The 144,179-nt window shown below is 37.0% G+C and overlaps 1 protein-coding gene across 2 annotated transcripts; it reads left to right on the forward strand.

Annotated features, from left to right (window-relative positions):
• Positions 1-1,696: 1,696 nt before the first annotated feature.
• Positions 1,697-97,035, forward strand: LOC149578430 (inositol-phosphate phosphatase-like). 2 transcript variants are annotated; one of them, XM_089829074.1, is made up of 11 exons: positions 1,697-1,834; positions 1,915-1,965; positions 2,990-3,070; positions 3,153-3,256; positions 84,662-84,746; positions 93,222-93,276; positions 93,435-93,478; positions 96,004-96,072; positions 96,269-96,369; positions 96,557-96,613; positions 96,702-97,035. In XM_089829074.1, the coding sequence occupies exons 1-11, from the start codon at positions 1,748-1,750 to the stop codon at positions 96,799-96,801; spliced, it is 834 nt and encodes a 277-aa protein (XP_089685200.1). In that variant the 5' UTR covers positions 1,697-1,747; the 3' UTR covers positions 96,802-97,035. The 2 variants fall into 2 exon arrangements, with proteins under 2 accessions (XP_089685200.1, XP_089685202.1); XM_089829076.1 differs by having other exon boundaries at positions 2,990-3,016.
• The last annotated feature ends 47,144 nt before the right edge of the window (positions 97,036-144,179 follow it).

Here is a 144,179-nt window from a genome sequence, read left to right on the forward strand (position 1 = left end):
AAGGAAAAAGAGAGGCTTGATTAGGTTAGTCTAAAGGGTATTTTATTTGGATAGGCTCATTTTCTTAGACACCTCAAGCAATCCCTTATGCTATAATGTTGAGTGAAGTTGGGGTTGCTCCTATTGAAGCACTTGATGTGATGAGATTCATAACGAATAATAAAAGAATCAAGCAAATGGGATAGGGTAGATGCCCCAATTTTGTCTTCAATGACATGCCATGCAAAAGAAAGAGAACTTCAAAACAACAAATGGTTTAGTAAATGATATATTTACTTTAACATATACCCCATAGATAATAAAGAGATAAATGCTTTTGCTATGGATAAATTCCACAAGCGTTTTAAGGCCAAATGATTAAGAAGAAATATCAAGTATTATATTGAAGAGTTCAATCCCATTCATAATCATAATCAAAACCACACACATAAGGGCTAACATATCTTGGAGAGCCAAATTTCTCATCATTGAGTTAAAAACTAGCTCTCATCAATTTTGTTGTGAAACGAAACATTGGAAAATACCCAAAGAAGTGTAAGAAGAAACAGTGCAATTTTTAAACTTACAAAAAAAATGAAAAACACAAAATTATATCATTTTAGAATAAGATGTCTTCAAAGATAACACATTTTTTTAATTATAAATATTTAATATCCAACTTTTGAATTAGTTCAACTAAGAAAAAGTTGACTACTTATCAACTTACATAACTGAAATAGTTGAAATGCATAAATTCATAGGGATGACCCCTAAGCTATTCTTAAGCCTCGTGGAGGTTAAAATAATTCATTTGTTTCTTCTTTATTAGGTTGGGGTCTTATGAAAATGAAGCTTCCTTAAAAATAGAGCTATAGCCATTGATATTTTATTAGGAATATATAAATGTGAGGGATCCCAGGATTTTTTAAAATGTGTCTTAGCTTAAAATATTTAGCTCCTAAAAAATCATCAACCATCACAACCCATTTTATCAATAAAAAAGCTCCTTTTGTTAAAACTTAGTCTTAAATCCTATAAGACAACTTATACAAATCCTAACTAATCTTATAGCTCAAAAACAAATTGGCATATGTAGCAATCCTAGTAGGGTGTGGTCTCATGAGCAGGGTCTATTTTTTTGGAACTGGTGGTCCTCTCTTCTTCTTAAATGTAGCAACCCATACTTTTTAGGGTGCAAATTTGATCCCGTAAAAAGGGTGGAGAGCTAGAAATTGTCCCACAAGCTTAGGCTTTTCTTCTTTATATAACACTTTTCAATTCATATTAATTTATTTTAAACATTTGTATTTATTTAGTAAATGAATATGTAAAATTAACAAAAATCACAACCACCAATTTCCATAAATTATGAAACTTAATTTTTTAAAATAAACTCATCAAGATTCATAGAACTATCCACCTCAAAGAAAATCCTAAAATATCTCAAACAACTTTTAAATATTTTGGAAAGCCCCTCCATAAGACCACACCCTTAAAATATCTCAAGCAACTCTTAAAATTTTTGGGAAGCCCCTCCATAAGACCACACCCTTATGTGCTCCGGCATACTCCGCTTCAATGCAGAATAAAGATGGGTAAACAAAATACCCAATAAAGATGGATATAATAAAATGTAAAGTAACGCTATTTACTCCCAAAACTAAAAAGGGATTATACAAAACTGGTATAAATTCTGCAACAGGCAGCCGTTTGGGTTGCACCGCTATATTGAATTCTCTGTTACCTTTGTAAATATCAAAGATCAGAAATGGGGGACTACTGTAAGTTTGCCGATAAAGATGAGCTGAGTGGATATCTGTCCAGTGCCGTGGAGGCTGCCAGCAGAGCTGGGAAGGTGGGTGCTAGGCTTGACTTGAAACACATTTGAACACACAACGGCGATTGGATCTGAAATATTTCTGCTTTTTACTGCAGATGATTTCCACAAATTTTTACAAAGATAAGACTGTCGAGCACAAAGGAAAGGTTTGTTAACATTTCAACATTTAGTCCGTCTATCAATTCGAAGTCTATTTGGATTCTTGACAATGTTCCCAATGCTATTTTCATTTTCATTCTAGTAGAAATCCCATGGGGTTTATTGGACGCTACAATTGGGTTTGTTTTGCACGCTGTATTGGTCAAAAATTTAAATATCTTCAATCAACATGTTCCATAACACGGGCTTTTATGAAGTAGAATCTGTTAGGAAATCAATGTACCTCAAAGTACGTGGTGTCTTTGTAGTGTGGCAAATTATGTGACGATCTATGTGGATTCAGCTGCCGAGCTTTGTTTTAATGCTTTCTTGCGAGGAGGATTATCCATTCTTCACACTGGAATTGACAATCAAGCTAACATCCTTGGCAACGTATTGCTTCTTCCTATCACGATATTGTGAAATAAGTGGCCAAATCTCGGTTCAGCTTCATTGTGGATGGAGAAACGGTACTTTTTTGTCAACCTTATTTCAGATCTAGTGACAAAGCTACTCTGTGAGTAGCATTTCACCGTGCCTAAAAGCGTCACTTACAAAAAAATAAAAATCCAACCTAGTATTCTGTAAATGCATGGCACAAGTTTTTCTGCTATGCCAACAGTCAAGAATCATGTTTTATGGCGATATGATCTTTTCCTCTCATTCAGAAATTCTACACTATTATCCAATCTCATTTGTTTTGATGCCTTGTGTTCTGCATTACATTAGAAAAGTAGCGTACATGTATTTTACATTTTCATCAAGTTAGTTTATTGCTGATGAACTGCAACATACAGGGTTATTTCCATTATACCTGCATATCTGAATGTATTATGATTCCAAAATTAGTTTAGTTCTGATGAACTGCGGTATGGTAAGTTATAATGTAATTTCCATCCTAATTTTCACACCTACATTTATTTATAAATTCTTTTTACAGGTCAAACCACCACATTAAAGTATTTTACATTTATTGTTTGGGATTTAATGCGTCATTATTTTGGCACTTGACTTCCTGCTTCTCTAAAACAGGTAGATTTGGTTACAGAAACTGACAAGGCATGTGAGGAGCTTGTTTTCAAGTTTCTTAAGGAAAAATACCCAGACCATAAGGTTTAAATTTAGTTCTGTGAGTTTTTTGCTTTCCTTTTGTTTATTTGGTAAAGTGGTTAATAGTTGTGCTCAAGTTGTGCAGTTCATAGGCGAGGAAACTTCTTCAGTTTATGGTACATCTGAATTGACAGGCGAACCAACCTGGATAATTGATCCTGTGGATGGAACAACAAATTTTGTTCACAGGTTAGTTTTCAGATCTGTCCCGACTTACAGCTTTTCATTGTTTTCTTAATACAATCTGTTATCTGCCTCCTTGCTAATCTTTTTCCGAAGTCAGCACTAAAGGGCAAAACTTAGCATGAGTCATGAATAAAGGACAAAACCAGTGCGGGCAAAGTAAAATGTGTCCCGAGGTTTCTTTCACATCAAATAGACTGACAAAATTGAGAAGAATGTAGTGAACAACACAAGCAATTTCTTTCCCAAAGGCATGTGATGGCATAAAGGTTCCAGACCACACAAAAAGGCAATGGCAATACTGCCTTGCCTTCATCACTTGCCAGTTATCTAGGAATTTGAGTCTTGAATGCATGGCAACAATTTAGTTTGTCCATTGTAGGATTCCACAAAGCAGAACAGGATGCAATGTAAAATCTTTCTTTAAATAGAAGGGGAAGCTTTCTTGTAGCTAAAACTAAATTAGACCTTGTAACTTAAGGCCACATTCTTTAGCTTTCAACAAGATATTGAAGTTTAATCTCCAGGTTTATGAGCATGCATTGCAATCGAACTAAAGAAATTGCCTGTTTTCTCATTCTTGGGTTTTAACTTTTGACACAACGCTAATCAGCACTTATATATCGACAAGAAATTTTGTATCTTTTTGACAGATGTGAGTGACCTAATCTGTGCCAAATAACATGCACTACCTCTTTTTGGCTAAAAGTAGAGACCAAAATGAATAAATACAATATAAGAGATGATTTGAATTGAAAATAATAGATAAGACTTGATAAATTGACTAATAGAAACTACTTGCAAAGCTACAACATCAATAATAATGAAAAACAACAATAGAAAACCTGCAACAGTAACTATTCATTATTCAATATACCAAATCAACACATGAGACAAATTAGAAACTTGAACAATAATTCTAAGTAGTTGTTCTAGATATGGGATTGGGTATGGTTTGAAGTTTGGGTACATAATACAATTGATTTTTTCCCCTTGGATATGTTAGAAGCCAGGGTTGTCATTGCACCAAAAGATTGACCTATCAATGCCCAATACAACCACTAGACTTATAGAATACAAAGGAGTTTGTTTAATCATGTCACGAATCTCCACGAGAAACACTGGACCATTGCTAACAATCTGTTAGAAACAATAGTCCACCAAGATAACTGAGCGGGGGGGGGGGGGGGGGGGGGGTGGGTTGAATCACTTATCCAACAATTAATACATTTATCTTCTTTAAACAAGCTTAACCATTCAACCAAAATAAACAACCATAATAAGATGCACATAGACAATTACACTAGATATGTTGACTAGGGAAACCCTTGATCAGAGGGAAAACCTTGGTGGGAATGATGCCCACAAGATGATGTAGTAATATAAATATTCCTTGTTAGAGGATGGACCTTGTTAGGAGTTTATTACAACATTTAGTACATAGAGTCCCTGTTAGGAGATTCCAATCCTGTTAGGAGTTGTAGTACAATGTATGCAAGAAGAGCCCACTGCCCAAACATGCAATTTCAACTACAAGAAGAACTCACTGCTCAAACATGCAATTTACTGTTATGTTCTTCTTTCCTTTGTTCTGTCAATCGAACTAATCACTATTAGACCTTGTAGACCAGGTCAACAACCTCGGATCCAAATATCAAACCTCAGATCACTCAACAAAACCTTGACAATAAAGTTTCCTTCACTTCCGCATTGCTCTGCTCAACATCGCATTCCGCTCTTACTGCTGCTTACAAATATCATCTACATCGATACCGTGATAAAAGAAAATGTCTTTCCTTTATACTGAGTCCATAAAACAATTCCTTGAGTCGGCTGTTAGACCTTCTGAATTAATCATTATAGGATCACATTAAGAACACGTTACACTTAGCGATAACATTAATCTTCTTCCTTGCAATTTGAATAACTTTCTGTACATGCAATATCATGACAAGCAAACTTAGCCACGTCATCACCAATATGTCTTCTTCATGTCCTCAACCTTGATTCTTAGAATAACAACTCTGCTAAGAGATATAACAAGTTTACCAGAACATGCCTCCATAAACTCTATTTTAGAACAAACATCACCAAAGCTTACATAACTTCTTCTAGACTTATCATTTTGTCTTTTGACCTTAACTGCATATATTAGATACTCAAAAGTATCTCCCATAACCTTGGATAGTTAGAATACTGAACTAGCCATTTGTACCAACTTGATCTTTCTGCTGTTCTTCTGTCGGATACCATAGAAAATTGCTATGTTGACATTAATGACAAACTCAGTCATGAATGTAACATATCATCATAGTAACATATTTACAATACTCCCCCATAGGAATATCATCAACATTCATGCTTGCAACAATCTCCCCTTTTGGCATTGATGACAACATAGATGAAAAACCTCTAGTTCCAAGAATACCAACAAAAGACTATTCATCTTTTCAAATCCTCTTCATCAATCATTCTCCCCCATTGATATACCTCGATGTGCTTTCTGTCAAGCTGTAATTCCATGCTGTACTTCTTCCGAACATACTCTACTCATGCCAAACTTCTCATTATGTTTTTCCCATAATGCAGTATTTCTCCCCAACATGTTTTTCATGCTAAACTTCTCCCCCATTGACATCAATGTCAAAGGTTTTAGCAACCAAGTTTACTGCATCAAACTCTGCAACAACTGATTCTTACTTAGCTTAAATGTCCAAAGACATTGTTCAAAACAACATCTGACAAGAGTCCTAGATGACTCTGTCCATCACAGATACTCCCCTATACAGGAAGCATCAACATTCAATCCAGAGAACAATTGTGCTCTGTTACACTGGATTGATGCACTCTTGCATGTTCTACTCTGATGTAGGAAGGGGCATAACCCCAAGCATATCTTGGAAATACTCAAAAGTCTCTTTGGGGAGAGGCTTAGTGAATATATCTGCAATCTGCTTTTTAGTGCTCACATATTCCAATCTAATTTCCTTCTCTGCAACTTTTTCTCTCAACATATGATACTTAATAGAAATGTGCTTAGGCTTCGAATGCAACATTGGATTCCTAGACATATTTACTGTGCTTGTGTTGTCACAATGTGTGACAATAGGTTCACTGATTTTTATCCTTATATCCTTCAACATCTGCTTCATCCAAACAACTTGATTGTAGTTGTTCGTTGCTGCAACATATTCTACTTCTGCTGTACTTTGTGATGTATAATCCTGCTTCATGCTGAACCAAGAAACCAATCTTACTCCAAGAAAGAAGGCTCCACCACTGGTGCTCTCTCTATCATCCGTACTGCCTACCCAATCAGCATCAGTATAAGCACTTAGAGTAAAATCATTAGATTTGTCATCCCACAATTCGAACTCTAATGTTCCCTTCAGATATCTAAATATCCTTTTGATTGCTACATAATTAATGTGCTTCTCTAGGATCAGCTTGGAATCTTGCAACAATTCCAACTACATTTGCTATATCCGGCCTTGTGTGAGTCAGATATTGCAATCCTCCAATCATAGATTTGTACTTCTTCTGCACAACAGTAGGTGTCTCATCCTTCGTAGATAATTATGTCCAGTTGTCATAGGTGTTCCAATGGGTTTGCATGTTTCCAAACCAAACCTTTTTAGTAAATCCTTCAAGTACTTAGTCGGAGAAATAAGATTCCTTCTTTATTCTGTACAATTTGCAATCCTAGAAAATATTTCATTTCTCATATCATACTCATCTCAAATTCTTTCTTCATCTTTTCTGCAAACTTCTTACTTTCCTCATCATTTCCTCCAAATATGATATCATCAACAAATATTACCAAAATCATCAAACCATTATCAATTTCTTTCCAATATAGATTACTGTCTGCCATACTTTTGCTATATCCAAGCTTTGTCAAATGGCTTGTCCAACCTTGCATACCAGGTTCTCGGTGCTTGCTTCAAGCCATACAATGTTTTCTTCAGTTTGCATACTATGTCCTTGTCATCTGTCAAAGGACAACCTTCAGGCTGTTCAATGTGCACTTCGTCTTCAAGTTTTCCATTCAGAAATGCTGACTTGACATCCATCTGATATATTTTGAATTTCTTCTATGCTGTATAGGCTAAGAATAATCTTACTACTTCTATTTTAGCCACTGGAGCATAGGTTTCTTCATAATCTATTCCTTCTTGCTGTGAGTAACCTTTACATACCAATCTTGCTTTGTTCCTTACAACTTCACCTTACTCATTCATCTTGTTCCTGAATAGTGAATACCCATTTAGTTATCTGTTAGTGAATAGATTGTCTTTTCCTACTAAAACAATAATTTAATCTATGCCCAAGGCTCGGAAAATCCAATAAAGTTTATATCAGTTGGGAAATATGGAGTATTGAAGTTTCTAAATGAAAATCCCATGAAAACTATGGACTCATCCATGCTTTTCATTCTTAAGAGCAATATGGGTTGGAAGGAGTCGATTTACAAAGAAGCCATTGAAGAAATGCGATCAGTAGAAACTGAAATCGCCGGAATGCACAAAGAACTCCTAAAGGACATACAAGTTGTTAACCCTTCGGGAATCCTGCAATTCGAAGATGGCAACATGGACTTTGAGGTCTTGATCAAGAACTTCAATGATGCTGTGACAGAAATCAAAGACAATGACACGCCTACCCTCGGAGACTTCACTACCTTGGCAAACATCGAATCGATGTTATATCTAAACAAGAATTTCATGCCGAGACAAAGCGGAAGGATTAAAGAGCTAAAATGGCAAAAGGATGCTTGCAGGTCAAAGTTACTCAGCCTGAAGAATCCTCACTCCCATGCAATGTAGGAATTCACAAACGCCTTTAGGAGCTGGAAACTGGTGAAGCAGACTATGGTGGATGGAGGGAATAGTGGCAATGGTGTTTAGTTGAAAGTACTTATTTTCTGTTTTGTTTTTCAAGTTGTTTCAAAACTGTTTCTTATTCTCATAACTGTTTCTAACCGAAAGGCTGGGCTTTAATGGAAGCCTTTTCGGGTTTGTAATGAACTATAAATGCTGGAGCATTTAGCTAGTTAGGGGTTAGATTTTTAGTAGCCAAAATATACTTTGATAAAGCTAGTATTGTTTTAAGTTAATTATCTGGAAGTAGTGATAGACAAATAGTCATATATTTGGGGATGCTTTCTTAAATGACTTGGTGCTAAAGAAGCCTTTTGAATATATATATATATATATCTATCACATTTTGCCGTGCTATAAAGCTTGGTGTTTAAAGCAGATTGAATCATAGTTACTTTGTGAGCTGCGGTGATTAGTTCTATGTGGCATCTACGGCTATTTCTTTGTTGTTCATTTTCATTTACCTTTTTCCCAAAGTTAGTTTGAATTATTGTAAAGTTCAAATTCTTTAGTTAAATCTTGCTTGTTGGTGGAAAGACTATGAGCTTTTCATTCTTTGAATCTTTGAATATGTAAATCATTACCTTAGTACCCAAGAGTACATGAGCATTCCTTACGTACTTTCTGGCAAAAAGTGTGCATTTAGTTAGTTTTGATCTTTTGAATTTATTGATAAATCTTTTGTAAAGGGAGCTGTACTTGTAAAATTCAGAGGGAAACGAATAACACAACGTTTACCCAACTGTTATGAATTTTATCGAATTTTCCGAGCCCTGGGCATAGATTAAATTGTTGTTTTAGTAGGAAAAGACAATTTGTTCACTAACAAACTTTTGGCGACTCTACTGGGGAGAGTCCTTAGAGAAAGAGGACTAAGCCCTTTGAAGTAGTAATGAATTATCATGGTCCTACCACACGATAATGTTTTTCCTATTTTGTAGCCTAATCTCAGATTTGAAGACACACAGGAAGAACAATCTCTAATTTAACTTCGGCTGCCTAGACATTACGCCAGAATAATCAACAATTTCAACAAGCATTGAATGTACTTGAAAGAGAAGAAGAGCATGTTGAACTTTTGAGAGGTGTGCTAGAAGTTCAAGAAGCGGTGGTAAATAGACTCGCCCAAGCCTCTGCAAGACCCTAAACATAAAGGTAAGAAGTAGATTTGGTTGAAAGGAGGTACACAAGAGGAGAAAGAGAAACAGGCATTTTAGATGAGAATTTTGAGCCTTTAAAGAACTTGAGTTTTCTGCCTGATTTTAACAACCTAAAGAAGAAAACTAAATCTCGTAGTAGACCCAGTTCTCCTCCCAAGCATTCCCCTCCATCACCTTTGGTGCAATCTTTACTTCCATTGAAAGCTCTGGTCCCTTCTCATTTGAACACCCAACCTTTGCAATTTGTATTACCAAGCATGGCTGTCAACCAACCATGGGGGCAGAATATAGGCCCATTGAATCTTGGAGTCAATCCTGCCATGTTGCCCAAGGGTGCAACCAAAATTTTGCCCAAGTTCAGTGGAGGTGTCAAAATTTCTATAGAAGATCACTTGAGTACTTTTCATACAGCCTGTGGAATTATAAGTGTTCCTACCCAAGAAATCGCTGTCAGATTGTTTGTTCGAATACCAACTGATGCTGTCGCTGATTGGTTCAACCATCTACCCCAACATTCTATAGCTAATTGGAATGACATGAAAACAACGTTTGAAACCAATTCAAAACCCCTGACAATGAGTGTTCTTTGTTGCTTCAGCTAAGCCAGTTGAAGAAGGAAATGCACGAACCCATGAGGGAGTTCATAGCGAAATTCAATAGATTGATCCAGAGAATCCCTGCTGCCTCTAGACCTAACAGAGAAAATCAAAAAATATTCTTTGTTAATGCGGTTCCCCCAGCCATGTTGCCCAAGGGTGCAACCAAAATTTTGCCCAAGTTCAGTGGAGGTGTCAAAATTTCTATAGAAGATCACTTGAGTACTTTTCATACAGCCTGTGGAATTATAAGTGTTCCTACCCAAGAAATCGCTGTCAGATTGTTTGTTCGAATACCAACTGATGCTGTCGCTGATTGGTTCAACCATCTACCCCAACATTCTATAGCTAATTGGAATGACATGAAAACAACGTTTGAAACCAATTCAAAACCCCTGACAATGAGTGTTCTTTGTTGCTTCAGCTAAGCCAGTTGAAGAAGGAAATGCACGAACCCATGAGGGAGTTCATAGCGAAATTCAATAGATTGATCCAGAGAATCCCTGCTGCCTCTAGACCTAACAGAGAAAATCAAAAAATATTCTTTGTTAATGCGGTTCCCCCAGCCATGTTGCCCAAGGGTGCAACCAAAATTTTGCCCAAGTTCAGTGGAGGTGTCAAAATTTCTATAGAAGATCACTTGAGTACTTTTCATACAGCCTGTGGAATTATAAGTGTTCCTACCCAAGAAATCGCTGTCAGATTGTTTGTTCGAATACCAACTGATGTTGTCGCTGATTGGTTCAACCATCTACCCCAACATTCTATAGCTAATTGGAATGACATGAAACAACGTTTGAAACCAATTCAAAACCCCTGACAATGAGTGTTCTTTGTTGCTTCAGCTAAGCCAGTTGAAGAAGGAAATGCACGAACCCATGAGGGAGTTCATAGCGAAATTCAATAGATTGATCCAGAGAATCCCTGCTGCCTCTAGACCTAACAGAGAAAATCAAAAAATATTCTTTGTTAATGCGGTTCCCCCAGATGTGAGTTTTCATCTTATTAAAGACGCAATTGTTGACTTAGTTGCTGCTCAAAGACTGGCTATCTAGTTAGAAGATGCATATTACTGCTGGTAAATGGAGAAGGGAGGTTCAATCCTCTGGAGCTGCTTCTACCTCTGCCCTTAGACCCTTTCATGCAAAGGTTAATGAATGACATGGCTATGTTGAAAAGACAACATAATAGACCTAATGGCCCTTATCAATCTCCCTATCAAGATATTGATAGGCACTAGCAACACCAGGGTCACAACAAAGCCTCGTTTCTAACAACCCCTTAGCCAAGGTTGCAAATTGAAGAAATACCTAAAGAGATAATGTGTTCTTTCCATTTGACTACAGATCACGATGGACAAACTTGCACTGATTGGTTAAGATGTGTTCAGTTGGCAAAAGATGCTCTTAGCACTGAACCACTAGTTGAAAATGAAAAGGGAGAAAATGAGAATGCAGGTACCTATTTTCTCGAGTATGAACTTGAGATAGAAAGGGGAGGCGATGCTTTTGTAACGCTCGAGGACCCTGGTTGCACCATTTAGTCTATGAATCAAAGAAATCAGAAGTCCTATACGGAAGCTAACACAATTGCCTTAGGTTCTAAAGGAAAAGAACACATGCATAGTGATCCAACAAAGAATATTGATTTCAAAGCATTATCCGGAACAGAATCGACAACTGGTATGTCTGCTTTTGACATTGTAGAATTTTGTAAATCTTCTTCCATGTCCATCTCCCTCGTGGAATACTTAAGAATGAACCCTAGGGAGTTGGATAAGCTAGTCCAATATGTGAAGGGAGGACCTGTCACTAATGCCCAATTTATTGATAATGTGATTAAAAATCAAACACCTCTGGAGAAACCAGTTTTTGTATCTGAAAGATGTATAGGGCAGATCCCTAATATGAAGCCGGTTGTTAATGCTGTTGAAGGAGGAATAGAAGAAAGAAAACTTAATCCCTTCTATGTGTCTTTGTTGCTAAATGGACAAAAACTCAACAATTGTATTATAGACTCGGGAGCTTTTGACAACATTATGCCAGCTCTAGTTGCTAAAGCTCTTGGTTTGGATCTCACTAAAACTTTTGGGCGTTGCTATTCCATGGATGAGAAGCAAGTCCCCCTCATTGGCCAAGTGAAAGATGGACAACCAGTTCTTTATGCTTGCTCGGATAAGAGGTTGAAATTAACCATCATAGTGGCTGATATCCCAGCTAGTTACGAAATGTTGCTTAGTAGAACATTTTGCAAGGACATGGGAGGAGATATCAAGATGGATTGGTCTAAGGCTTCTATTGTGATAGGGAAGAAGAAGATAAAACTAGAACTAGAGCCAAAGAATAAATACAGGGTGGTGCCTTCGGACAAGCCCAAAGCCCAGATATTATATGAAGAATGTTAGTTTGGAAACTATGTCATTTTGCCTAATGATAAACTTGAGGAAGGTAGGGGAGAAGACTGCGAGGACACCTTGTGGATTTTGGAATTTGATGGCAGTTGCTCCAATTCATGATCAGGGGCAGGAGTAGTTTTGATCTCTCCCTCGGGAGGAGTGTTTCCTTTCTCTTTTAAACTGGACTTTCGCAATACAAATAACACTGCGGAATATGAAGCCCTGCTCTTAGGATTGCAAGAAGTCAAGGCAAGAGGGATAAAACAATTGAAGGTGAAAGGTGATGTTGAACTCATCGTAAAACAGGTAAGGAATCAGTTTTCTGTGAAGAATGATAGATTGAGACACTATAGAACCCTAGTTTGGGATGAGATTGAATCTTTTGATGCTTTTTCCATAGAGTTTATACCTTGCTTGCAGAATTCTAAAGCTGATTCCTTAGTTGTCTCTGCTTCTTTATTATTGCCACATTTAGACTTCAAGAGTGATACTTATAGGATTGAAATGATCTACAGACCTAGGGTCCTAGATAATGTGAACCATTGGTAGGTTTTTGATAATGATTCACAACTAAAAGATTTTCTTGGATGTATTGGAAATTTTGTTAACATTTTCTTTGAAGGGTCGGAAAAAGATGGCAAATCAATTGGTGAAGATGTAGTGGAATTTGGAGAGGTTATTTAGTTAAAAGGAAACAAAATCCCAAAGGGGTTAGTTTCTTTGGAGCATTTGTTCGGAAGAGAGGATTACAGTGCCATCTTGAGGGAGAGCGATCACAATAAGAACCTGAAGGAGCATGACAAGATAAATAGTGGAGATGAGGAAAACCCTAAATGGATCTCTATCGACCGAACATGCTCAAAGAGAGAGAGAGAGAGAGAGAGAGAGAGAGAGAGAGAGAGAGAGAGAGAGAGAGAGAGAGAGATGGCTTGCTAAAACTTCTAGTCAAATATAAAGTGTTGTCACTTGGGGATATGAAGACTTGAATTTCAAGAATGGAGAGTTCAGGCATCACATACCCACATACCCCTAGAACCTGAGGCAACCACTTTCAGGCAAAAACTCAGAAATTATAACCCCAAGGCGTCTAAAGCAATTTTTAAAGAAGTGGAGAAAATGTTAAAAGCCCATATAATAGATCCAATTCACCATTCAACTTGGATAGCGAACATTTTTCTTGTGAGAAAGAAAAACGGTGAAATAAGAATTTGTGTGGACTTTAAGAATTTAAACCAAGCTAGTCTCAAGGACAATTATGCACTCCCCACTATGAATCACGTTTTGCAAAGAGTTGTTGGGTACTCAAGGTATAATTAGATTAGTGTTGTACCTGAAGACCAGCATAGAACAACCTTTATAACTCCCTGGGGTACCTATGCTTATAATCGAATGCTGTTTGGCTTGAACAATGTAGGAGTGACATTTCAAAGGGCAATGAATTATTCTTTTAAAGACTTGAGGGATAAAATAATTGTAATATACTTGGATTATTTGACCGTATAATTAGATTTGCAAAGTCATGTCGATGTTCAATAGGTACTCAAGGTATAATTAGATTAGTGTTGTACCTGAAGACCAGCATAAAACAACCTTTATAACTCCCTGGGGCACCTATGTAGGAGTGACATTTCAAAGGGCAATGAATTATTCTTTTAAAGACTTGAGGGATAAAATAATTGTAATATACTTGGATTATTTGACCGTATATTCCAAAACGAGGAAACATCATCTAAGAGATCTTGAGGCAGTGCAAGGCCAATGCAGACAACACGACATATCTCTCAATCCTAAAAAGTCCGTATTCTTTGTGGAAGAAGGCAAACTGCTCGGACATATTGTTTCAAAAAGAGGTATAAGAATTGACCTAGACAGAATAAAGGCGATACAACAGTTATCTTTACCCACCAATAGAAGTGATCTGAAGTCTTTCTTTGGTTAGATAAACTTCTTAAGAAGTTTTGTTCTCGAGTTCTCTGAAAAAGTAAGACATATGCTGAACATGATGAGTGAGAAACATCCTTTCAGATGGCAACAAGAAGGTAAAAAGGCTTTTGAAGATATTAAAACAGCTATTTCAAATGCTCCCATTCATTTATTGCTATGCTTCGGAACACACTCTGTCTAGTATCTTAACCCAGAAGGATGATCAGGAGAATGAGGCCCCAATTGCTTTCATGAGCGTTCCTTTGAAGAAGCATGAATTGAACTACACCGAAATGGAGAAACATGTGTTTGTTGTGGTGAAGGCAATGAAATAGTTCATGTATTATATTTTGCACTCCCACTCTATTGTATATGTACCTGAAACAACAGTCAAAGAGCATACTAACTCAGTAGGAGATCAGGATAAACAAGAGAGTAGTGTAGGTAGCCAGGATTCAAGAATATGATCTAACCTTTAAACCTACTACTTTGGTAAGGGGTCGGGGTTTGTGTAAGTTGATAGCTGAAAATAAAGGATCATCATCAAAAAACGCTGAGGTTACACTTTCTGTTTTGTTGGTAAGTTCAATTGATCCCTAGTTTTCCCATGTAGTATATTTCCTGACATATGGTGAATGTCCTGCAAACTTGATTTATAGGGAAAAACGTAACCTCAGGTTGAAAGTAGCAAAATATGTAATCTCTCAAGGCGTGCTGTATAAAAGAGGTATAGATGACACCTTTTTGAGATGTGTAGACAGTGAATAGTAGAAAAATTTGTTGAAGCTGTATCATTCAGATGTTTATGAACACTTTTCCTCTACTGTGATTGCTTTCAAAATCCTCAGAAATTGCTTCTACTAGCTAGGTATGTTTAAAGATGCCTATTCTTTTGTAAAAGATTGCGAGAAGTGCAAACTTTGCACGGGCCGTCCTCAACTAGCAGCTTTGCCCTTAAGCCTTGTAGTAATAGAAGAACCTTTCCATCAGTGGGGTTTGGATTTCATAGGTCCTTTGAATCCTCCATCTAGTGTTGGCCATATGTATATATTGACAACCACAAATTATTTCACCAAGTGGGTGGAGTCCATACCAACTAAGAAAGCTGATTCACAAGTGGTATGTAAGTTCCTGATGGAATACATATTTGTCAGGTTTGGGGTTCCTCAAAAGATAGTGGTTGATAATGCAACCTACTTTTCTGCTATGAGCACGACATATGTTTAGCTCATTTCTTAGATTATTTTCCTCAGGGAAATGGGCAAGCGAAATCTAGTAACAAAAAATTGGTTGCTATAATGAAGAAGTTGGTCAATGATAATGTTCGGAATTGGCATAAAAAACTGTATGAAGCATTATGGGCTGATCGGATTACACCTAAAAGAGCTATTGGCATGGCCCCCTTTGAATTGGTGTATGGAGTAGTCGCCCAAGTACCCTTGCCTCTAGAATTATCTGCCACAAAGTTGCAATCCGTAATCAAAGATCCTCTTTTCCGAGACTCTTTAGAGAAAAGGGTGATGTATTTGAATAAACTGGAAGAAGAAAGAGCCCACATTACCGAGCATCAAATGAGGGTAAAGCAAATTTTTGATATGAGGGCCAGGGCTCTCAACTTCCTGAAAGGAGATGAAGTCCTCTTATGGGGTAAAAGGAGAGAGCCCAAATGAATGCATGGCAAGTTCGATTCTCTATGAAAGCGGTTGTTCATTATCACAGAAGCAGTTGGTCTGAATGCTTTTTGACTAAGTTATCCAGATGGCGCTGGTCTGCCCTTCACTTACAATGGGCAGAACCTAAAATTATTGAAAATGTAATACCTCGAAGAGATCCTAATTATTTATATTCCCCCTTTTTGTCTTTCTATTTTGTTTTTGTTTGTCTTTTCATCGTTTTCTATTTTTGGTGTGTCCTTAGGTCAGTTTTGTTCCAGCATTCTGAGTTCTCTATGTACTCTGCGTACATAGTCCCCAGTCAGAGCCCTTGTTAGCCTTAATTTGAGTCACCATATTTTAAACTTTCTTCGGTTTCCTTTGAAGTCCGAAGTCATACATTGAACAAGCCCTTCTTGGTCTCATATCTTACGAATATCACCGATCCTTGCAAATAGAGATTAATTCTATGATGTCCGTCGCAACTCTCGTGTCTTGAACCTCTTTGAACCTCTTTGAACCTCGGTTCAAAGTAGTTCAACCAAAGGTTTTGATACTAATTATTTTTTGCAGGTGGGACCTGCTGAGCATAATGAAGATGTTTGTTTGAACCTCTTTGAACATCTTTGAACCTCAGTTCGAAGCAGTTCAAAGTAGTTCAATTGCTGAAGATTTTTGAGCAAGCATTAATGATTCTCCAAGGACGACCGGTTCTTGAGAAACTAATTGAGATGTTAGAAGTAATGATTGGAGATCGTGTTTGATTTAATTTTGTTTGAGACATGAGATCGATTGTCATCATGATTCAAAAAGGCAAATCTTTTGTATGGGAGTTGGATTATTTGTCAGAAATTTGTAATTATTGCAAGGACACTCGTGAAGGATGATCATTTAATGAAGGTGTCTTATCACAATTTCGAGCGTGCAAATCAAGCCACAATGAAATCGCCATGAATACCCCATAATGAGGCGGTACTTTTGCCAGTATGTCTCCTTTCCTTTTAAAGTATGAGTTTCCTGTTTCATTTGTTTTATCATGCGAAAGGGCGAATTGAAGGAGCAATGATAAGCGAAGAAAAGAGGTCTGGTTCTCTCTCAGCAGGTTATAGGTGAGAATACAAGAAATCCCTTGCTCTTCCCTTTGTGTGTGTTTCGAAGAACAAAGCAGTGTTGGGCTTTTATTTCCTTTGTTCAAAATGAAGTCTGTTCTACATTTCTTCGGGAACATTTCTAGTTTAGAGTATAGGAGGCCTGTCATTTCTGATACTAATTTGGAGGGTGTCAAAGTTGAGAAGTTGCAAGGAAATTTTCTTGAGCAAGATGACAAAGTTAATGGTTGTCTAGAGATTTTAACAAGTGGTTTGATTGAAGTTGTGTCTTTTCTCTCTGCCCTTTTGAGTCCTGAGTTAATCTAGTTATGCATTGACCACTATGATGTGAGGACTAAGAGCATTTTGAACAAAGATGGAGAACCAGTGTTGTCCATCTCTAGGGAGACTATTTCATCAGTCTTGCGTTTGCTTGAGTGTACCTTTGCTGCTTTTAGCCCTATCCAGTCTCTAGTTGAGTATCAGGTTAGTCCAGACAAATACCATAACATGATGGCTAGGAAGTGGATAGAAACAAATTATAAAGGTAGTTCAAGACTTCCCAAAATAATCACCAAGGATCATATGAAACCTTATGTTCACGACCTCATGGTCTTATTGCATCGGGTTAAGGGTTCTTCGAATGTTTTTCTCTTTGAAGATTGGATGTATCATTACGTAGAAATCATTTGGAGGAAGAACAACTCTTGGATTGGGCAGAATTGATAGCCAATTCAATGAGAAATCAGCTAAAACATGCTAAGCTGTCTAGAGAAGATTTCTACATGTCTTCCTATCTGACCTATTGCATTGCTTGTGTCAGCAATATTACTTCTCTTCCTCATGAAACTTGGAGTGAAGATGTAACTGTCTACCAATATTGTCCTTTGCTCCAAAGGGATAGAGTGTTGGAGGATTTTAGGAAAACACATGATGTGTTGATAGAAAGTGTGCACTTGAACCTCAAAAAGGCACCAATGCCGAGGGTATCCACGGAGGCCCAAAAGCTAATTCAAACTTATGGGAGCTATTTTATTCAATTTCCTAAGTTCACATACTTAAGAATGGGGAGATTTGAAGAACCAGTGAAACTGCCTCGGTATGCCCTTGATTGTTTTATCATAGTTGTGATTTGTGGACAATTGTTTTCAGTCATTAAAGACAATCTACCTTAGGAAGCCTGGGAGTCTGTTTTCCCCATTAAGCTTGGTCACTTAACCTGTAGTAACATGATTAATGCCTTAGTCGTTGGAAGCAATTTGCTCAGTTTCAAATTTGGATCCTACCAAGGAAGGAGAAATATCGACAGCAAAGGTTTCACAGCTAATGTACTTGGTTTGAAGGGTCAATCACCTATGGTTTCACATTTAGAGGACCTATGGCAAGATTGTAATGATGAGGAAGAAGTGATAAAAAAGGATCATCCAAGATTAACAATCTCACAACTTAATTCTCTCAAATTGAGGTTTCAATTGGAAGGAGTAGTAGAGGATGGTTCGGATATTGTTGAACCGGGATGGGAAGAAGCAAGTGAGCTAAAACAATTGGAGGTAGATTGGAATCAAGGGGAAGAAGATATAAATTTGAGGACTAGATCTATTCTTACTCACATAGATAACTGGTTGAGGAGAAGAAACATGAAGGTTGTCAATGAAAAACAAACTAGAAAATCTCCAAAGAAGGTTTCTTTCTTTGAAACATTGACCTCTGACATATCAATTTCGTCTCATGTTGCAGGTAGTACTGCGGCTCCCAATAAGCTTAAAAGAACACCGTCTTCGAAACAAACCACCGCCCCTAGGACCAGGTCCAAGACTATATCCAAGGCACTCATGCAGTAGGATATTCAAAAAGAGAAAATGATGGCTCAAGGACAAGGTCTAGGAGAAGAACTCAGCTTCTCGGATACTTAAGATGGTGCTGTGCAGTTAGTAGAAGCGCCTAGGTTGGATCAAGTCAAGGGATGACCTACTCCTACTGTTCCATTATGGCCATCTAATTCAGTTAGCAAGAAACGAACCTTGCAACTTGTGTCCACACTTGTTAAAGATATTGTCACCAAGTATGCAACTCGTGGTTCCAAGAGTAAAAAGATTAAGAGTGATGCGTGCCTGATCAAAGATCTAGTGACCAGAAGGGTAACGACAGAAGTGGCTACATACAAATAGAAAGATGAATCCGGAGAAATTGATGCTGAAGGCTTTAAGGTCACCATTGTAGAATTAGGGGCCATTACTAGGGACACTAGTCATCATTTCTTCAAATTCTGTGGACCATATGCTGACTCAATCAGAAAGGGATAGCAAAGAGAAGAAAGAGTTAAAGGCATTGGTAATCATCATGGCAGCTAATATAGATTCATTAATGAATTTAGGTTCCCTTCTATTGGTCCAGACCCCATAGTCTTTTGATCCTAATTTCTTAGACAACTAGCAGTTGGTTAAATAGATGCAAAGGGGCAAATTGCTCTTAGACGTTGTATAGGATTGGGTGGCATCCATTGTAAAAGAAGGCGGTAAATTCATTTTGAATTTTACCACCACATACGTGGAAGAAGTGCTGTTAGGTGAGATTCAAGCCCTCGTGCTAGTATGGGAAGCTGATCAGAATCGATGCCAGGCCATTGTGTTCCAAGTTCATGAAGTTGAGAAATACAGAGTATTGAAGTTTCTAAATGAAAATCCCATGAAAACTGTGGAATCGTGTATGCTTTTCATTCTTAAGAGCAATATGGGTTGGAAGGAGTCGATTTATAAAGGAACCATTGAAGAAATGCGATCAAACTGAAATCGTGGGAATGCACAAAGAACTCCTAAAGGACATGCAGGTTGTTAACCCTACCAGAATCCTGTAATTCGAAGATGACAACATGGTTTCCGAGATCTTGATCAAGAACTTCAATGATGCTGTGACAAAAATCAAAGACAATGACACACCTACCCCCAGAGACTTCACTACCCTAGCAAACATCGAATCGATGTTATATCTAAACATGAATCTCATGCTGAGAGAAAGTCGAAGGATTAAAGAGCTAAAATGGCAAAAGGATGCTTGCAGGTCAAAGTTACTCAGCCTAAAGAATCCTCACTCCCATGCAATGCAGGAATTCACAAGTGCCTTCAAGAGCCATAAACTGGTGAAACAAACTGTAGTAGATGGTGGGAATACTGGCGGTGGTGTTTAGTTAAAAGCAGTTATTTTCTATTTTGTTTTTCAAGCTGTTTCTTGTTCTCGTAATTGTTTCTAATTGAAAGGCTGGGCTTTAATGTAAGCCTATTCGGGTTTGTAATGAACTATAAATGCTAGAGCATTTAGCTAGTTAGAGGTTAGATTTTTAGTAGCCAAAATATACTTTGATAAAGCTAGTATTGTTTTAAGTTAATTATCTAGAAGCAGCGATAGATAGATAGTCATATATTTGGGGATGCTTTCTTAAATGACTTGGTGGTAAAGAAGCTTTTTAAATATATATATCTATCACATTTTTCCGTGCTATAAAACTTGGTGTTTAAAGCAGATTCAATTATAATTATTTTATGAGTTGTGGTGATTAGTTTTGTGTGACATCTACTGCTATTTCTTTGTTGTTCATTTTCATTTACCTTTTTCCCAAAGTTCGTCTAAATTATAGTAAAGTTCAAATTCTTTAGTTAAATCTTGCTTGTTGGTAGAAAAACTAAGAGCTTTTCATTCTTTGAATCTTTGAGTATGTAAATCATTACCTCAGTACCCAAGAGTACATGAGCGTTCCTTATGCACTTTCTGGCAAAAGTGTGCATTTAGTTAGTTTTGATCTTTTGAATTTATTGATAAATCTTTTGTAAAGGGAGCTGTACCTGTAAAATTCAGAGGGAAACAAATAACACAATGTTTACCCAACTGTTATGAACTTTATTGGATTTTCCGAGCCTTGGGCATAGATTGAATTGTTGTTTTAGTAGGGAAAGACAATCTGTTCACTAACAAGTTCCTATCACATTCTTGTCTGCTGGTCTGGGGACCAATTCCCATGCTCTTTTTTTACTATCTGATCCAATTCTTCTTTCATAGCTTGTTTCCAATAATTATCTTTGCATGCTTCATCTGCATTCTTAGGTTCAACTTGAGATATCAAGAATAGTTCTTCATTGACGCTTCTTCTTGTCATCACACCTTTGTCTTTGCTTCCGATGATTTGCTTGGATGGGTGATTCTTTATCATATTCTTTCCTGAAGTAGGAGTTGCTATCTCAACTCTTGGCTCTACTGAAGGTTCCGAGCTTTGTTCTTGCTTTGGTTCTCTTGCATTCTGCAAATCATTGTTAGTCTCAAGAAATACCTCATCATTCTTTGGCTTAGTAACAACAACATCATCTGAATTGTAATAAACTATTCTCTCTTGTATCCTGAATTTCTCATCAATTCTTACATTTACACTTTCCATAATAGTCTTAGTTCTCTGTTTATAACATCTATAAGCCTTGGGACTTCCAGGGAGGTCACCCATCCTAGTACTACCCCAGCATGAGCGCAGTTAACTATGAAGTTTCCTCCATGGTTAAACCCAAAGCTTGCAACCGCATATGCTTAACCATGGAGGAAACTCCGTAGTTAAGCGCGCTCAGGCTGGGGTAGTATTGGGATGGCCCTTGTGAGCATCACCTAGATCCAATGAGTGCTAAGTGTTCCATTTATTCTCATGAGAGATGGATTCATGTTGAATCACTACTCATGAAATATGGGTCAATGAGTTTGACTCAAAAATCACATAGTTAAATCATGATAGCAATATTACAATTTGACTTGCTATTTAAATTATCTCCTACTTATCAATCTATAAGCCTTGCTTTTCAACGAATAACCAAGAAACATACCTTCATCACTTATAGCATCAAACTTACCAATATCATCATGTCTTTTGAAATAACACTTACCCCCAAAAATTCTGAAATACTTAACTGTAGGTGAGTGACCAAACCACAGTTCATAAGGGGACTTGTTTGTGTCTTTCTTGACTTACACTCTGTTTATAGTGTAGACTTCTGTATTCACAACTTCTCTCCAAAATGTCTTTGAAACATTGTTCTCAACTAACATAGCTCTTGCAGCTTCTGTAACCGATCTATTCCTTCTCTCTGCAATGCCATTCTGATTCCCGTTCTGCAAATCATTGCTAATGATAACTTTCACATTTTTATGGTTAGCCTTTGGATCAACAATAGTTACCAAAGCTATCTCTTCTACTACTTCCTTTTCCTTAACCAGTTCAAGCTCATTATTTTTATCACAATCATTCAAGAATCTTTTCATACTTGCTTTAAATTCTTCATCTTCATCAGAAAGTGAACTTCTTCTAGTTTTCCTTATTCTCTTAGGGCATGTAGATGAAAAATGACCAAACTCATTACATGTCCAACAAGCATAAGTTTTCATACCTTCTGGCTCTCCTTTTGTAAGCAGATCAATACCTTCCTTTATCTTTATGTCTTCTTCGACTTTGGACTTATCTTTTCTTGAGCTTCTATTCTTTTGTATACAATAGAAGGATTTTGGATCTGAAAACTCAATGCTCTGTTCTTTACACAAATCTGATAACTCACCAAGAATTTCCACCATTTGGGTGTCAAAATTTCCTCTGTCAGATGTAAGACTATCTTTCTTAAACATGCTTGCCATGGATCTGCCAAAGTTGTTAAACTTTATCTTCAAGGACCTAATGCTCTGATACCAATTGTTAGAAACAATAGTCCACCAAGATAACTGAGAGGGGGGGGGGTGTGAATCAGTTATCCAACAATTAATACATTTATCTTCTTTAAACAAGCTTAACCATTCAACCAAAATAAACAACAACCATAATAAGATGCACATAGACAATTACACCAGATATGTTGACTAGGGAAACCCTTTGTTAGAGGGAAAACACGGGTGGGAATGATGCCCAGAAGATGATGTATTAATATAAATATTCCTTGTTAGAGGATGGACCTTGATAAGAGTCTATTACAACATTTAGTACATAGTCCCTGTTAGGAGATTCCAACCCTATTAAGAGTTGTAGTACAGTGTATGTAAGAAGAGCCCACTGCCCAAACATGTAATTTCAATTACAAGAGGAGCTCATTGCTCAAACATGCAATTTACTATTATGTTCTTCTTTCCTTTGTTTCGTTAACCGAACCAATCACTATCAGACCTTGTAGACCAACTCATGAACCTCGGATCCAAATATCAAACCTCAGATCACTCAACAAAACCTTGGCAATGAAGTTTCCTTCACTTTTGGACTGCTCTGCTCAACATTGCATTCTGCTCTTACTTTTGCTTACAAATATCATCTACATCCATACCATGATAAAGGAAAATGTCTTTCCTTTATATTGAGTCCATGAAACAATTCCCTGAGTCAGCTGTTAGACCTTCTCAATTAATCATTTTAGGACCACATTAAAAACAAGTTACACTTGGTGATAATACTAATTTTTCGCCTTGCAACTTGAATAACTTTCCATACACGCAATATTATGACGAGCGAACTTAGCCACATCATTACCAACCTGTCTTCTTTATGTCCTCAACCTTGATTCTCAGAATAACAACTCTGCTAAGAGATATAATCAAATTTACCAAAACATGCCTTTGTAGACTCTATCTCAGAATAGACATCACCAAAACTTACATAACTTCTTCTAGACTTATCATTTCATCTTTTGACGTTAACTGCATATACTAGATAATCATAAGTATCTCCCATAATCTTGGATAGTTAGAATACTCAACTAGCCGTCCGTACCAACTTGATCTTTCCATTGTTCTTCTGTCAGATACCACAGAAAACTGCTACGTTGACATCAATGACAAACTCAATCATGAATGTAACATATCATCATAGTAACATATGTACAATACTCCCCCATAGGAATATCATCAACATTCATGCTTGCAACACAATCCCCCTTCCAACATTATGGGCTGTGGCTTGTATAGATTCGATGTATTATCCCTAATTGGATATTATCTCAAAACCGTTGAATGAATCTCAGAAATTTTAAACGAATAATTTAATGCAATGCATTTTAGGGTTCATTAACAAAAAACTTCATTGCAATCAATCTCCAGCTGAAATACATTTTCAGAAATAATGTTTCATTGAAGATCTCCAACAAAAAGACCAAGAAATCCAATTGTAGATACAATAACTATAGTAAGATTGGATTGCATAAAAAATGAACCCGGAATACAATGTGAAACATCTGTGTGTTGTCTCCAACTGACAATGGGCTTCTGTCCACTGCCTAAGCTTGAGGGTTTCCATTTTCTCACCTACTAAAAGCTGAAACTTTCAAAATTAACTCTCTAGAGAGAAAATGAAATCGAAATCACAAATTCAAGTATGTTGTAAATGGGCTCACTCTTCCTCTTTTAAGCACAAGTAAGGGGCTCTTCACACTCCCCACTTATGGAAATAAAGTGCTCATAAATAATAAAGTGACATTAGAATATAAACTTAAGTTATAGTCATTTTAAAATAATTTTTTTAAATCTCCAGGCATTAAAATCTCTGACCAGAAGCACTCAGATACACGTGTAATAGCTAGTCGGAAAGGTCTCAACAAGACGCTCGTAGTCCTATGCCAAGAATGTTGAGTCTACTGACTTACTAAAAAGTATCTCTAACCCTAGATTCACGAATCCAAACAACAATCAATTGGATATTCGACGTCCAAAACATCTAATTTGTATACTCATTTGGGTCAACCTACCATGCACTGCTTTTATAAAAGGAAATGCTCACGACTCAATTGAGTACCTCACTCCAACTATAACTTCACACACTTCTAATATCGTGAGGTGGTGGGAGCTCAACAATATACCAATCTTCAACGAGAATGGAATGCAACAAATTGCTCCCAACTCCTTGATGTGTAACCATCCATGTGAATGCTCCACCTGGATCTAAATTGTAAACCTCTGTAATATCCTTGATATGAAAATCTAGCTCTTGTAAAATCTGCGCCAATGGAGATGATAGACCCTGATCACTAGGTCAGCATGTTGGAAATGGTGGGGCAATCTAACAATACATGTCACATGAGTGAATATCTCAATAGGGAGCGACTTAGAAAGCCAACTTGTTGTACCTACATCAACTATGCAAGTACATATGTCATCCTACTATCCAAATCTCACTCACACAAAGAATCCATATAAATTAAAATAAGCCCAAGGTGGTCATTAGATTCCTATTGCTTATCTAACCTCATCTGTGATAACCCTGATATCAAAATCTAGCTCCTGTAAAATCTGCTCCAATGGAGATGATAGAGCCTGATCACTAGGCCAGCATGTTGGAAATGGTGGGGCAATCTAACAATACATGTCACATGAGTGAATATCTCAATAGGGAGTAACTTAGAAAGCCAACTTGTTGTACCTGCATCAACTATGCAAGTACATATGCCATCCCACTATCCAAATCTCGCTCACACGAGGAATCCATATAAATCAAAATAGGCACAAGGTGATCATTAGATTCCTCTTGCTCATCTAACCTCATCTTCACCATGCCAAAACTGGTCAAGTCCATCAATGGAACCTACCCAAGCTATACTGCTAACTTTGCCAATACTCAGGTCCCAAAACAAATTGCTCTCATATCCATTGGCTATAAGAGGATACAAACCTCTAAAGGAATCTACGATCTCACAACCACATCCAATCACTGCAAGACCCCTATGGATGTGCTGACTCTGCAATTAACCTAGTTGGCAGCAACCAACACCATAACTACCCTGTAGACCTATATTTGCATGTGATCTATGTGACATAGAAGTAATCAACCCATTTGAATACATATCGCTATAGTGAAAAATTGACTGGTGTCCCTGTAAGTAATCTCCCATCACCACCTGATCCGGATACTTGCAACCTTCAATCCCATCTTGTTGAGATGGCAAACCACCATCCCACAACTGATGATACCAACTCTGAGCCAAACCATATTTGTGCCTCATCAAATCCTCCTCACATGGATCAAACGAAAAGTGACGAGCACTCCTCACTGTATAGTCACATTGCATAACCTCAACTTGCATCAATGGCTCATCATAAAGTTCAATCTGTCCACTTGAAGTGAATGAATCCTTCTCAACCTAATCAACCCTTGTGTTATGTCGAATAGCCTCAGATTCTTGGACCCGAGCAATATCCGCAAGAGCAATGTCATCAACAAATTGAAGGTGAGAAAGTGAGGGTAACCCATTATCCCAATGCCAATCATGAATAGAATTTTGAGAAATTTGACACTTGATGAATCTCCCTAAGCCCTCTGCTAGAATAATAAAGAGATAGAGGGAGAAAGGATCACCTTGGCGTAGACCCCTAGAGGTACTAAAAAATTGGGAAAGCTGACCATTAAGAAGAACAAAGAAAGATGTAGTTGTAATGCAACTCATAGTCCAACTTATCCACTTTGACCTAAAGCCAAAGGCAAGAAGAATATTCTTAAGGAAACTCCATTTAACTCTATAAACATAGACTCCCTTGAACTAGCCATAGAGTGAATAGCTTAAATAGCAATAACAACCCCATCTAAAATTTGTCTTCCTGCAACACAACGTCCTTGTTCTTCTATGATAATAGTAGGTAGCCACCTTTTGAGCCTCTTAACAATCAGCTTAGTAATAACTTTGTAGACCACATTACACAAAGCAATAGGCCTAAAATACTCCAGTTGATTAGCCCCATCTTTTTTAGAATAAGAGCCAAGAAGGTAGAATTCAAGGCCTGAAGCATTTGCTTGATAGAAAAGGATTCCCTAACCACCTCCAACAAATCGTGATTAATATTAGCCTGAAATTCTTGAAAGAATTCAACAGGAAAGCCATCAGGACCAAGGGTTTTTCCTCTATGCATACCAATGACCACCTCCTTCAACTCAGCTAAAGAGAGCGGTTGCGAAGAAAATCATTCATTTCTTGGGTAACAAGAGAGGGAATACAAGACAAAATAATAGTCTTTTCATTTATCGAGGGGGAAGAGTCCTCAAAAAAGAGGGTAGAAAAGTACCTGGTGGCTTGCTCGAACAAAGTAGGTAAGGAAGACAACTAAAGATCTTCAAAGTTAACCAAAGAAGAAATATAGCTCTGATTCTGTTGAGATTGCACCATTTTATGAAAAAAGGTAGTGCTCCTATCACCCTTCTAGAGACAATCAACATTGTCCATTTGCTTCCAGTATATCTCCTCATGAAGCTCCCATTCCTCCAGATCTTTAGAGGCATGGGATTCAGCTTTACCCAAAGCCTCAAAGAAATCAAGATTCCTAATCTTCCTGGTAATGACATCAAGATGCTTATGAGCTTTACCTTTCATGGTATGAATATTGCCAAAACATTCTCTATTCCATTTTTTGAGCCACCTCTTGACATATTGAAGCTTTTAGAGAAAGAATACTTAGCGGTACTATAAGCAAGGGCATCATCTCTCCACCAGCCAACCACAAGATCATAAAGAGAGGAGTTACGAAGCCACATCCACTGAAACTTGAACGAAAGATTCTTAGGAATAATCACTCTAGTAGCAAAAAGTTTAATTGGCCAATGATTCGAACCCCGCCAGTCTAGAATTTCGAAGAGATATTAAGAGAGCCACTAACCTAGAAGCGGGAAACCAAGCATCTATCCAAATGTTCAGAGATAGCAAATCTTCTATTATTCTAGATAAGTGGCCCATTAGCTTGCTTGATATTAGAAAGATGCAACTGTTTAATATTTTGACAAAGAAGATTAGAGGAAGGTCCCAACCCAGCTAAACTAACCTTCTTCTCTTCAAGACTTAGAATTGAATTGAAATCTCTTACTAAGACCCAAGGATGGTAAGGATGACAATTTCTTACATACCGAATGTGTGACCAAAGTCCCACCTTTCCCACACAGTCCACAAGCGCATAAACATTAGTAATTAGACCCACCTCACCAGAATCCAAAGAAGAGACCACCAAAGAAAGGGCAGAGTGAGAAAGTATCCAACTAAGAGGAGAGATTTTCCATGGATCCCAAAAGATAGCTAGACCACCAACACTCCCCATAGCACCTATATACTGGCACTGTCCATGAGGCCAAATGCTAGGGGCACATTGGACCAAAGACTCAACTGAAAGCTTAGTCTCCTAGACACAAAAGATATCTTGGGAATGATCAATCACCAAGTTATGAATAGCCTTTGTCCAGGGATGTGCTATTCAACCCCGAAACATTCCATGAGAGAACAATCATCACTGAGTAGAGTGGGGGAAATGAGCATCCAAGGGTTTCACAGCCCCAATGGATATCAACACATCTGCTATTTTGATCTTCTCCTAATCCTTTTTACTCCCACTCATAAAGAAGTAAAAGAAACCTCCTAAAAAGGTCTTTGCATCAAACCCAAAGGTGGAGGAGACCCCCTTACCCTTCCTAGATGCCAACACATCCTTAACCAAGTCTGCCAAAACTATGTCATTATCCTGAGGCACAATAGGAGTCACCAAAGCTCAGATGGCGACTCTGCTGGGGAATTACATTTAATGTTGCCATAAATAGTGAATTATTAGAGATCTGTGTCCCCTTGGGTAGAGTTGCAAATATTTCATGAGAGGATTCCCGTGGGTCTGAAAGTTGTTTACATTTTGCTTGAAACTATTAAGTGGAGTAATTGTGATTATCCACTCAGCAAATTTATTCCCATTCTGATAGGGTGGGTGGCAACTCAAAAAGGTTTTAACCAGTGTCAAGATTCAAGGAATTTATTGTTTCAAAATATGGAAAAGAAAAATACACGGGCAAATGTGAGGAAAAACCCAGGAATCAAGTTACAAATTGATCTCCCTCCTAGAGGATGACAGAACTGGGCTGTAAAGGGAAATCAGATGCAGAAAGGAAGTTATTCACAAGAGCAACTAGTAGGGAAAGATAACATTCACCATTCTACTGTTGAAAAAGTGCCTTTCTCGAAGGGCCCGAGATCTCATCCAATTTTGTTTGATGATGATTTCTATAATACCTCTGAAATGATATGTCAGGAAAAGGTTGTGCAACCACATGTATTTAGTCTTGAGGATAGGACTAGTAACAATCTTTTTCAGCGTAGTACAAACCCTTTCATGTCAGATTATTCCCCTGAAAAGGTCAGACCTAGACACTTAGAACCTGAAAGTTTCAATGATGAGAAAACATCTAGGTCTGAGTTCACTATCCCTGATCCTTATGAGATTGAAATTTTGAAAGCATAGCTTGCTGAGCAAGAAGCTATAAATAGGAGATTTCAAAAGGAAAGGGAAGAGAAGATCACGAAGGCATATATGAAGAAAAGCAAGAATTACTTAGGAGAATCGCTGCTATGAAGAAGAAAAATGAGATAGCAGCTAGTGCCTGGCAGCCTGAGATTGTGGGGCAAGTTGAACAGCTTAAGAGGCAAGAGCAGAATTTGTTGGAAACTCAGAGAATGAATCTAGAGGGACCTGTAATACAGAAAATTAGGAACTATACTGCTCTAGAAGTTGATAACAATAGAGTAAAAAATGTGGAACCTGTTATAAGGGCTAAGGACAAAGGAAAACAAAAGGAGATTGGCATTAAGATCAATGAGCCAGTGAAGACAGTTCAGATCCATGATTCCATGTCACTTTCTGATATTGAATTGGAAAAGAGAAGGAAAGAAAGGGATGCTTTAGCCAAGAGATTGGAGATTGTAGAAAGTGAGGCTGCTATAGCTAAGATGAACAATAAGATCAAGTTCCTGGAAATTACCATGAAGCAGTCTGCAGTTACGCCTAAAGATGATGATGGATCTAATGATGCGAATCAGAATACTACTAAGGTACCTGTTTCTTTCTTGTCTTCATCTTCACTAAAAGTAGATCTTGCTAATCACCCCAAGATTGATTTACAAAGAAGACCTATTCAATTAGAAGGCTATAGGCAAATATGTTTTGATGGAATCCCTGGTTTGCCGAATCCTATCTCTTGCGAAGACCATTTAAGGAGTTTTCTTGATATGATGAGTGATTATGAGGTTGAAGCTGAAGATGTCATTATGAAGTTGTTTGTTCAATCATTAACTGAAGATGCTAGAGAATGGTTCAAGAGACTACCTGAATCGTCTATTGTTGATTGGAAAGATATTGAGTATTGTTTCAAAGAGCAATATGGTGACAAGAAAAATCAGAGCTGTATCTTGAGTGAATTCAATAATATTAAGAGGTTGCCTAATGAATCTGTTACTGAATTTAACACAGAAGTTCTGATTTTTTACTGTAATCACACTGCTAATGGCTTTCCAAAGCTGGCGTCAGCTAGTACAGGTTGTCTATGCTCTAAATTTATCCTCCAAGTGCCTAAAATTGACTTCTGAGACTCCTGTTGTTGCTGTAGATGGAAATACAGACTCACTGGGGTTGTAAGACAGCCATAGAGGTTTCTTCTTTGCTGACAAATGATTACCAAACTACCACACATGCATCAGCAATTCAATCTTCTACTTCTGATTTGCACCTCCAGAATTACCGACGTCAGCTACAAGATAAGATGTACGTCCACCTGGAATTGCTGCTCTATTCTGGATGGTACAACTAGATGGAAAAACTACTGCAGCACCCCAAACTAACAGCCTCCAACCTCAGATCTGCAATAGACCTCAAATTCTGTCCAAGCCCTAACTGAAATACTGAATTCTACGCAATATGAGGCATTAGTTCAGTCTTGGGAAAGTACAACTGCTGTGAATGATTGGTAATTTCACAAACTTGCTGGCACTGATCCGATCTGTTGTTCTGATGTGAAAATTCCTGCCTTTTCCTTCAACAAATAATTACATCATCAAAATTCAGTCCCACACTGCCCTATTTAGCTGACAATTCAATGTGAAGCCCCGTTGTAGCCAAGTTAGGTAGATGTCCAGCTTGCTGGCTTCAAGAGTTTTTATTCTTGAAGCAAAATATGCTACAACTCTGCAAATCAGAGTTCTCCCTCAATTCTGGAGTGAAAACAAATAACCTGGACAATGAAAAATGAGCTCCCACAACATGTTTTATTCACTTTTATTTTTTCCTCTAACCCAAATTTTGAGTTAGGGTTTCTTTCGCCCCTTTTAATAATTAAATAGCTTTATTTTACTATGCCTCCTTATATCAGTTGAATTACAAGGGGTAATTCTCCATTACTTTATTTGTCCCCTCTCATTAAAATAACATTTTTTGCTTTATTAACTATGCAAAGGGGCCCAATGATTGATTATAACTTATTCCCTCGTAAAGTGATTATAATATGACTTTATGAAGTCCAAACTTAGGAAGTATTTAAATATTTCCTTATTATTTAATAAAATCTAATTAGGAGCTCAGAATCGAGATCTGTCTAAAATGTTGTGATCACCTATTCTATCTGAACCTTTGCAAGCCAATTGTAGTTCCTCCTATTGGGTAAATATGTACAAAATGGGATATTTAGCCCACAATTTTTGAGAAATAATCTCTCCTTTCAGTTTAGGGGAGGCGTGTTTCTTATTGCTACTAAGTCAACTAGAACTTATAAAAGTGGATGTTTCACATATTACTTCCTCTTTCTTCAAGAGGACTTTCACTTTCATAAAAACACACTCTACAAACTAATGACCTTTTACAATTTCACCTCTAAGTGCTAGTTGGAGCAATAATACTAATAAACTCAGAATTAACCAAAAGATTAATTGGTAAGTGTACCAGTTCCTATTAAGATAATATCTTATACTTTCTATAATAGTCAACTACTTGTCTGTAGTCCGTCTTTCAGTCTAGATAGGAATGTTTCCTATCCCGTTTCTTTTTTCTTCAGTCCAGATAGGAATGTTTCCTATCCTATCTCTAGTTTTGTTTCTAATTCCGTCTTTAGTCTACGTTGTTTTTTTTAGAAACAATGTCCTTGTAATTCTTTATAAGGAACACATTTGTTCCTCTGTTTATCAATCAATCATCCGGAAATCCGTTAATTTGCCAACTCTTCTTGAATCTTGTAATATGGTATCAGAGCCATGATAAGGAATTTTTCAAAAAATTTATAATTTCTTTTGAAATTATTTGCACACCACGACAATTGTCTCTTTTTTGCAGCCTCCTGGTCTGCAAAATCCGTGCTTGTATCCTTGGGAAAGCTCGCAATTTTTTTCTGCAAATCGCGTCCAAATCACACGTGTTTGAAGCAACTCGCGTCCATATATTTTCCAGCTCATTTGACAGCAAAATCGCGATTGTAGGGTCAAGGATTAGTTCGTTTTGTTTGCATTCTTCATCATTTGCGCTCTCCCTGAAAAAAATCTGCCATTTTTATCAAGAAATCTTAAGTTTTTCCAAGCCTTTTTCAGCCAGGGCCATTTTTTTTCGAAACCCTAATTTCTGGGGTCGTAAAAATATTTTGTTTGCAGATTCTTGATGGGTTTTTCGAGAGCTCAACTGGGTTGTCGTCCATTTTTTCTGGGTGCCTCGATTTTTGAGCCAGCGGATCCAGAAAACGACAGCAGATTCCTTCTGGGTTTTTCGAGCTATCTTCTGGGTCTTTCGTATTTTTGCCTCAAAGAACGTGCCTTCACAGATTTTCATAGTTTTTCATTGAAAAACGTGCCATGGCATCTCTGACAAATATTCTATTGGAACATAATTCCAAATTCAATGGTCGCAATTATGGAACCTGGAAGCAGCGCATCATCGCAATCTTCGAATATCGAAACACCGATCAACTTGTTTTGGGTGTTACGCAGCATCCGACTTCTCCGGGTCCTGATAAAGGCGAAGCTGCATTTTTCGCCTTCTGAATTTGTTTATGAGAATTTGGGTTTGTTGATTTTCTCCTCAAAAATCATTTCAAGTTGTCTGTAATAAGCAAGGTTGTGTGAGATTCTGGGTTTGTTGATTTTCTCCTCAAAAATCATTTCAAGTTGTCTGTAATACGCAAGGTTGTGTGAGATTTTGGGTTTGTTGATTTTCTCCTCAAAAATCATTTCAAGTTGTCTGTAATACGCAAGGTTGCGTGAGGTTCTGGGTTTTACCGTTTTTTCCACAAAAACGAAGTTTTGTAATTGCAACTTATTTTGAGTCATAGCACTCTTCTGGCAATGCTTCTTGGTTTCAGCATTTTGTAGATCCAGGGAGGGTCTCAATTATCCTAGAATGTTCCGACATCCGTACGTTGACCATTAAGGGAGGGTATTAAGATAATATCTTATACTTTCTATAATAGTCAACTACTTGTCTGTAGTCCGTCTTTCAGTCTAGATAGGAATGTTTCCTATCCCGTCTCTTTTTTCTTCAGTCCAGATAGGAATGTTTCCTATCCTGTCTCTAGTTTTGTTTCTAATTCCGTCTTCAGTCTACGTTGTTTCTTTTAGAAACAATGTCTTTGTAATTCTTTATAAGGAACACATTTGTTCCTCTGTTTATCAATCAATCATCCGGAAATCCATTAATCTGCCAACTCTTCTTGAATCTTGTAACAGTTCCCTATATACTAAGGAATATATTATATATATAAGCTCACAGAGTTATTCACTGGTCTGAAATAGTTTTAAACTATGAAGCAGCAATATGATAAGCACAAAGACTTAAACACATGAAGCATCTTTTCTACTTCTAATATCTCTATGAACCACTAATTGAAGCCTATGCATTCACTTTTAACTAACTCAAATTGACAATTATAGCACAAAGTCTGCAAAATCAGATTTAAGACTCTCCTTATAACAACACAAATAATTCCACAAGTCTCTTCAACTCAAAGATTGAAAATACTCAACTTTTTTGTTCACTAAAAAATCAACTTGCACAAATTGAAGAAAACTTTGAACTTGCACGGTGTCCCCAGAATTTTCTTGATATGCATAAAGATTAAAATCTGTAATGAGCCCTCTTGTATTTATAGGAAAGAGGCTATGAGAAAAGCATGGAAAACTAACTATCTAAGGTTGACTTATTCAACATTACAGTCCTACGTAATGTGATTACATGTAGCAAAATATTTAGTGTAATTTTACTTTTCATATATAGTTGCAATTTTATGCTTTACATGTAACGTACTAACTTGTCAAAACTAATTTCAAAATGCATATCTTAAATCCTAGAAAGCAACGGGAAGTTTATTTGAGTGTTTGAAAGCACTTTTCACTCTTCTTCGTTATGTGCCATGAAATTTGAAACCTGTGAATGCTCTTTTGAATTTCATTTGGATTTGGCACTCTAGTGTTCTCTGCAACAATGGTTGTCTTTAGGACTATATCTGAACATTTGGAAATTATTGTATTACTTTCCTCAAGAACAATTTGAAGAAGATTGAGTGAATTTTGATAATCTGAAAGCTTGTGAATTGAAGCCAACATAAAGTGATTTACCTCAACCTCCAGGCGAATCATTAGCAAGAATGTTGAGACTATATCTTGGTCATCACTTACTAATTTGCACGATATTTTCATAAAGTGGGTGTTGACCTCTTTCTCTTTTTCAGCGCATGTTTTTATGGCCACCTCCAAGTTTGTAGCTAGGCCCTTTATGACTTGGCCTCTATTCACCAATAGCTCCTTGGATTCGATGTAGCTTTCACGGGAAGTAATATTCCATTCTTGCACAACATTTCCAATCTCAAGTCTGAAAATTTATTCCAGATCTATGGCATTTCCAATCATCTTCTACCTCAAGATATTCTTGAATCACCACCTGTTCCTTTAGTTTAGACTTTTCTTGTGATTTGAACTTCAACTTCATAGTGGTTCCTGAGGATGCATTATCTTTGTCTTACCTCTTAACTCTAATTTCCGGCCCACAGTTCCAATTGTATCATTATTTGACCTTGATTAAATCTTCTCCTCTCCATACCATAATGCTTAAGCCAAGCGTGGGTATTAGCCATGATGGATTGGAATTTGTTAGTTATGGAAAATTTCTCCTTCAGTGACCATTGCCTTGAAGGGAGGTCCTCAGATGTAACCTTTTATTCCTCATACTCTCGATCTAGTATGTCTGCTGTTTTTCAATCCTTCTGGAATGTCAATAAGATCCAGATCAATTATCTGTTCTAGAGATAATCTCCAATAGTCCATCCTTTTGACATCCTTATCTGTACGAAGATCTATCCAGACATCTTCAATATGGTGGGCATGAGTGAAAGATGCCTAATTTTGTCCTTCATGCCTCGATAGTCAAAGTCACCTATGATTTTAAATGTTTTAAGCCTAATCTCCTGTAGCTCAGTTTCCATTGCCTTAGCCTTTACAAAAGAAGTAAGCGAATACCTACCAATCACCAATGAATGCTAAGTGGAGATTGCAGACACAATCTTCTGAGATGCAAACTTTCTTGCATGCACATACAATAATTGCCTTTCCAATTCCATTAGAATGATCCTATCAGTCGGATATCTTGGCAACGTGCAAGGACAATCATTAAAACTATTGACTCTCAGGTGAGTGAAAGTTAGGAATCGTAGGAACATACACCCATACTCATTTACCTTTCTCCATGCTGCCCCTAAAACCCACCCATTCTCAAGATTTTTGTCAAACAAGTACATGAAGTTTCTGAAGGAGGTTATTCTAAAGCCTATGATAGTGGTGTCTCCCTATGGCCATGTGCAATTGACAAAATTACATCCATACTTGAAATATGCTTTTGTCCCCTTTGTAGGATAACCTTGGCAATGCCAAAAAAGATGTGAAAATGTATACAACATATTAATTCGTGTAAAATCTAGGGATGCTCCTAAAAAGTGGGAGATTGGACCTGTCAATTGTAACTAAATCTCAATGGTTTCCCATTTGCTGTGCACCCTGAAGATATTTGTTAGTGAATTGGGAGTAACTCCTAAAAATAGGAGCACATCCTAAACAATAGGAAATGCTCTCAAAGTCTCCAAAACGCTCAGAGAGGTCTTTGGATGCTGCCTAGACAACTCCAAAAAATAGGGATCCTTCCTAAATTTTTAAAACCTTGTCATCAACTATTTGAATTTGTCTGAACAACTCATGCATGACTCTCTACACCATGTATGGGTCACCTCCACACTTTGCTGGCCTAGGAAACCCAGATAGTAGACCGACCATGGTTATCTGCTTGTCTCCTATAAAGGGGACATTGCATATAGGCTCTTGGGAGTGATTAATCACTATGAAATTTTATTGGATTTAAGTTGGATGATTTGTTTTGCATAGGCTTCCTCAATTTTCAATTGCAAATGTTTTGCAAATTCTTGGGATTATTGAAGGAACGTGATAATCTAGGCATCTATCTCAAAAACATTGTAGAAATGGTCTGTAAATCACAAATACCACATGTTCATTTGTTAATTGATCTGTAATTGATTCAAATTGAGAAACAATCATTGCCATTCTATCTGCTTCCCATTCTTTGTTCCAGGGATCATTTCAAAATTAAAGGCTGACACCCTCTAATTTGGTTTATCACCAATTCAAAATCTTCAAAAACACTCAATAATCTTATTTCCATCTGCTGTACAAGGCATATCTCTCAAGCTAGACCCTCATATTCAGCTTCAATATTCGTTTAGGCAAAATGGAAAGCAAAAACCCTAAGGGTACGGGAGATATAGGTCATAAAAGAGTTGACTCTAGATTCAATTCCGAATCGGGCTAACAGTAGCAAGAGGTGCGTGCTAAGGGGTGAATTATAGTTATAGTTCTTCTCTTTTGCATTGTTTTAGAAGAGTCCAGCGGAGTGAAATCGGAACTGCTGCTAGTGGCTGAACTTTAGGCCTGGAGATTCACCATAATTATGGCCTTGCTCAGAGAATCAATCCATCTTTAGGTGCCCCCCTATATTAGAATGGGCAAGGAACCATGTGCCCGACTTAACCGGAGGTGGAATGCTATCTCCTTCGCCTGATGGATCCATCATGAAAAGGCAGGGACGGGCGATTGGTTCAACTCTAAGACAAGCCCTCCTTGTGAATTCTTAGGGACCTGTGCATGAATTCTGGGAGGCCTTTCTATTTGAAGCGAGTATCCCCAATGGTGAATATCGATAGTGAGTGAGAAATCCTCTTTTGATTTTATATAAAAAATACAACATAACTTCATGTATCGTTAGCTTAGGTCATATGCTGGAAATGTATTGATCAAAACAAATGCATAATGGGGACTTGCAAATGAAATAACTCCAGCCTGATTTGAAACATCTAGAGCTCTCAAAGTGTCTCATATCTCATCGAGTGATTTAAAAACATGATTAGGGAATCAGATGTTTTTGATAAACAATACAACAGTGTTGGGGCGGGTCATAAATTGGGAGTGATGAAACTGGAGTGTATTTGTGTCCAAGTAATACTATCCCACAAGTGTCAAATGAAACCTATATAAACAACTACAAAAATGCAATAACATATATTGATAAAAACTTCTATGTTTGTGAAAGGTTTACAACCATTACTAATGGAAACCTTTGGGTGTTGACGAATTATCAATGTTTCCTTTGTATATGGGCTTGTCGAGATGATGCCATATCCAGTGTTACAAGAGCAAATTTCTAACATGGATAAAGAAGATTATTGAAAGTGGTATGCCAAATGCGAAGGAGAATACATCGTCATGTGGATTGGTGGGAGCCACGAGGCCAAGTACTGTTGTAGATGAGGTTGTTTCTATCCAACACCCAACGTAAGAAGAATTGAATACATTCCATAAATGATATCGAAGGCAGCCAACATCATAAGAAGATGGCATCCAAAATCACAAATGGTAGATATCTGATCAGTACACCTAGACAGGAGTTTGTATCACTTGGTGAAGACATTGGAACCAAATGTAATATGCCTCTTCTTGATGTCTATGTGCATTGCAAATAGAGGAGTCAAGCGATAAGAGAATGAGAAACCGGCTATTGATATTGCAAGGAAGAAATGACAAAAGATAACAAAGGCTTGAAAGATTATTATTTGCCTATTATCAGTTCCATGTTTTTCCCGTAGATGCAAATGAAGTCTGCATAACGTGCTGTAGGTTGAGATCATCATCAATTTCTTGCCCTGAAAATTTCACAGCGTAAAAGGAAGTAAATAATATAATATTCAAGGTTATTAAACTCCAAATATGGAAAATGCGATTATGGTAAATGAAAATTATTTAAATTAAAAGTTGCGATTATGAGAAGAAAATGAACTATAAAGTGTGATTATTTAAAGAAGAGGCATTGTTTAGAGGGAGACTACTTTTTGAAAAGTCATACTATTTCAAATTTGTAAGATATTAAAGGAGGTATATGCGGTTGAATAAAAAATGAAAAATAAATAAGACATTCGAAAGACACATTAGACAAGAAGAAATATTTTATATTCATTTGTATGGAGGGATAAGGAATTTTAAATATGGCCTTGTAATTTAAAATTCCAAATTATATTTTAATAAAATTACTTTTTCCTTTTTTAATTATTTAAAAGGCATGGAGATTTAAATTGTAGTTGATTTGTCCTTTATAATCATTTAAAGTTTTTTTGTAAACAATTTATGTCAGGTAAGTGGACAAGGTTGTCTATGGCATTTTAAACTTGATCATCGTAGATTTTGTGAAATATTTAATTGTTTCTTAATTGTTTTTGAATTTGTGTCCAATTTGTCTCGTCGACCTTAGGAGTTAAAGCGCAATCTGGACTAGTTTAGAATTGCGTATATATATTTGACCTATTGTGTCTTGATTATTAAACTGTTTATAGTTTTACGTGCATAGAAATTATAAAGTTGTACGTCATAATCTTCATTGTAGTTGACTCCGTTGCCCAAATATGCTAAAGCATAGGTCTTTTTATCATTAAAGTATTGGATTATATTTGAAGTCAAAAAGTCTACAACTTTCTTCTTACAAACCTCAAATCCATTGTTAAAAACCTTATACAAAACATTCATTTCAAACTATCACACAACTCCATATTAATTGAGTTCAAGGACCTTACCGGTCGGAGAACTTGAAAGCTTAAATTCATTATAGAAAAGTCTTGAACTAGACAGTCAATGATTGAGGTGAAGGTCTACCTGCCTAGGTGTAGTGGAGCCTAAAGTGCAGGGGAATCAAGGTAATTCTTGTTTGTTGGCTAGAATTGATTGTGGAATCCTCTCAGAGAAGTGGCAAACTCTTGGATTTCCAATTTGCAGTTTTGGGAACCAACAGATTGGTGACTCTGGTGAGGAGAGTTGCTCGAAAAAAGTGAAGTCACCCAAAATTTCAGATTTCATAGACTAGAATCAGAAAAGTTTGTATTAGTTTGTTTGCAAGCATACTTTGCTGGAAGCAAGAACCCGAAATATCAATACATTCCTCGAAAGAGGTGGCGACTCTATGTAATTAAATTTCTGGTGGTAGCTTTGTTGAGGGAAAAAAACTCAAAAGGAAATGATTTGATCATGTAATATGGAGAATATATATTATGAACAGGAAGGGAATCAATGCTACATCGTGGAGGAAGCATAGGGACACCCCTTAGATGGATTTTTCAACAAGGAAAGATATGATATGCCAACCGTTTAACTACCCATTTTCTTGACAAGATCATCCCCCCTAAAAGAAAAGTCGTCTCGTGGCGACTCAAAACTAACAAAATTAGGAGATAACATACAAATATAGAAGCAATCATAGACTAGGGAGGAGGTTGCATCCATGAAGTGTTCAGCAGCTGGTGCAACTCGTAAACCTGATCGATGCGTATAGGTAAGTCCTTCTGTGTTTGTGTGTTGACCTCCAAAGCCTCCTTCAGTAGAAGTGCTGCCTCCATAACCTGAGTTTGAGCTGCTTGCAATCCTTTTTCAACCGTTTCCTTGTCTTGCAAGAGCGCTGTTTTCTCTACTGCCCATGTTGCCTACTGACTAGCCAATTCAGCAGCTAGCTCCTCTCGAGCCTTTGCCTCAAATACCCTGGACCTCGCAGCTACAAAGTTCTCTACTTCTCTATCCGCCTTTGCATGCTGATGAGTATAGTAGATGTCTTTATACGCCCCTACTATCTCATGTGCAAGCTTCTGCATAGCATTGTTGCACGGTCCCAACTTGAGTTCTGTAGTCCAATCAGCCAGCATCTGTGACGTTTCCATGGCTGTCCATCCTCTAGCCTCAAAGCAAGAGCAGAAACGCTTCGGACAACGCCTTTGGATATAGGCTCGGATCAACTACAACTCCCTTTTACGGGTCTAAGCATGCTGTCCAATAATTCGACCTCTCTCCAACACATCCTCTATGGCCCTAATGTATGCCATGGTTCTCTCCTCATCTGACCCATAATTCAACGTGTCCTCAGTTTCGACATCCTGCTTCGTATCCATCTTTGTATCCCTCTTTGCCCCTTTTGTGGTAGCCACGTCCACCTCCGATGTGACCCCCTCATCTCCAGGTGCATCCTCCGACTGTGGTACTCTTGACTCTTTTCAATACCTCTCCCCACCTTGGGGACTCGGTCCATCACTTCAACACCCTTGTTCTTTGGCTGTGTTGGCTGGGCCTTTCCAACACTCTCGACCTTTGGCTGTGTTGGTTGGGCCACACTCATAGGTTCGACCAATAGGGATGAAGCTATAGTGACAACAACCTTTGTGCCAATCACGTCCAGTCGAACTTAAGGCTTGGGCTCTGGTGCCTAGTGCATCTCCATGAGCCCTGCCATTGGAACTATGGTTGCTAGATCTGGGGCAATTGAATCTACTGGTACGTCGACAACTAGAGTTCCCTCAAGGGTGGCTAGCTGGGATGGCTCCTTGACAACCTCAATTTGAGCCAATACATTTGTGCTCTTTGCTATGGCCATGGGCAGAGTCATAACAATGGGCGCATGCCTCTGGCCAAATGGAGGAATAAGTGACATGGGGGTGGTGGCTATCAAGTGCGCGGAAGTCGGCAATTGAGGAGTGAAAAGTGTCTTAGGTGGGGATCCTGCATCTGCCTCATTGTTCCAAACCTTTGCCGAAGTACTATCTCCCTCTGAATCGGTCCCACCACTCTTCGTGGTATCCTGCCGTCTGCTATTAGTGTCATCGTAGGCATCGAAGCCTTGCATTACCCTCTTCTGGCTGGCCATCGTGCCACCCATGTCCAAAATGCCTCTAGTAGAATATTGGGGGTTCTCCTGGTGCCAGTCTTCCTCCCAGTGGGACTTCAAACTCATCCGCTGGAATTTGGAGTGCTGCTTCAAGAAACAACCCAATAGCATGGTGCGGCATATAGAATGTGCGATGTTGCAGTTTCATGAATTCCTCCATTTTATCAGTGAGGACAGTCGCCCAATCATATACCATACCATTCATAATGCCATTCATGGAGGTAATCTGTAGCAAGGCGATATTTGAAGCCCTACTCGCCTCGGTTAACCTTCTCTTTATCATGTCCATGATACACTGCCAATGGCCTTCTGGAGTGAAGTCTCGTTGCAGTCCTCGACTCTTAGTACCCCCCCCTTATGACGGAGTCAAATTCCTCTAGTGCGAGGTTGCGTCCCACCAACTTCACCCAGTACTCCTGTCGTTCTTGCGGAAGTTTGTGGTTCGTAGTTACCACTTTGCAGCTTCCTTGGCCAGGAATGCCAAGAACCGTAGTGAAGTCACGAGCTTTGAACGAGACCATGAGATGATGCTTTTTGTATGCAAATGTACTTGTTCTATTGTGTCTATTGTATGTTTCAACCATAGGTCTTACTATCGGCTCAAACAACCATACGAAAAATACCGAAAGCTGAATCGCTCAATGTACTTGCTCATGGATTAGTATTTGTTTGATGAGGTTTGTGTCAGTCATTTCCTACCACAATTTGCAGCATTCATTGTAGATGGCTGCACTTTAGGACACACCTTCTTGCTACTCGATGCTCTTAGCCCTGCAACTTGGACTCTTGAGGTTGATACTCTTGCATTCTTGTCCATCTTAGCACTATTCTACTTCAACTGATCCTTCCACTATCTCCTTTTCCCTGCAGACTGCATACTCCAATTGATTAACAATCTCATGTTTTGTCTTTATTGCAACAAAACGGTAAGGTTTTCTCTTTGCGGTTGCTTTTACTTCTCCACAATACATCTTGCTTCAGCCCCTTTGGTACCCATGTCTTCCACCTCATAACACCTTGTTTTTCCGACTCCTGCGGTACCTTGCCTTTTCAGCGACCATGTTACCTCTTTTTCTTTCTAGCACCCGTGGCCTTAGCCTATTCTTTTCTGCACTCTCGGTGTCTACAAAATGCTTTACTCCTTTTTCTCTTTTTTCCCCTTCCCACAGTATATTCTTCTCCAGACGGCAATGGCTCCCCTTTTTTCTCTTTCTTACCAATCGTCTCTCCCTTTTATCTCTGTGGGGACACTTGTGTTCGCAGCCATGTGTTCGTGGTTGCTTTTGGGTTTTTCTAAAAATATTTTTTGATATTTTATTTTTTAATTTTTAATTTTTAAATTTTTCGATTTTGTACTATACGACCTTGTCGGTTTTCCTGAGTCCCTTCATGCTGTTGGTGGTAGATTTTTAACTTCGATCTGTTTACCGAGTTGGTTATCACTTGTCCAATGAGGGTCCACAACTTGATAGCCCCGTTGTCACCCACGTCTTGTACTTTGTAGGGTCCTAGCCATTTTAACTTAAACTTCCCAGGCTTAATCTCGTTGCATCCATTGTATATTAGTACCAACTATCCTGATTGAAACCTTGTCTGCTTCAGGTGCTACTTATCATGCTCGGCCTTGCAACGGGTCTGAGCCACCTCTGTGGCCCATTGCGCCATTAGTTTTCATTCATCCAATTTGTTTAGTCTATACAACCGCTCCTGAAGACTTTCCATGTTGCCCAACCTATTATCATTTGCAATATGAAGGCTTGGAACCATGAATTCTATGGGTACAACTGCTTCTCGTCTGAACATTAATTGGAATGGTGTTTGTCCGGTTATCACTTTGTACGTTGTACGGTACGCCCAAAGTGCTGATGGCAGTTTCTCTTCCCAATTAGCTTGTTTGACCCCACACAACTTATAGATGATCGACACAAGGATCTTATTTGTTGCCTCCCCTTGACCATTGGCCCTCGGGTAGTTAGGACTCGTCAGGGAGTTAAAATTTTTAAACTCTGTTGTAAGCAAACGAATCACATGGTTGACAAAGTGGCCTCCTCTATCACTCGTCAACTGAATAGGAATGTTGTAGTGTGTGATGATTTGCTCATAAATGAATTTTGCTGTGCCGATGATCGAATTGTTTGGCAATGCCTGTGCCTCGATCCATTTTGTCAAATATTCCGTTGCTACCACAATGTAGGGACACCTCTAAGTCTTGCTTGGCTTAAGGGGCCCCACAAAATCTAAACCCCACCGTTCAAACAATTCCTAGGCATTGGATGGGTTTAGTGGCATAAAATCTCGTTTCAGGGGTTTAACCGCATGTTGGCTGGTTTCACAGCTTACCATCCACTCCCTGGCGTCATTGTACAATTTAGGCCACCATAGTCCTGTGAAGAGTACCTTCCTTGCCGTCGTGTTTGGTCGCATATGCCCTGTTGTCGAGCCTTCGTGGGCTTCTTGAAGAACACTCGGTACCTCCTCCTATTCATAAGGATGGTGGATATTTTTTGAGAGGTACCTTCAGACATCATGCCCCACACAAGGAATTGATAAAAGTATTTTGCGAGTTGGGAATCTCACTAGATGACCCTGATTTGAAGCTTCTCTTTCAAATATTAGAGGAAGATGATGAAAATCCAAGTTATATATCTTCTTCAGATGCATTTTTGAACTTAGAAAAGCAAGAAGAGGAACCTACAATACAAATCTTCATGAGAATGTTTGATGCATATCAAGAAATAGGTTTGGAATGCAGACCTCCATTCTCTGATCTTCTCAACAGAATGCGAGAACTAGGTCTCTTGTATGATCATTAGTTTCTTATCTTTCTCAAAATTATGGATAATGAACTGGTTGCAAAGGAGAATGAATGTAGGAGTGAAGCAACATATGAGTCAAATGATGTTTCAATTTGAATGGAGAAGAAATTTTTGGACAATTTGAGGTGGAATTTGATTATGATGATATTTTTATGACAACAGATGACAATGAATGTGAAAATGAGGAAGATGATTCTCTCAGCTTGGAAGAAAATTCAGCCTTGTTAGATTTGGAATATTAGAAACATGTAGAGAGAAATGGTCCAAATTTTTTCTCAATTCATTGTGGTGAGCAAGTTGATGGATCAACACATATTCAGGGGCTACTAGATGGAGATAATGTCAATGAATATTGAAGCAGGGAGCTCCCCTTAATACCATAAACTTATAATAGAAACATAGAAATAATAGAAAATGTGAGAACAAAATGTGGACTTCTTATTTGCACCGCAAATGCAGAATTACAGAATTCATAAGTACAATATGCTAACCCACATGGGCGCCTTCATTACAACAATCTACAAGACAAGCTACCAACTAGCACCCAGAGCTGTCCTAGACAATGTTTGAGCCTTTTTTAAATAGGTAGTTGTATGCCGCTCGGGAAGGTTCTAGATGCTCAAACTTAATATCTAGGGCCGACAGACCCTAACAATACACAGAGTCAGCCAAATACATCTTTGATAAATTATTTTAGAAATTTTGGTTGCCCAACTTCCGAAGGCCATAACTCATGAACCGTTGCTCTAATTGGCTATTATAACCACTTTTCGGAAATGCCAGTGTGTGATCCACAGGCTCGAAACGACGCTAGTGCCCCTCCGTCAAGTTTTTGGACCTCATCCGAGAACTCTAAGGCCTCCAATGGTGAGCTTGAAGATTTTTCAACAAATTTTTCTACTGAAAATCTACACAACTTTAAAATGAACCACCTTGTAGAAAATGAGAACATTTTGAGCTCATATGAAAAACTTACTAAAAATAGCAAGTTCCCGTAAATATTAACCACCCTGTCTACTAGTCCTTATTAAAATAGAAAAGACTGAAATACAAATATTTTTGGGTGATGCAAGATTGCTCTTACACCGAGGATGCTCCTGCATTAGACACCCAGGGTAATTTGAGAAGTGACCCCGTTGTGTCTCAGGTGTTTAGAGGAAAACCAAGACGGTTAACCTTTTCCTTTGCTAGCCATGATGAATCCTCAACTAGTCTCCCTTTCCATTTGACTAGATATTCCTCATAAGTTCTGTTTCTGGTACTTTTTCCAACATGACTGTCTAGTATCTCCTCAATCTCCTTTGTAGTTGAACTAGTTGCTCGAATGCTCCATTGTGCTTCTACAATTGCATCTCCATCACCTCCTTCATAATACTCTATCAAATTTGAAATATTTAATTCAGCAAGCAACTCCACTTCATACACATTTCTAGAATCATGCCTCTTCACTATCTTGCACGGTCCAAACTTCTTCATCTTCAACTTATTATATGTACCCACTTGAAAACGCTCATTTCTCAAATGAACCACGACTTCATCTCCAATCTGAAATTCCTTACATCTCCTTTTCACATCTGCCTTAGCCTTATATTGTGTATTCATCTTTATGATGTGCCTCCTCACCTCCTCATGGATGTTCTTCAAATGTTCAGAAAAATCTCCTACTTCAACACTACTTATCTCTGCTTTATCCAACTCCCTCAGTTCAAAAGCATCTCTGAGACTACTCCCATATACATTTTGGAATGGTGATTTACCAGTACTCCTATTGACAGAATTATTATATGCAAATTCTGCCTGTGGTAAAATCATATCCCATCCTTTTGTTTTATCTCCAACCAAGCATCTTAGCAAGTTTCCCAAACTGCGATTCATAGCTTTTGTCTGTCCATCAGTCTGTGGATGATGGGATGAACAAAATTTCAAATTTGTCTTCAACTTTTTCCATAATGTATGCTAGAAATACCCAACAAATTTGGTATCTCGATTTAAAACTATACTCTTTGACAGACCATGTAATCTCACCACTTCTCTCAAAAACTGCTTTGCTACATCCACAACATCAACAACATCACTAGTCTTCTTGCAAGGAATAAAATGTGCCATCTTTGAAAACCTATCAACCACCACAAAAATAGAATCATGCCCACGCTGTGTCCTCGATAATCCAAGAACAAAATCCATGCTGATATCCTCCCACGACTTCTCTGGTACAGGTAATGGCTGATACAACCTTGTATTTTGCTTCACTCCTTTCACCATCTGACATACTCTGCAAATTTGTACAAATTTCATCACATCTTGTTGCAACTGTGGCCAGTAATAATTTTCAGCAACCAATGCAATAGTTTTATCTCTACCAAAATCTCTAGCCAATCCTCCACTATGCTTCTCCTTGATGAGATTCTCTCTCATTGAACTTATGGGAATGCACAACTAGCTTCCTTTGAACAACATATTATCCTGGATCATGAAATCCAACCACTTTGTCTTGTCAAGTGTAATAGGTTCTGTACAAGCCTTTCACGCTTCAATAAAATCAGGATCATCTGGATACAATGTGCCAAGTTCCTTGAACCCAACCACCTCTATCTGCATTTTTGTCAGCAAAAGTTGTCTTCTGCTAAGAGCATTTGCAACTTTGTTAAAATTTCCATTCCTGTGTTTCAAAACAAATGTATAACTCTGCAAAAACTCAACCCACTTTAAATGCCTTTGTTTCAATTTTCCTTGTCTATTCAAATATTGCAAAGCTTATACAAAACAAACTCTTTAGGAAGAAGATAGTGTCTCCACTTCTTCAATGCTTGAACTATAGCATAAAATTCTTGATCATAAACAGAATATTTTCTTTTTGCATCATTCAACTTCTCACTGAAATAAGCAACAAGTCTACCTTCCTGGCTCAAACAGCTCCTATTGCAGTACCACTAGCATCATAGTCTACTTGAAACACCTTTTTAAAATCAAGAAATGCTAAAACAAGTTGCTCAGTAACTCTCCGCTTCAACAAATTAAAACTCTTATCTACTCCTACAGTCCACTTAAAACTCTTTCCTATCCCCTCCCATTGTTTCAGCCAGGGGTCCACAAATACTGCTAAAACCTCTTATGAACTTTTTGTAAAATGTAGCTAGTCTATTAAAAAATTATCTCTGTCACATTCCTTGGAGTAGGCCATTCAAGGATAGCCTTCACTTTCTCTGGGTCCATTTTCAGATGTTCTCCGGAGACTACAAATCCCAGGTACACCAACTCTTTCTTTACAAAACTGCACTTCTTCAGGTTTATCATCAACTTTTCTTCTCTCAACTTATCAAATGCCTTGTGAATATGAATTAAATGCTCCTCTAATGTCTTACTAAAGATCAATATATTATCTAGGTAAACAATGATGAACTTGCCTAGAAATTCCTTCAGTACCTAATTCATGAGCCTCATAAAAGTGCTTGGTGCATTGGTTAGCCCAAAAAGCATAACTAACCACTCATATAGTCCTTCCCTTGTCTTGAAAGCAGTCTTCCACTCATCACCTTCTCTGATACGAATTTGATGGTACCCACTCTTCAGATCTATCTTTGTGAAATACTTAGCTCCACTCAAACAGTCCATAATATCATCCATCCTTGGCAATGGAAATCTATATTTTATTGTGATCTTTTTGATAGCGCAAGAATTTGTGCACATCCTCCATTCTCCATTCTTCTTTGGTGCTAATATTGCTGGTACAACACATGGACTCAGACTCTTTCGAATCAACCCCATGGCAACAACTCATGAACTTGCCTGTTCAACTCTTCACTTTCTACTGGTGTCATTCTGTACGCTGCCTTGTTTGGAAAACTGGCTCCTAGAACCAAATCTATCTGGTGACTGAGCTTCCTCACTGGGGGCAATCCTTCAGGTCCATTATTTGATATTATATTAGAAAACTCTCTCAACATATCTGCAACTTCTACAGGTACCTCCTCTACTTCTTCCTTACTATCTTTAGGAATTATAGCAAAACACATATGCTCATGCTTCATAACTTTAAGAAACTCTTTTCCATCAACAAAACATATCTTGACAGCACTACATGCCTTTCTTCTTTATCCTTAAATGGCTTCAACTCATGTTGCACTCATCCTTAGAGTGTAAGTATTTGCTCGCCCATCATGTACAACATGCTTGTCAAACTGCCATGGCCTACCCAACAACATATTACATATGTCCATAGGTATGATATCATCTAGTACCTCATCTTGGTAGCTTCCAATCTTGAACTTCACTAAGCACTGCTCATTGACCATGACCTTATGGTCACCTTGTACCCAAGCAATACGCTATGGACATGGGTGTTCCTTCCTTTTCAGCTTCAACTTGGTGATCATTGTTTCTGACACTAGATTGTCAGTACTTCCACCATCAACGATCACATCACAACACTTAGCTTCACATCTGCACCTTGTGCGAAACAAGCTCCTTCGTTGTTTAGGTTCATTCTCACCACCTAGCAATACTCTTCGGTTAACTAGGACTTCTCCTCTTTCAGCATCTTTAGAACGTGAGGATCTGGCATCTTCATAAACATGTGCAACTCTCGCCTGACCTTCTGTTCTTCGATCTATCCTTCTTGGCGTTGGGTACATTCAAATGCTTTATGCCCTTCTTCTCCACAGTGAAAACATTTTCCACGGAAGCCTCCTCTTCCAGATCCTTGTCCTCTGCCTCTTCCTCTCTGATCTCTATTGTTCTGATCATGGAAATGATTGAAATTGTTTCCCCTCTAGTTCTGACTGCTACTTCCATCCTCATCCTTGTTCTTTTGATCATCATTACAACCACCATAAGATTGTCCACTAGATTTTCCATGACGACCTCTTCTACTGTTCTTATTGTCAAACTTCTTGCTCAGTTTCTCCTCAACTCTTAGGGAAAACTAGTATGCCTCCTCAATACTACTCATTCAAACCAGACTTAGCTGATCCTGAATGTTTGGCCTTAACCCATTAAGATAACGAGCGACTTTCTCCTTATTAGCTTCTGCATGGTTGGTTCTAATGAGAACTCGATAGAACTCTTCGGGTAACTCTTGAATAGATTTTCCCGCTTGCTTCAACCCTTGCATTTTCTTCAACAGATGAAGCTCATAATCCACGGGAATGAATTGTCGCTTCAGTTTATCTTTCATCCGATCCCATCTGGTGATTTTGTCCTTTCCCTTTCTATTTTGCTCCAACTGAACCTCCTGCCACCAGATCTTCGCATGTCTCTTTAGTTTTGCCTTCGCAAACTTGACCCTATCAGGATCATCAATATCTTCATACTCAAAGTACTCTTCTAGTTCATTGATCTAATTGATCAGCTCCTCTAGGTTAAGATTTCCTAAAAATATAGGAACTTGAAACTTAGGTCTTTTTCCAATCTTGGAGATGGCCCTAAAAAGCCTCTCTTCCTTTGGATTTAGAACTGCCTCTGCTTCGGCATTTTCTTCTACTTCATCCTCATCCTCGCTTTCATCTCTTATGGCAAGATTCATTCTTCTATGCATTTTTCTTCCAATGCTTGCATTTGTCTTTGGAGGGCTTGAAAACCCTCAGGTGTAACACCTACAGCTCGTTCGCCATGCTCTCTTTGTGGAGGCATTTTCACACTTCCACTGAAACTCTAGTGCAAACTGCCTCACAATCAGCGATCTATCTACACGCTTAGCCCAAACCACGGTCCTGGTGCGAACTGCCTCACAGTCAGCAATCTGTCTACACACTAAAGAACTCTAGTTCTGATAACACTTGAAGCAGGGAGCTCCTCTTAATACCATAAACTTATAACAGAAACATAGAATTAACAAAAAATGCAAGAACAAAATGTGGACTTCTTATTTGCACTGCAAATGCGGAATTACAGAATTCATAAGTACAATATGTTGACCCACATGGGCGCCTTCATTACAACAATCTGCAAGACAAGCTACCAAACATCACCAAGAGCTGTTCTAGACAATGTTCGGGCCTTTCTTAAATAGGCAGTTGTATGCTGCTCGCGAAGCTTCTAGATGCTCAAACTTAATATTTAGTGCCGACAGACCCTAACAATACACATAGAGTCGGCCAAATACATTTTTGACAAATTATTTTAGAAATTTCGGTAGCTCAACTTCCGAAGGCCATAACTCACGAACCGTTGCTCCGATTGGCTATTATAACCACTTTTCGGAAATGCCAGCTCTTGATCTATAGGCTGGGAACCACGCTAATGCCCTTCTATCGAGTTTTCAAATCTCATCCGGGCACTCTTAAGGCCTCCAATGGTGAGCCTGAAGATTTTTTAACAAATTTTTCCAACAAAAATCTGCAATAACTTCTTCGATACTTATGTTTGAGCAATGAGATTTTTATGGTAGGTTTATAACTTTAAAATGAACCTTCTTGTAGAAAATGAGAACATTCCGAGCTCATATGACAAACTTATTAAAAATAACAAGTTCCCATATATAGTAACCACCCTGTCTACTAGTCCTTATTAAAATAGTAAAGATTGAAATACAAATATTTTTGGGTGATGCAAGATTGCTATTACACCCAGGATGCTTTGCATCAAATATATTAGTCTTGTTGATGGAACACTTGGTGATCCAAATGAAAGCTCTTATGGAAGTACGCCTGAACTCTCTATTTTCCTGAACCCATTGTTTGAAGAGGAAGCAAGTGAAGAAATGCTCGAGTTCTCTATGTTCTCAAATCCATTATTTGAAGAGGATTTTCTATGCAATCAATTCTATCAGCATCATGATGAAGATATCAAGCCTAATGATGATTTAGAAGTTGATAAAACCCATAATACACAATTAGAAGGTGAGGTGTCTTTAAGTTCGTCCTATGAGCACGAGTTATGTAATGAGATGGAATAAGCCAAGCACAATGAGGTAGATAGAGGCCTTATGAATCCATTTCTAAACAGACTTGTACGAAGAAATGTCTTCTTAGACGAGTGTTTTCTTGGCTTGTATGAGGAAATATTGAGTCAGATGAGTAATGATGATAGTTTGCAAATTGGACAACTTTTTGGATAACTTTTTGGCAGTTTCCAACAAAGTCTTTGGGCCTAGTACGAGTAAAAATTGGACCTAGTACAAGGAAAGAAAGATATCTACTTTCTAGATTCTATCTCGTACGAGCTTTCTTATAGCGCCATTTGAGTGTTAAGACCAGTTTTTTCAGTTTGCACAATTTTCAAGTTAACTTTTGACATTTTAGTTTGTATGTTTGATTTTCAAGACATTGTTTGGATGAAAGACAGGTTGTGATACAGATAGCAGTCGCAGACAATCCTTCCAAGGACAAAGGAACTTGGAATGATAGGAGGAGTTTTGAGAACTTGGACTAGTTTGGACAAGATTGACCCAAAAAACACGCTTTATCCCTAGAAAGAAAATTGTAGAGAAGGCAAAACCTTTGTCATGCAACTTATACGTATATGTTCACCTCACACAACCATGTCATTCCCTATAGGGCGCATGCATTTTTGGTGTTCCTAAGGACTCAATGATATATGTTCAAAGGTTATCCTTGAAGCAAGGGCCATTGTCATATACCATTTTCAACCATCGAGGTGTATACATATGGTGAGGATCTACATGATACAAAATCCACTATTCCAAAAACATTTGTCATCAGGAAACAGTGTATCGGGATATTCCCGACAGTGTATCAAGAGCTTCCCGACGGTGTATCAGGATGTTCCTGACGGTGTATCGGGAGGTTTCTGACGGTGTATCGGGAGGTTTTTGTCAGTGTATCGAGATGTGTGCCGTCAGGCCGACGTGTATCGAGATGTATCCAGAAGGTTTTATTATTGTAGTTGGCATGTTGTATGTGGCCGATGGATACCTTCGAGAAGGTTCCTCAGACAGTATTTATATTTCCCTTCGGGATCATTGTAATCATCATCATATCAGAACCTAATGTAATATCTTGGCATATGCGAATAATAAGAAGAGTTATGCTGTTCGAGTTCGTGTTCATTATCTGTGTGCAATTCTTAATTAACCTATGCGGTAAACATTTGGCACCGTTGCCCGATGGACCTGGAAAGGCAGGAGAATGAAGAGTAATGCCGAATCAGCTAAACAAGAATAAGAACAAACTAAAGGACAAGGATGAAATATGCACAACACATGGCGATCTGATTTTGGCGCAACAAGCCGAACGAAGAAAGATATTCCAGAAGATTGTTGCCGACGGACGCAGAAGTGCGGAAGCATTGTTGGAGGAGACGCGACAGCGGTTGGAATTGGTGGAAGAGGCAAGAGAGGAGTTTTTGAATTAGTGTTTGCCAAAGGAAGACCGTCCAGACGGAAGAGAATCGACTCGCACGGCTCAGAGTGCCGAAGGAGCAAGAGCGTGGAGTGAACTCTTCGTCTAGGATCCACTTCCAGAAGGAACAGATTCACTTAACGGAGACCCTTCTTCACCAAACACAACTGTCGAGATACCAAGTGTGAGCGTTGGGATACCAAGTGTGAGCATCGGAATACCAAGCGTGAGTGTCGAGATGGCGGGACCAAAGGAGAAGTTACCTAAATTTGATGGTGATGGAGCAGTTGATCCCATCCGACATTGTAAAACCTGTGAAACGATTTGGAGAGCTAATGGCATAACGGATACAAATGAATGGATGAGGCAATTTCCGGCAACCCTACGGGGTGTTGCGATTGATTGGTTTACTGATACTGATCCACAAAAGTTAAACAGTTGGGATAACATTAAGGAGGAGTTCATCGCCGAATTTCAACTCCTGCGCGATGATAATGAAATTGTAGCGGAGATATTCAATATTAAGCAGGGGAAGAATGAAATAGTCTGAGTCTTTGCAAGGAAATTGAAGGATTTGATCAATAAGATGGAGAATAAGCCAGCTGACGGGTTACAGAAACGATGGTTCATTGAAGGCCTTCACCCAAAGTTGCGGAAGAAGATGAAGATTGTGCCACCATCGACATACATTGAAACATATAACTGGGCAATGAACTTGGAAAGTGAGCAGAAGACCAAGAAGAAGAAGAATAGTTCATCCGATTCAGATGACGACGCCTCTTCAGGAGAAGATAGCAATGATGATGAGGGTAGCAGCAAGAAGGTTTGTGCCCTTCAGAAAGACATGATTCGAATGATGAAGGAATTCAAGAACATGAACAAGGAAACTAAGGGCAATGAACTGTGGTGCACGGAGTGCAAGAAGGAAGGCCATACGAAGGGATCCTGCCTGAAAGAGCAATTTTGCGAGATTTGCCAGATTATGGGACACTCAGTAGAGGAATGCCCTTTCAATTTGAAAACAAGAACACCGCAGCAAGTGTTCCTAACACAGGAAGCATCCGCGTCCGGAGGGAGCGGAAACAATAGTACGGAGGGTGCCACATCGGGAGGATACAGAAATAATCGGTGTGGTCAAAACAACAACAATAGTGGCAACAACAATAATGGCAGAAGAAGTCGAATCCAGTATGATGTGAATGGCCGACCGATAGTTCAATGCCGCACATGCAATCTGTGGGGTCACTTCGCCCGAGAGTGTACAACGGCGAACACACCAAAGTTGCTATGCCGATGGTGTGGACTTGGCGATCATGACAATGCTAAGTGCCCAAAGTTCAGAGTAAACTTGATTACCGTCGGGATAGACGAGGAAGAAGTACTGGCTATCACTCGGAAGCAAGCGAAGCTCTACCCTGATCCGACGGAGGAAAAAAAGAGACTGGAGGAAGCCTGTGCAAAAATCCAGAAAGCAACGCAGGGAGAAACGACACACCTGAAGGACACACATGGTACCTCTGTACGGAACTGTGCAGAACAAAACATTGTAAGGCAAATATTGCAGGCCGAGGTACCCGTCAGGATCAATGATCTGTTGCTCACTATGCCTCAACTCCGTACGGCACTCACGAATATAGTCCCGGTTGCTACGCACCCAGTAGAGCGAGAAAAGGAGAAATAGGGAGCTGCAAGTGTAGAAAACTCGATGCTGTTAGCTCTTTCATCTGGACGCTATCCGGCGGTTGTCGAAATGGGCATTCTCGGAACTGTGTTAACAGACACGATCGTGGACAGAGGGTCTGGTGTCGATGTGCTGCCAGAGGATACCTGGAGGAAGTTGGGACAGCCAACATTGTGGCCACCTACCTTCCAGTTGTTAACAACCGATCAACATGGAATCAAGCCATTGGGAATACTCATAGCACAACCAGTGACAATTGGAACACAACCATTCCTGTTGGACTTCGTTGTGATTCCTCTAAGACGGAAAGGGTATGATGCTATTCTGGGTCGGGGGTGGCTGATACAAGCCAAGGCAAAGCACGATTGGAAGAAAAATACTTTATCAGTCGAAAGCAAAGGCCGGAAGTATGTTATCGATCTACACACTCAGATGGTCGGGGAAGAAGCCCTATCGTTAGACTCCGAAGGCGAAAAAGATGAAAAGGGGCCAAGTATGGAACCAGATCAAGAGAGAGTTCTACGACTGGAAGGAGATGATGATTTGGATTCAGTAAATGGTCTCTACCATTGGCAGATAGAGGATTATGAATTGTTTCAGAGCTGCAACGTACTGACAATAGAAGGATATAGTAATGATGAATTTCCAAAGGAGTTTACTGAAATGAAGGAAGGCGATGTGTCACTCGATGTGACCCCGGCACATAAGTTCGTTGAAGGGGAACCCATCAAATACAATGAAGTCGCATTGCAGACCATGAATTTGGGAGACGAAGCCGAACCACGGAACATACTAGTAGGAGACAATTGGGACCCAGTACTAAAGGCAGCAGCATTCAAAATATTTCTAGAGTAAAAGGATGTGTTTGCATGGACATACAAGGACCTGAAAGGAGTACCGTTGGAGCTGTGTGTGCACCGTATTCAGTTGATTGAAGGAGCAATACTTGTACGGAAGCAGCCCTACAGAATGAACAAAAAATATGCGGCACGGGTTACGGAGGAAATCAATCGGATGTTAGAGGCCGACATTATTTTCATGGTGCAGACCAGTGAATGGGTATCCTCGATAGTGATCTCACTGAAGAAGGATTCCACTCAGATCCGAATTTGTGTCGATTTCAGATGCCTGAATGCAATCACCATCAAGGATCCGTTTCCGATTCCATTCACAGACAACATCCTGGAGGAGGTAGTAGTACACGAGATCTACTCATTTATGGATGGTTTTTTCGGCTACAATCAAATTTCAATTGCAGAGGAGGATAAGCTAAAGACAACATTTGTCGTAGAAGCTAGGGTATATGCCTATAATCGGATGCCGTTCGGTCTGTGCAATGCGCCTGCGACATTTCAGCGAATCATACTACACATTTTTGATAAGATGTTTGTTGGAAACTTTAAGGCATTTTTGGATGATTGGTCGGTGTTCAGTGTGGAGGACAAACATCTAGCAGCATTGGCCGAGTGTATGGAAAGGTGTCGACGTGCGCGCCTGGCCCTGAACCCGAAGAAGTGTAGATTTATGGTTCCGTAAGGAAGGTTGCTCAGACACATAGTCTGTAAGGAGGGACTGAAGACAAATCCGAACAAAGTGCGAGTTATATTGGACATGCAGCCGTCCACCAATGTAACGGAGGTAAAATCTTTCCTTGGACATATAGGCTATTATAGACGCTTCATCAAAAATTTTGCCAGGGTAGAATATCCATTGGACAGGTTGACGTGCAAGGGAGAATCATTCCGATGGGAAAAGGATCAGGATGAAGCATTTGAAGGGGTCAAAATGAGGTTGGCTACTGCACCCATCCTGGCCTACCCGGATTGGAAAAAGGAGTTTCATGTGCATGTTGATGCATCCAACTATGCGATTGGAGCAACTCTCGCACAAACAGGAAGCCACGGGTTAGATCACCCGATCTACTTCGCTAGTCGGTTGCTATCAAAAGCAGAACAAAATTATAGTACGACCGAACGAGAAGCATTGGGGATGGTCTATGCTGTGCAGAAGTTCCGACATTACTTGCTGGCTACTCCGTTCGTGTTCTATGTTGATCATTAGGCCCTGTTGTATATGATCAACAAACTAGTCATTCAAGGAAGGATCAGTTAATGGTTACTCCTGTTGTAGGAGTTTACCTTCAAGATCATCGTACGGCCAGGAAAGAAACATGTAACCGCTGATCATTTGTCACGTATCAGAACAGGAGAACCGGCAGACGGTGTGAATGATGACTTTCCTGATGTACAGTTGTTTCAGATTGCTGCACTACCGGAGTGGTATACAAGCATTGGCGAATACTTGTCGACGGGACAGTTTCCAAATACCATGCCACCGAATGAAAGACAAAAGTTGGTGATACCGAGCGGAACATTTCAGCTGATCAATGGACTATTGTATAAAATGGGACCCGATCAGATCCTGAGGCGGCGTGTCCTAGAGGAAGAAATTCCACGGGTATTGAAGGAAGCGCATGAAGGATCGGCAGAGGAACACATGGGGCCGGACACAACTGCACGAAAGATACTTCTAGTAGGATTACGGTGGCCAACGGTATACAATGACGCCAGGGAATGGGTTGTTGCATCCGACCCTGAAGAGAGACTTCATGCCTCTGAATCCCTCTCATGCTCAGGAGCTCTTTGAATGGTGGGGTTTGGACTTCATAGGACCTCTGAAGACGAGCAGAACCAGAGGGTGTTGTTACATTGTTGTCGCGACGAAGTACTTAACTAAATGGGTGGAGGCGCGTGCACTACCAGACAACTCAACGGTAAGTACAACACAGTATATTTATGAGCAAATTATTACCAGGTACGACATTCCATTACAATTAACAAGTGATAGAGGAGGACATTTTGTAAACCATGTGATCCGACTGCTTACCACGAAATTCAAAATTTATCATTCACTATCAAGTCCGTACTACCCAAGAGCAAACAGACAGGCCGAAGCTACCAACAAAATCTTGGTATCAATTATATACAAATCCTGCGTAGTCGAAGGGGAGGATTGGGAGGAGAAATTACCTTCTGCTCTGTGGGCTTACCGTACGCCGTATAAAGTTACAACAAGACACACGCCGTTTCAACTGATGTTCGGATAGGAGGCTGTAGTACCAGCAGAATTCATGATACCAAGCCTACGGATAGCACTAGAAAACAAGTGGGGCGACATGGAAAGCTTAAGGGAGCCGCTGTATAAACCGAACAGGTTGGAGGAGAAGCGATTGTTAGCACAGTGGGCCACTGAAGTAACCTAGAACAGGCGGAAGACATGGCACGATAAGCACTTGAAATTGAATAAGTTTCAGCCCGGACAATGGGTATTGAAATACGACGGCCGGAATGAGATCAATTCGGGCAAGTTCAAAGTTAAGTGGGTTGGACCGTATCAGATTCGAGAAGTAGGAGACAATGGAGCAATAAAATTATGGACTTTGGATGGACAGGAAGTGCCCCAGGCAATGGATGGCTCGAAGCTAAAGGTATACCACGGTCGGAAGACTTTTGTGTCAGAAAATGACCTTCGGGTGACCCCTTTGTCGTTGTAGACCAATGATGCCGACGGTCGAAGGGAAAATTGACTGTGCTGTTTTAACCGGAAAAAAAAAAAAATTAAAAAAAAAAAAAAAAAAAAAAAAAAAAAAGAAAAAAAATTTCAAAATAAAATTTAAAAAAAGAAAAAAGAAAAGAGCGAGAGAGATCACCGTACGGTCCGTACGGTGGTCACCATACGGCAGGCCAACCCATGTCACTGTCACCGTATGGTGTTATCCATGTCATTGTACGGTCCTATTTTATTGTTTGTGTAAGAGCATAAATTGTAAAGAGAGGCCATTCGACCCTGACTCAGAGATGACTGAAGATTGATCGCTGAACACAAGGGCCATTGTCACTTCAGCTGTTCTCAGTACAGAGCGCTTGCGGATTAGGAGAGATAGGGAGAAGGGCGAGAAAGCAAAAAAGGGGTTGAAGGCGAGAACCTTTAGGATTTATCCTTTTGGTGATAGGAATACCACCAAGGCCCTTGACGTGGTGACTGAGTAAAAACGAAGTGGAGAGTTTTCAGACTATCATCAGCCCTACTCCGTTTGGATACTTCAAATGCCACATTTGGAATGTCTTTTAGCAATGTGCCCTTGCCCTTTCCAATAGCAGTATCATTGGAGGTTTCCTTCAAATGTTTCTGTGCTTGTTGAGGGTCGTCATGGTTATTTGGAAGCCGTCTAGACCATAGGTTGGAAGTATTGCTTTCAAGGTTTTCATCGGAGGGCACTCGCAGCAGGAGTTATAGTGCTCTTAGGGCAAAATTGATGATATGGTTGCACAGACCCTTTGTTTTGTATCAGGCGGCATAATATTTCACACAGATTTTCTTTCAAAGCCGGGTAAACATGAAGTGATGGCATGAGGGATACTGGTTTGTGCGTCGAAACTAACATGACTGCCGATGGGAGCAAGCAAGGAGGTTTAGAGAGACAGTTTTGATTGCCCAGCGCAGAACTAAGTTTCCCCTATCAACGGTGACACAAGCATAACACGTCATCCCATCGTCTATGCTGTGGTGCTCTGCGTTTATGCTGAGCTATTGTAACTGTTATACGTTGTGATCGGCAGGGTTTGTTGGCATTAGCTTGTGAACAAATCAGTTCAAGAATGGACATTTTCAGAAAGAAACCCACGGCTAAAGAGGCCCTCCGTACAAACAAGCAGAAGATGGCAGTCGCAACAAGAAGTATTGGGCGTGAGATCACAACACTGTAAGTAGAGGGAAACAAAACTTGTTGGTGAGACTAAAAAGACTGCAAAAACTGGAAATAAGGCTGCCATAAAATTTCTAGCTCGCCAGCTTATTCAATTGAAAAGCTATACAAGTCAGCTGGCACAACAACTCATTGAAAAACCACAGACCATGCAACAGTACGAGTCAGGATAAGCAATTTTCAAGCAGCAGGAGATACATGGAAAATTAGGGAATCTGTACGGCTGTACGGCAGGCACAGGAAAGATAATAAGCATCTGTACTCACGTTAAGAAGGAAAATTTTTCAAGCTGTACGGACACGTAACTGAAATAACAACTTTCTTTTCAGCAAAAGGCATAGTATGCAATCAGCCGGTAAGAGAGCTTGGAGAAAACACCTCGAACAGGATTTAGTCATGAATCAAGAGGTGCAGGCAGGACCCTCGCAAGCACGGCCACGGGGGAAGGACACAGGCAAGTACAGGGCAAAAGTACAGACTCAGCCGGATGTCCAGACAACGCCACAAACTGTAGCTTTTGAAGGGCTGAATGGAGGGGATTGTTGGAAATGGTGGGAGGAACATCCAGATACTCACCTGGTTAAAGCAAGCATCAGAAAGGCGTAGGTGGAGTGGGCTATCCGGATGCCACTTTTTTGTATTAGGGACTTTGAGGGCATTTTGCGGCCGATGATTGAGGCTTATGACAGGCATTCTCGAAAATGCTCAATTCCATATCTGGGGTATGACATAGTGGTATCCTTCTGGCCAACTGATTTTACGAGAGTCTTTGGTATACCAGGGGCGGCACAAGGTGGAGCCAAGATTGATGGTAAACCCAAAAAGATGAGCAAGGAGACGAAGTTGCAGCTGATACGGATGGTGTGTAACGACGAAGTACAGAAGCACATCGATACCCTCATGGATGCTTCGAAGAAAAGAGGGCTGCGGAAGTCTGAGATTCGTGAAGGACATTGGAAGTGCTTGATGGATGTGGTGAAAAGCAGGCTTACAGGATCCAGCAGGGCATCTGACATTTCCTTCCCCTTGGTTAGTATGATGAATGGAATCATGAACAACAAGGTCTATGACTGGGCTTCATTGTTAGCCACGCGCATGGAGTTCATGACCCTACAACACAAAACGTTCTATATGCCGCACTACGCCATCGGACTCTTTTTGGGCGCCATGGCCAGGACGATACCCCATGAGCAGCTAGAAGTTAAGCTGACTCCGGCAGTACTTGACGAGCCTCCGGTAATGCAATGGAAGCATTTGGATACACCTATAGGTCAGAAGAGCGGGGGCCAGAAGAGGACACGGCAAGAGATGGAGGAATCGAGTAACACCGATAGTGGTCATCAGGACACATCTTGCGATGAGGATGACGACTCTGAGGGTATGGAGGTAGAACAGGAGGAGGAAGAAGATGAGGAAGGTAGCATAGTCTCAGCAGTCCCACTTCGCTTTCCGCGACCAGCTACACCTGACTACTACTTCAGCTCCGGAATTTTGGCACCCCACATACACACCATGGCAGATGTTCACATCCCAGGGTTTGGTCAGTTTCGGCGTCCAGTGGTGATGACCTCGGTTACTCTACATCCCACATCACGAACAGCAGTAGCACTTGTGCAACCAGTAGTGCGCCAGTGGACAGCAGCACCTGTAGCCATGAGTATGTAGCCAACGGTTCACGAACCAGCTCCCATACCTGTACTAAAGAGTTTGCCTCAGCCACTTCTTGTGGTGACGCCTGTGACAGAGAAAGGAGTCAGTGAGAAAGGTACGCAGGAGCAGGTTCGGCTGGAAGTGATTGGGTCAGATGCGGTAGTCACTGTAGCACACTCTGCTAAGTGAGGATCAGAGTGCTCACTCCAGTATTCCTGAAGCGGCACCCCAGGCCCCAGCAACAAGCGTAGCAAGTTGGGCGAGTGAGTACCTGAGGTGTTGACTACTTGCCCCTGTCACCAGAAGTCATTCCATTTAGTCTCCCATGAGAGAGCACATGCCCTTGGAGGCCAATTGGTCCAATAGCGAGATAGTCGAGGTACCGGCATCACCAGAGGTAGAGGATCAGAGTGCAGCGGTAGCCGAGAAAGTGGCTACGGGAGCGCAGGCGTCGGATCCTCTACCAGTAGAGACGGAGGACATGGATATTCATTCTCGCCTGGCTGTCATTGCTGAACAGAGCAAGTCCATAGCGGAAATGGTGCTGAGAGAGCGAAGAAGGGCAGAGGCTAGGCAGAAGGCTCGGGAGACGGCAGAAAAGGCTCGGGAGGAGATGGCTGACCAACTTACCACTCAGCACCTTGCATGGGAAGCGGAACAGACAGCCTTGTTAGCACAGCTCGAGGAGAGTACGCGAGGGAAACAGTAGGCAGAACAGCAGTTAACCACAATGGAGCAGCAACTAGCCGCAACCGAGCAGCAGTTGGCAATAGCACTTCAGGAGAAGGACTCAGCGCAACAGGCTCACGATCAGAAGGAAGCTGAGTGTCAGGAGGTTGCTTTGATGCTGAAGGAAATGGTGGAGGAGAACTCACAGATTAGAGCTGATTTACAGATACGGACAGATCAGGTGTATCAGCTTCGACGTAGCCGGTCGTCACAGTCCGAGACTCAGCCTTCAGGTTCATGATGTATAAGTCCATGTTGTTTTTGTTTTATGAATAATGTAGATAGTGTGGGTTTTTTTGTTGTTTCGTCGTCAGGAGACGACTTTTCTTTTTGGGGGAGATGATGTCGTCAGGAAACAGTGTATCGGGATGTTCCCGACGGTGTATCGGGATGTTCCCGACGGTGTATCAGGAGCTTCCCAACGGTGTATTAGGATGTTCCTGACGGTGTATCGGGATGTTCCCGATGGTGTATCGAGAGGTTTCTGTCAGTGTATCGGGATGTGTGCCGTTAGGCTGACGTGTATCGAGATGTATCCAGAAGGTTCTATTATTGTAGTTGGCATGTTGTATGTGGCCGACGGATACCTTCGAGAAGGTTCCTCGGACAATATTTACATTTCCCTTCGGGATCATTATAATCATCATCATATCAGAACCTAATGTAATATCTTGGCATATGCGAATAATAAGAAGAGTTCTGCTGTTCGAGTTCGTGTTCATTATTTGTGTGCAATTCTTAATTAACCTATGCGGTAAACAACATCCCAGTGACTACATCATTGATAGGTCATCTTTCGAAACTAATACTAGAAATAGGACACCATTACCTACTACCTCAAACATAGAACCTTTACACATCGAACATCTACATATTGAAAACTTACACAAAGAAAAATTGCTGATCAAAACCAAGAAATAGGGGAAAACAATAGAAAAGAAAATAGTGAAGACAAAGATAAACATCAATACCAATACATTCTAGAAGGAGATGATGATGAAGACATACCTCTTGAAGACATTGAAAGGTGTTGAAAGGACACACTTTCTAAAAATGATGGAAATCTTAATGAATGAAGAAAAATAGAAATACCTCCTTGAACTAGCTAAGGATGGGGCCAAGCTACCTCCAAACTATGATGTAGAAAATATTGCCATGAAAGAGGAAGAAAATAAAACATCTAAACTCCATAAACAAATCCAAGCTATGAAGGGACAATTGCAGAAAATGATGAAATGCAAAGACAAACTTGCTAAACAATACACTTAGGACGCCATTTGTCGAATTCCATTTGACAAAGACATGTACATGCCTCCTTTTCCTAAAGGAGTTTAGCTACCTAAATTGATTGTTGAATCCTGTCGGAGAAGTGTTAGGCTCTTGGGTTTCCAATCTACGGTTTTGGGAACCATCAGATTGACGACTCTATTGGGAACCAATCTACGGTTTTGTTCAAAACAAGTGTTGTGAAGTTACCCAAAATTTCAAATATTGTAGACTATAATCAAAAAGTACTTGTGTTAGTTTGCTTGCAAGCATACTTTGCTGGAACCAAGAACCCGAAACATGAAAAATCAACCCGAAACATGAAAAATCAATACATTTCTTGAAAGAGATGGCGACTCTATGCAATTAAATTTTTGGTGGTAGCTCTACTGAGGGAAAAGACTTAAAAGAAATGATTTGATCATGTTCTACGGAGAATATATATTATGAACAGGTAGGGGATCGATGCTACATCATGGAGGAAGCATAGATACACCCCATAGATGCATTTTTCAACTTGGAAAGATATGAAGGTGAATCTACATCACATCTATTCATACGATGGTGGATATTTTTGGGGAGGTACCTTCACACATCATGCCCCCACGCCAGGGATAACTTTAAGGAACCCCCCCCTTCCAAAATTTATAAAATTGTGGCGAATCACATGTCATTTGGGTGAAAAAAAATTAAGTGTTGGCGAATTATGCATCAATCGATGGATATTTGGTGGCGAATTTTTTAATAGTTTAGACAATTTTTATAAAATAATGGTGATTATAATTTTTGTTTTTAATAAAATTATTAATATTGATGGCGAATTATGTTTTGAAATGTAATTATGTTAAATGTATTATTTGAGAACTCAGACCGTCTGATGATCCACGATCAATGGCTGAGGTTTAATTTTGGCCAACATTTCTTGAAGGAAGAAGAATTGTCGAGGTAGTCATCGGAATGTTGACACATATCAAGGTAAGTTGTTTGTGGAGTACAGTGTCACTCATAAAAAAAAAAATTCACATAGGAAAATGGGAATTTGGCGAATGATGATCGTCGAAAGTGACACTCAATTAATTCCGTGGCGAATAAGAGTAAACATTAAAGAGAAATATGGGCGAAGAACCTGACTACCAAACTGAAATTACGTGATAGTGGCGAGCGTTCCGACTACTATATGAGTATTTTATAAAATTTGGGCGAATCGGTCAACTAGTATACGGTGTTTTTTTTAGCCAATTTCTATAGCCCAATCGAGACATATTAGCCAATTGGCGAATAATAGCCACTAAAAAAATCCTTGCCCCACGCAAGGAATTGATAAGAGAATTTCAAATATTGAAGGAATATATGAAAATCCAATTTAGATATCTTCTTTAGATGCATATTTGAACTTAGAAAAGCAAGAAGAGGAATCTGCAGTACAACTCTTCATGAGAATGTTTGATGCCTATCAAGAAAAACCTTTGGAATGCAAACTTCCATTCTCTGATCTTCTCAACAAAATGCGAGAGTTAGGTCTCTTGTATGATCACCAGTTTCGTATTTTCTCAAACTTATGGATAATGAACTGGTTGAAAAGGAGAATGAATGCATGAGTGAAGCAACATATGAGTTAAATGATGTTTCAGATCTGAATGGAGAAGAAATTTGTGGACAGTTTGAGGAAGAATTTGATTATGATGATATTTGTATGACAACAGATGACAATATGTGAAAATTAGGAAGAGGATTCTCTCAGCATGGAAGAAATTTCAGCCTTGTTAGATTTGGAATATCAAAAAATGTTGAGAGAAGTGCTTCAAATTTTTTCTCAATTCACTATGGTGAGCAAATTGATGGATCAACACATATTCAGGGGCTACTAGATGAAGGAGATAATGTCAATGAAGATATTAGTCTTGTTGATGGAACACTTGGTGATCCACATGAAAGCTCTTATGGAAGTATGCTTGAACTCTCTATGTTCCTGAACCCATTGTTTTAAGAGGAAGCAGGCGAAGATATGCCCGAGTTCTCTATGTTCTCAAATCCATTATTTGAAGAGGATTTTCTTTGCAATCAAGTCTATCAGGATCATGATGAAGATATTAGGCCTAATGATGATTTTGAATTTGATAAAACTCATAATATGCATTTAGAAGGTGAGGTGTCTTTTAGTTCGTCCTATGAGCAGAAGTTGTGTAATGCGATGGAATCAGCCAAGCATGATGAGGAAGATAGATCAAAGGATGGTTCTGGTGATTGCTCATCGTATCATACCCTTGATATATGTGAAGTGACATCTTTTAAATGTGGATCATCTTCAAAGTCTTATTGCAGAGAGAATATGCATTCAGAGTATGGGGCTGAAAAGGATTGTGTGCAAAGGGACAATCAAGCATAGAAAGTTGATCTGGATTTTGGTATGACAAATCAAATGCATAGAGATCCTCTATTCAGCAAAGACCATAGTGCATCTGATGACATCTCAAAGTTTGAACAAAAGTCAAGCCATGTTGGTACAGCAATAAGTGTTGATGCATTTAATACAACAAGATTGAAAGTGTTATGTGATCAGAATCGGGTGTTTGATAGAGGAAAGAATCATTGTTCATTTTTGGGTCGCCTGGGGCGGGCCAATTTCACCGCCCATCATGTTAAGCATGGATGCTCGGTTTGCTTCTCTAGAGATAGCTAGAATGTCATCATGCCCACAAGGAGCATATGTCCCCAATAAGATCCACTAATGGAGCCTAATTTTTTGTAAATTAAATGTCTCCATTTATGAAATGAATCTCTGGAAAAGTTTGAAGGAGGAAACCTCCATTTGTGTGCCCTCCTTCACCCATATCACTATCATCTTTATATTTATTGATCATTAACATGTTGCCATTAGGATAAATTTCTATCTGACTAATTATGATATGCTTTCCTCTTATATCCCCAATTCACATTTTCAAATTTTATACGCCATTGTCCTATGTAAAACCAATTCTAAAGAGGCCGTCCTTTAACATAAATTTTTATACAATTCTAGCTCAGCCATGTAGTTGAGCACCACATCTTCTATTTGGTTTGCCTTGTTGGCTTCTAAAACTCAATCTGGAGACGATGCTTTTCCATAGATTCCAAAATGTTATCTCAAAAGTCAAGGATAGAAATGTACAGGAGATAGGTCATAAAAGAGTTGGCTCTAGGTTCAATTCAGAATCAAGTAGCCCCACGGAAGCAAGAGTATATGATTTTATATCAAAAAGACAACATGACTTCATGTATCATCAGCCTAGATCATATGCTGGAAATGTATTGATCAGAATAAATGCATAATGGGGACTTGCAAATGAAATAATTGCAGCCTGATTTGAAACATCGAGAGCTCTCAAAGTGTCTCAGATCTCGTCGATGATTTAAAAACATGTTTGGGGGATTTGATGTTTCTGATAAACAATACATCAGTGTTGCGGCGGGTCATAAATTGGGAGTGATGAAACTAGAGTGGATATACGTCAAGTAATACTATCCCTCAAGTGTCAAATGAAACCTATATATACAACTATGATAATGCAAGAACATAAATTGATATAAACTTCTATATTTGTGAAAGGCTTACTACCATTACTAATGGAAACATATGGACGGTGATGAATTAGCAACATTTCATTTGTATATTGTCTTGTCGAGATGATGCCATATCCAATCTTACAAGAGAACATTCCTAACATGGATAAAGTTATGATCAAGAAGATTATCGAAAGTGTTATGCAGCATGCGAAGGAGAATACATCATCATGCTGATTGGTGGGAGCCACGAGGCCAAGTACTATTGTGGATGAGGTTTCTATACAACACCCAATGTAAGAAGAATTGAATACATTCCATAAATGATATCAAAGGCAAACAACGTTATAAGAAGATGGCGTCTAAAACCACAAATAATAGATATCTGATCAATACACCCAGACAAAAGTTTGTATTGCTCGGTGAAGACATTGGAACCAAATGTAATATGCCTCTTCTTGATGTCTATGTGCATTGTAGGTAGAGGAGTCAAGTGATAAGAGAATGAGAAACTGGCTATTGATATTGCGAGGAAGAAATGACAAAAGATAAGAAAGGTTTGAAAAGATTATTATTTGCCTATCAGTTCCATGTTTTTCTTGTAGATGCAAATGTTGCATAATGCCTCTGTTGTGGATCGAGATCATCATCAATTTCCAGCCCTGAAAATTTCACGGCGTAAAAGGACAAAGGAAGTAAATAATATAATATCCAAGGTTATTAAACTCCAAATATAGAAAATTTGATTATGGTAAATGAAAATTAATTAAATTAAAAGTTGTGATTATGAGAAGAAAATAAAGTGTGATTATTTAGAGAGGAGCCTTTGTTTAGAGGGAGACTACTTTTTGAAAAGTCCTATTATTTCAAGTTTGTACGATATTAAAGGAGGTAAATGTGGTGGAATAAAAATAAATAAAAATAAGAAGACATATTCAAAAGACACATTAGACAAGAAGAAATATTTTATATTCATCTCTGTATGGAGGGATAAAGAATTTTAAATATGGGTTTGTAATATAAAATTTCAAATTATTTAAAAGACATGTAGATTTAAATTGTAGTTGACTCGTCCTTTAAAAAAAATTCTTTAAACAATTTATGTCAAATAAGTGGATGGGGTGATCTATGGCATTTTAAACTTGATCATCGCAGATATTGTGAAATATTTAATTGTTTGTGAATTTGTGTCTCGTATGACACCTCACCCTTAGGAGTTAAAACACAATCTGGACGAGTTTAGAATTGCGTATATATATTTGATCCGTCACATCTTGATTATTAAACTGTTTATAGTTTTATGTGCATAGAACATTATAAAGTTGTATGTTATAATCTTCATTATAGTCGACTCTGTTGCCCGCATAAGCTAAAGCAGTGGTCTTTTTATCATTAAAGTATTGGATTTATATTTGAAGTCAAAAATCTATATCTTCCTTCTTACAAACCTCAAATCCACTATTAAAAACCTTATACATAACATTAATTTCAAACTATCACATAACTCCATATCAATCGAGTTCAAGGACCTTGCCAGCCAGAGAAATCCAAAGCTTAAAGTGAGTATAGAAAAGCCTTGAACCAGGCAGTCAATGATTAAGGTGAAGGTCTACTCACCTAGGTGTAGCAAAGTGAAATATCTTGAACTGAGTATTTATTAAATTTCCCTTTCAACAATATATTAAGGATTGAATATTGTAGATATAATACAGACACAATTGAAACCGATAGGAATCCCAACAGATATTTACCGAGCTACTTCTTGAATATAGTATTCAAAACTTGAACATAGGTAGATGTAATACGATACAACCAGAAGATTCTCCGCAAGATAATAATCCGTCCTTGTCTAAATAATATTCAAGAATTCAAACATATAAAATGCATTACAAACCAACTATAGAAAACGAGTAAACTCACATACAACTCCTTAAAACTATGTTATTGCATTATACAACAGAAATATGATAACCGGCTAGAATAATCCAATCCTAAATACAGCTTTATAGTCAGATTGAAAAACTTAAGAGAAGAGCCTGTAAGCGCATATGAAACACCTGAATTGATGTCTCCCGGGACAATGGATTTGCATCCATTGTCTGCCGGCACAAGGGGCTACGTCCTCATACTAGCTAAAAGCTGAAACTTTCCAAATACTCTTGTAAGAGAGAACTGAAATCTAAAATAATAAATCAAGCATCCCCAACAATAAGCCTCTTTCCCTTTTTAATACACAAACTAAGACTCTTCAACTCCCCTCTGGCTTTTGTCCTATTCCCTTGTGACTCTTCAACTTCCCTCTGACATTTCATCTTATTCCTCGTTGACCTTTTGCCCTCTTTATAACATTAAATTGACCCTTTTAATAATTTGAGTCTTCGCTCTCATAGTCAATTTTAACATTATATATGATAAGACTTCAATATCTCTAATGTCCCAAAAATATTGCTTGTCCTCAAGCAATTAGTACTAGGATCCCACACAAGTCTATAGGTAGCTTTGCAGCCCAAACAGATTACAAATCTGGTCATACTACGAAACAAGTTGCCCCTCAGCTATCCCTCCGTCAACCGGATCCTTGGATCCCATATAACTCTATGAAAGAACGCTGCACTTGTAAATTGTACAACTCTGATCATCACTTCATCCAATCTCAAACTAAGTAGAGCTGTAACCAAATCCTCAATAAGCCATAGATATATGCTATCAACACCTGGATCCCAAATCCTATTGTCATAATCATCCACTATGATAAGGTAGAAGTGTATCCATGAACTATGCATGACCCAATAGATGGTGACAACCCAACCTAAATAGATGATGTAATAAACAGGCCGCTCAAATTTTGAAGGTGACACCCTGGGCGCAACAAATATCTGTCATCTTCAATTTGGAGAACCTCCAAGTACATAGGTACTATGAATAAGAATGAAGCTGAAAGAGCATTCCCTATGATCAACACATAACTCTCTTCAAAACTACACCAAAGACTATCCAAAGGTTGATGTATATAATCCAACCAACTCCTGTCTGGTGTGAAATCAGGAACCCTATGCACAACCGTAGTCAAATCACCACTTCCAACTTGTGACCCATATTCATTGCTAGGAATCATACCAGGATTCCATATCTTGAAATCAGAATCATCTTCTTCATGATAATCAAAAGGAGAGTCCTCGTTTACCTCAAACAACAGATTATCAGAAATCCAATTAGGATCAACTTCAAACACGGGGTTGTCGATAAGCTGAATGAGATTTGAAACTTTGGTACTTAGTCTTTTAGGACAACTGTCCAAGTCATAAGTTTGCTAAATGCTATCAAGCTCAACAATGACTTCTTTGAAAAACCGTTGCCTCACCTTACCCTCATGTTCCCGAGAGTGATTTGTGTCCCTAATCTAGTTTTCTGCTCCCTGAAGAGAAAATCGAGTTTCATCCAATGTCTCCTGAGTAGACTTAAGCTCCTTATTGACGTCCATAATTCCATTCCTTTCCTTTCTAGGCTGATCAACATGTATTTTAGCAACCTTATGAAGGTTATCTCTGCTGGAAAGCAAATATAAATAATCTGATTTCATAGTTTAAAGAACTGTTTTGATCACTTGCAAATCAGAAACAAGCCATTCTTCTTCCACTCTCTTTTGAACCTTCCTGTAGAGATCCTCAAACATCTTGTGAGTGCTGTCATAACGTACCAAAGATGCCACAACCATTTCTTTGTTAACTTTTAGCTGGTTTCTAAATGCATGTATTTCATTATCATGTTGATACAACTCATCATCTTGTAGTGTCATCTTGGATTGTTCCTTTGAATTCCTATCATGGGTGTAGAAAATATATGGTTCATCACACAAAATTTTCAATTTGCTATTACCTCGTGTGCAACCATCCTCATCAGCCCGTTTGTCAACACTAACCTTCAATTCACCAACATAAAAACTTGCACCCTGTGTAATATCTTATACATGGTCGTCGGAAGGTTGTAAAACAATGTTAGTTGACTATTCTTTTTCAAGAACCTCTATTCGCTGATCATGATTTTCTAAAAATTCGTTGTATACATTTTTGCACTAGATTCTTGCAAGAAGATCGTGAACCAATTCCGAATACTTCCTCTTTGCCATCTCTGTCTTATTTTGCTGCTCTAGATGAAAATCCAAGTAATCATTGAATGATAAATCATTCTGAATTCTGGTAGGAAGTTCTTTATACTCTCCATAAGTGCTGAATATTTTAGCTCTTATATCGGATTCTGAATTCTGGGCTAACTGCTCATATGGCTTCATAGTACCCTTCTTGATCTTATCCAATCTGTTCCCATTGCTGAATGTTGTTATCCTATTTCTAGACTAACCCTGAATAACAGTCACATTGTAACACATTATTTGCTGGTGAAGGCTGTTGATCCTTGGTAGTAAGCTAGACCACCCACCGATTTTTGCGTTCTTCCACCATTCCTGAAACTATGATTAAATGACCACCCGATTACCACTACTGCATCCACAATATGCTGTAGCTGCCCTTGGTCTGGAATGTGCCTGGGTCGGTGTCTTCCCTCTTAACTCCTCATGGCAATCAATCTGGGCACCTTCCAACAGTGGGTACTTACTGCTTGTACTACTCCCAATCCACTCGTTCCTTCTATTATCTCTACATTTGTTTCCACTCTAATGTGCTTTCTGAAAGGCTTTAGAGTGATAGACGTTATTGTAGGTAGACGTCTCACCTTCCTTAGATACTGTATTCAAACTCCCACAGACCTCCAATTACCTCTGTCAATGTGTAGCTGAATTGCTGCAAACAAACACACACTTCTCGCAACTACTAAACCCTTAGCCCCATGATATCATTTGCCAATATAATAGTGGAGTCCATACATACTTGTAACCTCCCAGGCAACAATAGAATTTGTTTCGATACACTGTTCTAAAAATATACCTTTGCTAAAACTCTGGTATGCAAATACTATATTGAGCCAATTTGACCCTTCAGGATGGCAGGATACACGTCTTTGTTATAAATTTACAGGCTGGCAGGAAGACTAGCTCTGATACCATTGAAATATCCTGAATTGGGTATTTACTAAATTTCCCTTTTAACAATATATTCAGGACTAAATATTGTAGATATAATACGGTCACAATCGAAACTGATAGGAATCCCAACAGATATTTACCCAGCTACTTCTTGAATATAGTATTCAAAACTTGAACATAGGCATATGTAATATGATACAACTAGAAGATTCTCCGCAAGATAATAATCCGTTCTTGTCCAAATAATATTCAGGAATTCAAGCATATAAAATGCATTGCAAACCAACAACATAAAACTAGTAAACTCACATACAACTCCTTAAAACTACGTTATTGCATTATACAGGAGCAATACAATAACTGGCTACAATAATCCAATCCTAAATATAGCTTTATAGTCAGGTTGGAAAACTCAAGAGAAAAACCTATAAGCACATATGAAACAGTTGAATTGATGTCTTCCCGGACAATGGGTTTGCATCCACTGTTTGCTAGCACGAGGGGCTACGTCCTTATACTAGTTGAAACCTGAAGCTGTCCAAATACTCTCGCAAGGGAGAACTGGAATCTGAAATAATAAATCAAGCATCCTCAACAATAAGTCTCTTTCCCTTTTTAATACACAAGCTAAGACTCTTCAACTCCCCTTTGGCTCTCGTCCTATTCCCTCGCGACTCTTCAACTTCCCTCTGGCATTTCGTCTTATTCCTCCTTGACCTTTTGCCCTCTTTATAACATTAAATTGACCCTTTTAATAATTTGAGTCTTCGCTCTCATAGTCAATTTTAACATTATATATAATAAGACTTCAATATTTCTAATGTCCCAAAAAGGGGACATTACACAAAGCCTAAAGTGTAGGGGAATGAAGGTGATTCTTATTCTTTGGCCAGAATTGATTGTGGAATCCTGTCAGGGAAGTGGCAGGCTCTTGGATTTCCAATTTGGGGTTTCGGGAACCCACACAATCAAGAAACAATTACACCTCTATTTTGGTACTAAAATATCAAGATAAAGATAGTTCGAAAATGCAAGGAAGATCTATTACCATTACAACTTGAGGCATTGTGATACAAGGGCATGAATACAAAGTTAATTGAAGGTTTTTGGTCACCCCTATGGCTTGGACCCTTTTTCCATCCAATTTTATGAATTCTCAATCTAAAGGATTAACTCTATCTTAAATGATTTTGCAATTTGTTTTGGCATAATAGTGGTGTTGGCACTAGTGTTGATCATGAAATTATGAAACAACTTATCCCCAACAATCGAAATCAAGAAGGGATTAGGCTTTGTCTCATGTATCTCTTCTTTTGTTAGCTCCTCTTTGTTGTTTGTGATTGCTACAACCTCATGGACTTTCTCTCCTTCAGTTGTCTCTTTATAGAGTCGTCCCTCTATAGGATTAATTGAAGGGTTTTAATCACCTCTATGGCTTGGACCATTTTTCATCTAATTGTAGGACTCCTCAATTTAAACGCTCATATTCTAACTTAAATAATCAGGCAATTTATTTTGGCATAATAGTAGTGTTAGCATTAAACTCGATCATGGATTTATGTAACAACTTATCCCCTAAAATTGAAGTCGAAAAGATTGTGAGTTTTACTCACTCTCCTCTTTGGTGTGTGTGAATGCTACAATGCTCATGTACATTCCCTCCTACATAATTCTCTTTATCCTTTATTTGGTCTCGCCTAGGAATAATCTTGGTTGATTCTAATTTCTTGTGACTCTCTAGAGCTTATTAAAGAGAGATTTGTTTTGGGACATGATGTCGCATACAGATACTTGAGCTAGACCCTTCTTCAGTTGCTCCACTACATTAAGTGACCTAGAGAACTTGATTCTCGACTCCTTCAACATGTTTGAAAGGATACCCATTTATTTTGAGAATATTTGCGACACCTACAAACTTGTACTCTTTTTTGGGAATGGGCTTTGCTTACAATAATAGGGATATTAGTTCTTTGGTCACAACTTTATCTTTGTTTATGAGTAATAACCTAATTGCTCTCGAGGAGCTTTTGATGTTAAAATTTTGTAAACAAACATTGTGTCTTCCTCTTCCATCTAGGAAAAAAAGGGCACAATCCATAGCTATTTCGCTTTCCTTTTCGAGGACATTCCCTACATTTGTGCAATCAGCATGGCACTCTCCGTTCTGGGAGATTGATAGGAATAAGTATTTACATTAGGTGCAATTAATTACCTTTGTTTCTTAGCTATCATTTGTTGAAGATTGCCATTGGGACAAATTGCGAGGCATATGTGCATCATTACATGGAAAGCACCACATATTTGTGTTATCCGCTAGGTTGCTATATCTTGGGGACTTTCTAGTTTGGTTTGTTGGAATAGTCCAAGGTGTGGTGGTTGGTAGAATCTAGTTGGAAGGCTGGGAATGGTTGTTTGTTCTCACATTATCTTGGTGCTAATTGTGCTGGAATAGAGGCTTCTTCTCCTATAAACTCTGGTTGGGAAGCTTTAGGGGCATGTTTTGTTGCCTTTTGAGGTTAATTATTTCATTAGAAAAAACTTTGCAATAGGCTTTAATTGTTGTTCATCTCTATAGCTAATGAGTAGGAAGTGGATGTTGGCTGAGCATTAAGATAAGCATACATGGAAAGTACCGTGGAAGAACTATTAGGGGTGACATTTTGTGGTGAGTTTGGGATTATAGGATACATAGTCATAGGTGGTCGCAAAGGGAGCTATCTTATGTCTAGTAGACTATTCTCAACACTCACGGCCAAGTCATTTGCATCAGAGTGTTTGGCCACCAAGTGACTAGATTATGTCTAAATTGAGACCCTTTAGGTAGAAAACTATCACCATACTTGTTGAGGTCAAACTAATGCGTGGATCCTTAGCTAGGTTTTATGAAATCTAATGTTGAAAATTATTATGGCTTCCCTAGGAGCTCTTTGATGATTATTAGTTGCAGATTTAAGAATGATTGGTCTCCTTTCTTGGTGCAATGGTCCAAGAATCTGTCTCCAAGTTGATCCTAGGTACTGCTTAAGTTAAGGGGCAGTCATCTATACCACTTAATGGGCTTTTCTTTTGAAGGAGGTTACTAGTAACTTGAGTGACATGTTTTACTTTGTAACATGGTACACTAGCATACATTAGCCACATCTTGTAGTTGTTTGGATAGTGTTTTGAAATCTTCTCGTGTGAAGTTAGGGAGCATTGGTGGGAATGGGATAACATATTGGTTGGTAGGGTAGGGGCTAGGAGTGTGATACTCCATTCCATGCTACATAATTCCTTGGGGGCCTTGGAAGGACCATTTGAATTTCCTCTTGAACTTGAGGTTGAGTTGTACTTTTTCTTAGAGCTCTTACTTTGGGTTTTACTAGCTGGGGCATAAATAAGCTTGGATTTTGTGTTGTCTATGACCTTGTAACCAATCTCCGAATCATAAACAATGTTTTTAATTAGGAGTTCAAAGGGTCCCATTGGGCATTGCTAGAAAAGAGTTGCTGATCTCAAAGGTGTACACTAGTGAGACATAACCTTGGGGTGTTTTGTGAATGTGGGACATTTTTTGCTGTTTGTTAATCAACCTTTGGTCTATTGGAAGTCGACTCTTTGTTTAGGGAAGAGTATAGGGGAAAAATAAATGAAATACAAAACTACAATATGGTGATGTGCCAAAATTTTCATAGATACTTTCCTATTATAATTATAATTTTCATGGCTTCAATATTTAAAGATTTTATGGAAAATTGTAAGAGTATGACAGATCCTATAGACCATAGTTAACAAATACAACCCACTGTAAGGAAGGAAATAATCAACAATTGATCACTATAAAATTTGGAAATAAGCCATAGATTTTTTTTAATTAATTGGAGATGCATACTTTATAGAGGTCAACTTTCCACAAATTCATGTATTTATCTTCTTTTTAAGAGCATAAAATGCTAAGGTTTGGTTTTACAACTGTTTGGCTTCCAATCTTAATAACGTCTTCCAAAAGTCATGAAACTTCAATTCTAAGCCCCATTCTGGCTTAAAAAATCAAGCCCTTATCCTCTAGACAAATTTTTCTCGAATTAAAAAGATTCCCCATCTTTATAATCTCCGGCCTAGTCATTATTATGGTGGTTGGAATGACATCCTCAAACAAGCTTGACCACTCATCCCTTTACATAAATGATGCCACCTATTCTTCCCTCTAGTTTGGTAAACCATAAGTTGAATGTCTAGACGAGACAAGAAATCACGGGACTTTGGAGACAAAACTCTTTAGAGCATAGACTCAATGTAGGCTTGCCATATGTCATCTTTTCATTTCACACCACATAACTTGTCGCAACTCTTTGATATCTTGCAAGTTGCGTCGGCCATCCATGTGGAGAGATTCAAGCACATTTGTGCAACATGGTTGCTGCTTCCTTTATGGCGTGAGGAGCTGCCACATGGCGGCCCAAGCCAATGTGTTAAGAGCCTTTATGTAATGTCCCCTTTTTGGGACATTAGAAATACTGAAGGCATATATAACCTTAGAATTGATTTGGAGAATTTGAACTCAAAATATAAAGGGGTCAATTTAATATTACAAAGTGGACAAAAGGACAGAGAGATAAGACAAAATGCTAGGAGGGAAGTCGAAGAGTCACAATTGTGGGGTTGAAAGGAGAAGAGACTCTTTCATTTGGGCATGGTTAATTTATGATTTAGTTCCATATTCTCTCTTGTGAGAGTTTTTTAGAAAGCTTCAGCTTTTAGCTAGTATGAGGACGTAGCCCCTCGTGCTGGTAGACAATGGATGCAAACCCATTGTCCTTGGAGATGTCACATTAGGTGTCTCGCTCGTGCTTACAGGTTATTTTCTTAAGTTTTCCAATCTAATTGTTAAGCTGTATTTGGGATTGGATGTTGGTTATTATATTGCTGTTGTATAATGCAATAACGTGTTTGAAGGAATGTAATGTGAGTTTACTGGTTTAATTCTATTCATTTGTAATGTACTTTAATATGCTGACATTTGAAATGTTATTTTAAGAAAGAACGACTTAGTATCTATTGGAGATTTTGCTGGTTTTATTGTATTTTGTAATACATCTGTAATGTTTTAGTTTTGATTATATTGAAAAAAGAGAAATCTTAGTAAATATCCAATTCGAAATATTTCATTGGTATCAGAGCTAAAGGTCTTGCCAGCTTGTGAGTTTTAATAATAGTGGAATTTATAACAACTTGGTTAGATTTTTGGAAAGGATCACATTGAATTTATTTTCGTAAGAGATAAAACTTTATCTTCAAAGTATATTATCCTCATTTGATGTGGAAACTATGACAACTTTTTCCCTGGTTACATCAGGATTAATACAGGCAAAAGAGAATATAAAAGAAGCTATAGATCTTTATAGACATATTATAGTTTGGGTGCTTCTTCTAGTTTCAACTTCAATAAAATATCAATCTCCTTTTTTAAATGTTTGGGCTACCATTACATCTGCTTGTGTAACTGAGCTACAACATGGCTAAATAGTGTGGGATCAAGCATCCGATGCAAATGTTCGCATACATATACTATCACATCCTCAAGGGAAGTGCTACTTTGCTTCATTGACAAAGATTCTCAAAGTCTTAGAGATTTTTACGCCCTCAACTAAACTTTTTCCTTGGATATGGGTTGGAAAAAAACCATTGAGCAGGCTTTTCATAGAGATGATAACACATATCTAATTAGCTCAATCACCTGGAAAGCTGTAGAGGAAATAGGCAACTGAAGGGAGTCATCTCTAGCAACAGTCAGGTTAATGCATTTCACATAGTGGTAGATGGTAGATTGACTAAGCGTAGGGAGTTGTAGATCGAATGAGTTCTCATAGCATACTCAGGTTTCCCTACCGACTCTCATTATTATCCATGGGTTAAACACGGTATTGAGGAAGACGGTTACACCACTCAACAGGCCATGGACGGCTAGTATGGTTGTAGTTGTATGAAAGCAAAAGTATATCGAAGGAGAAATACAAGGTATTTAAGGTAACTCTACAGGATCCTTGTGCACTTATAGATTGTAGTATAGCCAAAGGTGGAGGTTACGGGAGGAAGACATTCAGATAGCTACAACAGTCACCCTCCAAGAAGCACAGGTTGTGCGGGAAGTGTGGGTTATTTCATAAGTCAGATTGGAAGAGTTGGTAGTCAAGGGTGGGCAGCCAAGGAAATCAGCAAACAGATAGTGGATGTCAGATGGTGTAGAGAGAATCTGTGACGGCAAGTGGGGAAGTTAGAAGGCCAGAGAACTCGACTGCAGATGTGTTCTCACCGCATCAACAAACAAATTATTGGAAATACATGGGGATAACAATTCTCATAAAAACTCTCACGAGACGTGGAGTTCATCAAACCTAGCCACACAAACTGCTCATTCCACCCATCATGGAAATTCCACCCATCTCGAAAATTACCAAGAATGAAAAGTCAGATGTAATCTTGGCATTAAGTGGAAATCTCCATCTATTCAGACCCTTTCTAAAGAAAGCATTGAAACGACATTGCTAGGGTCAGTGACAAGTATTGTACTCCATCCTACTGCGGTTGGAGTTAAATCGTTGTGAAGCAACCTTGGTGGCAAGACTCCGCATATGTGTTTGATGAACATCTGGAGTTATCTTCAAAAAAGGAAGTGCCAGAATAGTGAGAAGAATTTTATTCGTGTCATTTCCGTTTGACGTTACTAGCAAGTTGTGGAAGCAAGGATGTGGACAGCTGAAACGGTTGGAAAGTTGTTGGCATTATATCAGGCTTCTCTTCAATGTTAAAATTCTGTAATCTTTCAAAATTGAAGTCAAGTCTGTGGATCTGACGCATCAAAGATAACTATAGGAACCAATTATGGCCACCATTGGGAGTGGAAAATTGGAATAGGAGTTTTCGTGAGTTGCACTGCACGAGCTCTAAAGGATATCAAAAAACATGAATGAATCTTTGCTGGTTATTATCCTTGCAAGCATTCGAGTTGGAACAAACATTCTTTGTTAGAATATTGGAAGGAAAATAATGCACTATAGTCCTGTTGGTAAATTTGGGAGCAGAATTGACACTACAGGAGTCGGTTTGGAAGATAGGTGACAAAGTGGCAAACTCAGAAGTTGGATAGTTAGGGAAGATAAATGTCTAGGCATATGAATTAACTATCCTGGCGTAGTTGCAACCACCAAGTTGGGTGTCAGGCAGCAAAACGAGTCCTTATATTCTTTCCTTTACAGAGGGAGTGTTGACTGTGGAATGGTACATCAACATTTCTAGAACAAAGTGCAAGGGAACTTACAATAAACAAGGCACACAGTAGTAAGTGGAAAAAAATAGTACAGTTGTTATAGGTTCCAGTATATTATTAGTGTTAGCACAGTACTTGTTGTTGCCAGATCTCTGATTGAATCATCGACAAACGTTACTTTGAATTTTTCAGGCTGAAGCAAATATATCCTTAAACGTCCAACACAAACCTAGTGATTGGTTGCTTCTCCATTATATTCCACGATGAGTGTTATCATGTGTTGTAAGTTTGAACTATGGTGCTCAAAAAAGGATTTCATGGTGAATGGTTATGTACTTAGCTTTACAACCTTTCCTATGCAATAAGATTTATGTATGTCTTTAATGGCAAGTGAAGCCTGAATCAATTCTCGAATCTATGCAAAGTGTTTGACAGAAATACCATGGGAAAAGAGTGGCATGCATTGAGTGGTATATTCACTCAAGTGTCTAATTAAATGCTTGTCAGGAGATTTGTCTTGCAACAGTTTGATAATCAGCTTGCAAATTGTATGAGCTGACAGGACTATTCAACTGATTATAAAAAAGAAAACTAACAGCAAAAGGAGTGAAACTTTTTCAGAAACCAGATATACTGAAAATGCGAAACTATGAAGCAAAACTACAAAAGAGAGCAGTTTCCTTAAAATTGGAGAATATTTGGGAAAAGAATGAAGATGCTTCATCAGTCATGTCAAGTGTTCAGCAAATCGAAAATCAAAAATGGTATCTCAAAACATAGGTACTTGTTATGTATGATGAATACAAAAAACTCCCTCCGAAGATTCAAAAAGAATTAGCCTTCAGTGATTTCATGGATTTCCATCCAAAACTCCAAAATAAGACTTGTTTTGCAAAAAAAAGTATTTTGAATTAGCTCAGGATCTCCTTGCAAAAGACCAATGCAAAACCATGAAGAATTTACAGCAAATCAAAATCATCTAACAGAGGACCTTGAAAAAGAAGAGCAATCAACCCCCATTGATTTACAGCTTTCTGGTGATCACGTAGAAGAGGTGACGCAGAGTGCAAGTTTCTACATTGGTGATTTGGATATTAGCTTTGTCAAGCAGGTGGATGAGGTCGGTTGCACACGAGGTAATAGCAATGGGGGGTTTTTGTGTGTTGAACCACATATTTCCTACGCCCATGACAGGATTTCAGAGGAACAATCCAAGATGACACTACAAGACGATGAGCTATATCAACATGATAATGAAATGCATGCATTTAGAAACTAGTTGAAGGTTAACAAAGAAATGGTTGTGGCATTTTAGGTATGTTATGACAACACTTACAAGATGGTTGAGGATCATGCTTTGTTTCTTAAAGAACAATTTGCCAATTATAAGTTAACTAGAATTGTAGGACTTAACCCCTCTGTCTATACTCCACATGAATTTTATGATGCATTTCAATTTGTTCCTATGGCCTTGAAAAATTTACTGTATGAATTGTATCTTCACAATTTGGCCATGCTTAATGATACTGAATGGAACCTAGTCCTGTATGTAGGGGATGTGCAGTTAAGGGCAGCAATGTCATGGATGCAAAATGAAATAAGTAGAGAACATCAAGCCACACCCTGCAGAGAAAGTGAGATGAAAACACCCTTGTTCATGAGGCCAGAAGTCCAATATTCTAGACAAACATATCTGGATTGGATTTCTATTTTGGGCAATCCTGCAGGACTTGGTAAGGTGAGTGCAGTCAGAGAAAAGGCCTTTACAGATTGGGAACAACATTTATCTCAAAATGTTAAAACAACAATCATTGCCTCAAGACAGCGATGGTTGAGAATGCCACATGATTTAAAAATCAAAGAACCCCACTCTCCACAAAATCCAACTCTTGGTACAATAAGGATTCCTTGGTACATTGACTTGGGAAGAAATCAGTGCAAACATTGGTTACCATTAAGGTACCAACCCTCCAATTCTTCTGTAGCCACTTCTGTTGTTTCTGCAACCATTGATAACAGAATCATTGAACTGTTCTTGCAGCATAGGTGTTTAAATAGATTTACTGTTTACAACATTACTCTAAACTTAAAGGCAAATGTTGTTTTAGTTGCTAGCTTAGTTTCCTTCAACATTTCTTTCCTATTGTAAGTTGTAATGACTTAAAGAAGAATCAAAGCATATACTTTGCAGCCACCCTCTCAAGCTTGCGCTCTCGGGTTGACAAATAAAACGAAGTCAGCATGTTATTCTTAGGAAAATACATGATTCTGTCTAGTCATAGAGTCAATGTAGAAGGATGTCCAATCCTTTATTACTAAGGTATTTAGTGGACTGGCCAACAAGTGATAAAAACAACTCTTGAAACTATGAAATCAAAATATTTGTATTTGCTTTTCGACAAGGATAACATTCTTAAGGTTGCTGAAACACATGTTGATTAGCTGAATAAAGAAAGGAATGAGATTAAGGAGCTCAATAGAGAGCTTAAGGAAACCCAGAAGGCACTAAATGATGCTCGGATTGCCCTTCAGGAAGCAGAAAATTAGATTAGAATCACGAATCACTCTTAGGAACAGGAGGATAAAGAGAGGAAGGAATTTTTCTTAGAGGTCATTGATGAATTTGATAGTATTCAATAGACGTATGACTTGGATAGCTGCCCCAAACGATCAAGTATCAAAACTTCAGATCAAATCTAGTTTGTAGACAACCCTTTGTTTGAGGTAGATGCTGTTTTGGTTTTCCAATAGCCCACTTTTTAAGGTAGAGGAGAGAGTTCCTTTTGGATTGTAGGAAGAGGATGCTCTCTTAACTTAAGAGATTTGGATCAAGCTATAGTTCTTCACAGCGAAACTAGGTCACAGGATGGGAGTGGTGATTTGACTATGGTTGTGCATCATTGGATCAGTCCACATAGGGTTCTTGATTTGACACCATACAATAGTTGGTTGGATTTTATACATCAGCCTTTGGATAGTTTTTGGTATAGTATTGAAAAGAGTTATGTGTTGATCATAGGGAATGCTCTTTCAACTTTATTCTTATTCATAGTACCTATGTACCCAGAGGTTCTCCAGATTGATGATGACAATATGGTATTTGATGTGCCTAGGGTGTTACTTTTAGTTTTTGAGCGGTTTATGTATTTCATCATCTATTTTGGTCGGGTTGTCACCATCTACTAGGTTATGCATAGTTCATTGATACATTTCTACCTTATCTTATCGGCTGGTTATGACAATATGGTTTGGGATCCGAATGTTGACAATATTCAGCTATGGCTTATTGAGGAGGTGGTTATATTTCTGCTTAGTTTGAGATTGGTTACGAGGATAAGCAAAGTTGTACAGTCTACAGGTGCAGTGATATTTCATAGTTTTATATGGGACTCAGGGATCGGGTTGATGGATGGGTCGCAGAGTGACACCTTGCTTTGCAGTACGTTTGGATTTTCTTTCAGTTTGGGCTACAAGTCTACTTGCAAACATGTATGGGATCCTGGTATTGATTGCTTGAGGACAAGCAATTTTAAGGAGGGGAAATTTGTAATGTCCTCTTTTTGGGATATTAGAAATATTGAAGGTATATTATATATAACCTTAGAATTGACTTGGAGAGTTTGAACTCAAAATATAAAGAAGTCAATTTCATACTACAAAGTGGACAAAAGGACAAGGAGAGATAAGACGAAATGCTAAGAGGGAAGTCGAAGAGTCACAGCTGTGGGGTTAAAAGGAAAAGACACTCTTTCATTTGGGCATGCTTGATTTATGATTTAGTTCAGTTTTCTCTCTTGTGAGAGTCTTTCAGAAAGCTTCAGCTTTCAGCTAGTATGAAGACGAAACCCCTTGTGCTGGCAGACAATGGATGCAAATGCATTGTCTTTGGAAATGTCGCATCAGGTGTCTTGCTTGTGCTTACAGGTTATTTTCTTAAGTTTCCCAATCTGACTGTTAAGCTGTATTTAGGATTGGATGTTGGTTATTGTATTGCTGTTGTATAATACAATAACGTGTTTGAAGGAATGTAATGTGAGTTTACTAGGTTTAATTCTATTCGTATGTAATGTATTTTCATACGCTGGCATTTCCAATGTTATTTTGAGAAAGAACGACTTAGTATCTATTGGAGATTTTGTTGGTTTTATTGTATTTTGTAATACATCTGTAATGGTTTAGTTCTGAATATATTGAAAAAAGAGAAATCTAGTAAATATCTGATTCGGGATGTTTCACTTTCCCTTTAGACTAGAGATAACATGCATGGTGTTACTTGTGCAACCTTCCACACAAGGCTACGTTAAAACAAAAGGCGCCTGCAAACCTTAGGGGAAAATAAAGGATGTGAAAGGGAAAAGGGTTTAACCTTTTTCTGACTGCAGTAGACAAAATCTATAGTCGCATTTTCCCATCAACCATTTTCACATGTAAGGGATCCATTTCTTCCATAAATTAAATTTCATAAACATTATTCATAATTCCACATTATGAAAACACATCAAATCTGTCAAAATCCTCTTTTAATCATATTATATGATTGGCATATAACTAGGCCAATAGCCCTCCTATCATTGATGGACCATAAAAAAACCTTTAAAAATAAAAATGCAAGAATACAAAATACAAAAATACCCTTAGATATACTCATGGTCCATAAACAATGCAAGATACCCATAAATATATCTCACAAATTGTTTCCTGTTGACGAGACTGCATCATATTGCCCTTCTGAATCTCATAAGCTGGTAGTATAATAATTCCCATATGTAATTTTGTTTTTGATAAAACTCTGATAAAAATTTCTTATAACTAATTTCCAGCACCGAAAATGATAAACCCTTTTTCTAAATATGCCCTGTTGGTAGGTTTGATGCTATGATACCAATTGAAATGTCCCCTGCTGGGACTTAGTTAAATATTTCTCTGTTAAGCTTCTTGCAAACTCATTTTATATCAATCACATGGTATCTTACTGGTGTATAATGTTACTTTACATACTTTGTTATAAGAATAAGGTGTCTTTTCGTTAATTATTATTTATCAATATTAAAATCATGAATATGTTATTAATAATACTAAAATTAATATTATTATATATGTAATTATATACTTCAATTTTGATTGAAAATAATATTTAATTATTTTATATTATAATATTTAATAATTATTTAATTTATTTTCATTCATTAATGTTATTATTATAATAATATAATATATTGTGTGATATTATAATATGACGTTATAATATTATAACTATATCACTATTTATATTAATCATCCATTTATATTTTAGTTACATAAAACTTATTTTAGCGGGGATATCACATGAAGGAATTTTGTACCTGCTGTGCAAGATAGAGATTCCTGAGATTAATCAAACGTGGGCACGAATGCATCACAGATGCAACTGCTGCCTTTCCCCTGTTCCTTTTGATTTTCTTCTCATAACTAGAAAGTTGGATATTTATTTTCCTTTTCACTTTTCCCTCCACTGGGCTATACAATTGGACATCTTGGACAGCGATTCAAGCAAGGCGGTATTTCAATTGTATGATATCTCTCATTTTAAACACAATAATTGAAGTAAGGTGGTATTTCAATTGTATGATATCTCTCATTTTATACACAATAATTTTAGGTCACATACTTTTGATCACACCAAGCTTCCCATTCTTCTTTGTCAGTGTCATGCATTTCACACTGTAATTCCAGAGATTGAAAAAATAAAACAATTTCAGCAGACAACAGGATTTTCATTCTTCTGAATCTGAAATTTGGAAAAAGAAAGGAAAAAAAGAACTTGTCCAAATACGCTGCAATTTATAACCAAACCCTTAAAATTACATGCACTCTCTATCAGTCAATAATCAATTGATGCTCCTGAGATTGCGATCATGAAGACAAAAATTCATGAAAAACAGAACACAAGTCAGAATTTCATGAATTTATGCCATACTTCTTTTTGGTTGGATGAGTTTGAAGAGGAAACATGCCAAGTCTTACTGAGTTAAAAGTGAAGAATCGGCAAGCAAATGTTGTTTTGCAGGACTTAAACATACAAATTGTTACCCAATCTGCAAATATACTTGCAAGTTTGGTGATCACCGAGTTTTAGAAGTATGCTCTGATATTGGTGATCAATGCACTAAGAGTCAGTATTTCCACCCTCTACGACTGCCATAAAGATATGATGTTGTATTCCATGTGTATTTATCAAGCACTGGTTTTCAGTAGTACTTTATATATGTAACATTTTTTTGTGACATTATATAGCAACTAAATTTATAATTGCCACTGCTTTTTTGACATTCATTCTTCACAAGATTATATATCTAACCTTTACTGTAATCCTCTCTTGGAACATTCATAATCTCTGCCTTTCATTCCTTGTTGCTTTGCCCCCTCTCATCTTCTTGAGGGTTTTTGTAACTTGATTTGATTAATACAATTTACATTTTATCAGAAAGAAAATACCTGTTTTAAAATCATTGTAACAAAATAGAAGTCGTAAAGATCAGGAGGTATAAAAATAGCAGGTATGGAAAATATTGTGTCCTTTTGTTAAATAATTGTCAGCTCAATTTTTGATATATTCAAATGCGTAAACAATGACATACATTTGATGGCAGGTTTCCATTTGTCTGCATTTCGATTGGGCTCACAATTGGAAAAGTTCCAACAGTAGGGGTTGTCTACAATCCAATAATTGATGAGGTGAGAGGTAGTTTGTTTTGATATTATCATTGTTTCAGTTATAACAGCAATCAAGGAAAACATTTTTATCCTGAATAAAGTTTTGTGTGCCACTAATAATGATAAGATGACTAGTTATTGAATGCTTGTTAATGGTGATTAAGTTTGGTGAATCCGTGTGGGCAGAGACATTTCAAATGGCTTGAAAAATCTAGGATAGCTTTGTGGCTCTGAATAGTTAATGCATGTACAAGGCTTAGGTTAAATCCATAGCTATGGAAGATTTGTTTTGACATTATTGAAAACTTTGAATGGTTTTGTGGGATGGAGAAAAAGCTGATGAAATTTAATTAAAAATGAGAATTCGTTATCTAATTCGAGGAAAAATTATTTTTGAGCAGATAAATGTTTGTTCTTTTTGTTAGAAAGAATGAAACTATACTAACCTCAATGGATTATCAAAAAGTGGCAGTGACACACTAAACACACGTACAAAACATTATGGAAATGAACAAGGTATTTTAAAGCTTTAAAAATAAAAATTGTAAGACAAACTATAGACCATAAAATCCAATAAAATGTCTAGCATGGCTGAAAGGTAGATGTTGCTAACTAATTACCGAGGTTGAGTTGCAACCAATTGTGTAGAGGAACGAGGCAAAACCACACTAGACTTCTACTCCCATAGCTTTTATTAGTAAAGCTATTGGGAAGGGTAAGAGGAAGATATAGTCTATTTCAATGTTGTACTTGTATTTGGTTATGGTTTCAAAGGATGGGATATACAATTTGGAGAGGCGGGCTACAGAGTAGGGTGGATTTGTAGGGGGATTGGATGACACTGAGGAGGATGAGTAGGAGTCATTACTAGAGCAACACCGTATTAATCTAGGATGGAGGTTGAGTTACAACATATTGTGTAGAGGGAGGAGGTACAACTGCACCTGACTTCTACGACTAGACACCCTACCCCTCCTATAGTTTTTACTAGAGCTACAGAGAAGGGGAAGAGAAAGATGTAGACTATTTTGATGTTGTAGTTGTATTTAGTTATGGTTTTACAAAGACAATTTGCTATTTTAATTTTTCTTCGGACTTTAAGGCTACTAGTCATCAACGTTCCACATGGGGGATGCCATTGTGTACCCTATTTGCATTTAAATATATGTAGATTCAGCTTGTTTCTATTGTTTACACTCATTTACTAACTCGATAGATGCACTCCTTATTGAATTTTGCAAAAAAAAAAAAAAAACATTTCGAATTAAATTCAAGCAATTTTAAGTTGTCGTTTTTTCACTAATAAGTTTTCGAGAAATCACCAATATTTTTTTGGTGGCCCTTGGCATTAGATTGTCAGTAATGATATTTTCAATTATGGTATTGGACACTTAAAATCTATGTGTTGTTTTGTTGATATCGAATTCTTTATTAATAAAGGTTTAAACATAGTTAAATCTTGATAGCAATATTACAAGTTGACTTGCCGTGGAAATATCTCCTACTTATTACTTGATGAGCTTAAGAGGCTTTCTAATGAATGGTTCATAAGGCACAACACTTGGTGAAGGTTTTGCAAACGAGTTGCAAGTAGAGTGGGTTTAACTGTGGAAACTCCGTAGTTAAGCATGCTCAAGCTGAAGTAGTACTGTGATGGGTGACCTCCTGGGAAGTCCCAGTGCTTCACCTTTATGAGCATCACCCAGATCCAATGAGTGTTAAGTGTTCCATTTATTCTCATGAGAGATGGATTCATTGTTAGAGTAAAACGTTAATTTAATTTAATTTATTAAATTCGCTCTATTCCCTTATTAAGATTTCTCTTTATGCACCTTTTGCGTTCTCATTTAATAATTAATTGGTAATTATTAAATAACATTTACCTTTTTAGGTTAACCTTTGTACCTTTTAGGTTACCCTTTTCGAGTTTCAATCTCCTTCTATAAGGATTGATCTTTTGTAATTATCTTGCATCTTTTTCATTTCTGAGAATACAATTTGCATATTTTCAGAGCAAACCCTTGCCTCTTCTTGTCTTTTTCTTCTCTGTGATTGGTTTTTACATTCAAGTATTCTTTGGGCTTTGTGGATTTGTATTGTGTATTACTCAAATCCTTCATGGTATCAAAGCCAGGTCGTTGTAGCTTCTTCAGTATTTGGAGAAAAAGGAGAAAGGGGGTTTGACAAAATAGATCTGACATTTTTAAGGCATTTTTAATTTATTTTTGGAGGTGCGACGATGACAATTTAGAAAAAATAATTACAGAGATGATTTTCAAACAATGATATCTCACTCATATAGACTCCTTTTTTTGAGCAATTTTTTTTTGTTTTGGGGTAGAATTTCATGATCTACACATTGGTGTAGGTTGTTTGTGATCTTTGTTTTTGAATTTTTTTGAAAATCTCAAATCCTGATTTTTTCAACTTCAAAGGCTTCGTTCAGGCTCATATGGACAAGTATTTAGGTGCTATTTTTTAAAAAAGTGTATGATTTATTGTCTACTTTCCATATCTGGTATCAGTTTGGAATAATATTAAGTGGACATAGTACTGTCAACATTTGGTCATTTTTTGGCCTACAAAAAACAAGTATTTGTGATTCATATCTGAAGCTTTTTTGCTCTTCTCTCATTTATGCATTCCTTCTAGCAGTTGGGGTTCGGTGTTTTGAATTGTGGGAGTTGTTTTGTCATATTGTTTCTGTTATTTACTTGTGTAAACTAAAACTACATTAAAAAAAATTTCAACACCTAAAACTATGGCCGAGACCTCTTCTTGTTTAGAACTTCTGACTCCTCATAATTATTACACATGGAAGACCTGATGACACGTCTTCTCTGGTCAGAAGGGTTGTGGTCTTGTTTAGATGAAATGCAGCCAATTTTATAGAGGCCTTTTCAAGTCATGCAACATAGGAACAAGATGGATGAGTCAATATGATTGATTGCTTTACAAGTCTCCGACAGTCTATAGTTTCCTCTTGATGGGTGCAATACACTTCTAGCTATGTGGACCAAGTTTGAAGGCTTGTTTGGTATAGTGAATGAGTTCAAGGCACTTCAGATTGAGGCAGAGCTTACCTCACTTATACTAGATTCTTTTCCCTCCATTGAGGACTTCTTGATGAAATTCAAGCAACTGAGATCTTTATTGCAGGCTTGTGGGAAAATGAAGTCTGACTCTGAGTGCATCTATTTGATTCTCTCTAAGCTTCGAGGGAATTTTCAGATATTTGCGTCCACCTTCTATTCCACCAAAGATGCTTTGGGGAATAGATTTGCTATGCCTACTTTTGAGGTCTTTTGTGATCGCTTGACTAGAGAGCAATCAGAGATTACATAGTTGGATACTACGACTGGTTCTAAGACGAAGGCATTGGTAGCTCAGACATCTGCAAGTAGTGGCCTTTTGAGTCGTGCCATTTCAGATGACCCTTAAGAGTTTTTCACAGGCTATAGGACACTTAGAGTGGGATAGGGCTATGGATGAGGAGTACTCTTCTTTGATGAAGAACCACACATGGGAGCTTTGTCCTCTTCCAAAAGGAAGAAAGTTGGTTCGGTGCCAATGGGTGTGTACCGTACCAATTATGCTGCAGATGGTTCTATTGATAGGTACAAGGCACATCTTGTTGCAAAGAGTTTTTCACAGGTTGAGAGTATTGATTACTCTGAGACCTTTGCTCCTATTGCCAAGATGAATTCTATTCATCTTGTACTCTCTCTTGTAGCTTCACACAGATGGATAGTTTTTTAGATGGACGTGAAGAGTGCCTTTTTGCATGTTCATGAGGAGATCTACATGGAGCAACCTTATGGTTTTGTGCAAGACTCTTCATTAGTATGCTGGCTTTAGAGGTCTTTATATGGTCTCAAACAAGCCCCTAGGGCTTGGTATGAGAAGATGGATTCCTTCTTGCTTGCTTCACAATTCACTCGATGTCATTTCGATCCTACAGTTTACATTGAGCGTGATGGGGCCGACTTATTGATACTTGTGCTTTATGTTGATGACCTCATCATCATAGGAAGCTCAGTCTCCATGATACAAGGTGTTCAACAAGCATTGAGAGAGCAGTTTGAGATGACAGATCTTGGACTTCTGAACTATTTTTTGGGCCTAGAGGTTGTTTGGTCTTCAAATGGGATAGCCATCACCAATAGAAGTACGCTCTTGATATGCTTCAGAGATTCAACATGCTTGATTGCAAGCCTTCCCCCACAAATTTTCATTCGGGTGTTGTTTTATCTACCACTTGCTCTACTCGTACAATGGATTCCACTCTATACAAATAACTTGTGGGTAGTTTGTTGTACTTGATAGGTCCTGATATTTCCTCTACGGTTGGACTTGTCTCTCGATTCTCCCATGATCATCATGAGAGTTATTGGCAAGTTTCCAAACGTATCTTGAGGTATATTAGAGGTACAACATGTTATAACATTCACTACACATTAGGGGAGCCTCACATTGTTCGTTTCACAAATTTAGATTGGCCTGGTGATATTGATGATCGCAAGTCTACTTCTAGTTTTGTATTCTGTCTTGGTTCTGATCCTATCACATGGTCTTGCAAGAAGCAACATGCTCACGCATTATCATCTACAGAGGCAAAATACAGGGCAGCTGTATTGGCTAGTCAGGAAGTTTTGTGGCTTCGACAGTTGATGACAGAGTTTAGATTTTCTCCTGATAGTCCCACCTTTCTATGGTCTGACAATTAGAGTGCTATACACATTTCATGCAACCAATTGAGCATTAGCGGACCAAGCACATTGAGCTTCACATGCATTTCATTCAGGATGGCGCCTTGACCTTGGAGTACATTCCTATTGCTGAGTAGGTTGCAAACATCTTCACTAAATCTCTTGCATCCCCGCAATATCTTCAGCTGCGTTCTATGCTTGGGGTCAAGGAAGTTGTCCTTGGGGGGTCTCAATGATGAGTCCTTCCTTCTTTTTTTGCTATCTCTTTTTCAAGTAGAGTTTTTCCCACTGGGTTTTCTCTATTTCTCCGTTTTATAGAGATTTAGTTGTGATTGGATACCTCATCAGGCCTTGTTGCCGGTATCCAAGTTTTCTTTCAGCATTGCATTGTAATTTCCTTACTCTTTCTGCATTGTTTGTAGCTTCATTGTTGCTCATCTTAAGGGGGGGTCTTAGAGTAAAGCATTAATTTAATTTAATTTATTAAATTCGCTTTATTCTCTTCTTAAGATTTCTTTTTATGCACCTTTTGCATTCTCATTTAATAATTAATTAGTAATTATTAAATAACATTTACCTTTTAGGATACCCTTTTCGGGTTTCGATCTCCTTCTATAAGGATTGATATTTTGTAATTATCTTGCATCTTTTTCATTTCTGAGAATACAATTTGCATATTTTCAGAGCAAACCCTTGCCTCTTGTCTTTTTCTTCTTTGTGATAGGTTTTTACATGCAGGTATTCTTCGGGCTTTGTGGATTTGTATTTCGTCTTGCTCAAATCTTTCATTCATGTGTGAATCACTACTTTTGAAACATGAGTCAATCAATTGACTCAAAAAATACACAGTTAAATCTTGATAGCAATATCAGAATTGCTGTGGAAATATCTCCTACTTATCACCATAAATATGATTGTGCATTTACAATTTTTTTTGTAAATAATTACTTGGTCCATGGTACTATAGGTGGATCAATGTTGGATACAATTAGTTTCATTCTCCATTTTGGGTGTGGAATAGGGTTAAGCTATAGTTTGCTAGGAAAATAAATGATAACCTGTAATGTCCACCTTTTCTCAGTGATCACACGAGAAGATTGATTAGCCTATTTTGCACATCACAATAGGCTAATTAAGAGACCAAAGGGATAATTTTCTGGCCACATCAAATTTTTTGGTGGAGAATAAAGAAACTGGAATTGTTATATGGGGATTAATATTATTAAAGTTACTTTATGTTATAATTTAACATAATTAAAGTGGATTTATAAGGAGAGAAACAAAGTAAAGTGAGTTTTTATCCCACATTCAGCATGGAGGTTCATCAATGAGCTAAGAAGTTTTTATAAGGAGCCCAACCCTTTTCCATTGGCATTTTATGTGTTTACTTGTTAGTCGATATTTCTCTATAGTTGCTGGTGTGACTGTGAGAGCTATTTCTAAGGACAAAACCCCTGAGGAAAACCCTTGGGAAAACAAAGGTTGGGCAGAAACCCAATCTTCTTTGTGAGGGAAATCTATTTAGAGTTCGTTTGTGCTTATATCAGAAGTTTGTTTTCAATAAATGGTATTGTTAAATGGAATGGAAGCCATGTAAGATTCCCAATCAAGGAGTTTGTAATGTCCTTTTTTTTTGGGTACATTAGAAAATTACAAGTCCAACTTATAAAATAATTAAAAGTGACTTTGGAGCTAAAATTTAAACTATTTAAAAGTCTTTTAACTAAAAAGGGGAAAAGGTGACAAAAAGGGGAAATAAGATTAAAGACTAAAGAAGGGAGTTGAAGAGTCACTTTTGAGCATTAAAAGAGGAAGTCTCGTTCATTTTCAGATATGCTTGGATTCTGCTTAGAGTTGGAGTGTTTTTCAGTTTTCTTCAGGAAGTGGAAGCTTGGTTTTCAGGCTCATGATCCTAAGGACAAACACCTTCAAGCTCTACTTGTTAATCGGATGCAAACCTGGTTCAACCTTGTGGTGGATTCTAGACGGAGTTCCCATTGTGCATATAGGTTCTTTATTAGTGTTTTCCAATTCTAGACGGAGTTCCCATTGTGCATATAGGTTCTTTCTTAGCGTTTTCCAATCTCACTATAATACCAATTTTTAAGATTGGATATTTGGTTTGTTATTTCATTGCTGATGTATAATGCAATAGCATATTTCTGAGGGATTTACATGAGCTTTTCTGGTCATGATATTGAATTTCTGAAATTTATAATACAACAGGCGTTTCTGAGAGTTTTCTTTATGGATTTGTTGTTTATTTACCTGTCAAATCTGAAAGTTTATTGCATAAGCAATCTGGTTGTATTCTGAAACTAGTTTTTGAGATAAGATTGCAAAAATATCCATCCTGGGATATTACTGAGTTACCTTTCAAGATTACAAGTTGGGATTTACAGTTCATTCCAAGATTATTTCAGACCTTGGGAATGAGATTTGTAGTGAAAAACTTAGAGTAGAGGGGCTGTGGTAGAAGTAGACTCTTCTGAAAACATCATCGGGTTGACTAAGACACTCACACTTGCTGTACTACATATACTGCTGAGTATTGATGTTTATTGTGTGAGCATGCAATATTTTAAGGAGCCGTTTTGAGAGGACAGTGACCATGATATGATCTGGAATGGTGTTCGAATACAATCCAAATGGAGTCTCTTGAGTATTGACAATTGACATAGCCTGCTATGTATGGATGGCAAAGTTTGCAGCATTGATTTCATTGACCTGGGGTTCTCATGGCAAGGCAAAGATTCATGGCATTGTCTGGGCATCACTAGGAGATCTCTGAATAGTCATTCCTCCTTGAGCACCAAATTACTATTGGATAATTAAGGCAAGAAAATTGAACTACTAGGTGAAAGCATATCTACTGTATTCTCTGCTATGATATACCATCTTAACTTCTCCATATGTATTGACTGTAATGGAAGATCTCGCATTTGGCCGCTTATATCAAAATAAGATTTTGGTAAACTGTTCCATCATTTATCACAGTATTTGGTTGTGCATTGCCAAAAAGTTACGTGTCGTATATACAAAATCTGAATCATTAAATTAGCAATTTGAGATTCCTTGGATAGTATGCAAAGTGTTTGACATAATTACCATGGGACATGAGTAACAGGGTTTGAATGATATATTCACTCAAGTGTTTGATAAATTTTTTACTCGAGTAATTGATTGTTAATTTGAATTTCTGATCATAAGTATCTGGGACAAGGTTTGGATGTAATGCCTCTGAGGAATCAAGGAATATATCTGAGATTCTGAATGCTATGACTGGTTACATATTTGATCAAATGCCTGTCCTATAAGCTTGTCTTTGTAACAGAAATCTGGAATCAGAATGAGTGACGGATATTGTGTTTGAAATGAAATTAGGCTTCAGAATCAGTGAGAACTCTCACATTACCACGTCCCTATCTCTGTACTTGCAAATTTTGACTACTGCATTTAAATGTAATAAATGTACCCTTATTCATTGGCTTGTGTTTTCTAATTTTCATGATGATGTTGTCCTTGTATTAGAAGTGTACCCATCCACCATTATCTCCACATTTTCATTAGCTAATCACAATAATTTATTAGGAACTTGCATTGTTTGGGATTTTAAGGGAGGAAATGGGTCAACTTAGTTAATGAGGATTGCACTAGTTCTTGACCAGATTAGTGAAAGGCACAGAAAAAAAATTAGTATGCATGAATACCTCAGATCAACACATCTCTCAATTGTTTTCATAACTGGTTTAGGATACTATTTAACTTTGTATTAGTATGCTTGTAGATGTTTACAGCTGTACGTGGGAGGGGCGCCTATCTCAATGGACAACCAATAAATTGTGAGTAAAAATTCCTGATCCAAGGACCATTGAGATAAATTGTTACAAGCATGTCTACAATATATACTTCTTTGACAAATATATTTTGGTTGTATTAGTAAGTGCTAGCAGTTTATTTTTATTTTTATTCTGAAATCATTTTTTGAAAAAATTCTCAGCATCTTCCCAGTCTGAGATAGGAAATGCACTTCTTGCAGCTGAGGTAAGCTGGATTTTTTGGCCAATGTAATACCTAATTATTGTCCTCAATATTTGTTAATGTAGATAGAGGTTATCTAGTAGGTCTAGAGTTTCTTGCTTTCCGTGGCTTTTATTCATATTGCTATTTCTACACATATTCTATTACTTTTCATGATGTTTGCCTTTTCCTAATGAACCAAATTTGTAAATCCACAATACATAGGTCTTGTATCTCTTTCTGGTAAAAAGTGAATCATGCATTCAAGGATTGTTATGCAGATGAAAGTGATACACTCTATTTATCATTCTTTAGATATCTCTAAAGCTGTTCAAAAGAATAGCTGTTCACAAGAATGGCTTGGAACTTGCACAAATGGTGCCAGCACAGCTAGGAGGCCAAGCAGAATATGGTAGGAAAGCCATCACTCCTTGAGGCTTCTAATTCTTCTACTTCTCTGTCCAATGATGGCTGATGGGCACATGCATAAAAATGATGGGGTTTTGGCAGTGTTGTTTTTGTTGATGCTGCTGGTGCTCTATATTCATAGACTACGCTCTCACTTTTTTCTTTTTTTTCTGTTTTTAAAGCTTTGGGGGATTTATACAGTTGTTGATAGGGTTTATGGCTTGTCTTTTTACAGCAATCCTTGGAGTATTACTTGCTGTATTTATTAAAAACAATAATTACTGGTTTCACTTTGATAAGTAGGAGATATTTTCCGCAAGAAGTCAAATTGTGATATTGCTATCAGGTTTCAACTATGTATTTTTTGAGTCAGACTCATCGACCTGTGTTTCATGAGTGGTAGTTCACAATGTTGATAGGGTATATGGCTTGTCTTTTTACAGCAATCCTTGGAGTATTACATGCTGTATTTATTAAAAACAATAATTACTGGTTTCACTTTGATAAGTAGGAGATATTTTCCACAAGAAGTCAAATTGTGATATTGCTATCAGGTTTCAACTATGTTATTTTTTAAGTCAGACTCATCGACCTGTGTTTCACGAGTGGTAGTTCACAAGAATCAATCACTCATGAGAAAGAATGGAATACACATCACTAATTGTATATAGGTGATGCTCAGAGTGGTCTAGCACCAGGACTTCCTAGGAGGTCATCCATCCCTGTACCCACTCCAGCTCAAGCGTTCTTAACTATGGAGTTTCCTCCATGTTAAGCCAACTACAAAAAGCTTGTTTTCCCAAATGGTTTTACATTATTAGAAAAACGTTCTTTACTTATTAGCATCTTTAATTGTCCATTGTATTTGCATTGTGGATTTTATTTTTCTACTTTCGTAGCTTGCTAGATTTGATCTTAGATGCTCTGCTTCTTAAGGACCAGGAAATCACCAGGAAATCATAGCATGAATAGATCTTGGCAAACAGAAATATAAACATAAAAAATGAATTCTCAAGGCAGGCAGAGGATTTTTTTATACTTTGACAAAATTGTGTGTTTGCACAGATGATGAAATATTCTGTCAAATTCATAATATAATGTGGCAAACATGTCCAAACCATGACAAACTCTCTTGGAACATAATGTGTACACATTTCCCTCTTTGTTGGAAGATCTAAATTCATCTCGGTTGGAGCAAGCTGTGGGCATGAAACAAATTGGCAACATTTTGACTTTTCAAATTTAATAATTGTCTCCTTGGGCTTGGGAAATCACCTTAGCATCACCAAACTGTTACCAATACGAGTTGAGGGTATGTGTTGAGCACAAGAGTATTGATTGAATATTGTCATGTTGGACTATGAGAAGCAAGTTTTGCGGTTTTTGAGTTTTAGGAGATAGACGGAGAGTATGTCTTGAGCACAAGAGTATTGATTGAGTATCAAGCCACGTTGGACTATGAGAAGCAAGTTTTGTGGTTTTTTAATTTTAGGAGATAGATGGAGAGAGCAGAGGTGGCATTCTTGCACCCAATTGTTCTATTCCTTCCATATTTAAGCAGTAGGGAATTTTCTACTATCAAAAGCCTGTTATCCCTTATGGATATTCTAACTTAAATTTAGAATTCTTCATGTTGTGTGAGTGATGAGAATAATTCTTATTATTGAGTTTTCAAGCATGCCATCCTCAGAATTCACGAGATGAAGCACTGAAGTCGAGATATTTATTGAAGAAAACATTTATTCAAATGCATTGCTTTGAAAATAGTATTTCTCAACTAGGAGTATGCATAAACATTCTATCTCAAAATCTTTTTCCCAAGTCCATTTGATTCTGATAGAAAAGGGACTGTTGTTTTTTATTAAGCTCAGAAGTGGCTTATTTTCAGGACAATTTTTTAAAATTGAACTGCGTTTTCTTCTCCCTTAACAATGATTGAAAACTGACAGGAGCCTCTTGATGTACCTGCATAATGCATGTAAAATATGAATTTTGCTGCAAACATTGAATTCACTCTTAAAGAAAGAATCATTATAACAATCAGAAGTATGGTAGATTGTTTGAAGCTTCAAATGTTACATAGCTGCCTTTTAAATCGACACTTTGTTGTTCAATAAAAGATAGTATTCTATGATGTGCAGGTGGGTGTAGCCCGAGATAAGGAAACTGTTGATGCAACTACCAAGCGAATTAATAGGCTATTATTCAAGGTTACTACTTGCTCAAGATTGCATGGCTTGTTTAATTCAGGATTCACATTACTACTGTTCAAAGAAAGGAATTGAAATTCCCTCATCTTTATAGGATTCTTTTAGTTTGGATTGACTCTTGAAAGCCCAGGATTTTCAATATCAATCTGAGTGCTCACATTACAACAAGTTTCACGATTCATGTTCTGTTTTGCAGATACGATCCTTGCGGATGACTGGGTCCTGTGCTCTCAACCTTTGTGGAATTGCATGTGGAAGGCTTGATATATACTACGAGTTAGGTTTTGGAGGTCCCTGGTATGTTAAAAATAAGTGCACAACATTTGCAAGTACTAGAATCTTTACTAAAATAAAATTGATGTTGTTTTCAGTTTTGATTGTGTATATGAATATTTTGGATCACTTGAACCATCATCAGAATAGTAAAATGTTTATGAAGATAGTAAATTTAATAGAAACATTTTTTTTATATATTCTTTGTTAGGGATGTTGCTGCAGGAGTTGTGATCATTCGGGAGGCTGGTGGCTGTGTGTTTGACCCGTAAGTACATTTTTATCGCCGTGACAGTCAGGAATAAGATTAGGATTTTGATTGTGCTTGACTTGTAATTTTTTCCTTGGCATTGCAGATCAGGAGGTGAGGTTAACATCATGGCACAGAAAATTGCTGCCTCAAATGGATTTTTGAAGCATGCATTTGTAAACGAGTTGAACGAAATAGGTTTTTGAAAAAGATATCATCAAAATCGAAATTGATATCATGTTGACTGACAAGATATGATCTAGAATAGGAATAGTACTATTTGTTGTCCCATTTGATTACTTAAAAGATAAAATAAACATATGTAGACCCCCCAAGGGGATAAAGGGATATGTCCACATCCATTAAAGCCTACTGACAATTCATAATATTCAACGACAACTACATTAAATTGAAAAAAGGTGCAATTAATATTCAGACCATTTATTGTGGTTTATATTTAATAGGTATAAAACTAATATTTATGTAAATGAAAAATGTTTTTTTTGGGATAGGTAATGGGCCAAAGCCTAGATTAGTTATTATTATTTGTTGAAATTAATTACTATTATGTGTTAAGCTTGAGTAGACTTGAACGCAAGACCTCACAAATGAGAGGCTGACAAGTTACCATTGTGTTGTAGGCTCTTGCCTCAATTTTAATATTCATTTAATACTTATATTGTAATTAACAAATGTAAGAAACAAGTTACCATTGTGTTGCAGGCTTTGATGGAGCCCTAAATTTTACAAATTAGGGCTTCCATTTGATCGTCCTTTTGATGTTTTATTATATGCCAAACACTATATTCTATCTTACATATTTGTTTTGGATATTAGTAGCAGCCAAAAAATAAGGGGGTTGGCCCTTAGTACATTACTGTGGTAAAGAACATTAACAACAAAGTAATAATGAAACATTACCAGCAACCTATTCTACCAAAAATATTAAAAACATATTATTCTAGACAATGATCCCAATGTAGGTAGAAGCATGCATATTCACATAGCGACTAGTGGCATGAGTAAACCAATCAGTGAAAAGCATTAACCAGCTATAATTGACAAACATCGAGCTATATACATATTTTCCACATAAAAAAACTAATTACACATCTACTATATTAATTAAACCTTAAAAGTAAATAGTCTCTAAGGCCTCCTGACTTGAAAATAAAATTATAAGTTGGACATAACAAGCAGTAGAGCATCATGAGTAGAAAAAATTAAAACACAAGGCCTAAACATTGGCCTTCTCTTTCCCTTTCTTAGCTAGTAGGACCTTGGCCTAGTCATTCACCAAGAAGCCATAGAGCTTGGCCGAGTCCTCTATCCCAATGTTGTTTTCCTCATTCTCTTGTTGCAATAGTTGAAGAGTGATGTCGGGTGCATAGGTGACCATGAGCAAGAATATAGAGAGTGGTAAAGCTCTCATCCAAGGTCTCTAATTGTTCCTTAAGGGCCCCAATCTTCTGCTTAATGTAAACAACTCCTAGAAATTGGCACAATTACCCTTTTTAGCCTTCAAAGTCTTAACATGCAAACACATAGGGTAGAAATCATTTTTTTGACATTCTTGTCCACTCGCACAAGGGAAGTCATCATCATTGTTGAGTCATCTTTCTTCTTTCTTGGGGAAGGGACCACACCAGTAGTAAAATCCACCGTGTTAACCATTTTTTTGATGTTCTTGTCCACTCACACAAGGGAAGTCGCCATCATTGTTGAGTCATCTTTCTATTTTCTTGGGGAAGGGACCACACCAGAAGTAAAATCCACCGTGTTCATAGTGAATGTAGTTGACACATGGGTTGTGTCTTGGTTAGCTTTCTTATTCTTTTTTTATGGTCCTAATGTCCTCTGATGTTGAGTTGGTCTCTTCAGTCCTCACTTCATCTAGCTCATCATCATTCCCCCCCTCTCCTCTTCAATTTTTTCCCTTCTTTATCATTGGTTGTAGACTTTGTTACATGTGTGTTTGGACATGGATTTAATCATCTTTGTTATCTCCTTTATATGTTTGGTAGATGCTCAAAAAGTATTTTAGCAAAGTTTCATCATTTTGATTGATTGGAAAGCCTAATTAAAGAGTGGCACGAGGAGAGAAAATGTTAGACTAAGGAACAATTCATGCATTGTAATGACAAGCTTGTTACAAGTAAAAAGATATAAGGGAGGTATCATTCATTATAGTAAAGGAATAGATTTGAAAATCAAAGAGAAGTAAGGAATCTTGTATGGAAGTTCGAAATAACATGACCACCTTACATTAAAGAAGATATTTTGGCAGTATCTTTATCAAGAAGACTCAATAAATAAAACACACGATGCAAAATTTGAATGGGGACACATTGAATAGTTGTATGCATACGTCTTTATTGCATATAGGGTTTTAGTATGGTTGCTACTCCATAAATGGCCATGGCATTACTTGAATTGCAAGGATATTTGCAACTAATGTTCATGGGAAGATAGATGCAATTATCCTTGTGGAAACTCTAGTTTTTGGTGGAGATTACAAATTATGCTACATTTGAATATGCTTAGGAGTTTACTGCACTACCTATCACTGCTATGATGATGTTGATCCCAGACAAAATGGTAGTTGCTACCAATCCTAGAAATCCAACACTTGCTAGACCTTTGAAGTGCCTTTAAAGACGTGCATTTAGTGGAAGCTAGGAGGTAAGGGTTATAATAGCCCAAGCTCTCATTACGATAGTGATAAGGTCGTGTCAGCCATTCAGATTGTTAGTAAACAAGTTTTCTTTTGATTTTAAACCTCAAAGAGGAAAATTCTTCATAAACTAATAGATTAAATTCCCACAAAGGCATAAGGGATTCTCTACTTAGTATTGCTTTGAAATACTATTAGGTGCAACTACCATTTTGAAAAGATATTTGTTAATTCCTCTTTTGAGGGAAAACCTTCCCAATGAGTATTTTTCCAGAAAATACTAAAAAGCTTTAAACAATCAATTCATAAAAATGAAGAGAATGTACAAGCTGAAAAACCATTCAAATCTAACAACAAAAATCATCCACATGATTAATCACTTGATTCCCACACTCAACAATCAATTTTGGGCATCCTATGGTGGTCGGGAATGTTGCGGCTTCTACAAACCACTACTGACGAGTTTTTGGTATATGGGTCCACCTTGTGCATTCTTAACTCTTTCTACCAATTTGGTTAAGTCCACATTGACTAGGAAAGTATCCCGAAGCTTAGATAAGGGGCTCAACAAGTAGGGTTTCTCAGGCTTAGGGAGCTTAGGCCGAAAGAGAGTCATGGTTGTTTTAACAGAGGATTGCAAACTCAAATGCTGAAAAGAAAGCTAACAAAAACCATGAGCAAGAAAACAAAATATACAAAGAAGGCCGAATTATGCACTCACCAGTTTTTGCAAAGCCAAGCACTCCAATTCTGTTCTTACCAGCTTGATGTTTGGGCTCCGACAAGGTAAGATAAGCAATTAAACCCAAAAAGGGGAGAATTTAAGGAGTGAGATTTTGGGAAATCATTGACAGATATGAAGTGTGTGAAATCGTTAATATCAACGCATGTATTTATTTGACAAGACTTCTCAACCATTTTTAGTTAATTATCCTTGTCAAATCAACATGTGATCTTACTTCTAATGATGCTAGCCGATCATTACTTTTACTTTCCTGAAAACTTGTACTTTGACACATGCTACTTATCTATCGCATTTATTGCCTTTTACATCTTTGGCTCTTGACAAGAATGTGGGACCACCGTTTTAGAAAAATGTGCTTGTTTTACCTAATAAATCCTTGCAAGAAGAAAACAAGAGAAAACCATTAGAAAAAAAGAAAACAAAGTTGAAGTTGAAGTTGAAGTGACACTTTCTTTCAACTTCAACTTCCTCCTTGCACAGGACATGTTGGGCTGACGGGTAAACTGAAAGGACTTTGCGCTTTCACAAATAATATCAACTGAGATTGCAAAGGGATCAGGTATGAACTTAGAATCACTAGTTTCACAGATTAGACATATGAACTGACTTCAATGGGAAAAGGGACCCAAAAATAGGAACAACAAAATAGGAAAAACAAAAGAGAAATTAACAGAGGAAAATGGGTATTTACAATGTGGACCACATTGAAACTAAAGATGGAACAATTTAGGATCCTGCCCATTATAGGACACGGGTAAATCATCACCATTGAAATATTTCAACATGAAGGCATTAGATCCCAACTCTCGAGAAATCACAAATTGTCCCTTCCACAGGCTTTCAAATTTCCCATGTGCTCCTTTGGGTTCCCTCCTTTTATCCCACAACAATACTTTGTCTCCTTCCATGAACTTTCTAGGTCTTGCTCATCGGTAAAAAAATTTCTTCACTCTGACTTGGTGTTTTGTAATTTGATCTACTAGATCTCCTCTTTTTTTTTCTATCTTCTGAAGATATAATATCTGCTTTCCAAGAGAGATAGTGAACACCTCATCCTCTATCACCTTCTGTAGATTTAAGGTGACCAATTCCAAAGGGAGTGATAATTGCAATTCTACTCCATGAACTAACTCAAAAGGGGTCATACCATGGCTCTTTTGGGAGAAGTTCTATCTGCCCATAGGGCTTACTAAAGCCTTTTGCGTCGGTCTCTTCCTTTTTCATCCACTAGCTTCTTCACGATATTGATCAAATTTTTGTTTGTAGAATCTGCTTGCCCATTGCCTTGTGGAAAATAGTCAAATGCCTGTGACAAGTAGACCTGTGATCATAACAGAAAAGTTGAATCTCTTGGGATAAGAAATTTTGTGCATAATCAGTCACTATCTTGACTGGTACACCAAAACGAGTCAAAATACTCTCAGTTAAGAACTTGTATACCACTTGTGATGTTGCTTTTACTAGCACTACTTCAACCCATTTAGTAAAGTAATCTATGCTGGTGAATATGTGTGACCAACACTAGAATTTGGGTTGATGGATTGATAAAATCTAACCCCACTGTTGGAAAGGTTCTTCAATGACCACTGGTCTTAAAGGGAGACTAGCTAGATGTGGCTTACTACTGAATAATTTGCATTTCTCACAATCATTTACCCATTTATAAGTAGATCTAAACATACCTGGCCAATAGTATCCACTCAAAATTTTAAAAGTTGTTACTGTGGAAGAAAAATGACGACCACATGCTTTGCTATGGAAGGTCTAGAGCAACTTCTCTTGTTGGTCAGAGTCCACACATCTAAGGAACATTAGGTCTAGGCATTTCTTACATAGAATATCATCAACAATCACAAACTTTGCCGCTTAAAGTTGTAGACTCCTTCGATCTTTTCCTTTCAAGTGTTTTGGGGCAATGTCCATATGTCAGAAAGTATGTTATATCTGAAAACCATTCATCTTTCAACCTTAGTAACAGGCAATTGGGATAGGTCTCTTCTTCTTTATTTTTTGTCATTAGCTTGCAAAGCTCTTGACCTCGGACCAATTTGGTAGGTTTGATATCAAGGTCGAACTCTTGCACTTTGGACACCCATGTGGTTCAGTTGTTCATAGCTACATCTTGTTGCGTGATAATGCTCTTAGCTACTGGGGATGGGCCATAGACCATTGAATGTGAGTGGAGGATATAATACTAAAACTGTTTTATAGCTTTCACAACTGCAAAGGCTTATTTTTTAACAAATGAATAGTGCAACTTGTGCTTCTTCAAAGGGACACTCATAAAAGAGATAGTGACTTCTTTGTGCTACTCATTTTTTTGAAGAAGGATCCTAGACATGGTGTGCTCAGATGCATAGCAATACATCGCAAAATCTCGTTTAAAGTCAGGATGAATGAGAATCGGTGCTTTGGCAACAACTTCTTTAACTTCTTCAAATGACTTAATTGCCAGATCATCCCCTTTGAAACTTTGTTTCTCACTTAACAACTTCACCATTGGTTTGGTTGTTTTGACAAAATTAGGCACAAATTTCACGAGGAAATTTATTTGACCGAAATAAGATCTGATGCCATTGCAGTTCACTAGGAGGCACAATTGCAGTATAGCTTTTACTCTTTCCAGATCAATTTTGATTCCCTTTTTTGAAACTATATGTCCCAACAGCTTCCCTTTGGTCACACAGAAGATAGACTTTTTTGGGTTTAATGAAATTTCATGTTCTCTGCATCTTTGTAGCACCTCTTTCAAATGTTTTAGATGCTTCTTTCACCTTCTTGAAAAGACAGTCATATCAACAAGATAGACTATAATGCTTTTGTCAAAGAGACATCCAAAGGTTGAATTCATCGCCCATTGGAAAGTTGCACCAGCATTTATTAGCCCAAAAGGCATTATCTAGTAAGAAAAGCTACCCCAAGGGGTTGTGAATGCTGCCTTGTGTTGGTCTTCTTCAACAACTCCTATTTGATTATAACTAGAGAATTTGTCAAGGAAAGACATCATTTCCTAACCAACAACAATTTGAAGAATTTAATCCATCATGGGTAAGACAAACTTGTCTTTTAGACTTGCTTGGTTCAGGTTCTTGAAATCTACATAGATTCTTATCTCTCCACGTTTCTTCCTGACAGGTACTATGTTGGCCACCCAGGTTGAGTGTTGTATTGGGAAGATAATGCGTGGTTTAAGCATTTTATCAATTTCTTTAAAAATTGCATTTGAAACTTTTGGATTATAGGTTCTTAATTTTTGCTTGAATGGTGGAGTACTTGGTTTCAAAGTGATGTGGTGTTTAAATTGCCCTCCTTTGAAAGTTTTCAAGTCTTCATAAGACTATGCGAATACATCTTTGTATTCTCTCAGTAAGTTGGTGAATCATGTTTTCTCACTCCTTCACAACAGACCCCTAGATTCACCATCTTTGGTTTGTCTCCATCGCCTAGATTGATTTTCTCACAGACACCATTTTCAACATCCTTGGAAGTTGAGTTTTGAGTAGAACAAACATCTCGTCTAGCAAAAAGCCTTTCTAGTTCAACTTGTCCTTTAGCTGAATGACACCCATCACTTCTCCAGTAGTGGCATCGAGGCATAACTCATGATATTCTAATTCTGAGCCTTCAAAGTAATTAGTGGCAAACTTTCCTATACTTTACAGGAAATAATTGATACGAGCATCATCTCTAAATACCTACCATGAATTGTTATTGTTAGGTACACCAAGTTTATGAATAATCTCTATAGTGTATTTATCAGTCACAAATTCAAGATGAGGAATCATTAAAGAAGTCAAGACTGCTAGGGAGTCTGCTTTTGTGTTGAGCTCTCTAGGTGTTGATTCAATGGAGAAAGCATCAAACCAATTGAGTTCGTCCCATACCCAATTTCTACAGTGCCTTAATCTTTCATTCTTCACTGAGAACAACTTCACTTTCTTTACTATTAGCTCAGTATCTCCTTTTTCTTTGAGTAGTTTTATATTCCTCCTTTTTGCTTCTTCTATTCCTAGCAAGAGAGCCTCATATTTAGTCATATTTTTTGTGTTTCCAAAACCCAATTTGAAAGAAGAAGGAAAAATCTATCCTGAAGGAGCGATTAATATTGTGCCAACTCCTGAACTGCTTGGACAACAACTTCTATCGAACTCCAAGACCCAAGGTGTATTAGTATCTTTTGGCTTGATCCCTATTTCTTCAATTTTAGGCATAATCAAATAGTTAACAAAATCAGTTTCTTGATAGAGAATCTGGGGCTTAGGGTCATCTGATGGGAAAACTGTATATTTGGACTTGGCTTCAAGAAAAAGGATTACTTTTTCCTTTCCTACCAGTATAATTTCTTGTGACCAATCCATTTTAACATCTGCCCACGAATCCTAGTTTGAAAGAAGGAAAAATTTGTCCCGAAGGAGAGATTAATATTGTGCTAGCTCTTGACCTGCTTGAACAACAACTTTTGTCAAACTCCAAGACCCAAGGTGTACACTTAGTATCTTCTGGCTTGATCCCCATTTCTTCAATTTCAAGCATAATCAAATAGTTAGCAAAATCAGTTTCTTGATAGAGAATCTGGGGCTTAGGGTCATCTGACGGGAAAACTATATATTTGGACTTGGCTTTAGGAAAAAGGGTTACTTTTTCCTTTCCTACCAGTAATAATTTCTTGTGACCAATCTATTTTAAGCTCTCCCAACAAATCCCAATAGAAATTTCTACTAAGGAGCATACCATAACTAGTGGGATGTCTGCTACCAAGATGGTAAGCTTTATCCTCTTCTGAGGGAAGGCTGCTAAAGAGACTTGAGCATCCTTAGTTTGACCTACTAGGGGTACCTATTTGGAATCCATTTCATAACACTTGCCAAATGTTTTGGTTAGGGGTAGGTCGAGAGCCCCTTAGCCACTGCAGCTGGCATTATATTGTCTAATGCCCCTGAATCTATGATACATTGCTTAGTTTGAAGCCATGTAGGAAAAGGGATACATAGAAAGGATCAAGATTTTCTTTATAAGATATCTCCAAACTCACTTTCTTGGGTTGAATTTGTTCTATATGAGGATCTGGCTATTTGATTCTATTTTCTTCGCTAGAAGAAACTCTATTTTCTTGTTTGGTAGAAAAATCTGATGAAGGCTAATGGACATAGTCAATTAATTTGTCAAGTTCATTAGGGCTCATCCTCAAATATTTAGCAGGAGAAATTTGAATTCTAGATGTTTTACAAAACTCAACAATATCAAAAAGTGAGTTGGGATTAGACTTTTTTAGAATATAAGTTGAAGCAGACTGAGTCTATGATGTTTTGTTTTCGCCTTTTTCTCTAGCTTTGAAGTCTTGTGCATGAGTAGGTGTTGCTGTGCTCTTGTATTGAGGATAAACTTTTGCTCCCCACTATGCTCTAGTCAACACTGAACATGAAGGTTCTCCTAAAGTTAAAAGAATGTCACTATCTCTGCCTGAGTTAGAATCATACTCGAGATAGTAATTTACAGAGTTGCCATGTCCTTCAGAAGAATCTTCCTTAATTATTATGTTTTATGCGGCTTCCTTTTTTGCTTCTATTTGATCATGCCTCACATTCTCAGGAGATGTGGACCCTTCATGATCACTTGTAAGATGAAAAAGACACATGTTTCCATTGCTTGAGGCAGGTTCAATTTGAAGTCTCTATTGACTAGGGGGAAGGTTATATTGTTTCCCTTGATTAGAATATTTTCGTGGGATGTCTTGGTAAGGGAAATAAGCTTTTGGGAGTTGCATCTTTACAACTATTAGGTCATTTGCTAGCTTTTGGATTAGTGAATCATTTGGGGAAGAAGACATTGAGGCTTGAGTGTTTGGGACTTGCACACCTTTCTTCCATTTACTAGATACGATAAGATCATCGTCTAAATCTATAGAGAGCATTTGGGATGCTCCAAGTGTTGCTGACCTTTTCAATGGAAAAGAAACATTTGGAGGCATGACATTCAAGAAGATACCCTTATGGTTCTCATCATTATGTTTGCTAGCATTAGGTATTTTACAGAAAGCTTTATTAAATCTGGCTACAAATTCATGCATAGGCATGTGTATCTCTTTTTTCACCAGGCTCAGTTGCAAAAGAAAGGAATTAGCATTATCGATCAACTTAAACCTAGCTTCAAAGGCATTCTTCATGGTAACCCAAGATGTGATGGATGCATTAGGTAAATGGTGAAACCAATCAGCTACTGAGTCTGTCAAGGTTTGGATGAACAATCTTACAACAACATCCTCTATTACTACTGCCAACACGCCATAGGTGGTATTGAAAGCATTTAGGTGCTCTTCAAGTGACTTCTTTCCATCCTTGTTGAATCAGGGGAAAACTTCTTAGGCTTCTTTAGGCAATCTTCTAATATTACCTGCTAGATGTAGAGGGCCTACAACAACACCCCAAGGCTGATTTTGAGCCATTCTTGGTAATCTGATATTAAGAGTGAGGATATTAATAGTAGAAGGGATCAAGGTTCTAGGGATGATCAAGGACTAAACAGAAGGTGATTGGCTATGACCTTTAGGAGGAGAAGATGGTTTGCTAGAGGTTTTTGTTTTCTTTCTTCTCAAAGTGAGGTCAAGCTTGAAGTCAATTTTTGCTAGATCTTCAAAATTTTCATCCACTAGACCTGAGAATCTGCCCATCTAAGTATATCTCTTTTCTACCAAGGTGGTAGGAAAACACTACAACTTGATCAAGTCAATTATTTACACGAGCAACCCTTGCTACAACTGCTTCTTCTTGAGCTTTGGGGATTCCTCTAATCCTCTCGGCTATTTCTTCTTCTCTTTCTAGTACTAGTTGTATGTGGAGATATTGTTGATTGTTGACTCGATTAGCCCAGGCACAAGCATTAAGATTAGAAACAATATCTTCTTGTGTATCTAAAAAGCCTAGATTTGGTTGTAGAATAGGAAACTAATTGTGGTTAGGGAGAACCATTTTCCCAAAACCATAGAATTCATTAAGTACTTAATGGAATGAGATTTTTCCTTTTCACTCCCCAGCAGATTCGCCAAAAAACTGTTAGTAAACAATTTTTCCCCTTGATTTTAAACCTCAAAGAGGGAAATTCTTGATAAACTAATAGAGATTGAATTCCCACAAAGGGTCAAGGAATTCTCTACTTAGTATTGCTTTGAAATACTATTAGGCGCATCTACCATTTTGAAAAGATATTTGTTAATTCCTCTTTTGAGGGAAAATCTTCCCAATGAGTATTTTTCTAGAAAATACTAAAAAGCTTTAAACAATCAATTCATAAAAATGAAGAGAATGTGCAGGTTGAAAAACCATTCAAATCTAACAAAAAAAATCATCCACATGATTAATCACTAAAGATGACAACAACCTAAGATTTATATTTCATTTTCTCTTCCCTCGAATTCTTTCAAGCTCAAAACAAGATTTTAAACTGTAACAAGATAATGCAAAGCTTTTCACAAATGACTAATCTCCATAAGGACATAAATCATTACAGAATAGACAGTAGTACCTATTCCAGAAAAACTTCAAAATATAAAACTACAAAATTTTATATTATTTATCATAGACAAAATCATCATTAAAGTTCAAAGTGCAAACAATTAATAAAAACTAGTTTTGGTTTTGTATCTACTGAGAGTCGATACTTTTGAGAAGTCAGTTATTACATATATATGCTCCTCGGGGCTAGATAAATGAATCCAAAATTACCCTGCCAGGAGTAGATAGTTTTTTGGTTATCTAACCATGCTAACTGATTGAAATAAATTAAAATAGAGAAATTAAAAGCTAGTTAACATCCAACTAGAAGATTCCAGGTGTCATGGGGCTTTGTCCATGTTGACAGCAAGCTTTTCAACTTTCCAGCTTTCGTATGCAATGATAAAGGATGAGATAACTGATTCGTGAGGTAGGCTGAGGTAAGAAATCCTCTGTTTCCAAACTTCCTTCTCCTTCTTTAGCTCTGTGCTCGTTGCCTCGTGCATCTCCAAATGCTTCTAGTTGATTATCAACATGGCTTCAACATGTGCAATGTTGCAAAAATCTTGTCTCGCAGGCATTTTCTTTTCCTATACTTCCAGGAATTTCTTTTGTATCTGTCTGACGATATCTTTTGTAGGTGCAACATAGTCTCTTTCTTCTTTTGTAGATTGTTTATGAAACCACTTCAGGTCTCCAAGGATTATGTCATTTATGACCTCAAGCCTAGAAAATATTTCTTTGATTTTGGCTATTCCCTATGCAATCGCTTTATTTCTCCATTCAATACATTCTCGGATTACATAGAAAGTTTTATCATCTAGAGCAACTAAGGGCACTAAGAGAGAAACTTCTGCAAACCATACTCTTGTACTTCATCAATCCACAATACTTCCTTCACCCAATTAGCTTCGTGATCTTTGCCTCATGCATCTCTAGATGCTTCTGGTTGATTTTCAACATGGCTTCAACATGTGCAATGTTGGAAAAATCTTGTCTCATAGGCATTTTCATTTCCTATACTTCTAGGAATTTCTTCTATATCTATTTGATGATATCTTCCATGGGCGCGACATAGTCTCTTTCTTCTTTTGTACATTGTTTATGAAACCACTTCAGGTCTCCAAGGATTATGTCATCTATGAACTCAAGTCTAGAAAATATTTCTTTGATTTCAGCTATCCCCTATGCAATCGCTTCATTTCTCCATTCAATACATTCTCGGATTACATAGAAAGTTTTATCATCCAAACCAACTAAAGGGCACTAAGAGAGAAACTTCTACAAACCATACTCATGTACTTCATCAATTCATCATACTTCCTTCACCCAATTACTTTTTTCTTTCTCATATCCTTCAATGTTTGATTCAACTTTCTTGACAATAGTAGAGGTCTCTTTTCGGGTACCACTCAAAAGGTTCATTTGCTTTATTATTTCATTTTGCATAGTTTGGACCCATTCTTCAAATGTCTTTGTAGTAGCCTTGCACTTTTGTAATATATCTAGAAATTTTTGATTGACTGGAGATTTAGTGTCAACAATGGCATACATCTCATTGATTGGCTTTGGTTTTGGATGCAGAATGACGTTGATATATTGGGCCACGTTTCTCATAGCTTCTTTTATGTCCTATTTGTCTTTGGCATCTGTCCACACTAGGTTAACAATATTTTTGTTAGATGCCTCAAATATTTTCATATCCACTATTTTGCTACCTTTTCGTAGGTCTACTTTTGATACCTGATAATCTTGAGGTGTCATCTCCTCTTGAAGCTTATCCTAAGGAGGTTTGTCGATTTCTACCGACTATTGCCCTATATTCTTGTCAAAGTCGATTAATGAATTTGTTTATGCTTTCTTAAATTTAGAAGATTTTTCAAGGCATTTACTTACTAATTCATCCATTGGCATGGAGAGTGGTACCATACTTTGCTTCCTTTCTACAAAAGTTTCTAACCATTTAGGTGCCACAGGTTCCTTTCTAGGTGTGAGAGTGGTACCAATTAGGACCAGAGTATCCATTGGTGCACTTCCTCCTTTGACCATTTTCTATTGGTCTCCTACCATGTCAGACATATCAATATGAATGATTTGTTTTGTTGTTGCCTCAGCTTCTAGGGAATCCAAGTCTATTGTGATTCCGCTCTCTACTCTACTTTGTGTGGCCTTCTTGTTCCTAGTATTTGAATGAGTAGTTCTCTTAGTGTTTACTGCCCAAAGTTAAACCTGAAGTTGAGCTTGAGGAACAAATGCTTCAATTTCAACTTCCTTTTGACCTGCAATAGAATCACCAACAATATAGTTAGAGGCAACAATTACCTCTTTGGAAGACTTCTTTTGTCTAACTTTTGTGTTCTTTTTGGGTTTATGTGAGTAGACACTTGATTCATCTTTACTTTCGACCAATTTTTTGTCCTCTTCAAAACACCTATCATCCGAGATTATAAATCATCTTCCTCTCTCTTGTTCCAATATAGTTTAGGGATAGGGAGATGCTCGATTTGTTCAATATATAGGGGATCAACCACCTCCTCATTATCACCATTCTCTACCCCATTGGTGTCAAGATTAATTTTGAATGCTTGTATTTGGCCTATGGTCATTCTTGACCATAATATTTTTCCTTACTTCAACCTCATTGGAGCAATTGGCCGAGTAATCTTCTAAGTGAGGAGCATGCCTGAGGGAGGATGCATGTTTGAGGTTTTCTTTGGCAAAATCCATATAATCAAAGTTTTCTCTGGCAAAGTAGGGCTTGAGGCATAGATTGGACATCACCAACTTTGTCGATATAGCCTATTTGATATTGGGACATCTATAGTGGCCAATTTCTACAGGAAATAAAAAAGCACAAGTCTTCTTAATATTCTTGAACAAATCCATAATATTGATCAGCTACCTACATATTTCTAAAAGGATGACATTATCTAAGCAATAGCGAGGCAACTTAAAAGGTTCACCAGTGAAGCCCCTGAATTCAAGATAAGTGAATCTAGGAAATTGGATATAATAAAAACCATAAATCTTAATAGCCTGCATAGATTCTTCAGAGAGCCTACAATTTTCTTGACCTCAGAGCTCGAAAACTAGTTTCCCTAGAAACACATAATAAATTCTCTATAATTCTTTAGAGGGTTCCTTAGCCTGTAGGTTTTTATAGTACTAGTAAATAGACATGTCATCTGCCCAAGGCTCATGTGGGAGACCTTCCCATTCTTTAGAAACAACTAGGACATAAACCAAAAAAAAGGACATGAAGAACGAGTTGAAGTTATTCAAACCCACAAGGCTTGTTTGCAACCCTTAAGCTATCAAGTCTGCCTAGTCAATGAACTTCTCTCCTTCAACAATTTGCTGGAAAAATACTCATTGGGAAGGTTTTCCCTCAAAAGAGGAATTAATGAATATCTTTCAAAATGGTAGTTGCACCCAATAGTATTTTAAAACAATACTAAGCAGAGAATTCCTTGCACCTTTGTGGGAATTCAATCTGTTAGTTTATCAAGAATTTCCCTCTTTGAGGTTTAAAATCAAGGGAAAAATTTTGATTACTAGCATAGATTACAAATATATGAATTCCCTCATGTAAGGTGGAATGCAAACAAAATTTACGGAGACATAAGTTAGTAATAGTGAAGACTGAGTGTTGAAAAATAGGCGAACTAGTAAACTATGGTAGAACAAATGATAATAGAGACAAAGAAAAGGAAATATTAGAATATTAGAAACAACAATTTCATTTATAATAGAATAGACTTTTCTGAGAGTTTTCTATATGCATTTGTGTTGTTTATTTACTGGTTAGTTTGAAAGTTTATTGCATAAGCAATCTGGGTATATTTGTAACTTGTTTTTCAAATTAGATTGCAGAAATATCCATCCCAAGATACTACAAAGTTACCTATCAAGCATACAAGAAGGGATTTGCAGTTCATACCAAGAGTATTTCAAACCTTGGGAATGAGATTTTTGGTGAAAACATTACAATACTCTTCAAAAAAAATCATCGAGTTCACTAGACATTCACACTTGTTGTAGTACGTATATTGTTGAGTATTGATTTGTATTGTGTGAGCATGCAACATTTTAAGGAGTCATTTTGAGAGAACAATGACCATGATACAATCTAGAATGCTGTTTGACTACAACCCAAATGGAGTCTCGCAGATTGACAATTGACATATCTTGGTATGTATGGATGACAAATTTTATAGCATTCATTGATATGAATCTTATTGACATACTAGAAGGATTGGAAGAGAGAGGAGACATACTAGATCTAGAGTATGAGGAATAAGAGGTTACATCTTGGGACCTCCCTTCAATTCAATGGTCATTAAATAATTTTTTCTCCAATGTCAACACAATCTTCAATGTAGAAATAGACGGTTGATGAATCACCAATATTCTAAATTAGCTAGTCGAACAAGTGGATACAAGGAAACAAACTCATCCTATCTCATGATGTTGCTGTCATAACTTAGGCCAACATCAAGAATGCCAACAATGTCACCACTATGCCGCTGAACTAGGAAGGAAAACATATCATATGGAATATATTGCAACATGTGTAGTCCCTACTATGCATGTAACTCACTAACCCCTACAAGCCAAGCCAAATCTGAAAATGTACTAATAGAGCCAACAAGACAACCACTTCAATTCAATGGTCATTAAAGGATATTTTTTCCAATCTCAACACAATCTTGGGTGTAGAAATAGATGGTTGATGAATCACCAATGTCCTAAATCAGCCAGTCGAATAAGTGGATGCCAAACACACTATCCATATGCAAGGAAACCAACTCATCCTATCTCATGATGTCATTTTCATAACTGGGGCCAGCATAAAAAATGCCAGTGATGTCACCACTATGCCGTTGAACTAGGAAGCTAAACCTCTCATATGGAATATACCGCAACAGGTGTAAAACCTACTCTGCATGCAACTCACTAACCCCTTCATGCCAAGACAAATATGAAAATGTACTAATAGAGCCAATAGGACAACCACTGATGAGTGTAAGAGGTATAAAAATAAAATCACCAACTAGTAAATAAATAGCCACCATCTCCTGAAGACTCCATGATAAATGCTTAGACATATACATTAAAGACACCATCAATATACATTAAAGACAACATTGAATTTTCATCTTCATCATGAAAATCTTCACTTAAATTAATGCCTTCCTCAATGAAATGATCATCATTACACATAGTTTTTGAAGTAAAATCACTTGGTTCATCTTTCTTCTATGATATGATTAGATTGTGTAACTTTTGTCATAAAAATCAGAACTCGTGTTTAACTACTTGCTGGTCATTATGGTCTTCCTCAACATAATGATCATTATGGAGATAAGGTGAAGTTGTCAAATCATCACAAGATGTATCTTGAATATGCTCAACAACTTGAGAAGATGCAAGAGATGCTACAAGATTCAAAATTGTTGAGAATGAGTAAACATCAACATCAATCATGAGACCAAATACATCTTCAAGAATGAGCTTCACAAAGTTTCAGCAAGGGTAGATCATACAATTGACATCTCTACATGTACTTATACTTCCCATAGATGGACTAATCATCAAGTGTTGATATTTTGTTGAGTTTTCTAGTTGGGGGAGTTTTTTAGAGAAAAATATAGTAAAAAATAATAGGGTTTTTTGGTAAAACTCTCTTGTGCCTATCCTCCTAAGTCAAAATGCAAAAAATGGCATTTTTGATCATTTTTTTTTGTTTGCAGCGATTTGGTTTGTGAGTGGAGGAGAAAAAGAGGTTTCCAAGCCCTTGCTAGGTGATTGCAGAGGATGCGGATTTGAATGGAGGCATAATCACACCAACTCAATGTTCTACTTCTAAGACCAGACCTTGCAATTCCTCTCCCTTATTTGTTAGTAGAGATGGGAAGAGGTAGATGTAATTGTAGTGATGTATTTTCTTTAAGTTTTATAGAAATTATTTACTGTTTTGCTTCCAACCATCAACATTCCAAATGTGAATGTGATTTTGTATCCACTTTGCATTTATATGTATATCTATTCATCTTTTTTTAACTCATTGGATACATCTACTAATTTAATTTTGCAAAATAAATGTATTTTTAATTAAATTTAAGTGGTTTTTAAAATTCTAGAGTTTTCCTCCAAGTTTTTTAATTACTAGCCAAGTTTTTCCATTTTTTTTTGGGCTTGGCAAGTTTTTGTTGAGTGAGAGTTTTCCATCTATGATACTTCCTCTTTTGATGGATCATCTTCTAACTCAAGATTTTCTTGAATCACCACTTGTTCCTTTTGCTTTCTCGAACCTTCCTTAGTCTTCTCCTTTGATTTAAACTTCAACTTGATAGTGGTTCCAAAGGATGCATTGTCTTTGTCTTACCTCTTAACTCCTATTTCTGGCACACGGTTCCAACTATATCATTATTTGACCCTAATTTAAATCTTCTAATTTTCATACCATAATGCTTAAGGCAACTATGGGTATTAGCCATAATGGATTGGAATTGTTTATGGAAAAATTCTCCTTTAATTACCATTAAGGGAGGTCCTGAGATGTAACCTCTTATTCCTCATACTCTCATTCTGGTATATCTCCACTCTCTTTCAATCCTTTTGGAATGTTAGTAAGATTCATATCCATCATCTGTTCTAGGGATAATATGCAATAGTGCATCCTTTTGAAGTCTTTACCTGTATGTAGATCTATCTAGACATCTTCAATATGGTGGGCATGAGTGAAAAACACTCGATTTTGTGCTTCATTCTTCAATAGTCAAAATCATCTATGATTTTAAAAATTTTAAGCTATATCTCCTGTAGCTTAGTCTGCATTGCCTTAGATGCAGGGAAATCTTAAGTCTTTGAGTGATTTTGCATCAGCCCAAAAATATTTCTTTTTTTCTATACTAGTGCACTATTTGTAGTCATTACTGCTTTTGGTTTCATGATGCACATAGTTGATATTATGTCAAGGACCTATACTTGATCATTGTCCCAAGTGTGTATATTATGATGTTTTTTATTCTTCAAGTTTTGTGTCATTCTTTGTGGTCTATGTTCCTACAATTTTCATCTAGTGAGACATGTTGTTTCTGTTGGCACAATTTCCTATAGTGTTGTGGCATCTTGCATAGCTGGGAGCTGGCTCCTAACTTCCATGTGGACCTATCCTTAAGTGCACGTGATCTTATGTTGTCTTTTCTTAGGTTTTGATTTACTCTTCCCAAATTGGACATACATAGATACATAGATACATAGATACATTGATACATACATACATACATACAGATATATAATCACCTGACTAGTTGACTTGTGGCTTAATAGGCTATATTCTTAGGAAACTTGGTGAAAAGAAGATGGGAGATCTTAGAAGAGATTATAGAGAGAAAGATAGAGGATATGAGCTTGGACTTTAATTTTGTAGTTTTCTTTGTATATGGACACAACCTGAAAGGCCTTATAGCTAGGCATGTTGCTTTCTTTAGATGTGAAATGAAATAATTACACCTATGTATCTACTGCATGTGGCCTTGTGTTCCTTGTTGTTTATTTGAGTAAATCTTCTATGAGTAACCCTTACTAAGGGGATGTTGGTAGGTTCAAGTTGAGTTTATTCCATCATTTACCTTCCTTTCAATCCTATGGAGGAGTATCTTGGGTCTTTGAGCAACCTTGCATCGAACAAAAACATTCTTTTTTTTTAGTACTAGTCTATTGTTCATGAAGTAGTAGCCATTGTTTCTTTTGGTTTCATGATGTGACCAGTTGATATCATGTTGAGGTCCTATCCTTGACCCTTATTCTACATGCACATATGTTGATATTTCATATTCTTCGAGTTCCATGCCATTCTTTGTAGTCTTTGTTTTTACAATTTTCATCCAATGAAGCGTGCTATTTATGTTGGCACAATTTTCTATGGTGACTTGGCATCATATGGAGTTGGTACCCGACTCCTAACTCCTGTGTGGACCTATCCTTAAGTGTGCATGATAGAATGTTGTCTTTACTTGGATTTTTATTCACTCTTTCAAGATTGGACATATAATGTAATTAATTGTCTAACCAGCTAACTTGTGGCTTAGCTAGTTATATAAGAAGCTTGGTTAGATGTAGGAAAATAAGAGTTGAGATCCTAGAAAAGATTAAAGAGAGGAAGATAGATTATGCAAGCTTGGACTATGACTCTATAATTTCCTATGTATATGGCTGCAACCTAGAAGGCCTCACAATTGGCATGTTGCTTTCTTTATTGTGAAGTGAAATAATTACACATGTGTAACCTACTTAATATATGCTTGTGTTCCTTGTTGTGGATTTTATAAAGTTTCTGTGTGTAACTTTTATCAAGGGGATGTTGGTAGGTTCAAGTTGAGTTTATTCCATCTTTTACCTTCCTTTTAGTTCTCCTTCTGTCAGGTGGTATGAGAGCTTGAGTTCTTTTTATGGATTGGATCATGGAAAATCTTATTGGATTGGTTGTAGGGTGACATTTGAAATCTGATCTATATATTGCAGAAGGTTATGATCTTGTAGGTACTATTGTCAAGATGGTTTGTGGCAGAGGGAATGCAAATAATGTCATAATGGATATATTGAGGCATATTGTAGCAAGAATTAAAGTTGTGGAGACAACCTAAAGAAGAGATGTACATCTTGTTAGTGATGATGAAGAAGCAACACCTAATCTTAATCTCGAACCTAAGGTTCAACAAGATGAGTAGAGGCTTCTAAAAGTTTTCTCTAGAGTTAGTGCTTGGCCTGATGTTGAAGTTTCTTGTTATGATGGAAGAATTATGACTAATGCAGTATTGGATTGGATCTCTAAGATGGATAAATACTTTGAGTATGAGATACTACTACATTTGGGCCCAAATTGTGATGGAAAGCTATTGCAATCACGATAGCCACCCATCGACCAAGTGATAGTACCACAAATTGGCTCCCATTGAACAAGTGTCATACTTTTTCTGTCGCAAATTGTGAAGACATGGGTGTCTGTCACAAGTGTGAAAGATCAAAATGTCATAACTTGGAAGAGAGAAAGGGAAAGAGTTCATCTTCACACCGTCCCAATTGTGACAATAGACCATCATAATTAAGATGACTTAAACTTTTAGTGACAAATTTGTGATAGCCATGGTGTGGGAGCAATGACTATCCATCAGAAAAGGCTATTGCAAGTGCGATGGGTATGCAACAACTGTGTTGTGGGAGAGACAACTATCCATTGGAAAAAGTTGTCACAATTGTGATGGGTAGCTGAAGTCATGAAAAAAAATTATTGCTTGTCCAATGAGGACACTACAACATTTGGAGTCAAATTGCGATGACAATTTGTGATGATAGTGTAATTTGTGGTCATTTTAATATTTTTTTTTTTGAAATTGTCCTCGACACCATCACAATATTGAAGATGAAGTCATAATTGCGATGCCCTCACAAGCATTAAAAAAAAAAAAACACAACATTCATTTTCCATTTGTTTTGATTTTGGAGAGTTGCACATGAAATACGTGGAGAGCTCTGAATGAGGGTGAAGAGATGTGAATGTTGTCATGGCCCTTGTGATTTGTGCATTTGGTTTTTATGCCCTCATGATCTCTGCATTTCATTTTTGTGCCCTTGCTCTATGATTTCATTATCATGTCATGCCCTTGCTTTGTGATTTCATTGTCATGCCATGCCCTTGCTTTGTGATTTCATTGTCGTGTTGTGTCCTTGTGATCTACGTGCCCTAGCTCTACAATTTTCTTCAAGGGCGAGAAGTGGTACATATGTAAATTTTTTTTTCTTTTCCTTGTAAACATGTATATCTATTTCCTTCTAAACATGTATCTCTTTATATATTCAAAGAGATATTTTTCAAGGTGCTTATTACATAAATGATACAAATGCATACATATTCTAGAATCCAAACAATAAAACAATAAAACTCACTCAACCTGTGCTAAGTGAGTTACCTCAAGATCGTGCACAAAAATAATGCAAACGACAAAAAAATGAGCTGAGTTTGCAAGAAATTTTACAAAAACATATCATAGCAGATATTTTTAGAAAGAAACAAGCCATAACCAGTTAAATGGGTCTAGTTACTGATTAGTTGGGATGATATATATATGTATATTTAACTTCTTTATGGCTTCTGTAAGGGAATGAGCCTTGTGATTATGCATATGTGCTTGGTGCATTTTGTTTCTATGATATATCTATGCATTTCATTGCCATGCCCTTGCTTTGTGATTTGGTTGCCATGCCTTTGTGATCTTTGTGTTTCGTTGCCATGCCCTTGCTCTATGATTTCAGTGTTGTGCCCTTGCTCCATGATTTTGTTGCCATGCCTTGCCCTTGCTTTGCAATTTTGTTGTCATTCTCTAGCTTTGTGATTTTCTTCAAGGGTATGTAAATGTTGGTTTTTTTCCCTTCTAAACAAGTATCTCTTTATATCCCCTTTTTGACATTTATATTTAGAGATCTTTCTTAAGGTGCTTATTACATCTTAGCTACACAACAAAAAAATTGATCCAATTGCATACATATTCTAGAATCCAAATTAAAAAAAAAAAACTCACTCAACACATGCTAAGTGATGAGGCTAATTATTGCCTCTATTTCATAATAGTTTTAAACACTTCGTTAATACTCTATTTTATTTTCATCAAGACATTTGTGAACTTATGTTTACCTAAACCAATGATTAACCTATGGGTAGATAGTATGTCATCTTTTGCTAATATCATGTATATGATGTAGTATTTCATATAATTATCAAAATGTGTGTTCTTATTTTGAATTTAATTTGAAAATGCTTATTTGCAATTATCTTTGCATTATAACTAACCTGTTAGCAATGAAGTTGAAGATGATTGGAAGAATTCAAAGATGAACGTTGAAGACAACCAATAGCATCCAAGGAGAAAAGAACGTTGAGGTTTAGCCATGGTGGAGAGAAATCATAATGGTTCCAAAGGACACAACTGTGAGTATGGAGCAACTATGAAGACTTACTGCATTCTTTGCATTTATGGAAAGCGGTTGTTTAGACTTTATTATTCCCGCATTGAGCTATTATTTCTTCTTCCCGCCTTGAGTTGTTATTTTCCTTCTTTCTCTCTTGCAAATTTATAGCTAGGTTGTTTACTATTTTGTTTTGGAATAAGTGTCGATCTTCTATATATATGGATCAAACCAAATGTGTTAGTTTAGTTAGAAGGAAAAAGTTTATGAAAGCAAACTATTAACTTTTGCAGTGAGTTGTTTTTACAGTTTTATGTATTGTTTCTATGTAATAAATTTGTGAAATATAATGAAATAGTTTTTGGCTTCTATCTTGTGTTAGTAGTTTATTTGAAGCCAACCAAGGGGGCCCACTTGGGAGGTGGATTAGATTAGGATAGTGTAGATTTATTTCCAAGTAGTTTTAGTCTTACAAGTAGAAGTTTTAAGTTCCTTCCTATAGTATCATACTTTGTGAATGTTCCTGCAACATCTGTGAGAACAGTTATAGTAGATGAATTGAGTTGGAATATCTATTAGCCTTTCATTGTATTTCCAATATTTGTTTTATAAAGAGTCAATTGTGTTAGTTTCCTACATCAATAGTGTAAGTTCTTTTCCTTGCATTTTACTTTCCTATAGCATAAGCATAGTGACTCATTAAGAGACCTAGTGCACATACTGTGCCAACCATTTCAAGTATATGTCCCTGGGTTGACAAGATTAAATGCACCTCATAGTGGAAAAAATAGTCCTTATATTGAATACATTATTCCTAAGCATATGATTATGATACACCTATTGTGAGGCAGACCATTTTTGGCACCGTTGCCAAGGATGCTGTCAAGTTAGGAGCATTCTTGAATTATACTTCTTAGATAAATTTATTTTTAAAGCTTTCTTCACCAATGTGAAGAATTCAATTGCATACATCGAAGAGGAAGATGACAAGATGAATATGGTAGATTTCTTTAATGGGAGGCTGTTAATTTGAATGAAAAATTGAAGAAGAAGAAGTTGAGTTGCTTTTTGAAGACACAACCCTATTTTTCCTATAGCATCATCTTCAAGAACATTACCAATAAATACAAGTGGTCTTCAACCTTTTATTGGAATTTTGGCTAGTTTCGTTGATAATACTACTTTAAATTCACCAGCTGTTAATCATCCTATACCCAATGTTCCTTTTCAGTAGCAATCTCATAATCTAATACCTCTAGTAATGGCAAAACCTACTTTTCCATTTCCTCTCCCAAGCCTCATAAATACTGATAATCTCAAGAATATACCCATAACTGCTCTTCCAAAGTTCTATGACCTTGCAACCGAAGACCCTGATACTTCCTTTTTTGAATTTGACATACTTTGTCATAGTTTTGACTACAACACTGATGCCCATAAGCTCAAATTGTTTCCAAGAACATTGAAAGAATCAGCTCTACGAGGTTCATGGGCTTAGGAGCCAATGCAACAAGAACTTGGGATGAAATGAAAACTTTGTTTCTAAATAAGTATAAAGAGTATTGCAAAGCATCTAGTTCAAGAGGAGATGATATCTTCAGGATATCACAGAAGGAGGAAGAAACATTGCAATTCATGTTTCTTATATACACTACAGAAGATTCACAAAAGCTAGTCTTTCTAAGAGGTGTGAATGATAACTATCTAGAAGCTCTAGACCTGATGGCTAGTGGTGATGTATATCAAGCTTCTGGGATGACCTCAAGAAGATTTGTTAGAACTATTCAAGGTCAACCATGAAGAAAGCTTGAGGACCTTTTTCCACAGTCACTAAAGGAATCAGCCAAGGTATTTCAAAGCTTGAGATATCTAATCTATTGTCAGATTTCAAATATGACATCATCAATGATGTCACTAACATCTTGACACAATGACTGCAAAGAAGAAGTATGTAGAAGCTAAGTTACAACTACCTGAATACTGCCCTTATTGTTGGAAGCAAAAGAAGGATTGCCAATACAAACTAGTTGCAAGCATGGAGAACTAGTTCTAGACACTCTAGCTAGAAAGAAGTATTTCTCTTTTCTAGATGGGTATAGTGGTTACAATCAAATCAATATTTCTCCTGAAGATCAAGACAAAACCACATTTACATGCCCATGAGGTACTTTTGCATACTTTATTTTTCCATATAGTCTATGTAATGCTCCTGCAATGTTCCAACAAGTTGTTATTAGCATCTTTGCTGATATATCACATGATTGTATGGAAATATATATGGATGATTTCACAAAATTTTGAGTCACTTTTGAGGAAGCAATGATGAATCTTGAAAAGGTTTTGGTAAGGTGTCAAGAACATAAATTGACACTTAATAGTGAAAAATGTTTCATGCTCATGCAGGAGGGTGTTGTATTTGGTCATTCCATATTAGCTGTAGGAATACAAGTGGATCCAACTAAGATAGAGGTAATTCAAACATTGCCCATACCTACAAAATTGAAAGATGTAAGATCTCTTTTAGGTCATGCTATATATTACAAATGTTTTATAAGAGATTTCAACAAAATAGCTAGTCCTTTGTATAAATTACTCACAAAAGAAGTTGAATTTAGTTAGAAATCCGAATATGATGAAGCCTTCCTACAGCTTAAGAAACTTCTCACTATAGCCCTAGTTTTACAAGGCCTTGATTGAGATTTACCTTTTCATATATATATATGCTTCTAACTATGCCATAGGTGCAGTTCTAGCACAACAATCTCAAAATCTTGAAAATGCAATATATTATATTAGCAAGAGCCTTCAAGGGCTAGAATTAAACTACACAGTGACTAAAAAAGAATTGCTAGTAGTAGTTTATGCTTTGAACAAATTTCAGCATTATATAATTGGCTATCCCATATTTGTTCATACTGATCATGTAGCAATTAAATATCTCATGAACAAACTTGCTATAACAGGCAGGTTAACAAGATGGTTACTATTGTTGCAAGAATTTGATATAACTATTGTTGATAAGCTTGGAAGAGCCAATTTTGTAGCTAATTATATATCAAGAATCCATCATGATGATACTGATAGTACTTTTGTATATGATGCATTTCTAGATGAGCATTTATTTCATATTGTTGTTCAAACTCCATGGTATGCAAACATTGCTAATTACATTGCAACTAATAAAATACTAAAATATTTTTCTTACAAGGAAAATAAATTGCTTGTAGAGAAAAGCTTCCATTTCTCTTAGATAGATAATCTCTTTTTTTACACTGAACCTAATCAAGTTATGAGAAGATGTGTGAGAGAGAGGATGAGACATATGACATTCTACATTCATGTCATAATGAACCATGTGGAGGACACTTTGTAGCAAAGAAAATAGCCTTAAAATCTTGACAACTGGTTATTATTGGCCTACACTTTACAACGATGCAACCAACTATACACGAAAGTGTGATAAGTGTGAAAGTATGGGCTGACCAACAAGAATAGATGAAATGCCTCTTAACCTGCAGATGACGTTAACACCATTTGACAAATGAGGCATGGAATTCATTAGTCCAATTGATCCTCCATCTAATGAGAAATCCTATATCCTTGTGTGCACTGATTACCTAACAAAATGGGTTGAAGTCAAAGCCATGAAGCATGCTCATGATGGAAAAGTTGTAGAATTTCTATATGAAGAAATTTTTACTCACTCTGGTGTACCCAAAGAGCTTGTCATTGATCAAGGTGTGCAATTTACCTCTAATCTGATCTCAAAACTAATGAAACAATATAACATCAAGCACCAAAAATCAAGTCCTTATCAGCCTCAAGCTAATGGACAAGCAGAGGTCACAAATCGTGAGCTAGAGTATATCCTCACAAAAACAATTCATCTACACCACAGGGATTGGACCAATAGATTACAAGAAGCTATTTGGGCCTACAGAACAACCTCGAAGACTACTATAGGATTCACATCTTTTGAACTCCTATATGGGAAAGTAGCAATGCTCTCCATTGAATTTGAACATAAAATTTTAAGAACTAGATTGGAATTAGACATTGAACTTCTTGTAGCACAAAGAAAATGTCTCCTGCATCTTAACTCTTTGGATGAAATGCGCAAAGCTACTTTGGAACGTACTAAAATTATATAGAAACAAAGAAAACAATGACATGACTCTCATATTATTAGTAAAAAATTTCAACTTGGTGACTGGGCACTATTATAAGATTCCAAATTTAAAGATACGCCAGGCAAACTGTAGATAAGATGGCTGGGTCCATATAAAATTAATCATGTCTTTGATAATGAAGCTGTTCAATCAACTACCATTGATCTAGTTCCTTTTAAATTATTAGTCAATGGTCACAAACTCAAGCTCTATAAATGGTCCCAAACAAAAGAGGACTTCCTGCAGTAGTTCCAACAACCAAATTTAAATACAAACTAGGTAACTCTTCCTGCAGCCGAAGGTGTTAACCTTTTGCCTGTTGCTCTTCAACACTAATTTCTTTGTACATGCTCATAATAAAAACTTTATCCTCACACAAAGTTCCAAATTTATCCATTCACTTTCTCATTTCATCTCATTTCTTTACCTTCCACCCATCCACTGTACACTTGATTTGTGTCACACTCTAAACCCTTCTATCCAAACGATTCCATGAGTTTGGAATGCTTGGATGCTGGCTTAGAGCTCCCTATCCACGGAGTGCAAGAGAGTATATTTCAAGAATAAGAAGGCTCTCAGATGAGCCTTAGAGATACTCTTCTTGCTAGTAAACCATGCAATGGGAGGTTCCAAAGACAAGATGCAAGAATGCAAATGTCCCAAGGAGTTCCTCAAGAATGCAATGTAACTAAAGATTAAACTAGAATGCATATGAAAAGTGTAGCTATTCTAAGCATGGATGAGAGTGTTACTATCCAACTATTAGACTATATGATCTAAGCTACATGTAAAAATGAAAGCTAAGCTAAGCTAGAATGCCATGATGCCATGGATGAGAGAATGTAGATAAGAAATAGAAGTTCTCCACAAAGCTCCAAAGAAACCTGTTAGAAAACCTGCAACATAACAATATTCAAAATGAGGATTCTTTGAGGAGGAAAGCTCTCTCCCTTTTAAAGTTGTATGGACGGTGGAGATCAAGATTAAGATGGTGGATGATCAACGGTGGAATTTGAAAAGAGGAGTGATCCATGTGCACACACAAGTCAACCAATAGAATATAAGTTGACTTTTCACATAAGACAAAAGTCTCACAAGTCTTTTCTTTTAATTGTAAAATAGAAAAAGGACTTTATGTGTGCACTTTAAGTGGGTTAGAAGAATGGGGTGTTTTATTTAATTAAAAGGGGACATGTTCTTTTAATCAAATAATGAACTTAGGATAGCATAGTCAAACTTTAGGTTATAATCAAATAAATTGATTATTAGCAATTTGGTCTTGATAAATGATTAAATTAATTTAGCCAAAATGCTGAGAAGGGGGTTAATAGTCTAGATGGTCATTTTTAGGTGATTACATTTTCCCCTCTTTGACTAATGCGTGATCGATCTGAGAACACATTATGTCAAAGAAAATCAAAGCCAAGTAGGCGATGATAGATATAGATTTCTGATTCCAAAGAATGAAATGCAAAAATAGATAGCAAGTCCTAAATACACAGCCTAATAGTGGTAGTACTGAACATTAGGAAGATGATGTTAGGATCCAAAAAGAATTTTAACACCTAGCAAAGTGAATAGATCAAGAGCAAGTGATAAGGTCAAACAAATGCTCCTAAGAAATAGATAGCTGTAACAATCAGTAATAGAGTATTTTTGCCCCCTCAGGATCGAAATCGAAATGAGGTAAGAGGAAGCAAAAACTAGCTAGATATGAGAAAATTAGAATATAGCAATGTCCAAGATGACAGAAAGATGATTAGAACCCAAGAATGACTATAAAAAAAAACTAATAAAATGCCCCAGTTTGACTAGAGTTGACCTTGAACGATATAGCATAAAAATTAGGTCAAAATGAGTAGAAAGGTGATTTTAGACATGAAACAGTGAATTGAAGTAGATATGAAGTATGGAAATGATGAAGACATGAAGAAATGAAGATGCCCTAGTGATGATTCAGAGATTAGACCTCAAAAGGTCAGCTAACTTCTCAGAAGAAAGTAGAATTTTAAAATACAATTTTGAGCATCAAGATGAACTCGAATTTTGATTTCGATCTCGAAAATGAATCTAGGACGTTGAAATTATTTAAGAGGTCAAAAATTTATATAATGTGATGATAAGATAGAAAAGAGATGAAGCGATAGATTAAGAAGGTGAAAAGACATGAACAAGAAGAAAGTAAAGAAATATATGAAAGGAGTTAGCTGATATGTTTATGAAAAGATGAAGAGAGAGCTCTCCCCATATGCAAGAATGCAAGACTAAGCTAGAAAATGAACCTAAAATGCAAGCTAATATGAAAAGTGGTTTACCAGCAAGAAGTGCATAACATTTAGACTCTTAATTTCATCATTGAGCATTTATAAGGGACATCATGAGATCATACAACCATCACTAGTATAACTATGAGGATATGAATATGATCGATATCAGATAGGTATGTGGAAATCCAATCTAAGCATCAGAGACATGTAAGTCAAGATGACTACGCAATTAGATTCCCTAAGTTTAATTTAGCAAGATTACACCTGTATCAAGGCATAAGTGCCAGGATAAACCCTGAGTGCGGTCTTGCAAAAATAGTCAAGGATGATACATTTTTAAGTCAAAATGTTGAATAAGACAAGCATAAATGCTTACAACACTATAAACAAACAAAGTATACCCACAAGTAGAAATCAAGAAAATATGTCCCATGCCCCCAGTCTTCTAGTCAATGACATCCTTGAAAGACTATTAGGGATGGAACATATAGTAAATAAATCATCATAGACAGCACACAACATAGATAAAGGTCAGCATAGCTCAGTTGTTTAAGTATTAAAGTGCGTGTGTGTAAGTCACTTGACCATTTCTTCAAGACTTGATTTTGATAGTGAGAAATATTGCTACATCGGAGATCGTAGGTAAACTATTTGAAAAGTGTTGAAAAATACTTGATGTCAAGGTGGGGGAAGTGTTGAGAAACACTATTTTGTGAGTTGTCAAAGAAACCCAAATGCACAAGAATACCTCAAAAAGGCTAAGTAGTTATGCCCCCAAGATGAGGACAAGAAATAATTCCAAGCTAGGAAATGTGTAGCAAAGTGGATGATCGAGACTGATAGACATAGGTGGAAGGATTTCAAGTAGCGCCTATTTCCAGGTTTTCACCACTTGACAGATTTTTTCAGGACTTTTTTCAATTTTTTTGTATTTTTGTATTTTTTGATTTTTAAGATTTTTTCAGCATCATATATGATTTTTTTTGGAATTTTTTAGAAGGTTTTAGATATCACTAGTTCTCAAGCAAGATCACATCATTTTCTCCCAATATCTAGCAAGGTATAGGATATGATGGAGCAACAAGCCAGTGGATAAGCAAAGATTGATGAAAAAAGAGTATGAAGCAAGTGAAAGTGATCCTCAAGGACTGACTCGTCAAGAGTACCCAAGCTAGGGAAAGAGGTGAAATAGTCATATGAAGCATATTTTGGATAAGCAATGGAAGTAATCAGAAAGATAGCATGTAGCATAAGCAGTGAAGCCAACAAGTGTGATAGCATATAAGATAAGCGATGGAAGCCAATGAGTAAGATAGCATGTAGGGTAAGCAGTGGAAGCCAATGAGAGAGATAGCATGAAAGCGTACAATCCAAGAGAGCAGACATGTCAAGAAGCCTATGAGAACCATGTTTGATTTATTATGATCAAGACCAAGGGGTCAACTAGATAGGATAGCAATGGGATAGAGCAATAAAAATAAAGCTCAAGATGGAGGCCATGAGTGAATTGGAGAGCACAATAGAAAATCTCATGGATAAGATAGCCAATATGCAAAGATAGCTCAACATTGTCAAGATCAAAGAGAGAAGAGGGGATAGGTGGATGATAGAAGAATTACGCATGATGCCTATTTACTAGGTTTTCATCATGGTACTTATTCAAGTGCCACAAGAAGTAATTTTCACCATAGGATGCATTTATTTCTCTTTACTTTTGCTACCAAGGTGCCACAAGAAGTAGTTTTCACCAAGGTACATTTTTTTTTTTTTTTCTTTTTTTCCTTTTTTTTTGAATTTTTAGAAAGAGCTCAAGCTTTTTGAATGTAGATAGTGCTCCTATAGGAAAGATAAGTCATGATAAGACAAGACCATAGAAAGGTATGCTCAAATATGTTGATAGGGTGATGAAAGAGAAATGGTAGTAGGAAGAGTATATGGAGGATAATAGTTCATGTATAGAAAGTAAGTGTAAGCTTTAGAGGATTTCATGAGGGTAGTTGAAATATTAGACAAGATCAACATTGACACACATCTTGAAGGGTATTGGAATGATGGAGGAATCATGGATGAAGTAGCTTGAGGTTTAGATGTATGAGGTGGTAGAAGAGATTTGGAAAAAAGTGGAGTGAAAGGCTTTGGAATAATTTTAGGAAGATTTTTGGAAGAAAATAGAATGGAAGCCTTTGGAAGCTTTAATGTCAACTTTGAAGTATTTTCAATATTCAAGTCTTTTAAAAGAGACTTGGGAATCCACATAGCTTTAGATTTTCCTCGTTCTTTGGGTGCTTGAGAGTGCATTTCTTCAATGATGGATTTAGAAACCCATATTTTCTTTGGTTTAGCTCTTTGAGTAGTGGACCTTTGCGGTCTCTTTTGTGCATTCTCCTTCTTAGCATTCACATGTCGATTAGATGGGACATAGTGATCTTTATTTTTCAATGGATTCTTATGTTTATTCTCACTTCCAAAGGACTTGGGATTTGTGGATGAATAAGGATGATATGACTGGTTTAGATGTATAGATGGGTGAAAAGTCACCAAGGATGAGTGTCTTTGTTGATCTTGAGGTATTATAGGAGAGCTAGGGAATGAGCTAGGAGTGAATGTAGGAGATGGAGGAACATAAGGCCCCAATATGGATGGACGGTTTGAATGCTTTAGCTTAGATGGATAAGGACCAAGGATAGATTTAGAAGATGCAAAGGGATAGTGGGAAGGGATATCAACATCTTTAGAATGAGCAACATGGTCAAAGCCATCAATAGACTCATGAGTACCTTTGATAGGAACAATATTTTTAATAGTAGCACTTGAAGCTTGAGCACAATTTTGAAGTGGATATGGAGAAGTATAACATGAGGGGATGCTTTGATCTTGACAAGTAGCCTTGGATAGCATATGAATGGAACTTTTCTCATAATTTTCAGTAAGCTCAAGGGAGATAATGGAAGTAGTATCTTCATCATACTTAGGAGGTGGACACGTTATAGGATATGGAGGGGAAAAATCTTGAAAGAGATGAAAGTGTGCTTGATCTTGATCTTTCTTGACATTTATAGCCTGTTCTTTTTGAGAGTCCTCTTGACATGGAGCCACTTCTAAGGACAAGGGAGAATGAAGAGTGAATGGAGTAGTGCTTGGATTAGGCATAGTAGTGCATGAAGGTTGAGGATGTTTAGGATTAGTAGCATGGAAAAGGTTTGCAACCAAGTGAGGGTTAGCTTGAGTTTCTTTTAGAGGTAGCCCTTGAGGATACACGTAATCAATGTGGAAAGTATTAGGTTCTTTATTTGATGGAGGCATGTTGGAAAGCTTTGAAATGGTGGGAGATTAACGAGTGTTGGAAGAAGTGGAGGATGTAATAGAGCCGCTACTAGACATAGGTTCATTAATGTAATCTTGCTCAAGAAAATTATCCTCATGCTCATAATAAAAACTTTATCCTCACATAAAGTTCCAAATTTATCCATTCACTTTCTCATTTCATCTCATTTCTTTACCTTCCACCCATCCACCTCATCTCATTTCTCTACCTTCCACCCACCTACTTTCCACACCATCATTTTGTAATGCTTTCAATAAACACTGCAAGTTTGTTGATGGATGTTATCATTGCTGATGTAACTTCTACCACCTTTTGGTATATGCAATGATCAATTAACAAGTATAAGATTTTCAAATTATAATTCATTTATAGTCTACAGATTTCATTGATTATATTTAATACTGAATTCTTTATATTATGGCAACGTTATGCCAATTCCATACCCCGTACTAAGTTTGACAAGTGTGGACACTTTGTCCATATTTCATAGGGGGCAGGGAAGGTTACTAAAACCCAATTATATTCTTATTTATTTGTAAAGATTTATGTTTGAGAGAGGATGAGACATATGACATTCTACATGCATGTCATAATGAACCATGTGGAGGAAACTTTGTAGCAAAATAAATAGCCTTAAAATCTTGACAACTAGTTATTATTGGCCTACACTTTACAACGATGCAACCAACTATACACGAAAGTGTGATAAGTGTCAAAGTATGAGCTGACCAACAAAAATAGATGAAATGGCTCTTGACCCATAGATGATGTTAACACCATTTGACAAATGGGGTATGGACATCATTGGTCCAATTGATCCTCCATCTAATTAGAAATCCTATATCCTTGTGTGCACTGATTACCTAACAAAATGGTTTGAAGTCAAAGCCATGAAGCATGCTCATGATGAAAAAGTTGTAGAATTTCTATATGAAGAAATTTTTACTCGCTATGGTGTAGCCAAAGAGCTTCTTACTGACCAAGGTGTGCAATTTACCTCTAATCTAATCTCAAAACTGATGAAACAATATAACATCAGGCACCAAAAATGAAGTCCTTATCACCCTCAAGCTAATGGACAAGCATAGGTCACAAATCATGAGCTAGAGAATATCCTCACATAAACAATTCATCTACACCACAGGGATTGGACCAACAGATTACAAGAAGCTGTTTGGGCCTACAGAACAACCTGGAAGACTACTATAGGATTCACACCTTTTGAACTCCTATATGGGAAAGTAGCAATGCTCTTCATTGAATTTGAACATAAAATTTTAAGAATTGCATTGGAGTTAGACATTGAACTTCTTGTAGCACAAAGAAAACGTCTCCTGCATCTTAACTCTTTGGATGAAATGTGCAAAGCTACTTTGGAATGTACTAAAATTATATAGAAACAAAGAAAACAATGACATGACTCCCATATTATCAATAAAAAATTTCAACTTGGTGACTGGGCACTACTATATGATTCCAAATTTAAAGATATGTCAGGAAAACTATAGATAAGATGGCTAGGTCCATATAAAATTAATCATGACTTTGATAATGGAGCTGTTCAATCAACTACCATTGATCTAGTGCCTTTTAAATTATTAGTCAATGGTCAAAAACTCAAGCTGTATAAATGGTCCCAAACAAAAGAGGACTTCCTACAATAGTTCCAGCAGCCAAATTCAAATACAAACTAGGTAACTCTTCTTGCACCCGAAGGTGTTAACCTTCCGCCTGTTGCTCTTCAACACTAATTTCTTTGTACATGCTCATAATAAAAACTTTATGCTCACATAAAGTTCCAAATTTATCCATTCACTTTCTCATTTCATCTCATTTCTTTACCTTCCACCCATCCACCTCATCTCATTTCTCTACCTTCCACCCACCCACTTTCCATATCATCATTTTCTAATGCTTTCAATAAACACTGTAAGTTTGCTGGATGGATGTTGTCATTGCTAATATAACTTCTACCACCTTTTGGTATGTGCGATGATCAATTAACAAGTATAAGATTTTCAAATTATAATTCATTTATAGTCTACAGATTTCATTGATTATATTTAATATTGCATTCTTTATATTATGGCGACGTTATGCCAATTCCATACCCCGTACTAAGTTTGACAAGTGTGGACACTTTGTCCATATTTCATAGGGGGAAAAGGAGGTTACTAAAACCCAATGATATTCTTATTTATTTGTAAAGATTTATGTGTGAGAGAGGATGAGACATATGACATTCTACATGCATGTCATAATGAACCATGTGGAGGACACTTTGTAGAAAAATAAATAGCCTTAAAATCTTGACAACTGGTTATTATTGGCCTACACTTTACAACAATGCAGCCAACTATACATGAAAGTGTGATAAGTGTCAAAGTATGGGCCGACCAACAAGAATAGATGAAATGCCTCTTAACCCATAGATGATGTTAACACCATTTGACAAATGGGGCATGGACTTCATTGGTCCAATTGATCCTCCATCTAATGAGAAATCCTATATCCTTGTGTGCATTGATTACCTAACAAAATGGGTTGAAGTCAAAGCCATGAAGCATGCTCATGATGAAAAAGTTGTAGAATTTCTATATGAAGAAATTTTTACTCGCTATGGTGTACCCAAAGAGCTTGTCACTGACCAAGGTGTGCAATTTACCTCTAATATAATCTCAAAACTGATGAAACAATATAACATCAGGCACCAAAAATGAAGTCCTTATCACCCTCAAGCTAATGGACAAGCAAAGGTCACAAATCGTGAGCTAGAGAATATCCTCACAAAAAAAATTCATCTACACCACAGGGATTGGACCAGCAGATTACAAGAAGTTGTTTGGGCCTACAGAACAACCTGGAAGAATACTATAGGATTCACACCTTTTGAACTCCTATATGGGAAAGTAGCAATGCTCTCCATTGAATTTGAACATAAAATTATAAGAACTGCATTGGAGTTAGACATTGAAATTCTTGTAGCACAAAGAAAATGTCTCCTGCATCTTAACTATTTGGATGAAATGTGCAAAGCTACTTTGGAACATACTAAAACTATATAGCAAAAAAGAAAACAATGACATGACTCCCATATTATCAGTACAAAATTTCAGCTTGGTGACTGGGCACTACTATATGATTCCAAATTTAAAGATATGCCAAGCAAACTATAGATAAGATGGCTGGGTCCATATAAAATTAATCATGACTTTGATAATGGAGTTGTTCAATAAACTACCATTGATCTAGTGCCTTTTAAATTATTAGTCAATGGTCACAAACTCAAGCTATATAAATGGTCCTAAAAAAAAGAGGACTTCTTGCAGTAGTTCCAGTAGCCAAATTCAAATACGAACTAGGTAATGCTTCCTATAGCCAAAGGTGTTAACCTTCCGCCTATTACTCTTCAACACTAATTTCTTTGTACATGCTCATAATAAAAACTTTATGCTCACATAAAGTTCCAAATTTATCCATTCACTTTCTCATTTCATCTCATTTCTTTACCTTACACCCATCCACCTCATCTCATTTCTCTACCTTCCACCCACCCACTTTCCACATCATCATCTTCTAATGCTTTCACTAAACACCACAAGTTTGCTGATGGATGTTGTCATTGCTGATGTAACTTCTACCACCTTTTGGTATGTGCAATGATCAATTAACAAGTATACGATTTTCAAATTATAATTCATTTATGGTTTGCAGATTTCGTTGATTATATTTAATGCTACATTCTTTATATTATGGCGGTGTTATGTCAATTCCATACCCCGTACTAAGTTTGACAAGTGTGGACACTTTATCCAAATTTCATAGGGGGCAGGGAAGGTTACTAAACCCAATGATATTCTTATTTATTTGTAAAGATTTTTTCAAATCTTCATATTTTCTTAAGTACACAAGTGTCTAGGTGTCATACCCCTTATTTTTGAATAATTTTATTGTCAAGCTGTGATGTGACTTGTTTTTAAATTTTAAGTGATCTAAATCTCATTTTCATTTTTTTTTTACACACTTCCATGATTTACTTTCATTAAAGCCATATTATTGCTCATAACAAATTGTTATGACATTAACTACCTATTAAATGAAATGTGAAAATGGGTCTATAAAACAACAAAAGAAGCCTAAATTTGTAAGGGGGAAATAGTGCAAGTAGTGTAGATAGTAAAAGTGTTAAGCAGAAATGGGTGGACAATTGTAGAGGCAAGAACCAATGGAGCATACTATTTTTCTCTTTGATGTAGAGGATGTGAGGAGGTTTAATCCATGTGGCTGGTTAGGGTACTTTTTAAGTTTGACTGCATTTGATGAAGAAGCAACCATAGAATTTACAAGGATGTTTGATGAAGGGGAAGCTTCTGTATGGGGCTTAATAATGGTTGCTATAGAAGAATGTATAGCAGAAGTAATTGGGTTACCAACGATAGGAGAACATTATCCCAATACTCATGATGCAAGATCAGCCAAGGCTTAATTTGTCATACCAACTAATTCTCAGATAGATATTACCAAGAAATGTTGCAAAGGAATCTTTCTTTTGCTGCCATACAATGAGCTGGCCATGCACATTATCAGGCACCTCACATGTGAAGGAAGATTTTCATATTTACGTGCACATCATTTTAAATTGCTCAGTTGTATAAGGCATAATCATCCAGTTAATGTTCCCAATTTCTTGTACAATATGTTGTATATTAGTGCTGAAGAAATCCAAAAGGGAAAGATAATTTCATCACCCATCATGCCCTAATTAAATTACTCATAGAAAGATCACTTAGGGATGTTTCTCCCATGTCATGGATAGAATTTTTCCAAGCTAAAACCTTACAACCTCAGGTTGCCCTTCATGAACAACCTAGTGAGGAGAATGTAGTTCCCACTAATGAACCTACTAAAAAAGTATTGAAGAGGCTAAAGCAAAAAATGTGCAAGGAAATGTACAAGAAAATGTGCAAGAAAATGTACAAGAGACTATGCCTTTACTTGTTCAAGAAACCGAGAAACCCACGTCTAGCCAAGCAAAGAGAACATGAAAATTGCAAGAAGAAATATTTGTTCCAATAAAAGAAGAGCCAAACCCTATAGTTGTGAGGAAAAAGAGAACTAAAAAGGGTTCTGCAGCAGTTACTCCTGCAACAAAGACACCAAAAGAAAGAGGTAGGCAAAAAGTTGTGATACTAGAAGAAACCCCTATAAGAAGAAGTCCTAGATTAAGAGGACAAATTTCTAAAGAATCCCCCTCATCCAAGCTATCTACTAAAGAATCCTTTGTACAAATTTTTCTTGATCACTCTCCTCCTGACCCTGAAATTGTAAACATTCCTAAAAATCCTAATGAGGAATGTAGGGTTGAAGTCAATGAAAATCCAAATGATACCTCAGTAGGCCAACCAGGTACTTCAAGCTGTAGAGATGAAATAATTCCTAAGAAAGTTTATCTAAACACTACCCTAGTTCCCTATAAATCAACATGGCTTATTGATTTTGTAGAACAATAATGGCAGGAATAGAGAAAGAGGAAAAGAAACCATGAAGAAGATAATGATTTCAGTATCCTACAAAAACTTCTTTTTAAGTTGTTTGGACAACATATGTTTGCTAAGCCCTTATAGGAAGAGGAGAGGAAAAGAATGAAGAAAGACATAATGTCTCTAAGTGTAGAAATTATAGATTTGAAAGAGCAATTGGAAAATAAAAAACAAAGGATAGATCATGCCCTCAAATTGGCTGATCAAGCACTTGCTTGTAGATCACCGCCACAAATTTATGCTCTTTGTTTAAAAGAACAATTTCTCTTATTCCAAATTATGCTAACCTTTAATAATATAAATGAAAAATTTAAATTAGCCTAGGAATTTTATGGTTTATATCAGACTCTGCCATCTTGGCAACAGAATTTTCTTTGTGAATTATATGTGCATAATTTTGTTATTCCTTCAGAAACCCAATGGAACTCTTTACTCTATATAGGGGATATACATTTAAGAGCTTTGATGTCATGGATGTCTAATGAAGAAAACTACAAATAATTACAGAGATGAGAAAAGGACAAAGCCCCTTCCATTAAGAGCCAAGAGCAGTAAACCATAAGAAGTTCTTAGGGACTGGTCCAGATTAACTTATGGAGATAAGAACAAGGGAGTAAGGGATAGAATCTTTGGATCCAGAACCAAAGCTTATGCTAATTATGAGAACTTGCCCTACTTTTCTTTCTAGAGAGCCACGGCTAGTGCTAGAAGCAAATGGGCCAGATTACTTGAGTCACTTAAAAGGTCAGAGCCACATAGTCCTATCAACTTGGAGGCTTCCCTTCACTGAGATCCAAAGTATCTAGAGTTAGGAAAATAGGCTAGACCAGAATTATGGTGCCCACTCACTATGCAACATCCAATGCTCATGTGACCTTTATATGACATTAATACTGATAGACTTGACAAGTTGTAGGAGGACAACAAAAGGGAGGTTTGGGAAAGAACATGAGGATTCTATTATACCTTCAAGAGAAATAGGAAAGAGAGGGCTGAAGTGGGGGAATTCAGGTGAGGACAAGCATCAGTTTACCAAGGGGCAGATCATGAGGCTAATTATTGCCTCTATTTCATAATAGTTTTAAACACTTTTTTAATACTCTATTTTATTTTCATCAAGACATTTGTGAACTTATGTTTACCTAAACCAATGATTAATCTATGGGTAGATAGTATGTCATCTTTTGCCAATATCATATATATGATGTAGTAGTATTTCATATAATTATCAAAATATGTGTTCTTATATTTGAATTTAATTTGAAAATGCTTATTTGTAATTATCTTTGCATTATAACTAACCTATTAGCAATGAAGCTAAAGATGATTAGAAGAATTCAAAGATGAACATTGAAGACAACCAATAACATTCAAGGAGAAAATAACATTGAGGTTTAGCCACAGTGGAGAGAAATCATAATGATACCAAAGGAAACGGCTGCAAGTATGGAGGAGCTATGAAGACTTACTGCATTCTCTACATTATGGCAAGCGGTTGTTTAAACTTTATTATTCCTTCCTTGAGCCATTATTTCTTCTTCCCGCCTTGAGTTGTTATTTTCCTTCTTTCTCTCTTGTGGATTTACAACTAGGTTGTTTAATTTTCTATTTTAGAATAAGTGTCGATCTTCTATATATAGGAGATCAAACCAAGTATGTTTGTTTAGTTAAAAGGAAAAAGTTTATGAAAACAAACTGTTAACTTTTGCAGTGAGTTGTTTATACAGTTCTATGTATTGTAACTATGTAATGAATTTTTGAAAAATAATGAAATAGTTTTTGGCTTCTATCCTATGTTAGTAGTTTAGTTGAAGCCAACCAAGGGGGCCCACTTGGGAGGTGGATTAGATTAGGATAGTGTAGATTTATTTCCAAGCATTTTTAGTATTACACGTAGAAGTTGTAAGTTCCTTCCTATAGCATCATACTTTGTGAATGTTCCTACAACATCTGTGAGAATAGTTATAGTAGATGAACTGAGTTGGAATATCTATTAGCTTTTCATCATATTTTTAGTACTTTTTTAATAAAGAGTTAAGTGTGTTAGTTTCTTGCAACAATAGTGTAAGTTTTTTTCCTTGCATTTTACTTTCCTGCAGCATAATAGTGACTCATTAAGAGACCTAGTGCACATACTGTGCCGACCATTTCAAATATACATCCCTGGGTTGACAAGATTAAATGCACCTCATAGTGGGAAAAATAATCCTTAGATTGAATACATTATTCCTAAACATGGCCTAGAGCATGACTATGATACACCTATTGTGAGATAGACCACTAAGTGACTTACCTCAAGATCCTCCACAAAAATAATGCAGACCAAAAAAATGGGGTAGGGTTTGCAAGAAATTTTACAAAAACATATCATAGCAGACATTTTTAGAAAGAAACTAGCCATAACTAGTTAAATGGATCTAGTTGCTGATTAGCTAGGTTGATAAAAAATTCCTTAAGAACTATCATCATATTAGGTACAATAAAATGAACAATCACCTGTTCCTAGCTAGCATGATTAAATACAATTTTCTAAGGTGATCAAATTGCATATTCAAGGCATTGAAGAATAACTTCAGTGAAGAGTTGAGTGTAAGGATTTGAAGAAGAAAATTCTTCTTCTGTGTAAATGTGATAATCATGAGGCTCATTCCTTTGTAGAAGCCTCTGCCATAATGACATTACCTCTAAACCATGCAAAGGATGTTAAAGTGGTTCCCAACCTTGAAACACTTTTATAAGCATTTGATACTTGGGATCATCATAGGGAGACTGTGCCAATACTTGAAACACTCTTATAAGCATTTGATATTTGAACCATAAATTCTCAAAGACACTTGCAAGTGATTCAAATGTCATAGTACCTATCGCAACACTTTCTTGGTTTCTATATAGTGGCTGCCATAATATCCTCTATGTTTTCTAGTTGTTGGTTTTTCCATGTAGTCTCTTTCTAAAGTCACTCCTTCTCATTCTCTTTCTAAAGCTGCTCCTTCTCCTTTGCTTTCGTGCCTTAAATTTTTATTATTAAACTTCTAAATAACTACCTCTACCTTATCTAAAATCAAATTCACATTGTTTTATAACTCTGGCATAGGTGTTTAATCATCAATAGTTTTTATTCAGCATTCAACTTTTCAAGATTGTTCAACACCCTCACTTGTGGTCCTCTTATGTCAAGCACTTTTTGTACTATTTCAACACCATGCTCTTGCTTTTAAGCTAATAGTTCTTCAGATGCATTTTCTTGTAAAACATTAATTTTGTTGAACAATTGTAAACTCTTGGAATGTGCATTGTTGTTTTCATGTATGTACACACACACACACACACACACACACACACACACACACACACACACACACACACACACACACACACACATATATGTATGTATTTATGTATGTATGTATGTATGTATATATCTATATATGTATGTATGTATGGATTATGGATTATAAACAAAAAAGAAAAGAAAACATGACATTAATTATTTCCCATTTGTTTTGATTGATTGTGGAGAGATGAGTGCAAAAGAGGGTGGAGAGCTCTGAACATTGGTGAAGATCACTGGAGATCTAGGATTTTGTTGCCATTCGCTTGTGATCTCTATTCCCTTGCTTTGCGATTTTCTTTAAGGGGAGAAGAGTTAGCTATGTAAATGTTCTTTTCTTTTCTTTCTAAACATGCATCTCTTGTTCATATATAATAGCTTTGGTCAGATTTAAGGATAATAGATTATGATGATTGTATGCATATGTGCATGTATGTATGTAAATAAATTCACTATGTGAACTACTTTACATGCATACATACACACTTGCATAATACTTGTGCTAAATTAAACAAATCATTCATGTCTTGAATTCACACAAGTAATTATCCTTTCATTCAATCAATTTTATTCATACCAAGCTAAGTATGCAAAAATCTGTTCTTACAGATTATATTATCTTTAGGTGATTGAGTAAATATCTCATGCATAGTATCATCTAGGTAATGATCAAATGCATTCACATTAAGCCATAATAGGATCGAGCAGATGATCCATTTATGTTACTTCATACTTGTTTTATTGAACATTTTATTTAATATAATCAGTAATACTAGAATTATGCAACTACAACTAGTACTCTTGTTTATTTTATTTAATCATATACATTTAAGACTCTTATTTTTCTCAAAATTAGACTGCATATTTGTTATCACTAAAACACAAATATAGATCTCTGATAGTTATCTTTTTTAATTTCAAGATCTTTATATTTAACATGAAGATTTTCCACTACTAGACAATGGAATAGCCACAATGCGGAGCCACATAGCTCATGACTTTTTCCACCAAACTATATTTTTATTATTTTTTTCCTTCAAAAATATTATAGGTGAATGTTCTTTTGATTTTCAATATATTTAATAATTTTTTTCTTGTTATTTGAGGTAATTTTTCTATTATGAGATAGAGACATCTATCATGAGGATGGCCACGCCAATTTTGATCATCCTGCTTTCAAAACTGATTCCCTTATGTAATTAATGAAACTACTTTCAATTGACACCCTAATTTTCTACAACTTTTACGATCAACCATTCACACAAATAAATCATCCCATATCCATAAAGAACATCAATCTTCTATATGTCTCTCTCCTCTAAAGACCTAATACATGAAGCCATTATCATCATGAGTAGACTCACTCTCCTTAGATGAATTCAATCAAAACTATTCATACCAAATTAAGTATGCATAAATCTATACTTACAACTTATGCATAAATCTATACTTACAACTTATATTATCTCTTGTGATTGAGTAAAGATCAAATACAATTTTCCAAGGTGATAAAATTGCATATACAGATGTATATATATATATATATATATGTATGTATGTATGTATGTATGTATGTATGTATGTATGTATGTATCTCGTTGTTGTGCCCTTGTGATCTCTATATATGTATGTTTGCATGTATGTATATACATATGTATATGTATATATACATGCATACACACATATATGTGTGTGTATGTATGTATATATACACATACATATGCATAAAGAGAAGCTTCTGTAATCACCTACTGGGATAAATATAAAGAGACACATGTTTAGAAGGAAAAGAAAAGAACATTTACATAGGTACCTCTTCTCCCCTTGAAGAAAATCGTAGAGCAAGCACTACTACATTTGAACCTGAACACCACAAATTACATTGCTGTCGCAATTTGACCCCAAATATTATAGTGCTGCAAAGGGCACAAAGGTCACAAGGGCACAACATGATAATGAAATCACAAAGCAAGGGCATAGAGATCATAAGGAAATGACAATGAAATGCAAAGATCACAAGGGCACGACATTGAATTCCTAGATCTCCATTGATCTCCACCAAGGACACGATAATGAAATGAAGAGATTATAAGGGAACAACAATGAAATGCAACAATCACAAGGGCATGCTAATGAAATCTCCAAAAACTTTTAGAGCTCTCCACCCTCTTTCACATGCAACTCTCCACAATAAAAATAAATGGGAAATGATTTATGTCTTTTATTTTTGTTTATTTATATCTAAAATCAAATTCATATTGTGTTGTAACTTTTCCATAGGTGTTTGATCCTTGATAGCTTTCATTTCAACATTTCAACATTCAAGTTTTCAAGTTTCCTCTTCATTATATAGTCCTTTCCACCCTAAAAACCACTTTGTTACTTCATTGAAATTAGGACTTGAACAAAGTCAATGATAAAACAAAGCCCATATTCTAGAATTCAAAAAATAAAACAATAAAACTCACTCAACCCCATGCTAATTGAATTAGCTCAAGATCCTACACAACAAAAATGTAGACTAGAAAAAATGGGCAAGGAATTTTAGAAAAACATATCATAGCTGTCATGCCCTAAATTTATGAGGAAAAATACAACCAACAATTTTTTTTGAAAGGTGTACTATAGATGTATAGATCTAGATTTTTTATGAACATTCTATTGAACAGTGAGTTGTCTAGATAACAATTTATATTTCCTCGAGGGTGTTGAAAATTTACTAGCTTGATCATTGAGTTTGGAGGTGATACAGTTAGTTTGTGTAAAGAAATTTGTTACATTCAAAAATCTAGACTTCAAGTTTTGCATGAGAGGCCACCTAGTTCTTTATCATTAGTTGAAAATTCCAAATCATAACGACAAAGTTAGACGATGTTATTCTTCTCAAATTTTCACCTTCTATACTCCAATTAAGACACTTTGTATATACAAGTGAAGTACATATTTCATATTAATGTAGTTGTAATGATCAAAGGTTTGCCAATGCAGTGATGTTTTATAGTTATTCTAATATTTTGAATACTAGTCGCAACCTTATTACGTGCCTTGTCTATTTATCTTCAATTTCCATTTATTTGTACATATATACATCCCCTTTAATGAATTATTACATCTTACCCCTTTTTAGCTTCAAACATATTGATACATTACTAATTAGGAATCATTAATTACTTATTTGATTCTATTTTAATTAATTATTTGATTTGATTTGATTTTACTTAATTAATTAATTAATTATTATTATTACAATTATTCTTTCAATTTACTAATTGTACCCTACAATTCCATGTCTATTCACTACATTCTAATAATCTAGGTTATGCTCAAACACACCCAAATACTGACTTAATTATTCATGCCAAATACTAACATAGAATATTACACCCCAAACATTCCACAATTCCTTTAATAAGAAATTTCCTTAGATATCCTAATAATACCAATTAATAAAATTCATTACCCCAACCATCATAATTATTCCATTAAATAACATACATTATTAATTTAATCAACCCCTAATCAAAACTTCAATTCCTTAAGTTCAATATCAACAAATTTCTATAGCCTAGGACCTTTACCTCTAACCTAAAAAATCACATACCCCATCCCATCATATACATTATTTCAAAACTCTACTTCCCCAATTCCAATTTCTAGGCCATGGGATCATGTACCCACTTAATCCTCTTTCCCATAATGCTTAAGAAAAGATTACATCCCTCCCCCTAATGCACGTAAGGAAAAAAAAGTTCTGTCATGGATCACTTCCCAATACCAATCTACTGCTCCCCTTTTTCAAATGCATGGGTCCTCCTTCCTAGGCGTGATGGGTAGTAAAAAGTTAGTTTTTATTTAACCTTGCAAAAATTCCAACTTGTTAGGCACCTAGGGAAGAATGCAAGTCTTATGTCATGTCAGGAAAAGTATTCATCATTTCCCTTTTTGCATAGTCTCAACATGTAACAAGGTAAGGTCACCTAGTGGGAACCACAACCCCCTTCTCCCATATTTAAATATGATGAACTGGCTACAAAAAGGTAACGCCTAGGATTTAATAGGATTTACCAAAGTTTTAAATTTTGTTTAGAAATATATTTGTATTTTAGGTTTGGTCCAAGTGTTAAATTTTATATTTATTTTATTTGGTTCCAAGCTATATGCAAAGGTACTTTATTTTTAGGGGTCAGTCTTTCTAGGTAGAATGCTTTTATTCCAATGTGAGTGGACATAATTTTTCCTTTAAATAATTATTTAATTTAATTTGCTTCTTACCTCCTAGATGGAGTGATTATTTTAATGGTATCTTATAAGGAAGATTCCAGGTATATTCTTCCCAATTATTATATTTCTTTGTAATAGACATGGATAATTTTTTTCACCTTCTCATACATTTTCCAAAGAATGAAAAGTGTAGCTACAAGAGGTTTTCTCAACAAGCTTAATTTATTTCTCTTCTTGCTCATTTTAGATCATATTTAGTAGTTGACAATGACCTGATTTGACTTCCATACTAATTTCCAATTTGTAAGGTTGATATTGCTATAGCATCTACCTCACCTAAGGATCTATTAGAACTAGAAATCCAAATGAACTAATGTTCATGCATATACAATGAGCTAATAATTTTCTTCCATTATATTAAATGCATAATCTATAATTTTACAATGCAATCATCCATATTAAATCAACTATATTAGAAGAGATCTTGTACACAACAACTATGCAATGTTCCTAATAAATCATTTATAGATCATCAAAAGAAAGAGAGTTTCATTTCATAATTTTCTCACTATTACATCCAATCACATAATGAGGAAACTTACAATGAATATCTCTTTGCAAGTAACTAAATACAATTTTTGAACCTTTCCTTACACAATTTCAAACAATATACAATGATTAACAAATCTCTTTTGCATCACAATGAAATAACAATGGAGACTTGACATCACAACACATTTGAGATGACATGGAACATTGGTCTCTCTTTACACACTTAATTTTTTTCAACTTTTTCAAGGGTAAAACCCTAATATATTCAAGAAATCCATCTTCACAAAACCTACATACACACACAAGCTAGGAACCATGGAGCCTCACCTTCTATTCTAGGCTTCTATGAAGCTACCCACCAAGTAGGGGGAAAGAAGATCCAAATGGGATACACACTTACCACATTTGATAATGCATGAGAAACATACAAGAGAACACATAGCACTCCCTTCCAAGGTTTACACATTGATTCACCATTGGAATCATTATCATATTGAGTGAAGGTGGGCTCTTCAAAGAGGAGATGCCATAACCAAACATAAACATCATATTGTAATTGCATTTTTTTTGCCTCTCAATGCCATCATAAACATATCCTCCTTACACACAAAACCCCTTGTATCTCTAAAAAAAAACAAAGGTATATGGCCTTAATGGATCCCATACTCCATGAAAGAAAGGACAAGTCCTCATCATGAGGTACATTTTCAACTACAATGTTGAGCCCAACTAATCCCTTCATACAAGGCTTCTCTTCCCTCCCAAGGGTGAGTGAAGCCTTCACACCCATGATCACATTCAACACTCAAATTAAACAAAAAAATAGAGAAAGAAAGCCAAGAAAATTCACATAAATACAATACACATATACAACATCATTACACAATGCCAAATTCTACAATACAAGATTCACAATAAATTGCATGAACCCATAAAAATTTCTCCATACTTGCATATTCATTATGCAATACTAAAAGAAAAGAATGGTCACGATATGAACACTAACCTTGGTTAAAGCTAAAGAAAATGATAGTTGTTATAGAACTCCCTTAATCTCCCTCCAAAACCCTAACTATCCCTAAACTTAGAGAATGGGTGAATAGTCCACTAGTTTGTCCAAGACTCTCTAATAAGGCCTTCTCTCTAACTATTTTAGCAAAGACACCAAGCTACTTCCTCTTGCAAACTTGCCCTCCTCTAAATTTTCTATATTTTACTTAATGGAGACATGGGAGAAAACACATGTGACAACTCCAATTTCGAATTAATGAAAGAATGCCCAGGGGTCCCCTAGGTTGTCTAGGCACTCACATGGTCAAAATTAGGTCTCGAACATGATATACTATCATATGGGTAACTTATTTCCATATACAAGACACTATGGCACCACTTAATGACACCTACAAACCCTAGCCAAGTCCAAATTCGAATTTTCTTTGATTGTGACCTATCCTACCCCTTGTCAAATGGGTTTACTTACTCATTAACAAGGTAATTAGTTTTAGGGTAAATTTTCACCGTGACCAAAACCCTAAATGACATGCCAATTACACACAAAGTCCACAAGTGTCAAGTCACACATTAAAACACCTTCCACATCACCATGACATGTTCCTAATGCATTTTTAGGATTAACATTTCCACATACAAGAAACTAACATTTACGAAGCAAAATGCTTTCACAACAAAGCTTTTGAATCTTCCAAAGATTTGCCTTGGTTAAATTGTGTTCACATAGGTTTGGAAGTTGTTTCCCCCAAGAATTTTCATGGTTCCACTTCCTGCACATTAAACTCGAGCATCAGTAGTCCAAGGAGGTCATATCAAATATATATATCATAAATGCATATAATTTCAAATTTTACAAAGTCCCTATTAACATAATTCAAATTGAATTTCCTTTCCTAATCATATCAAGTAAATCATTCATAATGTTAGAATATCAAATCTGCATATCATGAACTATCATAATCAGATTAACATCTATCTGCATATCATAAATCATCATAATCAAATTAACATTTATCTACATATCACATTAACTCATGAAACATTATAATAAAACTAACATTTTGCATCACATCATAATCTAATACTATCATGTCATAAAATTGCATCCATATGTGTTCAATTATTTCATACACAATATCAGGTTCTTAGTGTATAACATAGATGCAAAACACTATTGTAATGTCAAAATCAGTAGATAAAACAAGCCACTATCCATTTAAATCTCAAATAACTGTCAAAATATCAAAGTCCTAAATATCAAAATGCAATTAAAATATCTATGCTATGACGGATC

The sequence above is a fragment of the Cupressus sempervirens genome, chromosome 1 (genome assembly GCF_028749045.1).
Source record: "Cupressus sempervirens isolate cs-2001-9-10 chromosome 1, ASM2874904v1, whole genome shotgun sequence".
Classification (NCBI taxonomy): domain Eukaryota; kingdom Viridiplantae; phylum Streptophyta; class Pinopsida; order Cupressales; family Cupressaceae; genus Cupressus; species Cupressus sempervirens.

Bases quoted from the DNA above. Each gene is read 5' to 3' on its own strand.
- LOC149578430 (XM_089829074.1), top strand. From the start codon at position 1,748: ATGGGGGACTACTGTAAGTTTGCCGATAAAGATGAGCTGAGTGGATAT. The intron at 3,071-3,152 runs GTTTAAATTTAG...CAAGTTGTGCAG, and splicing joins AAAAATACCCAGACCATAAG to TTCATAGGCGAGGAAACTTC. The intron at 93,277-93,434 runs GTGAGTAAAAAT...AAAAATTCTCAG, and splicing joins CAATGGACAACCAATAAATT to CATCTTCCCAGTCTGAGATA.